The sequence below is a fragment of the Oncorhynchus mykiss genome, chromosome 18, assembly GCF_013265735.2.
Source record: "Oncorhynchus mykiss isolate Arlee chromosome 18, USDA_OmykA_1.1, whole genome shotgun sequence".
Lineage (NCBI taxonomy): Eukaryota > Metazoa > Chordata > Actinopteri > Salmoniformes > Salmonidae > Oncorhynchus > Oncorhynchus mykiss.
The window spans coordinates 58,302,540-58,443,431 of NC_048582.1; the positions used below are offsets into that span (position 1 = coordinate 58,302,540).

Genomic DNA, 140,892 nt, shown 5'->3' on the forward strand with positions numbered 1-140,892 from the left:
CCCTCACTCCATTAGAATGGTGTCGTAGTAATGTCATCTGTAGACGTGCCCCAGGAGCAGACAGGTAGCCACCTCAGGGGTTCTCATCTGTCATGTGACAGCACTAACCTGTCAATCATCTCTATAAAAGTGCATAGGCTGCACTGCTGTCCACTCTAACTGTGTGTGTCTATGTGTGAGTGGGAAAAGACAGGCATAGGCTATGTGTGGGAGTGTTTTGTTGTTGAGAGGATGATACAGGCCATGACCCACATAAACACTCACATAAGCACCACACCCAGACTGACTCAATTATAGATGACGCCATCCATTTCGGGATGTTTTATTATAAGATTGAAACTCCTGTGTGTGTGCTCTTCATAAACTACTGCTTATATATGTGTGAGGTAAAGTTAGATATCAATAGCAGATCTGATTTGGAGACATCACTTTCAACTGTGTATTTTGGAGACACCATAGATGTCTTGAAAACAGCACTGCCCTCTACAGGAGAATAGCAAATGAATAGTGAATGAAACCAGAAATCTCTAAGCATTTTTCCCATCACAAAGATGAATGATACAAGTTTGTCATAAAAGATTAGATACAGTGCATAGTTGTTGCAATATCGAGCGTCAATGTTTCAAAATCATGAAGCAAGTCACTTTTCTACTTGGTCTCCGAGCCACACATACTATTCATTAAGTTAAAACCTTCACAAGTGTTCCCATGTAGTCAACACAAAACCTCCTACAGTTTTTTCATCTTGGTTACAAACAATACATGCACATGATGAATATCCAAAAATAATGCAGTTCCTCCTTTCAAATAAACCCCAACAAGACGTATTTGGTAACAAGCATAAAAAATTAAAAAAACTTTCCACACAAATATTTTCAAGTGGTCTGCAACCTTTCGCCAAACAGGGAGAATATAGGTGACACCAATAGTGTATTTATTGACAAAGTGTAAATGTGGCCTGTGTCTTGTGGACTGCCTGGTCTTTGGTTCAGACAGCCCTCCTGTCATAGATGTGGGAAGGTGTTCGGTGGTTGGGGTGCTGCGATATTTTTGCCGACGGGGGGGGGGGGGGGGGGGGGGGGAATTTATATGGGTCTTCTAATACAATACTAGTAAAGGCCCAGTGCACTTTCATTTTCAGGTGTGTGCTGCAGCACCCTGAGCACCCCTACTTCCCACAGCTATGCCTCCTGGAGTCATCAACATAGACTCCCTTAATCCTGAATGAGGGTAGAGTAGGAAGATTCTGTTTAATACCGGAAAGAACTGGCCAGAGCTAGTCAGAACCGGTCAGAGGTTCTTGCAGCAAGTCCTACGTTCCTCCTGGACTTCGCTAGCCGTTCCAGTAGCACTGGACAGGGTCACGGCACTGATTGACCCGCGGGTCACCTCTCGACTGGCCACCTTCTTGTGGATCGCTGGGGGTAACAGAAATGTTTGCGTCATGAACACACACATCACATAAAAGGTGCACAGCAGAAAGGTGCACACAGAAGAATAATAGAGATTCACATGACATGCTGTTGTCCAACGTTTTGTATACAAAGGTATGAAGCACAAGAGCAACATATAAGAACCTGTGAGAACTTCCTGGAAAGCAGCTTCAACGTTGGTCGAATCCAGAGCTGACGTCTCCATAAACAAGAGGCCCTTCTTTTCTGCATGAGACCGAATACCTTGTTGAGTATATTCTCACATACATCATACTCAATCATGCCATGAAGAACCAACCATATAATTACTTGTCATTGGTGCAAAGCTGGTCATTTTTTCACATTACTGTCAGAAATGTATATGCTATACTATGAAAAAACAATATGAAAAATGTTGCAATATTCTGTCACTTTAGAACTGTCATTGAATGCATATTCCGCACTTGTCTCACTGGTAACTAAGTAACTGGTAACTGATAAATACCTGGCAATTTGTAAGTAACTATTAAGTTAACTGCTAACTAACTGCTGACTGGTAACTGGTAAGCAAGTAGTAGATAACTGGTAACTAATCTCTCGTGGACAGATTCTGCACTTAACCAAATTACCCAAGATTTCTGTTCTGGGTTAACCAAGATTAACTGAAACTACTGTAACTAGTAAGTAACTGCTAACTAAGTAAATTATCACCTGCAAATTCCTTGACCTCCACGGTGGGCACAGTCCTCAGGGTCTCCAGGTCACTCTTGTTGCCAACCAGCATGACCAGGATGTGAGGGTCAGCGTGATCGTACAGCTCCTTCAGCCAACGTTCCACACTCTCATAGGTTAGGTGCTTGGTGATGTCATACACCAGCATAGCACCCACCGCTCCTCTGTAGTACCTGGAAACACACACACACACACACACACACACACACACACAGAGAGAGAGAGAGAGAGGATCAGACGAGTCGAGCCAGAGAAATATGTTCACTTGGCTTGGTGGGTGGGTGTGTTTGCATACATGTGTTTGTGTTTGCAAATATCTGTGTGTATCTATTCATACTGAGGTGATTGGCTCTGTAGATCTCTGTATTCCTGTGTGTGTATTGTGTACGAGGAGTGTATGTGTGTGTTTATTGTGTACAAGGAGTGAGTGTGTGTATGTGTATGTGTGTGTGTGTGTGTGTACCCACGCTGAGGTGATGGCTCTGTATCTCTCCAGCCCTGCCGTGTCCCAGATCTGAGCCTTGATGGTGAAGGTATCCAGCTGAACAGTGCGGGTGCTGAACTCTACTCCGATGGTCGTGCGGCTGTCATGGTTAAACTCATTCTTGGTGAAGCGTGACAGCAGGTTGCTCTTCCCAACACCAGACTCACCAATCAGAACCACTAAAGAATGACAGACATATTATCAAGTATAATATATATATATGCATTTCTCAATGGTGAAAATAATCATGACTTAGGTGCAATGTTAGATGTTTCAGGTATAACTGTAGCACAGGAGGCTGCTGAGGGGAGGATGGCTCATAACAATGGCTGGAATGGAGCAAATGGAATGGCATCAGACACATAGAAAACATGTGTTGGATATATTTGATACCATTCCACCTATGCCGCTTTAGCCTTTACCAGTTAAGGTTCCACCAACCTCCTGTACCATATGGAGGTAGCATGACTCTCTGCTACATAAAACAGAATAAGGAACTGTTACTTCTCTCAACCCCACTTCACCCTGCTCAAGCATCATTCTGACACATCACGTGTACCCACTACCCTACCTAACATCACCAGACTTGGTGTCAAAGAGGTGCATGTCTAGCCCCGAGTGGAAACTTCTATGAAAATACAGTAATTACTCTTGACACTGTTAAACTTTATTCTCCACAAGTGCATATTGTTAGTAAGGTGACAAAAATCTATTACAAATACAAATAAGCCACAGTAGTCAATATAACCCTCTTTTAGGTCAAAGGTCACATTGGTTCTCTGCCATGCCCAGGAAGCTACTTCCTGCTTTCCTTGTCACCTCTCTTCCCTAAAAATATTAAACAACACCAAAGATCAAACTGCTCTCTCACACTCTAACCTTTGCACCCAAGGGCTTTGTGCACAAACCAGAGAATGGGGGATTTTTTTCCTTATAGAATCAGATTATTTGACTAACAAAACACTCACCTTTGAAGACAAAGTTGTAGCTTTCGTCACCCATACTGTGCCTGTGTTGAGCCCTGGCGGGATCCTCCACCTGTTTCAGTCAATATCCTAGGGCTGTTACTTCATTAGATCCCAGGACAGGGAGGACAGAACAAGAGAAAAAGAGAGAACAGCAGACAAGCTACTCTCTTCTCTCCCAAGGAGCCAGGGTGGAAAAACAGCGAAAATGAATGAGAGAAAATGTTAGGGCTAACACTCCTCTTCCTTTATCTGTAGATAGGGGCAGTTCGTTTGTGGTTAGACGATCCCTGCCGATCCCTCTGTGGCTCAGCTGACACATGGGAGAGGCAGAGGGGGAGGGAGGAAAGGTGAGGTAAGAGCAGGTGTAACAGGTAGAACCACTAGCATTAACAGCCAGTCATCACAAGAGAATAGACTCTACCCTCTTCATCTAGTCTGCCTACCTCGTCTGACAGGTGCGTCTTCAGTGTATGGCAGTGAGCCAGTGCTACGGCAAATATGATTAAATTTCCCTTAGCCAACACTGATCTAAGATCACTTGTGGGTTCCCCCTCAGGTTAGCATTTGTGGAAGATAAATGACAGTATAATATCAAGGAGCCTCCAGGCTACCAAGTAAATGTATTATTAAACTGTGAACGTGACAAAAATGTTTCACTAATTCCAGAATAAGTCATCTAAATGGTGGCCAATCATTCCAATGGAAGCACTTTAGAATAAAATCAAACGTTTTTTTTGAGGCGATAAAAAAATGACAGTAAATATTGTAGACATTTCATTTTAGCAACGCCATTAAGAGACCAAACTTTTAGGTAATGCAGACAAAATAGAGCGGACTACCGAATGGAACTTGAATAATTCAGGGTTTGGTTCAATTCAGAAAGTAAGCAAATTCCATTTCCACATTTTCCTAATGGAAAAGCATTGGAATTTCAGTGTACTTCATGAATTGCCTGGAATTCAAATGGAATAGACCCCAACCCTGGTATAATTATATTTTTCCTACAAGTCAGGATGGACACACTTAGAGGGTTCTTATTGACCAACTTTGTTTTATTTTGTAGTACAGTACTGTTAAAGGTTAGTTCCAACATGTTGAATTGGGTGATAGATTTAAGCTGAGGCCAACAGACAAAGCACAGCTATAGAAGCCATTGCCAAGGTTACCACATCGCTGAGATTCTCAGAAAAGCAAAAAGCTAGAACTTCACTGCCACACCATACCAAAAATGGAAAGCATTTTTTTCATTATATTTTATTCATACATTTTCCAGGAATATTTTTTTTAATGAGACAAAAACAGATTCTATATGTACTACTTACACATCAAATTAAAATACATAATGAATCAGAATAAAATGAAAAGGAAATCTGTCTTGTCTTTGTGTCTTCTTCCCCAGAACTCCTGTCTTTTTAATAACCATTATGACAGTTCTCAATCTTGTGACACGCCGGTGTGTGAAGTCAATCTAGACCACCAATCTAGACCACCAATCTAGACCACCAATTTGACTAGCCAGGGTTTGATCAAATCGATCCATTTGATAAGCGTGGTTGGTGTTAAATGTTTTGTTGAATGTTTTGTTGAAGACAAAAAAAGCACAGCAATCCTACCTTCAGGGAAGAACTCACAGCTGAGTGGAGATAGAGATATCCTATCTGGAATGACTATTTGCTTTATTTTAGGGAAGTGTGGGGGTTCTTTTAGCAATAAATAGAAAGGGTTTCGGGCAGGCTTAACTGATATCCGTGTGAGATTGACAAAGTTCTGTTTTGTGATTCTCTTCCTCCGGTCTTCATATACCTTACCCTGCAATCAGGGGCTTAGTCAAAAGGGTGGAAGGTTACAAACACATTGCAGCTAGAAATGCAACATATAGACAGGAAACAAATCCCTGGAATGTTTCATAAACAGCTCTATGCCAATGCATTTCTATCTGCCGCACTACGAACCCTCCACCCCATTGAATAAACCAGGGGTAGGCAACCCTGTTCCTGGAGTGCCGCAGGTACTGCAGGATTTTATCCCAACTAGGCACCACACATGACCAACTGAGCTAATTGATCAGTTCAGAGATTGCCTAACCTCAACATGCCTGGTCATCCAGGTCAGTTAAATCAAAAACATGAAGTGCCTGCAGCCCTCCAGGACCAGGGTGGTCTACCCCTGGAATAAACACAGCTTTATTAAAGAGGAAGAGGGATTAGTGATTCTGGTAGAGTAAAGAAATTCTGTTTTGGAGAGGGTTTTGAGGGAGGCAAATCTGTGCCGTTCTCGCTCACCCCCCTCCCTTCACCAGGCACCCCTCTGTTGAGGAAATGGTCTGGTCAGTCTGGTCCTGCTGAGCAGAGCTCTATGGATGAGGCTAAAACCAGGGGATAGGGGAGCCATGGTTAGGGAATGATCTGACAGGAGACTGCGGTGGATGTTTAGAATGGTACATGTCCTGACCGGGTTTTGTCTGTGTCTTTTTTGGATGGTTTATTTCTTCTCTCTTGGTTCTCTGTAGACAATGTATATGTGTGTGCATTCCCCTTGCTGCAGAGGTGGATAGTATGTATGTATGTGTCTGTATCGATGTGACTGAGTGAGTGTGTCTTTATGAGGGCTGTGAGCCCAGCAGTCTCTCAATGGCAGCGTTGACATCTCCTCCGGTAGCGATCAGGGCCTGCAGGTTGGCCTCTCGGTTGATGAAGCCCATAGCGCCCAGCTGCTCCAGCTGCTGCTGGAACTGCACCTCTGGGGTCTGGCTCTGTAGGGGGACCAGTCAAAAATCTCTCAATCAAATGTATTTATAAAGCCCTTTTTACATAAGCCGATGTCATCAAGTGCTGTACAGAAACCCAGCCTAAACCCCCAAACAGCAAGCAATGCAGATGTAGAAGCACAGTGGCTAGGAAAAACTCCCCATTAAGGCCGGAACCTAGGAAGAAACCTAGAGAGGAACCAGGCTCTGAGGGGTGGCCAGTCCTCTTCTGGCTGTCCCGGGTAGAGATTATAACAGTACATGGCCAAGATGTTCAAATGTTCATAGATGACCAACAGGGTCAGATAATAATAATCACAGTGGTTGTAGAGGGTAAAACAGGTCAGCACCTCAGGAGTAAATGTCAGTTGGCTTCATAGCCGATCATTCAGAGTTAGAGACAGCAGGTGCGGTAGAGAGAGGGTCCAAAACAGCAGTCAACCAGTACAATCACAGTAAAACAGAACGAGGGAAGACAGGTAGGTGTAGGTAGGTGTGTGTGGGGTACGTACCGAGGAATTCCCTCCTGCGAACATTTGGAGCATCTGCTGCATCATCAGTTGCTGGGCTGGGTTTTCCCCAGCACTTCGCGAAGAGGCAGGGTTCTCTGGAGCCACACCCCCTCCCGTGGACAGGGGAGTTGTGGGTATTCCACCTGGTAATCCACCCACTAGTCCCCCTGGTAGACCTCCAGGGAGACCTCCTGGCAGTCCACTTGGTGCCAAACTGGGAGAGACCAAGGGGTTAGGGGGAGATTGAGTAGTAGATACTCTGTTACGCAAACAACTCTTTATTTCCCATTTTAACACTTTCTCCAGGTTGTGTGGCTGGAGTGTGTGTGTGTGTCATTGTTTTCCATAAGCGCTGGCTGTCGGCCAAACAACCAGTTAGACTCATTTTCAACTGGCTACATTTCCACTTCATATTTTAATTTTAAAGTTTCAATTTGCTAGTTCGTCGAGCCATCTCCCACTGGAATGAACAATATGCATCTTCTAGCGATCTGTTGAGAGGATCGGTGCCTGTCAGTTCAGTCACAAAGAGAGTGATGACAGGGTAACGCAGCATAGAGGAAGAGGCAAAATTCGTCCAAAAGTAGCCCAATGCGTTTCTATGGGCTTATTTTGGACCCAAGCTTGTCGCCTGTCAACAGAACGACTCCAATTGTTAGGGCCGGAGACATGAGCATCTGGTCATTATATGCAGATCTCTGGTTGCTGTCTAATTTATATACATGGAGGGAGAGAGAGTGCTCGTGAACTTGCACGTTGCATGTAATGTACGTGGTAATGATGAGTCGAAAGCCACGACTTAGCCTAATTATTGTTTTCTGACACATTTTATTTCATGTAGCCAGCCAAGTGGAGTCGTGGTGCATAGTTGATTGACAACTGAACAGCAAGTGTTGACTCGTTTATGAAAGGTGTCGAACTGACTGAAGTCTATCTCCTATCTCTCTTTGCCATTCATAAATGCGGCAGATGGTTATATGTCCATGGTGTCACATCAGAACAAGTAAACCAAAGGATTTCCTAGGTTTCGGGCCCTAACGGAATCCTGGTATTAAAACGGAATTCAACTAAATATTTTCTTGTTTGTTGTTGACCTTCAGTAGGGAATCAAACAAATGTATTGAAAATGTATTAATTTGGCCAAGTTTATCACAAGACACAAACACAATGGATCAGCTTTTCATATTTCTTGCAACTTTCCTGGAGAGGCAACGAGAACTCCCCGTTTGTGTATGTGCGGTGCATGGTCCACCACTGCGTAGCCGTTAGCGATGATGCTAATAAACAGTCTTCTGGTAGATGGAAAGGCTTTCCCAAAAACCTTTTAAAGTACATCTTAACTACAATGTAGCCTGTGCATACCTGGCAGAATGCTATCATGATTATTTTCATCAATGTTGTGGGTATTTGTTACGCAAACTCTACGAAGACATAGCTAAGCCTCATGCTAGGTGCCAACTGGAATTAAAGGGTAATTACAGCCAAAAATCTAAATTTCTCAGATTTTTCCCCAGACCTCAAATGTCGTCTCCTGATGTGGTTTAAGCATTGTTGTGCACTTACAACATCCAATTTGGCTTGTTTCTCTATTAAAAAAAAAAATTAAACCGTGAAATCATTTCCCCAGATAACGTGGGCTACTTACTTCAGTCCTGTTTTAATACATCATTTGAAGAACCATCATTGTGGCAATTCATATCCTGCAGTAAAACTGTAAATAAGACTTTAATCTCAAGTTAAAAAGGCTTGATGTTCTCTCTTTGACAATATCCAAAACAACTACCAATACACTGAATTTGTTCATTTTCAGCCATTTAAATTGTAAAGTCATGTCTTTCTACACAATACCACCACTTATGTTTCCAATCTGTCACATAACCATGTGTATGTGACAAATAAAATTTGATTTGATTTGATTTGGGCAAAAAGGAGCTGGGGGTGACTGGCTGGGCTGGGGGGGGGGCGACTGGCTGGCTACTCTATGTACTTGTGGAGAACACTGGTGTGTGTGTCAGTGTGTACCTTGGCATGAGTCCCGGTGCCTCTGTCTGCAGTGTCTGTAGGCCCTGTTGTATCTGGAGGAGAGCCTGCATGGCCCGGGGGTTGGTCATCACAGAAAGAGCCTCTGGGTTCTGCATCTAAACAACAACAACATCAGTCAATCAAACTAACATTCTAAAACAATCCCCAAATCTTCTGTTTAGGGTCCATCCAGTCTCAAGCAATCCAATCAGGTCCTTGGGACAGGTTCAACCCTCTCTCAGTTTGAGGCAAATACAGCTGTGTGTGTGTGTGTGTGTACCTGCTGCAGGAAGACAGGCAGCTGGCTCCTGAACTGTTCCTGCAGCTGGGGGTTTCCAGCCAACAGAGGGTTATTCATCAACACCTGGGGGAGACACATAATGTGAGAAAGACAGAGAGAGCAGGGGGGGGGGGGGGGGGGGGGGTTGCAAGAAAAAGGAAAACAGGAGAGAAACAGAAGGTCAGGGTCCTGTCGTTCACCAGCTGCTTTCCCAGTGTTCACCCTCTTCCTCACATCTGTCCGTCTATCAAAATGGAGATAACTAGCGGTTAAGCAGTACCAGCTGGATCTGTTCTAGACACCTAACGGTAAAGCACTGCCAGCTGGATCTGTTCTAGACACCTAGCGGTTAAGCACTGCCAGCTGGATCTGTTCTAGACACCTAACGGTAAAGCAGTGGCAGCTGGATCTGTTCTAGACACCTAGCGGTTAAGCACTGCCAGCTGGATCTGTTCTAGACACCTAGCGGTTAAGCACTGCCAGCTGGATCGGTTCTAGACACCTAGCGGTTAAGCACTGCCAGCTGGATCTGTTCTAGACACCTAACGGTAAAGCAGTGGCAGCTGGATCTGTTCTAGACACCTAGCGGTTAAGCACTGCCAGCTGGATCTGTTCTAGACACCTAACGGTAAAGCAGTGGCAGCTGGATCTGTTCTAGACACCTAGCGGTAAAGCAGTGGCAGCTGGATCTGTTCTAGACACCTAGCGGTTAAGCAGTGGCAGCTGGATCTGTTCTAGACACCTAGCGGTAAAGCAGTGGCAGCTGGATCTGTTCTAGACACCTAGCGGTAAAGCAATGGCAGCTGGATCTGTTCTAGACACCTAGCGGTAAAGCAGTGGCAGCTGGATCTGTTCTAGACACCTAGCGGTAAAGCAGTGGCAGCTGGATCTGTTCTAGACACCTAGCGGTAAAGCAGTGGCAGCTGGATCTGTTCTAGACACCTAGCGGTAAAGCACTGCCAGCTGGATCTGTTCTAGACACCTAGCGGTAAAGCAGTGGCAGCTGGATCTGTTCTAGACACCTAGCGGTAAAGCACTGCCAGCTGGATCTGTTCTAGACACCTAGCGGTAAAGCAGTGGCAGCTGGATCTGTTCTAGACACCTAGCGGTAAAGCACTGCCAGCTGGATCTGTTCTAGACACCTAACGGTAAAGCAGTGGCAGCTGGATCTGTTCTAGACACCTAGCGGTAAAGCACTGCCAGCTGGATCTGTTCTAGACACCTAGCGGTAAAGCACTGCCAGCTGGATCTGTTCTAGACACCTAACGGTAAAGTAGTGGCAGCTGGATCTGTTCTAGACACCTAACGGTAAAGCACTGCCAGCTGGATCTGTTCTAGACACCTAGCGGTAAAGCACTGCCAGCTGGATCTGTTCTAGACACCTAGCGGTAAAGTACTGCCATCTGGATCTGTTCTAGACACCTAGCGGTAAAGCAGTGGCAGCTGGATCTGTTCTAGACACCTAGCGGTAAAGCACTGCCAGCTGGATCTGTTCTAGATACCTATTGGTAAAGCACTGCCAGCTGGATCTGTTCTAGATACCTATTGGTAAAGCACTGCCAGCTGGATCTGTTCCGTACAGCTTCCCAAGGACTACTACTTGGCTCTGAGCAGGGCTGCTGATTTAGAATCAGCCCCCCCGTTATCTTATTCATTATGGTCTAGAACAGGGATCGGAAACTTTGATGTGAATGGGGGCCACAAAATCTGAACTCATCATGAAGGGCCTCAGTGGCCCAAATTCATACCCAGACATACAGCTCTAGCCTTTTGAGTGCCCTAAGTTACATTTCGTTGCCCCCCTTGACAGGAGAAAAAAAAAAGTTTTAGATTTCATTTCCTGCAATTCTACACATTTTGCCACGGGGGCGGAGAGAAGATTTAACATTATTATGACACATTTTCTGTAATTCCACTCATTTTGCCATGGGGCAAAGAAAAATGCAGTTTTACAGCTAATTTACTGCAATACTACTAATTTAGCAATAGGGTGGAGAGAAATGTTTGTAGTTTTGAATATGATATCAGCATGAGACTGACTAACAAATTCAATGGGGGCCCCCCCGGCCGGTAATTTGACCATGATTACAAGTTTAGAAAGCTGGCTAGACTAATTTACAAATCTAAAATGTTTTAGCTGACATTGGTATTTGAGTGACTGAGATAACAAGAGAACAACTGCTGATGCACAACCAAATTTCAATATTGCACCTTGTGTATTCTACCATTCTAATGCTCAACTATAAGTTGAGACCCTGACTGAGGGGGGGGATTGCCCAGATCTGCTTTATTGTTCTCATTACAAACAACCCATTCCCACTGATTCCTATAGATCCCCCTGCGTTCAGATTGGTCTCGTCCCAAATGGCACCCTATTCACTTTATAATGCACTACTTTTGACAAGCGCCCTGTAGAGCACCAAAAAGGAAATAGGGTGCCATTTGAGACACATCAATGACTTCCAGATCCATGCTAATCCCCAGGGCCCACTACTCTGCTGCTACAGACCTGGGAGGCCATGTCTGGGTTCTGGGCCAGAGACTGCATGATACTGCGCATGTAGGGAGCAGACAGCATGTTCTGCATCAGCTGGGGGTTCTCCGAGATCTGCTGCATCAGACTCTGCATGCCCGGACTGCTGAACATGCCTGGGACACACACAGAGGGAGGGAGGTTGATGGTGCGTGGGTGTAGGTGTGTGCGTATGCATACTTTTACAATCCCCCGTTTGATATATGTATGGGTATCACTAATTTATATGTATGTATTTAGGAATTCACATCCACGTGATATTGCAGAAGCTCTCCTGAATGGTATTCTCTTAAGAAGGAAGTCTATGTATTCTCGTACCGTTACCCAGACTGGCAGAGTTGACGCCCAGAGGGTTGGACACATTGGGGGTGGTGCTGCCAGTGGCAGAGGAGCCTGTGATGCCCGTGCCCCCTCCACCCTCAGAGGGGTTAGTTGAACCCCAGGGGTTGGGCAGGGGCTCCCGGTTTTCTGTCCTCGATGGCTGCACCCCCCCGTCAGAGTTGCCCCCCAGGGCTGAGAAAGGGTTGTTTCCAAACTGGGAGAGAAGAGAGAGATAAGTCATTAACAACCTGTTTAATACCGGTTTCTGTTCAGCACTCTCCATGGGATAGCTGAGAGTTAGTTTCTGAGACTAAAATAGCTCCATGAGTGAATCCTTACTTCCACTTAAGCCAAATTTGTACTTCGTCAGCAATGAAGTCAATTGATGAACATTTCCCTTAAGTGGAAGTTAGGATTCCCCTTATACTCTTCATCTAACTAAAAAAGTGATTGGAACTAGCGAGACCAAGAGGAATAACTTCAGTTAGTGCCATAATGGGTACCTGGTCTCGTGCGGCGCTGAACATGGGTTCCTGGATGTCTGTGTACATCCTGCGCAGGGCATTGTAGCCTCCGGGGATGCTCTCCAGGTTGCTAAGCGCCCGGTCCTGGTTACGCATCATTTCCTGCATCATGGCAGGGTTCCTGGCCAGCTCCATGGTCTGAGGAGAAGGGAACAGGAAGGGGTTTTAAGGATTTGTGATGTTATGAAAGAGGACAATATTGATAGCTAGACTAGGTTCTGGGGTATAGGGACTGAAGAAGGCTAGGGTGAAACATCTGTGTTCGAGAAACCACCCCTAAGACTATTTCTTTATACAACTTAGAATTCAGCTAAACAAAGATCAGCCACTCAAAGCAGTCGACTTCCCACAGTTCAAAAATAATGATAGCAAAAACAGCACCTGCCACATGCCCCTACACCTTACTAACCAAGGCCAACTTCTGTGCACACCCCAGCCAATCCCAAGCTGTCTGTGACACAGTAAACTCTGGCCAAACCCCCTTACCTGTCTCATAAGCTCTGGGTTGTTGAGCATGTGGGAGATCTCGGGGTTGCGCTCCATCAGCTGCTGCATCTGGGGGTTAGCCACGATCATCTGCCTCATCAGGTCTGGGTTGGACATCATGTTCTGCACCAGGGGGTTCTCCATGATCTGGGACAGCATCTCCGGGTTGGACATCAGCTGGCTCTGCATCTGCTGCTGCAGCTCCATGAAGTTAGCGGAGCCCATGCCCATGCTGCTCAGGCTGGACAAGCCACCGAACCCGGCTAGGAGGGAGGGAGAGGGGTATGATCAGGAAGCGGTGATGATAATGATGGTTGTCTTTCTGTATAAACTGTTGGGTGTGTATGTGAGGGGGTGGATAGATAAGTGTGTGTCTTTAGCCTAATAAACTCACTCAGTATGTTGGGGGTCTGTGGGGGTGCCGAGGCAGGGCCTCCAGTGGACCCTACAGTAGAAGGGTGGGCTGCAGAACTGGGGCCAGAGGAGTTGCCACTACTGCTGCCCACCTGGGTGGTGACGGAGGAAGAGGAACTAGCGCCATCTCCTGCCCTGGAGGGACATTGCATTGATCAGTTATGTTTACATATTCACATCAACTTGGTATCTGCCTACAAATCTTCCATTGAAATACAACATGCAGGCCAGTTGTTGTGCAAACGCATCAGCTCACACACACATGGATTCAGCCCATATATTGTATATGTAAATGGCTTCACTGTGCTTATAACAGTATAGCTTCCCTCGCTATCCCTGTTTGCACCACTGCTCCAACAAGTGATACTCTTGTTTGGAAACCCACATGACCGCCCGCTTCAATACGTACTAACCAATTGCGCAAGTGGAGACACTTCAAGCTGTGGAGTAAGTAAGCATATGGCCTGAGTCAATCTAAACTCCACTACATACAGTACCAGTCAAAAGTTTGGACACGACTCCTCAAGGGTTTTTCTGAATTTTTAAAAACTATTTTCTACATTGTACAATAATAGTGAAGCCATCAACACTATGAAATAACATATATGGAATCATGTAGTAACCAAAAAAGCAGCCACCCTTTTCCTTGATGACAGCTTTGCACACTCTTGGTATTCTCTCAACCAGCTTCATGAGGTGGTCACCTGGAATGTATTTCAAATAACAGCTATGCGACAGTTCATATTTACTTTAAGACATGAAGGTCAGTCAATACAGAACATTTCAAGAACTGTGAAAGTTTTTTCAAGTGCAGTCGCAAAAACCATCAAGCACTATGATGAATCTGACTTCCATGAGGACCACCACAGGAAAGGAAGACCCAGAGTTACCTCTGCTGCAGAGGATAAGTTCATTAGAGTTACCAGCCTCAGAAATTGCAGCCCAAATAAATGCTTCACAGAGTTCAAGTAACAGACACATCTCAACATCAACTGTTCAGAGGAGACTGTGTGAATGAGGACTTCACGGTCAAATCGCTGCAAAGAAACCACTACTTAAGGACACCAATAAAAAGAAGAGACTTGCATGGGCCAAGAAACACGAGCAATAGACATTAGACTGGCGGAAATCTGCCCTTTGGTCTGATGAGTCCAAATTTGAGCTCTTTGGTTCCAACCGCCGTGTCTTTGTGAGACGCAGAGTCGGCGTGGTTCCCACCGTGAAGCATAGAGGAGGAGGTGTGATTGTGTGGGGGTGCTTTGCTGTGACACTGTCGGATTTATTTAGAATTCAAGGCACACTTAACCAGCATGTCTACCACAGCATTCTGCAGTGATACACCATTCCATCTGATTTGCGCTTAGCAGGACTATCATTTGTTTTCAACAGAACAATGACACACCTCCAGGCTGTGTAAGGGCTATTTGACCAAGAAGGAGAGTGATGGAGTGCTGCATCAGATTACCTGGCCTCCACAATCACACGACCTCAACCCATTTGCAATGTTTTGGGATGAGCTGGACCGCAGAGTGAAGGAAAAGCAGCCAACAAGTGCTCAGCATATGTGGGAATTCCTTCAAGACTGTTGGAAAAGCATTCCAGATGAAGCTGGTTGAGTGAATGCCAAGAGCGTACAAATCGGTCATCAAGGCAAAGGGTGGCTATTTGAAGAAACTCCAATATAAAATATATTTTGATTTGTTTAACACTTCTTTGGTTACTACATGATTCCATGTGTGTTATATCTTTGATGTCTTAACTAGTATTATACAATGTCGAAAATATTAAAAATAAAGAAAAACGCCTGAATGAGTAGGTGTCCAAACTTTTGACTGATACTGTATAGCTTATTCACTTCTTCAAAATGTTATCAAGCAATTCCTATTCCTGCCACTGACATATCCTACTGAAACACACAATGTTCATGCTGCTTTGAGAAGTTGCACCATCTTACTTGTGTGCTGTCTTTATGACCAGATGGACTGTCAGGCCATCCTTGATGCCGTGCTGGTTGAGAGAGTCCCCGTCTTTCAGTATCTTCCCTGCAAAGATCAGAACCAACTGATCCTGCTTGGCTTTGAACCTCCGTGAGATCTCCTCTTTAAACTGGAGAGAGAGAGGTCATTGTTTTTTTATTTCACTTTTATTTATTATCTATTTCACTTGCTTTGGTAATGTAAACATATGTTTCCCATGTCAATGAAGTCCCTTAAAATGAGAGAGACAGAACGATATGGATGGACAGCAAGAGAAAGAGGCAGAAGAAAAGGGAGAAATCGAGTAAAGAAACAATTAGCTCTAATAAGTAGATTTGAATTCTAAAGCCTTGTTTCTGAGTAAATCCTCATTGCTTAACCTATTATAGGAATCCTACTACCTGATTACAAATACCACCTCATTCTTGGTGTTGTGCTTTTCACTATGGGAGAAGCTTAATATTAAAATAACTGAATCCAACTATGAAACAGCAAGCATACACATTCCTCTGAATACAAGACTACACTGTGATTCAACACCTGGCCCCAGTCTACAACTAAACTACAAAAATACTACACATATGAGAGGCACATTAAACAGGAGTAAAATAAGCTGTAGGCTATTTAGCTTTTCAGGGTACCAACCAGGACTGGAGGGACATGAAGAAGTGGCATTTGCTGACAGATTCATAACAAAACAACTTAAAGTGAAACATGGGACCAGTGTATCATTCATTGGGAGAGGAGATTCACATGAACAACAATCTACAGTCCAGTAACTGACATTCAGAACAATGAGGTGCGGTTACATTCTGAAGAAGAATACTGTTTCTAGACGAAGCGCAAATGTCCTGGAGAAACAGCTAAGATTAAGAAACTAGCTAGCTAGCATACTGGTTAGCACGTAGTCAACTAAATTAGCCCAACGTTAGCTAGTTAGCAATTTACCTAATGTTAGCTACTTACCTAGAAGCTGATTATATGTTTTTGTTGCCATGACTAACATACAGAAGTCACGCGACACATTTTACTGACTGTGTAATCAGGGAATTCCTTACTAGCAAGCCGGTTAGCTAAATTCGCTAATTAGGGAACATACACTGTTCAACTGTTTTCAATACGGAGCGAGGAATAGTTGTGAGCCGTATTAACTAGCTAGCTATAGAACAACGCGTGTGAATAGCGTGTCAAGTCAATAGCTAGCTTTAAATATCGCTAAACTTGCCGATTCTGAAATGTTAGTTCGCTAGCTAGCTCGCAACATGCTTACACACACAAGCTAATCAAGCAAGGCAAGTGGGCAGGGGCATGATGATGTAGCATAGCAGTAAGTTGCCGCTCGCTAGCCAGCTATTACTGGTTCACAAAATCAACGAACCTGAGTGACAGAGGCATCTTCCGAGATGGCGATTTCCTCCTTGTCTTTTGGGGTTTTGACTGTGACCTTGATAATAGTTCCCTCCAAACCAACAGTTGTATCATTGTTGTTATTAACAGGATCTGCGCCGCCGTTGTCCGCCATCTTTACTCCTCCGATGGAATCGTTCAGATTTGGCGTCCACTTCCGGATCAATATGGGTAATTACTTCCTATCCAGAAAAGTTGACTTTATTATTATTATTTTTTTTAAATGTATTAATAACAAATCAATACATAAAGCACATGAGGGAACACAAGCATACATAGATTACAAACAATAGACAATCGAGCTGATGTTAGTGTTCAAATACTGGAGAGTTGAGACCAAATCACGGACGCTGGACAGAGTGGATTTCAGTTGTAACAAAAGACAGTTTTAATGAGTCAGAGATATCTTGTCCCGCAGTTTTACGTGCACGGACCTAGTTCACATAACTCGGCAAGGAGCCAGGTGAAAAAGAGGCCTATACAATGGTTACATACATTTTTATACATAGAATAAAGTAGGTGGAGTCTTGTCGTTTCGGTCTTCTTGACTGGTCGGAGGGTTGGAGGCGGGCCTTGCTCTAGCCAGAGCGGGCCCCATTGGTGCACAGCAAAAGTTCTTTGCTCTTGGGACAGGCCAGTTAGAGGGAGATGAGATGTGTGTTTATATAAGGAAGAGGGGGTCAGTCTTATGGCTGGGTGTATGTGTTCTTACTACGGAATGTCTTTGTTTATATGAGCTATGTGTATGAATATTTATATAACAAATCCCCCTCTTCACGTCTATTAGACGTGAAAACTATAGCAGAAAGGTGGCGGTTGCAATCGTGGGTATACATAAGGTGGTGCTCCTAACCTTGTCTGGTTTGCATGGTGGGTCTGTAGGTGTAGTGCTACGTTTGGGACGGGAGTGATTGGAGGGAGTGATATCAGGAAAGGAGTTAGGGACATGTGTAGGGGTTGGTGTATGTGATGTGGCAGGGTGAAGTAGTTGTTCAATTAACCATGTGAAAGTCCTAGGGTTACTCCAAATATCAGTATGAATATCACAAATAAGGGACCAGATATCCCCAGCCTCACCCAGAGAGGGAGAAATTTCCCTCTAACTGGGCGAGGTTCCCTTCTCAGGGGAGGCGGAGTTTGATGCCGCATCACCTGAGGAAGGAGTGTCTTCATTTGGAATCGAATTTAGGCCGCTCAAATCAGCTCTGACTTCAGTCAGTGTTCTAGAAGGAATTGGGGCTGGGGTGCAATGTGTAAGGCGGTGCCAAGGTGTGCCTGATTTACCTTTGACCTGGACTGAGTGTGAAGTAACCTCCTTCACTTCGTACGGTCCAGTCCACCTGGGTTCCAGCCACTTTCTCTTGTGGACTGTAACCCTCACCCCGTCACCAACCTTTACCTTCAGTAGTGGCGTGTCCCCCGGCAGCTCCCCCTCCTGGACCTTGTGAACCTGGGTAGAGAGTGCTGCAGAGAGAACCGTCAGTTTTTTCACATAATTAGACATTACAATTTGTTGTACATCAAGGGCGGGCATATGACCTCCCTCCCTTGGTGGACCATGCATGACTCTACCAGTCATTATCCCATGAGGCACATACTTTAGCTATCTTAGCTTTTGCTTTTGGTTTGACGTTCCACCAGATTTTGGGATTGGGGCCTGTACACAGATCCAAATCTGTGGGTTATGCCAAATCTTTCTTCCACCTGTCTCAGGTGTTTGTTAAATGTAAGCCATTTGTCAAAATTGATTTGTCTTGGGATGCCATACCTGGGTATTAGTTTGGTTTGTAGCCACTTAAAGACTGACCTAGCATCCTCCCCTTTTGTTAGTATTGCCTCTACCCATTTGGAGAACCTATCTACTATGACTAGGAGATAGAGTTTGCCTTTAGATAAATTTTCGTGGCCCATGTCGGTGTAGTCTATCCTAATATCCTGAAAACATGCATTAGGTATTACGTATGAGCCCATTGGTGTTTGATATGGTTTCTTTGGGTTGTGTCTGTCACAACCATTGCATTCGTCACAAAATAAATCATCGTCATAAAATAAGTCAGTCATATTTTTTATGTGAGGGTGCCACCAGATGTGCGAGGCCTTTTTGGAGGGTCTTTAGTTTGCCTTTGTGTGTGGGGCCATGTGTTTCTCATAAAAGTTCTGGGTCCATCAGTGTGGCCTGCTTCATGGGCATGGGCTGAGTCTGTATAGATATTCAGTCTTTCCTTTTCCTCTGATGAGGACCTGCGTCAATCCGATGATTTCAGCTAATTTGGCCGATGCTGGTTGAGGGATGATGGCTGATTGAAGGGTGACATCACGAGGTGAGCTGTTTTTTCAATATCTTTTGCTACTGCAGCAACGTATCTGGAGCATGTTGACTGTCCTACCTCAATGTGGTCAAGTTTGAAAGAGTAGTACATCAAGACCCTTCTCTCCCCCTCTTGTTTCTGGAATAGGACGGATGAGGTAAATCCCTCCCTTTCAGAAACATCCAAATGGAACTTGTTCTTGTAGTCAGGTGCAGTCAGAGCTGCTGCCGCTGATAGATCTGTTTTCAGGAGTGCTATGGCTGTTGATGCTTCAGCCGTCCAGGCCAGGGGTGCATGGAGGTTCCTTGATCGTAGGATGACCGGTGCTGCCACCCCCTCTGGGCCACACCCAATGGTACAACACCTGATAGGTGGGGTCAGGTGCATCATGTCTTCGTCCCAGTCTGCAGTGTAGAGGCAGTCATCAGTTTCTGTTGCATTGAGTGTGCAATGGATCTCAGCTTGGGGAGTCTTATATGGGTGCAGAGTGTAGATTTGAGCTTTCAGTTGGTTGAACTTAAACTGGATGTGAGGGGTGGCAGGCCCTGTGGGTAGGCATTTTAGCCAGTACACTTCTTGGGCTTCAAACAGTGTGGTCATCGGCAGGAGTGGCATCCTCATCATTCTTACTGGGTGATCAGGTGTTGAAGTGGGAGGGTTGGTTGTAATCTTGCTGCTCCTGCTGCATGTGTCTAGGAGAGGGTCCTCTTCCTCTTCCTGGTGCCCCTCCACGTCCTCTTCCTCTTTCTCTCCATTGCTGTTGCTGCGGGGAGAGTGGTTTCGTGCAATATCTGGCATAGTGACCGGGAATTCCTCAGTTATACCACTGGTAGTTTCCCCCTCTGTATGGTCCAGTGTAGGGGCCTCGTTGAGCCCGTTGCCGTTGCAGGATATACCGCTGTGGGGGAGGGTAATGGGGTGGTGGGGCTGCCTGCTGTTGGATCATCTGAGAGACAGTCTGTGCCACGATCTGAGTGTTCTCTGGCTGCTCCCCTTGGTCTTGAGTTTCTACTGCAATCATTTGTTTGGGCGTGATGGCTGCAGACATTTTATCTAAGTCGTCTGATAATGTGTATAATGCGTTATTTAGGTATATTCAATCCTTACTATGTGGTGTTTATTTCTATCGTTGTATGCTTAGCCTGTCCCTGGTCGAGACAAAGGGGGTTATCAGTATGTGACGCCCGCCACGTGTGTATTTCACCGGTATTTTATTTGAATTTGTTCAGCGATTCGTTTAGGTATTTTCTATAAATGATTCTGCGATTTCCTTTTGGAACAATATATCAGTGAATATATGCGGTTCTATAACAATTTTCAGAGTAATTCTAGCTCTTTAGGAAATATAGATAGAATGTCTAGACAACTAAGAGTTGTTCAGTGAATTATTTAAATACTTTCTGTAAACAATTCAGTAAATTCCTTTATGAACTTATATCAGTAAATTCGAGCGATTCTATAGCAATTGTCAGAATAATTTTAAACTTTAGGCAATATCAACAGGAATGAAAAAAACGAAAATCAGTATTCCATTCGATACTAAGGTGGCTTTGTCTACCAGCACGTGTGCATAATAGCCCAGTTACGTATCCCAACCTACTCCGCGACAAACGTTTCTTTCAATTTAATTTCCCCCATCTCCAAATCATGGAATGTCAACTCTGGTTCATCTTATGTTTATTGTTTGATGTGCAATAGCCACATCATTCCCGATCTCTGTCTAGTGGAAGGCCAAACTTACATATCCTATATCTATTCGACTACACCTCTAACATAACCAATTAAACAGTTTACAACTCATTCAATAGGATCTTTTACATGCAGATTCAGTCGATCTATTAATTAACTAAATCTCTAAACACAACCAATTAAACAGTTTAGAACTTATTCAATAGGAACTTTTACGTGCATACTACACTTCTAAACAAAACCAATTAAACAGTAAGCACTTATTTAATAGGAACTTTTACGTGCATACTACACTTCTAAACAAAACCAATTAAACAGTAAGCACTTATTTAATAGGAACTTTTACATGCATACTACACTTCTAATAATAGGCCAATTGATAAAAAATAAAAATACAAAATAAAAACGAGCAAAACAAGATCTCCCCGATCAATGTCTTAGGTTCTTATGTAAAAAATTTGGGCACCGATTCATACTCACGCCCAGTACTTTCTGATCAAAATTTGGTTTAGGCTATAATACAATATGCAGATTTCGATATAACGGGCTCTGCTCACCTTTATATAGAGCGCTCCGATCAGATTTCCTGAGGCAAGATGAATGGCTGGGGAAGTCACTCTTCCGTCTGATTTTTTAGCCGTGATCAGTCTCGTCCTCTCACACTAACTTATAATAGATCGAATTCAAGAACAACCATCCTCTGCTACCAATTCTGTTAGTGTTCAAATACTGGAGAGTTGAGACCAAATCACGGACGCTGGACAGAGTGGATTTCAGTTGTAACAAAAGACAGTTTTAATGAGTCAGAGATATCTTGTCCCGCAGTTTTACGTGCACGGACCTAGTTCACATAACTCGGCAAGGAGCCAGGTGAAAAAGAGGCCTATACAATGGTTACATACATTTTTATACATAGAATAAAGTAGGTGGAGTCTTGTCGTTTCGGTCTTCTTGACTGGTCGGAGGGTTGGAGGCGGGCCTTGCTCTAGCCAGAGCGGGCCCCATTGGTGCACAGCAAAAGTTCTTTGCTCTTGGGACAGGCCAGTTAGAGGGAGATGAGATGTGTGTTTATATAAGGAAGAGGGGGTCAGTCTTATGGCTGGGTGTATGTGTTCTTACTACGGAATGTCTTTGTTTATATGAGCTATGTGTATGAATATTTATATAACACTGACTCATAAATGATCTATTGAAGGCCCGCGTCACGTCTATTTCTTTGTGCACAAGCACTGTTCATTACACACTGTTCACACCCTGAGATAACAATTAGCAGGTTTAAAGCTTGTTTCCTACAATTCAACACATTTGTAAAGCCAATTTCCTATAAATGTTGCCATGTCTAATGTGTAGTCGTGCTATTTGAGTGACTCGAACATTACAAAACCTATGGGCTAAAAAACGTTAGCTGACGTGCTAGTTGATTTGGACATTTTTTTTTGACCAGTTATAAATAGCGCTCTAGTGTCACGTTCACGTGCTAGTCGGCACTAGGAAACTGACATTTCTGACTTGCTAACTGGTTGTAGTTATACAAAAGCCGGGTTCAAAGAATAAGCAATTCGGAAATTTCAAAGTTTCCTAGTTCTGACGAGTACAGGTTTGGGAAATTATTTTCCATGGAGAGCCACATTAGAGTATATTCTTGCGATCGCGGGCCAGAATCATATTGCAGGATTATACATCTGTGTTGACAGATATATCTACTGTAAATAACGTCCATATATGCTACTTATTTTATTTTACTTTTCTAAACATGCACAGAAATTAACCACATCAATGTTCTCCTTTTGGTAGGTATTTTCATTATTAAATATGCAATGAACTACATGGAGGGAAAAGTACACGGACATAATTCTTGTTAACGGGTTTGCACAAAAACCCAAGAAAGACTAATGAAATATATACACAGCCTCAGTTTCACAGGTCATGAAATTGTCAACCATCACTTTTATCTCTATAAGGTTATCACTACCCACCCACCGCCTTGCATAATGAAGCAGACAGAAACACGTCCTTATCTGCATCTGTGGTGTCTGCATCCTCTGGCCATCTGTCCCGTGAATATATGCTAACACTGATTGGAAGACTGTGTGAAATGAAATGGCAGTTGTAATTGCTATGTTTTGATCAATTGATTCTGTTAAATGCCAAGGTGGTGGTTGCTTTTGATGAACGGTATGACATTTCTGTCATTCGAAGATGACCTATCCACTGCTCAGGCCTCACAGAACCGTTTGTAGCTGTCTTAAGAATGGCAGAGTGTGTGTGTGTGTGTGTGTTCCTGTGTGTGGTTTAAGTGAGTGTATTGAAGTGTGTATACACTATATAAATACTGTGTCATGGAAAACTACGATCACATTGCTCAACTAACGGTGTATTTTAAAAACAGTATTATGAGGATGCAGGTGATCTACAGATTACATATGTATTCTGTATATTAGAGAGAGGACAACCAGTGAGACAGAGGGGCCATCTCTCCCTATATGTGTGCCTAAATGTCTATCCATGCCACCACAGCCCCAGATCCATTGAAAGAAAAATGTTGGCTTCAGCATGTTACATTGATTCCAGCAGTACTTCATACCTATGTACACCCACAATTCTAGAACATACCAAATACAAACATAAAGGATATGTAGCCCCCCAGCCAAAGCCCCTACCTTAACCCCCTGACCCCATCCCAGCTGCCCACACTGAAAGGACTGAGGGAGTCACGTGAACCCGTGCCCCACGCGATAGTACATCCGTTACATAGGGACCGATTGTTTAAGGATTCTGCTTCCATCAACAGAAAAAACAGAGGGGATAACTTTTTGGAATTCAGCCCAATGGAGTTCTCTTTCATTCTCCTATCTCCCCTCCTCGGCTTGCAACGTCTCTCCTTCTCTCTCTCTCTCTCTTTCCCTCTACCCTCTCTCCCTTTCTCCCCAGAAAGGTAGACGGTTAAGAGCGTACTTTTACTGAAGAAACAAGGTAAGGGACATCCTAAATCTATCTATATAATGTTACCTTGATAGAAATGTATAGTTGTGCCAAAGAATAAGTTACTCAACTTAATGGTGAACTGAAGTCTTAAAGGTAAGGGACAATGGTGAACTAGTGGTTGACTAAGCCTTGATCAAACGCAATTTATTAAGTGCTTGGCAAAAGAGCTGATGTTTAACGCTGCTAGTTGTAAACGTCTATTCCATGACAATGTTTGTTTATTATATTTGGAGCACATGTTCATATATGTTAACAGGTCTCATTTTAAGACTCAGCTACAGTTGAAGTCAGAAGTTTACATACACTTAGATTGGGAGTCATTAAAACTTGTTTTTCAACCACTCCACTATTTTTTTGTTAACAAACTATAGTTTTGGCAAGTCGGTTAGGACATCTACTTCGTGCATGACACAAGTAATTTTTCCAACTATTGTCTACAGACGGATTATTTCAGTTATATTTCACTGTATCACAATTCCAGTGTGTCAGAAGTTTACATACACTAAGTAGACTGAGCCTTTAAACAGCTTGGAAAATTGCAGAAAATGATGTAATGGCTTTAGAAGCTTCTGATAGGCTAATTGACATAATTTGAGTCAATTGGAGGTGTACCTGTGGATGTATTTCAAGGCCTACCTTCAAACTCAGTGCCTCTTTGCTTGACATTGTGGGAAAATCAAAAGAAATCAGCCAAGACCTCAGAAAAAATTTAATTGTAGACCTCCACAAGTCTGGTTCATCCTTGGGAGCAATTTCCAAACGCCTGAAGGTACCACGTTCAGCTGTACAAATCAAATCAAATCAAATCAAATGTATTTATATAGCCCTTCGTACATCAGCTGATATCTCAAAGTGCTGTACAGAAACGCAGCCTAAAACTCCAAACAGCAAGCAATGCAGGTGTAGAAGCACGGTGGCTAGGAAAAACTCCCTAGAAAGGCCAAAACCTAGGAAGAAACCTAGAGAGGAACCAGGCTATGTGGGGTGGCCAGTCCTCTTCTGGCTGTGCCGGGTGGAGATTATAACAAAACATGGTCAAGATGTTCAAATGTTCATAAATGACCAGCATGGTCGAATAATAATAAGGCAGAACAGTTGAAACTGGAGCAGCAGCACAGTCAGATGGACTGTACAAACAATAGTACGCAAGTATAAACACCATGGGACCACACACCGTCATACCGCTCAGGAAGGAGACACGTTCTGTCTCCAAGAGATGAACGTACTTTGGTGCGAAAAGAGCAAAGGACCTATTTTTTTTTTATTTCACCTTTATTTAACCAGGTAGGCTAGTTGAGAACAAGTTCTAATTTGCAACTGCGACCTGGCCAAGATAAAGCAAAGCAGTGTGACACAGACAACAACACAGAGTTACACATGGAGTAAACAATAAACAAGCCAATGACACAGTAGAAAAAAGAAAGTCTATATACAGTGTGTGCAAAAGGCATGAGGAGGTAGGCAATAAATAGGCCATAGGAGCGAATAATTACAATTTAGCAGATTAACACTGGAGTCATAAATGAGCAGATGATGATGTGCAAATAGAGATACTGGTGTGCAAAAGAGCAGAAAAGTAAGTAAAATAAAAACAGCATGGGGATGAGGTAGGTAGATTGGGTGGGCTATTTACAGATGGACTATGTACAGTTGCAGCGATCGGTTAGCTCCTCAGATAGTTGATGTTTAAAGTTGGTAAGGGAAATAAAAGTCTCCAACTTCAGCAATTTTTTTTTTTTTTTTGCAATTCGTTCCAGTCACTGGCAGCAGAGAACTGGAAGGAAAGGCGGCCAAATGAGGTGTTGGATTTGGGGATGACCAGTGAGATATACCTGCTGGAACGTGTGCTACGGGGGGGTGTTGTTATCGTGACCAGTGAACTGAGATAAGGCGGAGCTTTACCTAGCATAGACTTATAGATGACCTGGAGCCAGTGGGTCTGGCGACGAATATGTAGCGATGGCCAGCCGACTAGAGCATACAGGTCGCAGTGGTGGGTGGTATACGGTGATTTGGTAACAAAAAGGATGGCATTATGATAGACTGCATCCAGTTTGCTGAGTAGAGTGTTGGAAGCTATTTTGTAGATGACATCGCCGAAGTCGAGGATCGGTCGGATAGTCAGTTTTACGAGGGTAAGTTTGGCGGATTGAGTGAAGGAGGCTTTGTTGCAAAATAGAAAGCCGATTCTAGATTTGATTTTGGATTGGAGATGTTTAATATGAGTCTGGAAGGAGAGTTTACAGTCTAGCCAGACACCTAGGTATTTATAGTTGTCCACATATTCTAGGTCGGAACCGTCCAGGGTGGTGATGCTAGTCGGGCGGGCGGATGTGGGCAGCGAACGGTTGAAAAGCATGCATTTGGTTTTACTAGCGTTTAAGAGCAGTTGGAGGCCATGGAAGGAGTGTTGTATGGTATTTAAGCTCGTTTGGAGGTTAGTTAGTACAGTGTCCAAAAAAGGGCCAGAAGTATACAGAATGGTCTGTGTAGAGGTGGATCAGGGAATCACCCGCATCAAGGGCGACATCATTGATATATACAGAGAAAAGAGTTGGCCCGAGAATTGAACCCTGTGGTACCCCCATAGAGACGGCCAGAGGTCCGGACAACATGCCTTCCGATTTGTCACACTGAACTCTGTCTGCAAAGTAGTTGGTGAACCAGGCGAGGCAGTCATTAGAAAAACCAAGGATATTGAGTCTGTCGATACGAATACAGTGATTGACAGAGTCGAAAGCCTTGGCCAGGTCGATGAAGACGGCTGCACAGTACTGTCTTTTATCGATGGCGGTTATGATATCATTTAGTACCTTGAGCGTGGCTGAGGTGCATCCGTGACCGGCTCAGAAGCCGGATTGCACAGCGGAGAAAGTACGGTGGGATTCGAAATTGTCAGTGATCTGTTTATTAACTTGGCTTTCGAAGACTTTAGATATGCAGGGCAGGATGGATATAGGTCTGTAACAGTTTGGGTCTAGGTTGTCACCCCCTTTGAAGAGGGTGATGACTGGGCAGCTTTCCAATCTTTAGGGATCTCGGACGATACGAAAGAGAGGTTGAACAGGCTGGTAATAGGGGTTGCAACAATGGTGGCGGATAGTTTTAGAAAGAGAGGGTCCAGAATGTCTAGCCCAGCTGATTTGTACGGGTCCAGATTTTGCAGCTCTAGCAGAACATCTGCTGTCTGGATTTGAGTGAAGGAGAAGCTGGGCAGGCTTGGGCGAGTAGCTGCAGGGGAGGCGGAGCTGTTGCCCGGTTTTGGTGTAGCCAGGAGGAAGGCATGGCCAGCCGTTGAGAAATGCTTAGAGGTGCTCTTGTTCTCCATGGACTTTACAGTGTCCCAAAACTTTTTGGAGTTACAGCTACAAGATGCGAATTTCTGCTTGAAAAGCTAGCCTTTTCTTTCCTGACTGACTGCGTTTATTGGTTCCTGACTTCCCTGAACAGTTGCATATCGTGGGGACTATTCGATGCTATTGCAGTCCACCACAGGATGTTTTTGTGCTGGTCAAGGGCAGTCAGGTCTGGAGTGAACCAAGGGCTATATCTGTTCTTAGTTCTGCATTTTTTGAACGGGGCATGCTTATCTAAGATGGTGAGGAAATAACTTTTAAAGAATGACCACGCATCCTCTACTGACGGGATGAGGTCAATATCCTTTCAGGATACCCGGGCCAGGTCGATTAGAAAGGCCTGCTCACAGAAGTGTTTTAGGGAGCGTTTGACAGAGATGAGGGGTGGTCGTTTGACCGCGGACCCATAGCGGATACAGGCAATGAGGCAATGATCGCTGAGATCCTGATTGAAAACAGCGGAGGTGTATTTGGAGGGCAAGTCAGGATAATGTCTATGAGGGTGCCCATATTTACGAATTTAGGGATATACCCGGTGGGTTCCTTGATGATTTGTGTGAGGTTGAGGGCATCTAGATTGTTCGACTGCCGGGGTGTTAAGCATATCCCAGTTTAGGTCACCTAACAGAACGAACTCTGAAGTTAGATGGGGGGCAATCAATTCACAAATGGTGTCCAGGGCACAGCTGGGAGCGGAGGGGGGTCGATAGCAGGCGGCAACAGTGTGAGACTTATTTCTGGAGAGGTTCAAATTAGAAGTTCAAACTGTTTGCGTATAGACCTGGAAAGTATGTCAGAACTTTGCAGGCTATCTCTGCAGTAGATTGCAACTCCTCCCCCTTTGGCAGTTCTATCTTGACGGAAAATGTTGTAGCTGGCTATGGAAATCTCAGAATTGTTGGTGGCCTTCCTAAGCCAGGATTCAGACACGGCAAGGACATCAGGGTTGGCAGAGTGTACTAAAGCAGAGTAAAACAAACTTAGGGAGTAGGTTTCTGATGTTGACATGCATGAAACCAAGATGTAACTGACAAGTAACCTGTAAGTCTATGTTGTTTTTTGTTTGAATTGTTTACGTGTTCGCTATGCGGGGGAAATAAGACAAGCGGAACTACGTAGCTAATAACTGTTGTAACGGGGACAGTATTGTAGCAACACACCTTTGGAGGGAAGGCAATCCCGCGCTGTGTTAGCTAAGTTTTCATGTCATCAGGTGTAGTTCGTAAAAGTTTAAGCGTGTACATTATGATGGTAACGTTATAATAATTAAGGATGAAGTGTGAATTCATTCCAGGAATAATAAGTGTGAAGTTTGATTTCCTCCCTTCTGTAATAAGCAGCCAATGAGGTATTTTTGCTTTATTCATGTGTTTAATCTGATACTGTTATAGCTCCGGCTAAACTGTTTATGTATGTCAGCACTTCAGAGTTATACCAAGCTAATAAGTCACTCGTAAGATAAGAAGGTTGTAAGCGTGTGCTTAACTGTATTTTTCATTTACTTTATAGTTCTCACGGAAGGTGATAATTCTGACTAAAACTACAGAATAAAGCCGCCAGTTAAATTCAAGGAACGGTTGTGCTCATGGTTACTGAAGGGAGCTACACAAGGTTTTTTTGATCACAGAAGTCAACAAATGAGGGTGCCTGGGGACACGCAGGGCCTGGGTTTACCTCCACATCACCCGAGGAACAGAGGAGGAGTAGGATGAGGGTACGGCTAAAGGCTGGCAAAACTGGTCGCCTAGAGCGTTGGGGACAGAAAATAAAAGGAGCAGATTTCTGGGCGTGGTAGAATAGATTCAGGGCATAATGTGCAGACAGGAGTATGGTGGGGTGCGGGTACAGCGGGGGTAAGCCCAGGCACTGAGTGATGATAATAATCTCTGGATAAGCTGGTTATAATGGGTGAGGTCACCACATGTGTGGGAGGTGGGACAAAGCAGGTATCAGAGGTATAATGAGTGGAACTAGGGGCTCCATTGTAAACTAAAACAATGATAACTAGTATACAAGGCATATTGCCATATGAGAGAGACATACAGCGAGGCATAAAGTAATCACCGTTGTTGATTTTTGGTGAGCTAACTAAGACAACAACGGGTGAAACAACAACAGCTAATCAGCTAAAACAACAACATGTAAAATGGCGATGACTGGGCAGAGAAGGTCAGTTAACTATACACAGAGCCTGAGTTCGCGGCTGGGGCCGACAGATAAAAAAAATAATAATAATACAAAAATAAACCGAATGGAGTACCTTGTGAAGATGCTGGAGGAAACAGGTACAACAGTATCTATAGCCACAGTAAAACAAGGCCAATATCGACATAACCTGAAAGGCCGCTCAGCAAGGATGGAGCCACTGCTCCAAAACCGCCATAAAAAAACGCACATTGGGACAAAGATCGTACTTTTTGGAGAAATGTCCTCTGGTCTGATGAAACAGAAATTGAACTGTTTGGCCATAATGGCCATTGTTATGTTAGGAGGAAAAAGAGGGAGGATTGCAAGCCGAAGAACACCATCCCAACTTGAAGCACGGGGGTGGCAGCATCATGTTGTGTGTGGGGTGCTTTGCTGCAATAGGGACTGATGCACTTCACAAAATAGATGGCATCATGAGGAAGGAAAATGATGTAGATATATTGAAGCAACATCTCAAGACATCAGTCAGGGAGTTAAAGCTTGGTCGCAAATGGCTCTTCCAAATGGACAATGACCACAAGCATACTTCCAAAGTTGTGGCAAAATGGCTTAAGAACAACAAAGTCATGGTATTGGAGTGGCAATCACAAAACCCTGACCTCAATCCTATATAAAATTTGTGGGCAGAACTGAAAAACTGTGTGCGAGCAAGGAGGCCTACAAACCTGACTCAGTTACATCAGCTCTGTCAGGAGGAATGGGCCAAAATTCACCCAACTTATTGTGGGAAGCTTGTGGAAGGTACCAGAAACGTTTGAGCCAAGTTAAACAATTTAAAGGCAATGCTACCAAATACTAATTGAGTGTATGTACACTTCTGACCCACTGGGAATGTGATGAAAGGAATAAAAGCTGAAATAAATCATTCTCTCTACTACTATTCTGACATTTCACATTCTTAAAATAAAGTGGTGATCCTAACTGACCTAAGACATGGAATATTTACTAGGATTAAATGTCAGGTATTGTGAAAAACTAAGTTTAAATGTATTTGGCTAAGGTGTATGTAAACCTCCGACTTCAACTGTACATACAAAATGAAAATTGCTCAAATGAGGTAATATTCACTTAGCATGTCTTTAGTCTTCAAGCTTTGATTCTCGTCGTCAAGCTTTGATTCTAGTCGTCAAGCTTTGATTCTAGCTGTCAAGCTTTGGTTGTTTCTCATTTATTGTGTTTGCCATAGCATCATATAAATTAGTTATAATGAGTGAGCACAACTGATCCTGAATATCAGCTCTGTAATTTACAGTACCAGTCAAAAGTTTGGACACACCTATTCATTCAAGGGCTTTTCTTAGTTTTTTACTATTTTCTACATTGTAGAATAATAGTGAAGACATCAAAACTATGAAATAACACATATGGAATCATGTAGTAACCAAAAAAGTGTGAAACAAATAAAAATATATGTTATATTTGAGATTCTTCAAAGTAGCCACCCTTTGCCTTGATGACAGCTTTGGCTTTCTTTCAACTTGCGTCATGAGGTAGTCACCTGGAATGCATTTAAATTAACAGGTTGCTTTGTTAAAAGTTCATTTGTGGAATTTATTTCCTTCTTATCAGTTGTGTTGTGACAAGGTAGGGGTGGTACAGAGAAGATAGCCCTATTTGGTAAAATACCAAGTTCATATTATGGCAAGAACAGCTCAAATCAGCAAAGAAAAAATGACACTGATATAAAAATGACACTAAATAAATGCTTCACAGAGTTCAAGTAACAGACACATCTCAACATCAACTGTTCAGAGGAGAACAGGCCTTCATGGTCAAATTTCTGCAAAGAAACCATTCCTAAAGGACACCAATAAGAAGAAGAGACTTGCTTGGGCCAAGAAATACGAGCAATGGACATTAGACCAGTGGAAATCTGTCCTTTTGGTCTGATGAGTTCAAATCTGAAATCTTTGGTTCCAACCACCCTGTTACTTTATGAGACGAAGAGTAGGTGAACGGAGGATGTGTGGTTCCCACCGTGAAGCATGGAGGAGGAGGTGTGATGGTGTGGGGGTACTTTGCTGGTGACGCTGTCTGTGATTTATTTAGAATTCAAGGCACACTTAACCAGCATGGCTACCACAGCATTCTGCAGCGATACGCCATCCAATCTGGTTTGCGCTTAGTGGAAATATCATTTGTTTTCAACAGAACAATGACAAAACACACCTCCAATTGAGATGGTTTGGGATGAGTTGGACTGCAGAGTGAATGAAAAGCAGCCAACAAGTACTCAGCATATTTGGGAACTCCTTCAAGACTGTTGGATAAGCATTCCAGGTGAAGTTGGTTGAGAGAATGCCAAGCGTGTGCAAAGCTGTCATCAAGACAAGGGTAGCTACTTTGAAGAATCTAAAATATATTTTGATTTGTTTAACACTTTTTTGGTTACTACATGATTCCATATGTGTTATTTCATAGTTTTGATGTCTTCAACATTGTTCTACAATGTAGAAAATAGTAAAAATTAAGAAAATCCCTGCAATGAGTAGTTGTGCCCAAACTTTTGACTGGTACTGTATATGATTTGAGATCATTGATACGCGGCGATTTGTACTTTGTCATATGACATGCTATTCTATAAAATAATTTCTCCGTAATTAATATTACCTGATTGAGCTAATCATATAAATTTAATTAACTAGAGAGTCGGGCACCACAAAATAATATTTAAAGACCTCTTAAAGACCTAGTAATATTTTACATCAATAGCAGTCAATATTAATCGTCATCTTAATTCAGTCTCATCTGAAAGTGGTAAATTCTTTGTTATCTGCACGAACCCTGGCTCACAAGTTGAATCAGCTATGCAAAATTGGGTTTAATTATTTATTTACTAAATAACTAACTAATCACACAGAATTACACATACACATAATTAAATCATAACTTGATTACAAATGACGTCATAAAGGAAAACGTTTCTAGCGGGCGGAACAGATATGACAGCTTGTTACACAAAAGAAAAGGGGCTGGGTTTGGGTGAAAGAGCGGGAAGACTGAGGAACAATAGGAAGAAGCTGTGCTATTGTAAATACAGTATCTTATGCATTCTAAATTACCGCCCAATTGGAAAAGGAAAATGCAATAAATATTTACTCTGAGCTGCACTTCGGTAGGTTGGTGGTAGATGGGAGGCCGTGTTGCCCAACCGAGTCCTTTGAAGATAGTCTCTGGTTGTCAATTGGATACGTTGTAGTAACGTCGTTGGGTGATAGACGGGATACTCTGTCTGTTCCTTCCTAGCCCACGTTTGCATCTGCTGTTGCTAACTCAACGGCTAGGAGGTATCACTTCTGTAGTGAATAAGAGTTCAAAGTTCATACCATTCGCAACCAAAGCTCACGCTGATGTTAGCTTCGTTCTGTAGTTATTACCTGAACCATTCTGACATAGGACCGTCGTCCTCACGTCCTCGGAACATGAGGTTATATTGTCGTCAAGGGCTTATATAGGAAGGGAGAGGAGGGCGTGCTTGAAAAGTTTTATAGCCCATGTCCCTTCACAGGGGTGGGCCACTGATTGAGCAGAGCCCTATCTTATGAAAACCCAAATCTCACATTTTAGAAGCTAAAATCACATTTCATCCCATCATGAATAATTTCATATTCAAACATTTAAATTGAACAACAATTCCATGTGAATCCGATAACTCTGATGTGTAGACTTTCCACTGTTTAGTTTATGTCATCTTATCATTGATGAGAATGTCTGAGATGACAACCGAACTGACATCATATTCATTAAGTACCACTGCATATGTTCCATTTGTTGGATTACCAGAATATAGTTCATTTCCCCCCACCTTCTGATGTTCCCAGAATCTCTTTGTTATTCAAGGGTTTTGCAAATATAACCTCAGTAGGGTAGAGAGAGTAAAAAGGGGGGGAAGAGATATTTATGACTGTCAAAAACCTACCCCCCAGGCCAACGTCATGACAACAGCATGGAATAATGAGTGTGTGCTATAAAGATCATATCATACAGATACAGGTTTCTAACTCCCTCATCTCCTCCCCAGTATCAGTACAGGTGTGTCTAACTCCCTCATCTCCTCCCCAGTATCAGTACAGGTGTGTCTAACTCCCTCATCTCCTCCCCATTATCAGGAGCTATGAGGTGACCATTGCAAACTGAGTGTCCATCTGTCATATAATCCAGGTGTGTTTATCCCTCCTCTTCCCGTGCAGTATCAGGTACCACGCAGCAGCCACAGCAGCATCTCTCAGGATGCATAGCTTCATGGGCGGGGGCCTTTTCTGTGCCATGGTGGGGAACATCCTGCTGGTGGTCTCAATGGCAACAGACTACTGGATGCAGTACCGCCTGTCAGGCAGCTTCGCCCACCAGGGCCTCTGGAGGTACTGCATGTCGGGCAAATGTTACATGCAGACGGACAGCATCGGTGAGACCACACACCATCGAGGGGTCAGGGGATGGAAGGATATAGATTATATACAGAGGGATAGCAATGACCACCTGATTTAAATTAGATATGTTAACAGTCTGACTTGGTCTGATGGAAGGGAAGGTCTAAGTGCATCCATTCACTGGCAGAAACGTAATAAATGTTTGCTTTACTTCATGATAGAGACCTGTTGCTGAGAATGTCGGGCCAGTAATCAAAAGGTTGCTGGTTAAAATCCCTGAGCCACTAGGTGAAAAATCTGTTGATGTGCCTGTGAGCAAGGCACTTAAACCTAGTTGCTCTGGATAAGAGAGTGTGCTAAATGTTCAAATGTTGACTTGAACATGAGGAGAAATGTTACAAAAGGGCATGACACTACAATACCATTCATTTTCACTCTTGGCTGGAAGAAGGGATGCATTTGACAAAGACCTCTGTTATGTCACCCTGCACACCTCTTTCACTGTTGCCCTCTAGCGTACTGGAATGCCACCCGGGCCTTAATGATCCTGTCCGGGATGTCGTGCTTCGCGGGCATCATTGCGGGCATCCTCTCCTTTGCCCACTTCTCCGCCTTCGAGAGGTTCAACCGCTCCTTCGCTGCAGGGATCATGTTTTTCATCTCCAGTGAGTCTCATATCATATCACACACACACACACACACACACACACACACACACACACACACACACACACACACACACACACACACACACACACACACACACACACACACACACACACACACACACACTAGTTTTGTGCAGTATTTTCACCTCTTATATCCCCCTTCCTTCTCCCAGCTTTATTTGTTCTGCTGGCGATGGCCATCTACACGGGTGTGACAGTGAACTTCCTGGGCAAGCGCTTCGGTGACTGGCGTTTCTCTTGGTCTTACATATTGGGCTGGGTGGCACTGCTCATGACCTTCTTTGCAGGTAAGAACTGACACACAGGATCAATCACAGTACTCAACCAACCCAGTCCAAAAACAATCAACCCTCAAGTCTCCCAGTGTTAGCAGATCTGAAGAGACCAGATTGTTAAAAGCAATATGGTGATGGTTTTTCCATAGCCTTCCAATGGGTTAGGGGAGCCTGGCTGCATCATATTACTGACACCTGTCTGGATCCATCAGACCTGATTGAGGGGTAGTGGCTGAAGGGAGGGTATGTCTACAGCTGGATTCTGATGCAATGTCCATTGTCCATTAACCTGTACATGCTCTGTGTGTTCCAGGGATATTTTACATGTGTGCCTACAGAATGCATGAATGTAGGAGAGGGGGCAGCCCTACACGCTAGAGAGAAAGACACAGCAAGATACACAAACTGTTTTTAAAAAGAGGACCATTTTACACTGAATGAATGACCATGTTTATCCAGAGGCCAACATATGACAGAAAGCCTTTGCGACTGCATGGGCCTCCATTCCCTGATGTTTCCAATGGATTTCCTGGATAAATAAAGGTTTGATTAAAAAAAATATACAACAGAAAGGAACATTTACAAGAATGATAATGCATTTATTTATAAAGTCAATATGACTCATTTCATTATCTATGTGCAGTTAACAGGAGAATATGTTTCAAAATGGCTGACACGGCAAGGGTTATGATATCTCCGTAGTGCCTTTTTCAAAAGCATATATGCAAGATGACAACAGGCTTTTTGTATATGCAAATGTGTTGTAGTTTTGATAAGGAATATGGGCAGCAATGCTGACTTTACAATTTCTCATATTTTCAATAAAGTTCCTCTCTAAATGTTTTGTTGCCTCTAAGTTGATCCTTAATGCAAGGTCCACCTTTCAATGGCTAATTTAGGGGTTTTAGTTAAGGGTTGTTTTAGTGTGGATAGCCGTCTTATACGTGATGCACACAAAGTTATACCACAAGATGGCGGCATTAAACCAGTTTACATGAGCAGGGCTTTGCACATAGTGCTAGATGAGTTGCTTCTGTTGCCTGGGAAATCCCATAGCCAAAGCTACCGGATGATGGTGAAAGAGGACCACACCTTGCAACAGGTAAAGATTTGTCATACATTGTGGATATTATTTTCCTTGTCTGTATCTACCACAATGAATCATGTTTTTACTCTCCCAGAGGCACAGAGTTAAAGAGTGGACCCAAGGTGGCCCCAGACACAAGCTAAAACCTGAAACCTCCAGGACATATCAAGATGCTTTTTATAGTTGAGATTAAGTTTATAAATTGCTTGGCTGGGCTGATGAGACAGTGGATTGCGCAGTCAGACGGAAAATAGTAAATTGACATTTTAACATCATAGAATTACCCTGTGGTAATGCTGGAATAGGCACCAGCTGGAATGGGGTTTTAACCAATCAGCATTCAGGATTAGACCCACGTCAGCCACCTGTTGTATAATCTGTAATAATGAAAGTATTACACAACCAAGTGGTAAACAATACATCAAGGTAAAGTCCAGAAGGTTTCTCAGGGGGTTCACTAGGGCTGCATGAACTGGCATGATGTCAACAGTCTGACAGGAGATAAGAATCCCACACGCTGAGTGAAGCCAGTCACCTTTATTTCACAGCTTAGTTGTTTGTGATAAAGGGCTTCCCCCGAACCCCAGCCCTCGTCCTGTGGAAACTCCTATTGTCCTTTACGGCTGTTGACGTCTTCAAGAATATTTTTTGTTTAGCAGATCTACTGAAGGAACACGGGGGGGGGGGGGGGGGGGGGGGGGGGGCACAGACAATGAGAGAAGAATGGGCTAGAATGTGAGGAAGAACAGAATGTGACGGATAATTCCTGGGCCACCGGGGTGGGGTGGCAACATGTTCTTTCCAATGCTGAGTCCATAATCACAGCTTCCTCCTCGACTGAGATATTTGGCAATTGTCATCATCTGGAAGGGAATGTAACAGTAAGCGTTGAGGTAATGGGTGATTGGGCTATTCCTGAACCACAAACCATGACAGAAATGTAAATACATAGTCACCAAATGCATACCTCTGTCCAAATTTCCTTACTTGGTGCCTTTGGCATCCTTACTTGGCCCCCTTGGTCCACACAGTGTACTGTTCTGGACAGATGTATTCAATGCCAGTAACAGTGAATCTGGACAAGCAAATATGTAATGGGTGCCGCACTGAAAAATATTTTGCTTAAAGCTTACTTTTATTTAATTATTTTTACTGCATCATGGATACCATAGCATCTGTCGTTTCGGCTTAACATCCTTCTCAGTGTTAAGGTCTTCATAAAACCAATAACAGTGACAGCAAAACAGGTTGTCTGCAAACAGAGGGTACATTTGGGGATAGTTCTCCACCATCACGTTGTTCTAGAGAGTCACAAGTGGATGCTATCTGTACTCTTTGACGGTATTACACATAGATTTGTTTGTGTGACTGAATGTTTGTCTGGGATTCTCTACTTGCACATTCATCTTCTGCACATCTATTCACTCCAGTATTTAATTGGTATATTGTAATAACTTCCCCACCATTGCCTAATTATTCGCCTTATCTCACCTCATTTGCACACACTGTATATAGACTTTTTTCTACTGTATTATTGACTGTATGTTTGTTTATTCCATGTGTAACTCTGTGTTGTTGTATGTGTCGAACTGCTTTGCTTTAGCTTGGCCAGGTCGCAGTTGTAAATGAGAACGTGTTCTCAACTACCCTACCTGGTTAAATAAAAGTGAATAAAAGTGAAATCAAATAAATCAATAGAAATTACACAAGCACGCACCCACCAAACATGCATGGCATGCACAGAGAACCATGAGGATGTTGGAAAGGCTATGGTGATGAGCTTTCCTCATACAGCAGCATCACAACTCAGTTAAAGTACTCACAAATAAGTAAATGAAAGTTATCATATAACCACTGTGGGCACACCAAAAAGTCATTTATTTGGGTTTCACAGTAGGTTATAAATGATCATCCAATACATTCTCAGTCTGCAGTGGAAGAATGGGTTGCAAGGTCAAAAACCTTGGACATAACTCCAGGAAACTTTAGCAATAAAGGCATCACATGCCGTCAGAGACCAGCCTCTCGGTCGGTCTCTGTCTGAGGTATGGCTAGTCAGACTGGGCCGATGACACCTGGTTGTGTAGAAAGTCAAAGCAGTCCATAATCCTGATTGTGTAGACCTGCAATTATTATTCTCAATTATTATTATTATTTAATTATTATTCTCAGTTCAAAAGAAGAGATCCTCTTTCTCCAAATGAGGGTAAGCTATAGCTTCATAGACAGATGTTCAGACAGCGTGTACACACATGGGCAGCCAGGTCACCCGCAATATAAGTCCGTATTCGACGTCCATCCATGTTTGAGGACGTCTAGAGATAATGTGGAAACCGGTCACCACGGGCAACAGTGAGCGCTGTTACCTTCAAATAGGTTTTGGTTTTGCTAGGGTGTTGTGGATAGGTGTAAGCATCTGCCTCTGATTCCAAAGGTTGCAAGTTTGAATCCAGTGATAGAAAGTTATTTTTGTTTTAAGCCTATCCCAAACCCTTACCTTAAAAAACATAGATTTTTTTTCCGCCTAAAATGACATACCCAAATCTAACTGCCTGTAGGATATGCATATTCTTGATTCCATTTGAAAGGAAACACTTTGAAGTTTGTGGAAATGTGAAATTACTGTAGGAGAATATAACACATTAGATCTGGTAAAAGACAATACAAAGAAAAAAACATGCGTTTTTTTAGTTTTTAGTTTGTTCCATTATCTTTGAAATGCAAGAGAAAGACCACAATGTATTATTCAAGTTTAGGCACAATTTAGATTTTGGCCACTAGATGGCAGCAGTGTATGTGCAAAGTTTTAGACAATGAACCATTGCATTTCTGTTCAAAATGTTGTATCAAGTCTGCCCAAATGTGCCTGGTTTATTGATACATTTTCAATTGTGCACTCTCCTCAAACAATAGCATGGTATTATTTCACTGTAATAGCTACTGTAAATTGGACAGGGCAGTTAGATTAACAAGAATTTAAGCTTTCTGCTCATATCAGATATAGCTATGTCCTGGGAAATTGTCTTGTTACTTACAACCTCATGCTAATCACATTAGCGCACATTAGCTCAACTGTCCCGTGGGGTGAGGTCACCGATCCCGTAGAGGTTTTAACGATTCAGAGTTAATGCCTAAGACTTCGGTGTTAAGGCCTAAAGTTAACCCTAACCTTACAAATTCAGAGTTAATGCCTAAACTTAACCTTAAACACTTCAAAATGTGATACTTGTGAAACATGGATGAATGTCCCATTCTGACCTGAGACTGTGAGAGACATGTACAAGCAGGTACACACACAGGCATGCAAATACACACACACACGCACGCACGCACGCATGCACGCACACACACACACACACACACACACACACACACACACACACACACACACACACACACACACACACACACACACACACACACACACACACACACACACACACACACACACACACACAATGTAACTGACTCTCACGCAAAGTATAAGAGTTCCATAACCACATGTGCCCCCACCCATACCCCCACCCTCTACCCCACTCTCCCCCAGTGTGGCCCCCTTCGTCCCAACAGAGGAGTGCCAACAGCTCCCAAAACTAAATGCCTGCTGTCCTCTGACCATTTTCTCTCTCTGACTACACTTGTTTATGAATTATATTTCCAGACACTACTAGTTACTTTTTCTTTTGCATTTCTTTAAATGTGAAAACGTTTGCCAAGACAATGCTTCAACTCTTTTTCTGAACGGAAATCAACAGTTGACATTAACAAACAATTTCAGATCCTTTTTTTCTACATTTGGACTCTGCTGCTGGTGACATTTCTATTATGTTGGGTATTGTGTTCCACTATTAGACAATGAGTCATACGTGGATGGTTGTTTTAAGATACTTTATTGTGTCTCACAAGTGAAAACTATGGTGGTGTAAACTTAGTGCACACAATACACGAGACAGAGAGATAATAATAAACATTGCACAGAAAATATATAATTTACACATCTTGCCCCATCATAAATAAAATATATGTATCACTGAATATGAAGTGATTCATTGACTTTGAATACACAACTTCTGACAGGGGATCTGTACATGTTTTGAGGGTGTTTTTGAAGGACAGTCTGGTAGTATAAAATGTTTGGTTGGTTGAGTGAGTGAGTGAGTGAGCGGTCTTCAATGTCAGAGTAATTGTATTAGCTGAATACCATCCAAAATGGCTGACAGACGAAGATCTTGTTGATGACCAAGATGTCATAACTCATTATTTGTCCATGGAGAGTGTGTTGTACCCCTTATCCACATACATCTTTTCATTTTAGTATCCCACAAGGATCTTCTGTCGACGGATCTTGACACCTTGGGCAGACTAAACATGGAACCCAGTGAATCGCACTCAGGAGTCACTCAAACTTAAAAAGAACAGTCTTGACTTGGATCCAGCTTTGGACAAATTCCACCCCCTTTCTCCGCATGACTTGGATCCAATCGCCTGCTCCTCTCATCCCATTGATCCAGACAGGCTTATCTGTCTATCACTGGTTTATCCCTATAAGGACACAGCTGTCTGGATGACTGCATGGGAAAATGGATCCATCTGGTTAGCCAACAGTTTGACAATAACCTCATACAGTAGGCCAAATGGTCAAGGTAGTGCACTATAGGGTTTATGGTGCCATTTGGGACACAGCCCTAGTGTTTTCAGTGGTTAGGGGCTGTATCTTATAGACTAACGGGATAGTACTATAACATTATTTTAAAGGATAAACTGATTTGACTTGCTCCCGAGTGGCACAGCGGTCTAAGGCACTGTATCTCAGTGCTAGAGGCGTCACTACAGATACCCTGGTTCAATTCCAGGCTGTATCACAACCGGCCGTGATTGGGAGTCCCATAGGGTGGCGTACAATTGGCCCAGCGTGTTCCGGGTTTGCCGGTGTAGGCCATCATTGTAAATAAGAATTTGTGCTTAACTGACTTGCCTAGTTAAATAAAGGTTAAATAAAAAAATATATAAAACATTGATAGGTTATATCTATGAACAGTTATGGTAGCTTATAACAAACGGTATTGTAAAATCTAGAATAAATGCATAATATGGAACACCTCCCAACTCAACTCATCAATATTTAGTCAAGTGGAAAGAAGAAATGAATGCACAACAACCTGTCATTGACTCCCCCCAGTCCCAACATCCACCTCCCTTCTGTCATCCATTCTTTTCCCACTGTCATGCCTCGTGAACCCATGATGCACCTCATCCCAACCCTGGCCGCATCATCCTCCCTTAATTAAATCAAATGTATTTATAACGCCATTTTTACATTAGCAGATTTCACAAAGTGCTTACACAGAAACCCAGCCTAAAACCCCAAACAGCAAGCAATGCAGATGTACTGTAGAAGCACAGTGGCTATATAACGTCCGTGTTGATGATACTCAGAACACAAAACAACAAAAGAATAACAAACGTCATGTTCTGCAGGCCTCACAGAGCTAACAAAAAACAAGATCCCACAAACACCAAAAGGAGAATGACAACTTATATGTGATCCCCAATCTCTAAAGGGGAGGGTCCGGGTGTGCATCCCTTCACGGCGGCGGCTCCGGTGCGGGACGTAGACCCCCCTCCGCCCGCAGATCCCTCCTCTTTGGTGGTGGACCTGGTGCATGGCCCTTCACTGGAGAAACCGGGCCGCAGATCATCGTCGGAGGAACCAGACCACCGCTCATCGCCGGAGGCTCCGGACTGGGGACCGTCGCTGGAGGTTCCAGACTGAGGACCGTCGCTGGAGGCTCCGGACTGGGGATCGTCGCTGGAACAGGTCTCACCGGACTGAGGAGACGTACTGGCAGCCTAGTGAGTGGAGCTGCCACAACACATCCTGGCTGGATACCCACTCTAGCCCGGTGAGTGTGGAGAGCTGGCACCGGATGCACTGGGCTATGTCGGCGCACTGGAGGCATAGTACGTATAGCCAGCGCAGGACTATACTGGACCATGGAGGCGCACCGGAGGTCTGGAGCGCAGAGCTAGCACAACTCGTCCTGGCTGGATACCCCCCGTAGCCCGGCAAGTGCGGGGAGCTGGAACAGGCCGCACTGGGTTGTCCTGGCGAACTGGGGATACCGTGCATAGAGCTGGTGCAGGATAACCTGGGCCGAAGAGACGCACCGGAGGTGGCTGAATGAGTGGCTGAATGCCCACTCTAGCACGGCAACTGCGGGGAGCTTGCAGAGAGCGCACCGGGCTGTGGCTGCTCACCGAAGGCATGGTGTGCAGAACCGGATAACACGGTGCTTGACCAGTCATTCTCTCCCCACGGTAAGCACGGGGAGTTGGCTCAGGTCTACAACCTGACTCCGCCAATCTCCCCATGTGCCCGCCCACCAAATTTTTTGGGGGCTGCCTCTCATGCTTGCTTCGTTGCCGTGACTCCCTCGCTGCTTCCACCTGTTCCCATGGGAGGCGATCCCTTCCGGCCAGGATCTCTTCCCATGTCCAGGATCATTTGCCGTCCAGGATGTCCTCCATGTCCAGTCCTCCTGACCACGCTGTTTGGTCCGTTTGTGATGGGATCTTCTGTATTTTTCCTTGTTGGAACATTGCTTACATTTTGAGTACATTCAGATTATTACTCATACCTGTGTCCTGTGCCTGACTCTGCATACCTATGAAAGGCTATGAAAAACTCCCTAGAAAGGCAGGAACCTAGGAAGAAACCTAGAGAGGAACCAGACTCTGAGAGGTGACCAGTACTTCTGGCTGTGCCAGGTGGAGATTATAAGAGGACATGGCCATTAAGGCCAGATCGTTCTTCAAGATGTTCAAAAATTCCCACAGTAGATGACAGCAGAGTCATACTAATCCTCTTTTGCACCGTTTGCAATTAAAGTAAAGATTATGTAGACCGCATGGCTCACACAACACACAGCTATGTGATTCTGTAGACCACATGGCTCACACAACACACAGCTATGTGATTCTGTAGACCACATGGCTCACACAACACACAGCTATGTGATTCTGTAGACCGCATGGCTCACACAACACACAGCTATGTGATTCTGTAGACCACATGGCTCACACAACACACAGCTATGTGATTCTGTAGACCGCATGGCTCACACAACACACAGCTATGTGATTCTGTAGACCACATGGCTCACACAACACACAGCTATGTGATTCTGTAGACCACATGGCTCACACAACACACAGCTATGTGATTCTGTAGACCGCATGGCTCACACAACACACAGCTATGTGATTCTGTAGACCGCATGGCTCACACAACACACAGCTATGTGATTCTGTAGACCACATGGCTCACACAACACACAGCTATGTGATTCTGTAGACCACATGGCTCACACAACACACAGCTATGTGATTCTGTAGACCGCATGGCTCACACAACACACAGCTATGTGATTCTGTAGACCGCATGGCTCACACAACACACAGCTATGTGATTCTGTAGACCGCATGGCTCACACAACACACAGCTATGTGATTCTGTAGACCGCATGGCTCACATAACACACAGCTATGTGATTCTGTAGACCGCATGGCTCACACAACACACGGCTATGTGATTCTGTAGACCGCATGGCTCACATAACACACAGCTATGTGATTCTGTAGACCGCATGGCTCACACAACACACAGCTATGTGATTCTGTAGACCGCATAGCTCACACAACACACGGCTATGTGATTCTGTAGACCGCATGGCTCACATAACACACAGCTATGTGATTCTGTAGACCGCATGGCTCACACAACACACAGCTATGTGATTCTGTAGACCGCATGGGTCACACAACACACAGCTATGTGATTCTGTAAACCGCATGGCTCACACAACACACAGCTATGTCTGCTCTGCCTCCTATAGCCTATACTCGTAGAAAAAAACGTGTTATCTTGAACCTTAAATGGTTCTTCGACTGTCTCAATAGGATAACCCTTTGAAGAACCCTTTTGGTTCCAGTAAGAACCATTTTGGTTCCAGGTAGAATTATTTTGGTTCCAGGTAGACCCAATCAAATCAAATCAAATTTTATTGGTCACATACACGTGACCAAGCAGATGTTATTGCGAGTGTAGTGAAATGCTTGTGCTTCTAGTTCCGACAGTGCAGCAATATCTAACAAGTAATCTAACAATTCCACTACAACTACCTAATACACAAAAATCGAAGTAAAGTGATAGAATAAGAATATGTACACATAAATATATGGGTGAGCAATGACCGAGCGGCATAGGCAAGATGGTATAAAATACAGTACAGATGTCCAGGAGGAACAAGAGAACAATGATTTAGAAGAGATGGGATGAGTAATGTAAGAAATGTAAACATCATTATTAAGGTGGCAGTAATAAAATGACTAGTGATCCATTTGTTAGTGGCCAATGATTTCAAGTCTGTATGTAGAAAGCAGCCTCTCTGTGTTGATGATGGCTGTTTAACAGTCTGATGGCCTTGAGATAGAAGCTATTTTCCAGTCTCTCTGTCCCAGCTTTGATGCACCTGTACTGACCTCGCCTTCCGGATGGTAGCGGGGTGAACAGGCAGTGGATCGGGTGGTTGTTGTCCTTAACGATCTTTTTGGCCTTCCTGTGACATCGGGTGGTGTAGGTGTCCTGGAGGGCAGGTATTTTGCCCCCGGTGATGCGTTGTGCAAACCGCACGACCCTCTGGAGAGCCCTGTGGTTGTGGGCGGTGCAGTTGCCGTATCTGGTGGTGATACAGCCTGACAGAATGATCTCAATTGTGCATCTGTAAAAGTTTGTGAGGGTTTTAGGTGACAAGCCAAATTTCTTCAGCCTCCCGAGGTTGAAGAGGCGCTGTTTGCCTTCTTCACCACACTGTCTGTGTGGGTGGACCATTTCAGTTTGTCCGTGATGTGTACGCCGAGGAATTTAAAACTTTCCACCTTCTCCACTGCTGTCCCGTCGATGTGAATAGGGGGGTGCTCCCTTTGCTGTTTCCTGAAGTTCACGATCATTTCCTTTGTTTTGTTGACATTGAGTTAGAGGATGTTTTCCTGACACCAAACTCCAAGAGCCCTCACCTCCTCCCTATAGCCTGTCTTGTTGTTGGTGATCAAGTCTACTACCGTTGTGTCGTCTGCAAACTTGATGATCGAGTTGGCAAAAAACTGTCAGATTTCGACAGACATATATATGGCTGAGACGCAAAGAAAATTCAAGGAGAGTGGGTGCAAAAACGATCAGATTATTACTGCCATTGAGAAAATCCAAAACAAATTGAGACATGTTCTCTTTCAAGGACAGTCTCGCAAAAAGAAGCATTATTGGGTTCTTACTACCCACTTTTTAAAGTGCTCTGAAAAATTAAGGGAATCATTCACAAAAATTGGCACATTCTAAGATCCAATGACAGTATCAGTAATGGGTTTTTGGACCCTCCGGTGGTCGTATTCTCCCTGGGCAGAAACATCAGAGACGAATTGGTAAACTCTGATTGCGCATCTACTGGATGGAAACTTTAAGTGAAATGGCTGTGCTTAATGCAATGGCACTTACAAATGTAGATCCTTAAACACCCTCAAACAGGGAAACAGATCCCAATCAAAGGTGTTATCATGTGCTCCACTAAGGCAGTTATTTATCTTATAACTTGTCCTTGTGGTAAATATTATGTGGGTAAACGAAGAGCGAATTAAAAGTATGAATCTTGGAGCATCATAGCACCTTTAGGTGAAAAAACTCGACGTACCCACTTTTTGGAAGCAAACTACACTATTTGTCCCTACTTTATATCGGCATCAAACACGTCACCCTCCCAAGGAGATGGGGTGACCTTGACAATTTATAGTTAAAATGAGAGGCTGCTTGGATCTTTAATTTGAAAACCATTTCTCCCTTCTGTCTCAACGTAGACTTTGATCTGAAGCCATTCTTGTGATTATTGTGATTTTGCCTGTGTAGATTATGTAGCCAATTGCATTTATGATCAGATGTTATCCTTTCATGCTTTCTATATGTTCTATTTCTATCTGTAAAATAACCAATGAAATCAAGCCAGCACCTCGCCTAAACAGGTGTTCTACTCTGCTAGCCAGCACCTCTCCTAAACAGATGTTCTACTCTGCTAGCCAGCACCTCTCCTAAACAGGTGTTCTACTCTGCTAGCCAGCACCTCGCCTATACAGGTGTTCTACTCTGCTAGCCAGCACCTCTCCTAAACAGGTGTTCTACTCTGCTGGCCAGCACCTCTCCTAAACAGGTGTTCTACTCTGCTAGCCAGCACCTCGCCTAAACAGGTGTTCTACTCTGCTAGCCAGCACCTCTCCTAAACAGGTGTTCTACTCTGCTAGCCAGCACCTCACCTAAACATGTGTTCTACTCTGCTAGCCAGCACCTCTCCTAAACAGGTGTTCTACTCTGTTAGCCAGCACCTCTCCTAAACAGGTGTTCTACTCTGCTAGCCAGCACCTCTCCTAAACAGGTGTTCTACTCTGCTAGCCAGCACCTCTCCTAAACAGGTGTTCTACCCTGCTAGCCAGCACCTCTCCTAAACAGGTGTTCTACTCTGCTAGCCAGCACCTCTCCTAAACAGGTGTTCTACTCTGCTAGCCAGCACCTCTCCTAAACAGGTGTTCTACTCTGCTAGCCAGCACCTCGCCTAAGCAGGTGTTCTACTCTGCTGGCCAGCACCTCTCCTAAACAGGTGTTCTACTCTGCTAGCCAGCACCTCTCCTAAACAGGTGTTCTACTCTGCTAGCCAGCACCTCTCCTAAACAGGTGTTCTACTCTGCTGGCCAGCACCTCTCCTAAACAGGTGTTCTACTCTGCTAGCCAGCACCTCTCCTAAACAGGTGTTCTACTCTGCTAGCCAGCACCTCACCTAAACAGGTGTGCGTTTCTTTCGCCTCCAAATTACCCAAAAGGGTTCTACCTCGAACAAAAAGGGTTCTCCTATGGGGACAGCTGAAGAATCCTTTTGGAACCCTTATTTCTAACAGTGTACCCTTCCTCCACATTGAACATTGCTTGTCCATCTGAACCTGTCGGTTATTCTGCATCTCTATCCTTTTCTCATGAGGTGACGTTTGTGATGGGGGTTTAAAACTGAGGCCTACTCGAAATGTACCAAATTGTGTATAGGATTTACATTAACAATGTGAAAACTGGAAGACATATTGGAAAGGTGGCACAGTTAATAAAAATACAACTTCTGGGAAGACAAGCAGTTTATTGTGAAGTGAGACTGCACAGTGTGAACTGATACATGATGTGGTCTCTAAAAGGACAGTTGCCACCTCTGGAAACTTAGACATTAAAACTCATGATAGGCACAGAAATAATGTATCTGAATTGGAGACAGTATAAAAAGAGCACCTAGAGCAACATTACATAAGGCAGTTATATCAAGTTATATCAGTATATCAGAACCTGTGTGATTACTGGCTTCAGTTTAGGCTTGAGCTACCTACCTAACACTTCTTTGGAAATACACAACCTTTGAAATGTCACAATGAGTCTGTTAGGCCTACACTTGCCTATTGCTGAATACTGAAGTGTTAGTGGCATGTTGCGTCTGTGAGATTTAGGCTATAAAGAAACAGCATTTAACAGACTTTGGCAGCTGAGTCCGACCTCCTCCTCTCCCTAGAGTCAGGCACTTTGATTTTGTGTGTGTTCACCTTCAGAAGGAGTAAGTGCACCACCCAAGCACTCTTCAAAGCAGCTGGTAAGGGGAGGGGAGTGTGTGTGTGAGACAACCACATCTCTCAAAGCAAGTAAGAAAATAGGAGTAAAATACAACAATATTTTCAGCATTATAGTAACAGTGTACACGGAAGGAAACAGATTAAGATTATAATACACAAACCATGGGACACTTTCAACCAGAGGTCGAAAAACAGCACTTATTTCTTTGAGGCATTTGATCAACCAAGACGTTTCCATGTTGAAGCAACATCTGAAAATGACATGGTGGTGGCCATTTTACCTTCTTCAAAGAAATTACAACTCAGATATTTCAATCAATGCCTCATTTTTTCCAAGATATGCTTTTGTCAACCAGCTGATTAATAAACAGAATATGTTTTTTTTAAGCTCCTCACTGGTTTCATCTCTGCTTTCAAATGTACTGTACACTCTTAGAATTAGTGGTGACTCGAGGAACACTGGAGGTACTCAATGAACCCCTGGAGTTCCTCAATATTTGCACCTTAGGTTAGTTGAGGGGTTCTTGGAGGAACCTTTCATGTTTCAATGTAGCAAAGGGTTCCTGTCGGAACCCTGGACTGGAGGTGTGGCTTGGTAGGGGTGTGGCTTTCAGATTTCCTGTTGTATTTTCATCACATGTTAAGGTTGAACAATGACAGTTCTGTAGCTTCAATGAGGCTTACAGAGGTGTACGAGTTCCTCAAGAGCCTGTGCAAATCCCAATTTTGGACCTTATGTCATCAGCATTGTTAATATTATTAATATTATATTAGAATATGTAATATGCATAAATATTCAAGGAACATTGAAATTTGCATGATGAAACTTTACATAATGAAAAGGAATGACATTTACTGTAATGTGTGGCCAAAAATAACTATCTGCCATACCTCCAATAAGATACACCTCCAATCTTCTGATAGGCTGCCATCTCTACAATATAGTATTAAAAAGGTTCAGAATTGAACCTCACTCATCACAAAAAGGTTCTGATGTGAACCTTTACACAGGGGTTCCTCGAATAATTTTTAGAATTGGTTCTTTGGTTCTAAAAGTTCTTCCAGGCTCCGTTACTTCTAAGAGTGCATACTGTCTATTAAGGGAGATTTATAAATGGTTGACCCACTAAAATTATTCTTACAGAAACGTTATGTTCAAGCAGTTGGAATCAGTCAAGAGCTGTCATGGTCATGAGACTGAAGTTGTTTTGATATCATTGGAAGATTGACACCATCTCTTCCATAACCAGACAGGTTATGTGGTACTGAACATTTCCAGAGCTTGCTGAGAATCCATCCTGTACTATACACTTAGTATAGTACAGGATTGTACTAAAAAGAAAACAGTGTTTTTTGGTAAATGAGGGGAAATAAATTATTGGTCAAAAGGACAGTTCACTAAACTCAATCCCACCTACCACCAAGCCTTAGACCAGCACCCTTTCCAGTGTAAAATTCAGCTAGAAAACTTTTTTGGGAATGTGTAGAGAGATGCGTGGCTACTGCAACTGCAGATCTGCTGACAGTAATAGGAATACATAAATCAATGATATAGCTAGCATGATTAAGAGTTAGGTCCTCAGTGATAACACTAACTAAACTGTAACACAAGTGGATTGCTAGTTTCTCTCTGGTGCTTGTGTCATCTAACATTCTATCTCTCTGGTTCTCACTATCCCAATCTGTCCGTAAGGGGTTGGCTTCCAGAGAGAGAGAGCGAAAGAGAGAGAGAGAGTTCAGATCAAGCCAGTCCTTTCATCACCATAGCAGTGGAAATTGAGACTTCTGAACAGAAGCAGGAAGTAAACAGTCGATCCCAGGCCAAAGCCAAGGAGTCTGGGAAGTGTGGTCTTTGGGATAGTGAGTCTTGAGGTGATTATTGCTGTGTCCTGAAGCCGGGGAGGCTATATGGAGGAGCCCCTCTAAGCCTGCAGGCCGTGAGTTTGTTTTGATGCCATAAACCTTGAGTTATGTTGGGGGCGGCTGGAGTTTCAATACCTACAGTGTTGGGTAAGGGGATAAGGGTGTAAGGGGTAAGAGTAGTGGTTCTTGGGGTAGTTGGTTCCTCCAAGGGTCAGAGTGTGAACTCCGGGGTTCTGGTTGTGTTGCTCCCCCAGAGTTTAGTACGGGGCTGGTTGAGTTGCACCCCGAGGGTAGGAAGGGGAAGTGGGTACGGGGTGAAGGGTAGGGGGTCTGGGGCTGGTTGTGCTGCTCCCCCAGGGTAGGAAGGGGTAGAGGGTTTGGGATGAAAGGAAGGGGCTCTGGGGATGCTGAGTTCCTGGAGTGCCTGTCTCTACTTGCGTCGGCGATGTTGGTGGTGATGGTGGCTTTGCATGTCTTCCATGGTGACCCTACCCCACACGCCGATCACGAACGCCTCGATCTCACACTCATTTTCTCCGCGAGCGATACGGAAGTAGCCGTTCTCCCCCCAGTTCTTCCCCCACGAGTTGGCAGCAATCTGGGAAAAGTCATTAGAAAGAGTGGCATGGGTTAGAATGTGGATATTGTAGAGAGAGACCACAGGAGGCTGATGAGGGGAGGACGGTTCATAACAATGGCTGAAACAGAGGAAATGGAATGGCAACAAACACATGAAAAACATGATTTTGATACCGTTCCCTGAATCTGCTTTGGCCATTACCACAAGCCTGTCCTCCCTAATTAAGGTGCCACCAACCTCCTGTGGTAGATACATAATAAGATATTTACACAAATAAGAGACAACAAAGAGAAAAATATGTGATGAGTAATGTGATAGGAGACATTACTTACCCAGTACTTCTTAGTTGTCCGATCATAGTTCCTCTCTTCTCCCCACCTGGAACAGAACACACAGACGAATTACTGACATGATTGTTTTAAACTAAATAACATAACATTATTATGAACTTCAGAGGTTTCTTCATTTTTCACTGGAAGTAAAAAATAATCTGATAATTATTCTGTTGTGAATTGGGTTGTTTTTAACCTTTTACAAGTAGCTTTTTAAATATATCCCACGCCCACATAGGAATGTGCACACCTGAGAGTGTTTTGACGCAACTTAAGAGCTATAAGTATAGGTAGAGATGCGGAGTACAAAACATCTTTCATCTCTTAACAGCATCCTGAAAACAAGACGTTATTTATGACCATGGCCAAGGAAGACCAGAGCGATTATACTACCCAAACACACACACACACACACACACACACACACACAATCTACCCTGCATCCCACATCATTCAGATTCCTCAGCAGCAGACAGAATTCCCCCTCTGCCACTTCCCCCCTCGCAGCTCAGGAAACAGGAAGGAGAGGGATGGCCAGTGAGGAAGTGGTCACCGCCTGACTCCTGTCATCTCACAGACAACAACAACATTGCTGAAGGTTGAGTGAGGCTCTAATAAATACACCTTACCCCTGTAGAGGTCTCTCTCTCTCTCCTGGCCAATGCCCATAAATTCCCATCATCCTTAGCTTCTGGTCCTATCTGGCAGTTGCCCCAGTCGGACTTGACCCAGCGTCCCTGCGTCTTAGACCGACTTTCCCTGCCCCCTCCCTTGCTCCAGTTCTATTCCCATCCTGTTTGTGAACACCAGTTCCTAGGGCCCCTAGGAGCCTCATATTTTATAAGGGAATAGGAATGCTGGGAAAGAGAGGTGGTGTTTTCAGTTGTTGCCAACTCGGTAGCCTGCCACCAAAACAATGTTTTATTACTTGACTCTGGTTTGGACAAGAGTTCAAGGGTCATCATGCTCTGAAAAAGCTAATACAAACAGCTGTACAAACATCACAACCACATCTGAAATAGATGGAGACTGGAGGTTGCTTGACGACTCAGACTGGATTTAATTCCGCTATCGCTACGTACATTCAGTCTGAGACTGCCATCCTAGAAGCCATTTCTGCTGACACCAAAGTGTTGTCCCCCACGCCGTTTTAACCACTTGTGTTCAGGCTCTGGCCCAACTCATCGGTTTCTAGGACCAATCAGAACAGTTAGAATGGGAGAAGTTGTCGGGGAGGAGATCAAATTCAGACTCACGGTGGAGAAGAAATGTTAGTGGGCGTGGAGTTTGGCCAGAGCGATGTGGATGAATAGCCAGGCAAGGCAGGATGTGGGTTTTGGGAGGCCAAACTGCGTGTGTGTGGGTGCGTTTGCGTGTGTGTGCGTTTGTGCATGCGTGTGTGTGTGCGCACGTGTGCATTTGTATGTGTGTGTGTACTTGTGTGTATACGGGCTGAGCCAGAGAGCCAGACAGAATTGGACCACTACGGAGCCCTTATCTCCCCCAGTTAGCGTTGTTCCCCCTGGACAATGAGGGACATACCAGTCCTCCCCCACCTTAACCCTGACCTCCTCTATGGGCCTGATCCCCTCTCTGTCCAGTACAGTTGGGATCAACACACCAGACAATTCCCTTTCCACTAGAGTGGACCTCAATGCCCTAAACACAAACTTTCCCAGGCCCTTGGCTTAATAGAACGCACTGCAGCGGGATTTTGCTTGTAAAAACATCAAAGCTTGTGACAGTCAGGCTCTACGCACCCTGTCCTGACCCCCCTTCTTACCCCCTAACCCGTCCCCAAATCCATACCCTCGGTACCCACCGAGCCTCGCGTTAGTAGCCCAAACCAGCGAAAGAACCGCAGTGTCAGCGGAGGTTGGATGCAAAGGGAAGTTGAGCTTCAACCATCATCCTCATCATCATCAGTAGAGCATGCTGCTCAGACTAGACAACAGCAGCGTTTTAGGACAGACCAGACAGGATAGACCGACCAGACAGGACAGACCGACCAGACAGGACAGACCATACTCCAGCAGTGTTCCAGGACAGACCAGAACTAGCGTGCACCCCAAATGGCACCATGTTCCCTATACAGAGCACTTATTTTGAGCTGAGCACTATGGGCCTTGGTGAAAGTAGTGCACTATAAAGAGAATAGGGCACCATTTGGGAATCAGATTTAAGCAATTGATCTTGATAGACAGAGACTCTAGACCAGAGTTCCCCAACTTACTTTTTTTAATATATTTTTTTATTGTTGGAAATCAGCTCCAAATGATTCTGTTCCCAAGTATTCCCACGCATAATAGAGAGACACGTGATTGCAGGGAAACTTCTATCAACATGTTAAATGTGCAACCAGAGGGAAAAAAATTCTAGATCACCTGTACTCCACACACAGAGACAAAGCTCTCCCTCGCCCTCCATTTGGCAAATCTGACAACAACTCTATCCTCCTGATTCCTGCTTACAAGCAAAAATTTAAGCAGGAAGCCCCAGTGATTCGGTCTATAAAAAAAGTGGTCAGATGAAGCAGATGCTAAACTACAGGACTGTTTTGCTATCACAGACTGGAACATGTTCCGGGATTCTTCCAATGGCATTGAGGAGTACACCACATCAGTCACTGGCTTTATCAATAAGTGCATCGAGGACATCGTCCCCACAGTGACTGTATGTACATACCCCAACCAGAAGCCATGGATTACAGGCAACATCCGCATCGAGCTAAAGGGTAGAGCTGCCGCTTCAAGGTGCGGGACTCGGAAGCTTACAAGAAATCCTGCTATGCTCTGCGACAAACCATCAAACAGGCAAAGAGTCAATACAGGGCTAAGATTGAATCATACTACACCAGCTCCGATGCTCGTCTTATGTGGCAGGGCTTGCAAACTATTACAGACTACAAAGGGAAGCACAGCCGCGAGCTGCCCAGTGGCACGAGCCTACCAGACGAGCTAAATCATTTCTATGCTCACTTCGAGGAGAGCAACACTGAGGCATGCATGAGAGCATCAGCTGTTTCGGGTGACTGTGTGATCACGCTCTCCGTAGCCGACATGAGTAAGACCTTTAAACAGGTCAACATACACAAGGCCGTGGGGCCAGACGAATTACCAGGATGTGTGCTCCGGGCATGTGCTGACCAACTGGCAGGTGTCCCTGATTGAGTCTGTAATATCAACATGTCTCAAGCAGACCACCATAGTCCCTGTGCCCAAGAACACAAAGGCAACCTGCCTAAATGACTACAGATCCGTAGCACTCACATCTGTAGCCATGAAGTGCTTTGAAAGGTTGGTAATGGTGATGCAATCTGCATTGCACTCCACAATACCCTTTCCCACCTGGAAAAAAGGAACACTTAAGTGAGAATGCTGTTCATTGACTACGGCTCAGCGTTCAACACCATATACCCTCAAAGCTCATCACTAAGCTAAGGATCCTGGGACTAAACACCTCCCTCTGCAACTGAATCCTAGGCTTCCTGACGGGCCGCCCCCAGGTGGTGAGGGTAGGTTGCAACACATCTGCCACGCTGATCCTCAACACTGGAGCTCCCCAGGGGTGCGTGCTCAGTTCCCTCCTGTATTCCCTGAGAATCCATGACTGCATGGCCAGGCACGACTCCAACACCATCATTAAGTTTGCAGATGACAACAGTGGTAGGCCTGATCACCGACAACAACAAGACAGCCTATAGGGAGGAGGTCAGAGACCTGGCCGGGTGGTGCCAGAATAACAACCTATCCCTCAATGTAACCAAGACTAAGGAGATGATTGTGGACTACATGAAAAGGAGGACCGAGCATGCCCCCATTCTCATCGACGGGGCTGTAGTGGAGCAGGTTGAGAGCTTCAAGTTCCTTGGTGTCCACATCAACAACAAACTAGAATGGTCAAAACACAGCAAGACAGTCGTGAAGAGGTTATGACAAAGCCTATTCCCCCCAGGAAACTAAAAAGATTTGGCAAGGGTCCTGAGATCCTCAAAAGGTTCTACAGCTGCAACATCGAGAGCATGGTTGCACTGGTTGCATCACTGCTTGGTACGGCAATTGCTCGGCTTCTGACTGCAAGGCACTACAGAGGGTATTGCGTACAGCCCAGTACATCACTGGGGCTATACTGCCTGCCATCCAGGACCTCTACACCAGGCGGTGTCAGAGGAAGGCCCTAAAATTTGTCAAAGACCCCAGCCACCCCAGTCATAGAATGTTCTCTCTGCTACCGCATGGCAAGCGGTACCGGAGTGCCAAGTCTAGGACAAAAAGGCTTCTCAACAGTTTTTACCCCCAAGCCATAAGACTCCTGAACAGGTAATCAAATGGCTACCTGGACTATTTGCATTGTGTGCCCCCCCCCCAACAACCCCCCCAAACCCCTCTTTTTACACTGCTGCTACTCTCTGTATATCATATACTGTATGTATAGTCATTTTAACTCTACATTCATGTACATAGTACCTCAATTGGGCCGACCAACCAGTGCTCTCGAACATTGGCTAACCGGGCTATCTGCATTGTGTCCCGCCACCCACCACCTGACTACCCCTCTTTTACACTACTGCTACTCTCTGTTCATCATATATGCATAGTCACTTTAACCATATCTACATGTACATACTACCTCAATCAGCCTGACTAACCGGTGTCTGTATGTAGCCTCGCTACTTTTATAGCTTCGCTACTGTCTATAGCCTGTCTTTTTATTGTTGTTTTATTTCTTTACTTACCTATTGTTCACCTAATACCTTTTTTTGCACTATTGGTTAGAGCCTGTAAGTAAGCATTTCACTGGAAGATCTAAACCTGTTGTATTCGGTGCACGTGACAAATAAACTTTGATTTGTATACAAATGATAGTAAGGTTTGAAACTGCTATGTTTTAGTCAGACATTATATATATGTTTGGTCTAGATCATCTACTGCATTTATAACCTCCATGTGAAATACATACTCACAAACAACCAAGCAAACAGAGCACTCACTTGTTGTCACAGACAAACCAGGTAAATAAAGTCTTCAGACATGGCTATGAATTATTCCACAAAAATGCAGGTAGAAATACACACGGACAAATACAAACATTACTAAAAGTTAAATGACACAATATCACATGGAGACCCAAACAAAGGCAGCAGGACGGGGCAAGAAGTGGATCCCCATCCTCTGTTTTTCTTGATCAATGGCCGATCAGATAAGAGTTAGAGAAACTGCCTCCATGACGGCTCTCAGCGGCTCTGCTCAGAGCTCCTTTTTATTCAACTGACAGCATTGTTCAAGCCAAAGACAACAAACCCTCCAACTCCAGTTTTTATTATGTGGCTTTAGCATTGCACAACGCTGGAGCGCACACGCACACGCACACACGCACACACACACGCACACACACACACACACACACACACACACACACACACACACACACACACACACACACACACACACACACACACACACACACACACACACACACACACACACACACAAAATTCCACCGGTAGCTAACAGACTCAGATGGTGATAATTTCCGATAGGAAAGTATAGCATGTCATTGACATTTAAAAACCAGCTGGAGAAAAACACATCAAATGTCTCTTTACAAGAGGAAAGTGTGTTCATAACACGTGCCTTTCCTCATTCTAGTCATAAGGGTTGTAATGCCTAGAATACACCTTTCCTCATTCTAGTCATAAGGGTTGTAATGCCTAGAATACACCTTTCCTCATTCTAGTCATAAGGGTTGTAATGCCTAGAATACACCTTTCCTCATTCTAGTCATAAGGGTTGTAATGCCTAGAATACACCTTTCCTCATTCTAGTCATAAGGGTTGTAATGCCTAGAATACACCTTTCCTCATTCTAGTCATAAGGGTTGTAATGCCTAGAATACACCTTTCCTCATTCTAGTCATAAGGGTTGTAATGCCTAGAATACACAGCCCAGACAAACAGTAGAAAACAAATACCTGGTCACTCAGACTAAACTATGATGTAAGTATTTGGTCGGGATGGGGTGTTGGGGGTAAAATGTGGGGGAGGGGAGATTAAGAGAATACTGTCTGGGAGGAAATGTGACCTCTTCATAGAAGTTGCCCTTAGGCACAGATCTAGGATCAGCTTACCCTCCCCAGAACCTAACCTAATCTATTAACCTCCAAACATCAATATTGACCTTAGATCCGTGTCTAGGGACTAGTTAATTCTACTCCCAGAGGGAGACAGAGGGGTGGGGGTGGGGTGACAGGGGCGTGACGAGAGGGGTGGGGAGGTGATCCAGGTGTGTAGTGTCTGCCTGCATTTTTGTGGTCACCGTAGTAACTAAGGGGCTTGTCTGGGGAATAGAGGACTGGAGCCAAGGTGTGTCTCCGACAGAAGGAGCGACAGGCAGAACGGGAGGGAGACTCTCTTTGGCACACTGGGGAACATAACACACCTGTGGTAGCATGCGGTCTGGGACTGTATACAGGAAGATGCTTTCATCATTTGATAACTTGGAAAATGCAAACAAGTACACTGAGGTTTGCTATTGTTGGTAGACTTAGGCCGGAATTCAATGCAAGGTGAATTGTAGCACAGTGCACTGTAACAGACTGTAACGGTCATTTACACGTCACCTGTATAGTGTGCTGCACTATAATCCACCTTCACCAATGTCACCTGTATAGTGTGCTGCACTATAATCCCCCTTCACCAATGTCACCTGTATAGTGTGCTGCACTATAATCCACCTTCACCAATGTCACCTGTATAGTGTGCTGCACTATAATCCACCTTCACCAATGTCACCTGTATAGTGTGCTGCACTATAATCCCCCTTCACCAATGTCACCTGTATAGTGTGCTGCACTATAATCCACCTTCACCAATGTCACCTGTATAGTGTGCTGCACTATAATCCCCCTTCACCAATGTCACCTGTATAGTGTGCTGCACTATAATCCACCTTTCACCAATGTCACCTGTATAGTGTGCTGCACTATAATCCACCTTCACCAATGTCACCTGTATAGTGTGCTGCACTATAATCCACCTTCACCAATGTCACCTGTATAGTGTGCTGCACTATAATCCACCTTCACCAATGTCACCTGTATAGTGTACTGCACTATAATCCACCTTCACCAATGTCACCTGTATAGTGTACTGCACTATAATCCACCTTCACCAATGTCACCTGTATAGTGTGCTGCACTATAATCCCCCTTCACCAATGTCACCTGTATAGTGTGCTGCACTATAATCCCCCTTCACCAATGTCACCTGTATAGTGTACTGCACTATAATCCACCTTCACCAATGTCACCTGTATAGTGTACTGCACTATAATCCACCTTCACCAATGTCACCTGTATAGTGTACTGCACTATAATCCACCTTGTACTGAATCCCTGCCTTAGATATGAATTATGGAACATTTGATAAGATATATTGAATGCATTTAGCCTACAATAACATTTGAGGAAGGTGAAGACTGAACACAAGACATCCACAGTAATACCACCCTTTTCTTCCCATACTGCCTCCCACATACTGACTGCCGAATGAAATGTAATCACAGAGCAACGGATAGAAGACAACACAAAGCTATAACAGACGGCAGATGATTGACAGCCTTACCCTGTGATCCTGACGGAGTGTGTGTTGTGTTTGCGGTAGTGTGGCGGTTTGGTGAAGCTGACATCTGTGTGTTTATAGATCCCACTCTTATAGACGAAGAAGTCCTCATGGACCTCCAGGATGGCTGCAGGATACACAGGAAGAAAAACACAAGCTAGATGAACTGGAAACACAGAAACACACTTTATACAGGCAGACAAATCTTTGGCTTCTCAGATGGTTACAAAAAGGCCACATTATACACAGAAGATCTCTGCTAAACATAGAATCAAGATGTTTACCTGTCTCTCTGTGACCCCCAATAACTTTACAATGAAGTTGACTACAAATTAGAGCTGGGACGATGAATCGAAAATGATTGACAGCGACCATGCCGATCACTTATCACAGGCATTTTGCTGATATCGTTTATTACGATAAGTAGCCTATACTAGAGAAATGTGAAGTTTGAAATTAAAGAAGTTTGCTAATATTGGTGATTGGCTACAACCATCAATCTAGTAGTAGTAGTTGAAAGTATCATTTAAAAAGCTATTGTGCACATTAATGTTATACACTTATCGTTCTATTTATGATTATTGCATTGTTTTAGGCAATTTATTGCAACAAGCTTTTTTTTCCCATATGGCACAGCTCTACTACAAATATAAAGTTGCCAATTACAGCCTTATTGTAGCAGCTCTCGGTGGTGGTAGGAAGAGTAGACCAAAGCGCAGCGTGGAAAGTGTTCATGATTATTTTATTCAAGAAACACTCAAACAAAATAACAAAAGCGAAAACGGAAGCGTACAGGCTAAGACACTAAACAGAAAACAAGATCCCACAACCTAATGGTGGAAAAAAGGGCTGCCTAAGTATGATCCCCAATCAGAGACAATGATAGACTCTGATTAGGAACCACATTCGCCCAAAAACAAAGACACAGAAAACATAGAATTTCCCACCCGAGTCACACCCAGACCTAACCAAACATAGAGAATAATAAGGATCTCTAAGGGCAGGGCGTGAAACTTATTCTAAAATGGATTGAAAAATATATATACAGTACCAGTCAAAAGTTTGGGAACACCTATTCATTCAAGGGTTTTTCTTGATTTTTTACTATTTTCTACATTGTAGAATAATAGTGAAGACATCAAAACTATGAAATAACACATATGGAATCATGTAGTAACCAGAAAAGTGTTTATTTGAGATTATTTGAGATATTTGAGATTCTTCAAAGTAGCCAACCTTTGCCTTAATGACAGCTTTGCACACTCTTGGCATTCTCTCAACCAACTTCATAAGGTAGTCTCATGGAATGCATTTCAATTAACAGGTGTGCCTTGTTAAAAGTAAATGTGTGGAATTTCTTTCCTTCTAAATGCGTTTGAGCCAATCAGTTGTGTTGTGACAAGGTAGGTGTTGTACACGAGCAATGGACTTTAGACCAGTGGAAATCTGTCCTTTGATCTGATGAGTCCAAATTTGAGATATTTGGTTCCAACCGCTGTGTCTTTGTGAGATGCAGAGTAGGTGAACGGAGGATCTCCGCATGTGTATTTCCCATCTTGAAGCATGGAGGAGGAGGTATGATGATGTGAGGTGCTTTCCTGGTGAGACTGTCTGTGATATATTTCTAATTCAAGGCACACTTAACCAGCATGGCTACCACAGCATTCTGCAGCAATATGCCATCCCATCTGGTTTGCGCTTAGTAGAATATAATTTGTTTTCAACAGGACAATGACCCAACACAACTCATTTAAGGGCTGGCTATTTAACCAAGAAGTAGAGTGATGGAGTGCTGCACCAGATGACCTGGCCTCCACAATCACAAGACCTCAACCCAATTGAGATGGTTTGGAATGAGTTGGACCGCAGAGTGAATGAAAAGCAGCCAACAAGTGCTCAACATATGTGGGAACTCCTTCAAGACTGTTGGATAAGCATTCCAGGTGAAGCTGGTTGATAGAATGCCAAGAGTGTGCAAAGCTGTCATCAAGGTCATCTCTGGTCTGATGAAACTAAGGTTGAACTCTTTGGCCTTAATGCCAAGCGTCACGTCTGGAGGAAACCTGGCACCATCCCTACAGTGAAGCATGGTGCTGTGGGTACAGGGACTGGGAGACTAGTCAGGATCGAGGGAAAGATGAATGGAGCAAAGTACAGAGAGATATAATATGTCTGTTTTTTATTTTTAATACATTTGCAAAAACAATCTAAAAACCTGTTTATGCTTTGTCATTATGGGGTATTGTGTGTAGATTGATGAGAGGGAAAAAAAACAATTTAATCAAGAATGGAATAAGGCTGTAGCGTAACAAAATGTGGAAAAAGACAAGGGTACTGAATTCTTCCCGAATGCACTGTATATCATTAAATATGTTGAAATAAATGTAATGTTCAATTGAGTTCTCGTTTGCAAATTGTAGGCTACTGTCGGTAATAATGCTTAAATTCAACAACGCACTTAGGGAACTTTCTCTCTGCGTGGTGTTTTGGGAAACGTGTGATATAAATCTCCAGCCGCTGAAGGGACGATGCGTCGTAAGCCGAAGTTCCATCGCGATCGGGAAACCAGGCCTTGGACGCCAACATCAGGAAAAATCTTTCTGTGCTGAATGTGCAACCATATTGTAGCGAACGGTGGGGCAAGGACGTGAACCTGGGTAAATAATATCCTTACTTCTTCTGAGGACAATTTGCAATTTCCCCCTGAGTAGAACACACCCAAACATCAGAGTACAATTGTAGTGTCGGGACTCTCTGATCTGGTGCACTGGAAACCCATTAGAGCTAAACTCCCTGTGACTTTCTCACTAGAAACCCCACGGGGAAAAACAATTTGGAACTCTCGCTGAGTAATACCCACATTTGGAGGACTACCTGTTCTTACTAGGTTACCGTTCTCTTGTTCTCTTATTGCCAATAAACAAGGACACACACTCCTCTATGGCAAGGCAACAAAAGAAATTCAAGGGAAAAAGAAAGGACAAGTTGTCAGCAGGCCAATGTTTCAGTCCTGCTGTTTGCAGCAATACATCAAGGCTGGAACAGGCTCAGGCTACTTCTGTACAACCACACGTACACACAAACACGTGCACACACATAAAGGTATACAGTGTACTAACACTCACACAGTCTACATTCCACTGTCTATTTGTCATTCTCTAAGTCTCTCTTCCTTTCAATCTCACTTTCTATGCATTTCACTCTCTCCATCCAAACTTCTGAGGAATTTTTAATTGTTTCGGACAACCGTGTATAATGAATAGCATCAGGTGACCCAGATCAAATTGAGTCTGAGGTCACAGACATCAGTCAACATCACAGTTCTTTCAAAGGTCAAATTCCCTACCTGAGGCCTCACCTTGTTACACTTTACACTTTTCACTGCTTGTGAGGCAGTGTGAAACATGTGTTAAGAACTTCTCTCTGTTCTACAAAGAGAGAGGGAGCTCAGACATGTCTGTTTGTGAATACTAGCAGATGCTTGGTGATGTTAACTATTTTCAGCCAGGTGTTTTCCAGGTAACACATTCGTCTCCAAAGTAATTGTATCTTAGGACATTGTCTACAAATCATCAGTCCAACAATGTCCAACAATGGCATGATAAATCCGAGTTATAGCCAAACATCTGATACACATCCTCTCATACCCAATTTTTCTCCAAGGAAGCCAAGGCGGTCTTGCCCATTTGAATTCATTCAGAAAACCAAGAGATGGCTTTGAGCACTACAGCATACACATATGGTTCCAGTATCTCATAATTGTACAGTTGCCGATGGCAATTGCATGCACGCGCACACACAGTAAGTCACCATCACTAGACCATCCTACCTTGCACTGGGCCGTTATCCATAATCTCCTTCATGATCTCCTTCTCCTGTGAAGAAGTGAGAGATGGACAGAACTGTGATTAGATGAAAGGAAAGAGATGGACAGATCTGTAATTAGATGAAAGAGACAGTGGAGGGAATATCAACATAAATCTGTAGATAATACAGTACATCTCTCGGTGACTTGAGAGGTTATAGAGACAGATAAATATGCTGTAATGATTTCCAACATTAGGCATAATTTAGAATGATTGATGGTGAGAGGTAATAAACCACAGGTAGGCTGTAGCTCAGTGAGTCTACTTTGATTAGGATATGGAACAAGTGGGTGCATGTGGGTTCTCTAAGTACACATGTACTCTGGAAACAGTTAGGCTACCTCCTTAATGACACCCTATTCCCTACATAGTGCACTACTTTTGACGAGGGTCCAGGGTGCTATTTGGGACACGGACTTAATGTAACAGATACGGGCTTTCCAGTTGATCTACTGTAGCTCACTCCAGTAACAATCCCTGCTGCTACCCACTCTGTCTCTGATCAGTTGAGAAATCTGCTGTGTTCAAGTGTAAACCGGAAAATAGGCCCTACAGGTGAATGATGTTGAGGGCTGATGTTGCCCAGAAGTTATCTAACTTTAGCCTACCATTTAATATCTACACTACTCTCTCTCTTTCTGACACATGGAAATTGAAAGGCCTGCATCACAAGGAATTCATTTATGAGCGAGCAAACGGAGACTTCTGTACTTTCTCGATGGTAGAGAAAACACATTAAGACAAATACGTGAGAGAGATTATGGGCTAATGTAGCGTGAGGAATTCAGCCACCTGTGTACGGAGCTCATGCAACATACATTACCATGTTTATGGAGGATTACAGTGTATGTTTTGCAAGTGGTGATAAACTGATGTCAGAGGTACACATCCCGTGGAGAGGTGTTGGACATGATGTTTTGATAGTGGTAATAGTGTGTGTGTGCGTGCGTGTGAGTGTGTGTACATACGTTTGATGAGAGCCTGTAGGGAGGTGTAGACTGGTAGATGTCATTGTGGTAGGTGTGTGTGCTGGGGCAGCGTGCAGTAGCCTGTCTCTTCCCTCTGCCCACAGAGCGACTCTGCATCATACAGCGGCCCACCTCTGCTGTCGTCTGCTGGGGAGCAGAGAACGGGTAGCACTCCTCTGTCACCACACTAAGAGAGAGAGAGAGATGGAGACGGATAGATGATGAGAGATAGATGATGAGAGATAGAGAACATAGCGTATTCAATAAATCATTAACTTAAACTGACCCTTCATTTTATCATAAGGAAATATTGTGCCTGGTGTCATAGTGAAATATGTCCTACCCTCTGCGTCTCAGGTACCACCAGGCTCCGTCGATACGTCCTCCAGCACAGCCCCCTTGGTTGCGTGTGTCACAGGAAATTAGGTTCTGGGGCGACAGCTGAGGGGTCATGTGACCCATCGACTGGATGGAGATTCGATCCGATGCCACCGCTGAGCAATGGAAAGTGCGATAGAAAGAAAGATTGTTTTATGACCAGTATTTTGCAATATTGCTACATTTTCTTTACCCACATTTACCAGTATTTTACCAAAGTTCCAGTAATTCACCAAAATACCAGTATTTTACCTGTATTCTGCTAGCATTTTACCAGCCTTTTGCCAGTATTTTATCAGTACTTTGTCAATATTGCCAGTATTCTGCCAGTATTTAACTAGCATTTTGTGCCTCACCTGCAGTGGAGAAGGCCCAGGAGGCAGCGCAGTTGCCCTGGTCCAGAGGTTCATGGATCTTTCCAGGCCACTTCTCTGCTGCATTAAAATACTGAGGCAGACGGTCATTCTGAGTATCCATATTCATCTGAGCATGGGGATAGCGAGGAGGAGGAATTAGCTAATGTGCAGTCTCAATCCTGTTTAAATGTACTTGACCACCTTGATGTTTTATTTGGAATTGGAATTTATGGAATTTATTATTACTCCCAAAAACCTACAGTAGGTGTTCCAGCGGCCAGACGGCAAGAGACTGACCCACCAACAGCAAGAGGAGGCTGACAAACCAACAACAAGAGGAGGCTGACTGACAAACCAACAACAAGAGGAGGTTGACAAACCAACAACAAGAGGAGGCTGACTGACAAACCAACAACAAGAGGAGGCTGACTGACAAACCAAAAACAAGAGGAGGCTGACTGACAAACCAAAAACAAGAGGAGGCTGACTGTCAAACCAACAACAAGAGGTGACTGACAAACCAACAACAAGAGGTGACTGACAAACCAACAACAAGAGGTGACTGACAAACCAACAACAAGAGGTGACTGACAAACCAACAACAAGAGGTGACTGACAAACCAACAACAAGAGGTGACTGACAAATCAACAACAAGAGGTGACTGACAAATCAACAACAAGAGGTGACTGACAAATCAAAACAAGAGGAGGCTGACAAACCAACAACAAGAGGTGACTGACAATCCAACAACAAGAGGTGACTGACAAACCAACAACAAGAGGTGACTGACAAACCAACAACAAGAGGTGACTGACAAACCAACAACAAGAGGTGACTGACAAACCAACAACAAGAGGTGACTGACAAACCAACAAGAGGGGGTGACTGACAAACGAACAACAAGAGGAGGCTGACAAACCAACAAGAGGTGACTGACAAACCAACAAAAAGAGGAGGCTGACAAACCAACAAGAGGTGACTGACAAACCAACAAGAGGGGGTGACTGACAAACGAACAACAAGAGGAGGCTGACAAACCAACAAGAGGTGACTGACAAACCAACAACAAAATGAGGCTGACAAACCAACAACAAGAGGAGGCTGACAAACCAACAACAAGAGGTGACTGACAAACCAACAACAAGAGGAGGCTGACAAACCAACAACAAGAGGAGGCTGACAAACCAACAACAAGAGGTGACTGACAAACCAACAACAAAATGAGGCTGACAAACCAACAACAAGAGGAGGCTGACAATCCAACAACAAGAGGTGACTGACAAACCAACAACAAGAGGAGGCTGACAAACCAACAACAAGAGGAGGCTGACAAACCAACAATAAGAGGAGGCTGACAACAACAAGAGGAGGCTGACAAACCAACAACAAGAGGAGGCTGACAAACCAACAATAAGAGGAGGCTGACAACAACAAGAGGAGGCTGACAAACCAACAACAAGAGGAGGCTGATAAACCAACAAGAGGAGGCTGACAAACCAACAACAAGAGGTGACTGACAAACCAACAACAAGAGGAGGCTGACAAACCAACAACAAGAGGAGGCTGACAAAGCAACAATAAGAGGAGGCTGACAAACCAACAAGAGGTGACTGACAAACCAACAACAAGAGGTGACTGACAAACCAACAAGAGGTGACTGACAAACCAACAACAAGAGGTGACTGACAAACCAACAAGAGGTGACTGACAAACCAACAACAAGAGGTGACTGACAAACCAACAAGAGGTGACTGACAAACCCAACAACAAAAGGAGGCTGACAAACCAACAAGAGGAGGCTGACAAACCAACAAGAGGAGGCTGACAAACCAACAACAAGAGGAGGCTGACAAACCAACAAGAGGAGGCAGACAAACCAACAACAAGAGGATGCTGACAAACCAAACAACACGAGGATGCTGACAAACCAACAACAAGAGGAGGCAGACAAACCAACAACAAGAGGAGGCTGACAAACCAACAAGAGGAGGCTGGCAAACCAACAACAAGAGGCTGACAAACCAACAAGAGGAGGCTGACAAACCAACAACAAGAGGAGGCTGACAAACCAACAAAAGAGGAGGCTGACAAACCAACAACAAGAGGAGGCTGACAAACCAACAACAAGAGGAGGCTGACAAACCAACAACAAGAGGAGGCTGACAAACCAACAACAAGAGGTGACTGACAAACCAACAAGAGACGAAGACAAAACAACAACAAGAGGTGACTGACAAACCAACAAGAGACGAAGACAAAACAACAACAAGAGGAGGCTGACAAACCAACAACAAGAGGTGACTGACAAACCAACAACAAGAGGAGGCTGACAAACCAACAACAAGAGGAGGCTGACAAACCAACAACAAGAGGTGACTGACAAATCAAAACAAGAGGCTGACTGACAAACCAACAACAAGAGGTGACTAACAAACCAACAACAAGAGGAGGCTGACAAACCAACAACAAAAGTAGGCTGACAAACCAACAACAAGAGGAGGCTGACAAACCAACAAAAGAGGAGGCTGACAAACCAACAACAAGAGGTGACTGACAAACCAACAACAAGAGGAGGCTGACAAACCAACAACAAGAGGAGGCTGACAAACCAACAACAAGAGGTGACTGACAAACCAACAAGAGGTGACTGACAAACCAACAACAAGAGGTGACTAACAAACCAACAACAAGAGGATGCTGACAAACCAAACAACACGAGGATGCTGACAAACCAACAACAAGAGGAGGCTGACAAACCAACAACAAGAGGAGGCTGACAAACCAACAATAAGAGGAGGCTGACAAACCAACAAGAGGTGACTGACAAACCAACAAGAGGTGACTGACAAACCAACAACAAGAAGTGACTGACAAGCCAACAACAACAACAACTTCCTAATGATGCTTTTGTGTGGAGCGTGCTCAGCGCATTGTGATTAATTATCCACAATAGGACTTTCATGAATGTAAATACAGTAAGATGACTGTGTAACACATGCAAATCATTGGCAAAAGTCTGTTAAGTTATTCCGGTAGAGATGACTGATTCACAGACGATTAGGACCATTTGGCCTAATATCAGATTCTGACGTTGTTCCCAACATAGTTCACTACTTTTCCCAGAGCCCTATTGAACCCTATGGAGCCCTATGGAGCCCTACTGAACCCTATGGAGCCATTTGGAGCCCTATGGAGCCATATGGGGCCCTATGAGCCCTATGGAGACCTACAGAGCCCCATGAGCCCTACGGAGCCCTATGGAGCCCTACAGGCCCTGGTCACAATTAGAGCACTATATTGGGATGGAGACAGGCCAGGTATGGAGGTGGGAGGCATGCTTACCCTGCAGGTAAAGTTGAAGTCGGAAGTTTACATACCCCTTAGCCAAATACATTTCAACTCAGTTTCACAACATCTAAAATGAGTAAAAATATCCCTGTCTTAGGTCAGTTAGGATCACCACTTATTTTAAGAATGTGAAATATCAGAATAATAGTAGAGAGAATGATTTAGTTCAGCTTTTATTTTTTTCATCACATTCCAAGTGGGTCAGAAGTTTACATACACTCAATTAGTATTTGGTAGCATTGACTTTAAATTGTTTAACTTGGGTCAAATGTGTCGGGTAGCCTTCCACAAGCTTCCCACAATAAGTTGAGTGAATATTGGACCATTCCTCCTGACAGAGCTGGTGTAACTAAGTCAGGTTTGTAGGCCTCCTTGTTCGCACATACTGTTTCAGTTCTTGAGGTCAGGGCTTTGTGATGCCAACTCCAATACATTGACTTTGTTGACCTTAAGCCATTTTGACACAACTTTGCTTGCAAGATTGCTTGTGGTCATTGTCCATTTGGAAGACCCATTTGCGACCAAGCTTTAACTTCCTGACTGATGTCTTGAGATGTTTGCTTCAATATATCCACATAATTTTCCTACCTCATGATTCCATCTATTTTGTGAAGTGCACCAGTCCCTCCTGCAGCAAAGCACCCCCACAACATGATGCTGCCACCCCCGTGCTTCACGGTTTGAATGGTGTTCTTCGGGTTGCAAGCCTCTCCCTTTTTCCTCCAAACATAACGATGGTCATTATGGCCAAACAGTTCTATTTTTATTTCATCAGACCAGAGGACATTTCTCTAAAAAGTACAATCTTTGTCCCAATGTGCAGTTGCAAACCGTAGTCTGGCTTTTTTTGTGGCGGTTTTGGAGCAGTGGCTTCTTCTTTGCTGAGCGACCTTTCAGTTTATGTCAACATAGGACTCATTTTACTGTGGATATAGATACTTTTGTACCTGTTTCCTCCAGCATCTTCACAGAGTCCTTTGCTGTTGTTTTGGGATTTTCGCACCGAAGTATGTTCATTTCTAGTAGTCAGAATGCGTCTCCTTCTTGAGCGGTATGGCGTCTGCGTGGTCCCATGGTGTTTATACTTGCGTACTACTGGTTGTACAGATGAACGTGGTACCTTCAGTCATTTGGAAATTGCTCCCAAGGATGAACCAGACTTGTGAAGGTCTACAATTTTTTGTAGAGGTCTGATTTCTTTTGATTTTCCCATGATGTCAAGCAAAGAGGCATTGACATTGAAGGTAGGCCTTTAAATACATCCACAGGTACGGCTCCAATAGACTCAAATTATTTCAATTAGCCTATCAGAAACTTCTAAAGCCACAAAGGCACAGTCAAGTTAGTGTATGTAAACTTCTGACCCACTGTCTGTAAACAATTGTTGGAAAAATTACTTGTGGCATGCACAAGGTAGATGTCCTAACCGACTTGCCAAAACTATAGTTTGTTAACAAGAAATTTGTGGAGTTGTTGAAAAACGAGTTTTAATGACTCCAACCTAAGTGTATGTAAACTTCCGACTTCAACTGTATGTAGCATTAGAGCATTATGCATTGAACTCTAGCTCTGTTTAGACATACCACACCTGCTGGTACGGCCTAACATTCCTCCTGTTAATATCTCAACTATTATCCCCAGACAAACACCTGATAGAAAATCTACAAATGTGTGTGTGTGTGTGTGTGTGTGTGTGTGTGTGTGTGTGTGTGCGCGCGCGCAAACGCTGTAGGTCAGAGTCCAAACCATACCTCGGAGTCACTGATGTGTTTAGAGATAAGAGGTATAAGAAATTGGAGACAATTCTGCCTGTGCATGCGTGTGTGGCAGCAACCCCCCAGGCCTCAGTTAGGACTGGGCCTGTCCATTACCCAGTAGAAAGACTGTTAGACATGTGGGGACTCAGCTGGGAGACAGACAGAACAGACCGAGAGATTTATGAATAAGCTCTCCTGCTTAAATCTGTCTCCAGGTACAGGTAAGGGCATGTTGGGAGGAGAGGGACAGGTGGATGAGGGAGTGGTGGGTTGGAGAGAATAGAGTTGAAGGGAGGAAGGGATGGGGGATTGGGGGGTTGGAGAGAATAGAGTTGGAGGGAGGAAGGGGTGGGGGAGTGGTGGGTTGGAGAGAATAGAGTTGGAGGGAGGAAGGGGTGGGGGAGTGGTGGGTTGGAGAGAGTGTACTTGAAGGGAGGAGGGGGTGGGGGAGTGGGGGGTTGGAGAGAATAGAGTTGAAGGGAGGAGGGGGTGGGGGAGTGGGGGGTTGGAGAGAGTAGATTGAAGGGAGGAGGGGGAGTTTGGTCTGGAGGATGTAGGGTGGGAGAGGTGGGGGATAGGGATTGGGAAGGGTAGCACGGAGAGCGGAGAGTCAGTATGTTGTGTTGTCTAAAAGAAGATGACTCTACCCCATCCTCCACCTCTATCCTCTACCCCATTCTCTCCACCTCTATCCTCTACCCCATCCTCTCCACCTCTCTCCTCTACCCCATCTTCTCCACCTCTATCCTCTACCCCATCCTCCACCTCTATCTTCTACCCCATCCTCTCCACCTCTATCCTCTACCCCATCCTCTCCACCTCTATCCTCTATCCTCTACCCCATCCTCCACCTCTATCCTCTACCCCATCCTCCACCTCTATCCTCTACCCCATCCTCTCCACCTCTATCCTCTACCCCATCCTCTCCACCTCTATCCTCTACCCCAACCTCCACTTCTATCTTCTACCCCATCCTCCACTTCTATCCTCTACCCATCCTCCACCTCTATCCTCTACCCCATCCTCCACCTCTATCTTCTACCCCATTCTCCACCTCTATCCTCTACCCCATCCTCCACCTCTATCCTCTACCCCAACCTCCACTTCTATCTTCTACCCCATCCTCTCCACCTCTATCCTCTACCCCATCCTCCACCTCTATCCTCTACCCCATCCTCTCCACCTCTATCCTCTACCCCATCCTCCACCTCTATCCTCTACCCCATCCTCCACCTCTATCCTCTACCCCATCCTCTCCACCTCTATCCTCTACCCATCCTCCACCTCTATCCTCTACCCCATCCTCCACCTCTATCCTCTACCCCATCCTCTCCACCTCTATCCTCTACCCCATCCTCCACCTCGATCCTCTACCCCATCCTCCACCTCTATCCTCTACCCCATCCTCCACCTCTATCCTCTACCCCATCCTCCACCTCTATCCTCTACCCCATCCTCCACCTCTATCCTCTACCCCATCCTCCACCTCTATCTTCTACCCCATCCTCTCCACCTCTATCCTCTACCCCATCCTCCACCTCTATCCTCTACCCCATCCTCCACCTCTATCCTCTACCCCATCCTCCACCTCTATCCTCTACCCCATCCTCCACCTCTATCCTCTACCCCATCCTCCACCTCTATCCTCTACCCCATCCTCTCCACCTCTATCATCTACCCCATCCTCCACCTCGATCCTCTACCCCATCCTCCACCTCTATCCTCTACCCCATCCTCTACCCCATCCTCCACCTCTATCCTCTACCCCATCCTCCACCTCTATCCTCTACCCCATCCTCCACCTCTATCCTCTACCCCATCCTCCACCTCTATCCTCTACCCCATCCTCCACCTCTATCCTCTACCCCATCCTCCATCTCTATCCTCTACCCCATCCTCCACCTCTATCCTCTACCCCATCCTCCACCTCTATCTTCTACCCCATCCTCCACCTCTATCCTCTACCCCATCCTCCACCTCTATCCTCTACCCCGTCCTCTCCACCTCTATCCTCTACCCCATCCTCCACCTCGATCCTCTATCCCATCCTCCACCTCTATCCTCTACCCCATCCTCCACCTCTATCCTCTACCCCATCCTCCACCTCTATCCTCTACCCCATCCTCCACCTCTATCCTCTACCCCATCCTCTCCACCTCTATCATCTACCCCATCCTCCACCTCGATCCTCTACCCCATCCTCCACCTCTATCCTCTACCCCATCCTCTACCCCATCCTCCACCTCTATCCTCTACCCCATCCTCTACCCCATCCTCCACCTCGATCCTCTACCCCATCCTCCACCTCTATCCTCTACCCCATCCTTTACCCCATCCTCCACCTCTATCCTCTACCCCATCCTCCACCTCTATCCTCTACCCCATCCTCCACCTCTATCCTCTACCCCATCCTCTCCACCTCTATCCTCTACCCCATCCTCCACCTCTATCCTCTACCCCATCCTCCACCTCTATCCTCTACCCCATCCTCTACCCCATCCTCCACCTCTATCCTCTACCCCATCCTCCACCTCTATCCTCTACCCCATCCTCCACCTCTATCCTCTACCCCATCCTCCACCTCTATCCTCTACCCCATCCTCCACCTCTATCCTCTACCCCATCCTCTCCACCTCTATCCTCTACCCCAACCTCTCCACCTCTATCCTCTACCCCATCCTCCACCTCTATCCTCTACCCCATCCTCCACCTCTATCCTCTACCCCATCCTCCACCTCTATCCTCTACCCCATCCTCCACCTCTATCCTCTACCCCATCCTCCACCTCTATCCTCTACCCCATCCTCTCCACCTCTATCCTCTACCCCAACCTCTCCACCTCTATCCTCTACCCCATCCTCCACCTCTATCCTCTACCCCATCCTCTACCCCATCCTCCACCTCTATCCTCTACCCCATCCTCCACCTCTATCCTCTACCCCATCCTCCACCTCTATCCTCTACCCCATCCTCTCCACCTCTATCCTCTACCCCAACCTCTCCACCTCTATCCTCTACCCCATCCTCCACCTCTATCCTCTACCCCATCCTCCACCTCTATCCTCTACCCCATCCTCTCCACCTCTATCCTCTACCCCAACCTCTCCACCTCTATCCTCTACCCCATCCTCCACCTCTATCCTCTACCCCATCCTCCACCTCTATCCTCTACCCCATCCTCTCCACCTCTATCCTCTACCCCAACCTCTCCACCTCTATCCTCTACCCCATCCTCCACCTCTATCCTCTACCCCATCCTCTACCCCATCCTCCACCTCTATCCTCTACCCCATCCTCCACCTCTATCCTCTACCCCATCCTCCACCTCTATCCTCTTCCCCATCCTCCACCTCTATCCTCTACCCCATCCTCTCCACCTCTATCCTCTACCCCAACCTCTCCACCTCTATCCTCTACCCCATCCTCCACCTTTATCCTCCCAAGCCCCTCTGTGATGATTTGATTGGCTCTTACATAATCTGTCTGGTTAGAATGTAAACAGAGTTAAAGACAACACATAGCAGAGGGGAGGCTTCCAAGATCTAGACAGACAAAGAATTATCAACAGATCAATACCAGACTCCGCCTGGTAGCCATAGCTGGTAATGATACAGGCCAGGCAAGTAGAATCTTTAAATAAAATGTTATATCATAGGTCCCTTTTGATGCATATACCTTTTTATTACACCAACTGATCTTTGGAAGATTCTTCTCAGGTTTACATAGGTCATTTTCTGAGAGCGACGTGCTTTGATAAAGTGAAAAACAGACTGTACTGTCCCTCACTCTGAATGTGAGCCCGCGACACCATGTCTGCATCCCAATTGGCTATCTACTCACTACGTACAGTAGTGTGCCCTATGGTCCCTTACATGGGCCCTCATCAAAAGTAGTCACTTTATAGGGAATAGGGTGCCATGGCATTGGAGATCCATTCCATGAATCACCCAGCCTCACCCAGCCTCAACCTGCCCCCTATCCCACCCTTGCCCTACCCAGCAGACAGGTCTTCTCACCTGCATCTCGTTCATGCTCATGATGGTCCTGGAGGGCCTCTGTGTCCCCAGGCGATACCTCAGGCCCTCCTCCAGAGACATGCCATAGAACTGGCTGTAGTTTCCTGCCCGCCAGCTAGGGAGAGAGAGGAAAGTCAGGGCAGTGAGTGTAAAATATGTGTGTATGTGTGGTTGCGTGTGTTTTTAAAACTTCTTCAGGATTGGTGGATCCCCTGCGGGACGGTTGAGCTAACGTAGGCTAATGCGATTAGCATGAGGTTGTAAGTAACAAGAACATTTCCCAGGACATAGATATATCTAATATTGGCAGAAAGCTTAAATTATTGTTGATCTAACTGCACTGTCCAATTTACAGTAGCTATTACTGTCACGATCGTCGTAAGAAGCGGACCAAAGCGCAGCGTGAAATGAATACATGTTCTATATTTAATGAAGAAAGAACACTAAAACAAACTTACAAAACAACAAAGATGATGGTAAAAAAATAAAAAATAACAGGTTGTTTTTTTCTTTGTATTATCTTTAACCAGATCAAATGAGTTATATTCTCCTACATTCCTTTCACATTTCCACAAACTTCAAAGTGTTTCCTTTCAAATGGTACCAATAATATGCATATCCTTGCTTTAAGGGCCTGAGCTACAGGCAGTTAGATTTGGGTATGTCATTTTAGTCGAAAATTGAAAAAAAGGGTCCGATCCTTAAGAGTTTTTTTTTAAAGTGCCCTTACCCAAAGTTTCCTCTGTTGACAGCCTGGATCATATCATTCTCTATCAGACAGGCATGCTGCTCACACTCCCAACGGCCAGTTGTTCCACACGTGCTGTAGGAGGTAGAGAAGGGGAGGGGGAGAAGAGCAGAGAGAGAGGAGAGAGGTGCAGATAAAGAGGGGGAAGATGAATGAAGAGGGCAGCACAGAGAGGGTACAAGAGTTCAAGTTAGAATGGACAGGGGTCAGAACTCAGAACACTGCTTTAGATTCATAGATAATGGTGCCACATTTTATTCATTATAATAATTGGAAGTCTACTACTGTACTGCACAGACTGTAGTTCAAGTGATTGATGTAATTTACTGTACAAAAGCACAACTGACCGTTGTCCACTGTTGTGAAGTAATGAGGCTGAATTAACGGAAGGAACAAGGAAAGCCAACAGTCAATATAGAGAGAACATTTCAAAAATAAAACATGTATAAGAAGCTACACTGTATAGCCTAATTCCCCAGGGAGAGACTGAACAAGATGAACACGGGACTTGGCAAAGGGAGAGGGAAAAGAGAGAGAGAGAGGAGAGAGAATGAAGGGATGAAGAAGGGGCCTTTTAAGGCAACAGATCACAGAAAAATGTCCATTTTTAGTCCTAAGGAACCAGGGGGGAGTGAATACTAACCAGTCTGATGGGCGTGATAAGTAGATATTGAAACATGACCACATAACATTTTTGTGATCCACTGAAAGAGAGCATTTCTACTGTCTGTGCTGTGCTGAGTCACTGCGGGGAGGGAGGTGTGTGTGCCATGGCCACCTGAAACAACTAGTAGCTGGACAAACACACATACAGTACAGTACAGTCATAGGCCAAAATCACACATTATCCCCTAGTGCACTCCTTTTGATCAGGGTCTATTAGGTTATGGTCAAAAGTAGTGTACTATGTAGGGCATGTGGTGTCATTTGGGACACAGACACGAAGTTTGATAGGCCTACTGTACAACATACTGAAAGGAAGAGAGTGGGATGTAGATATACATTACCATGATAACAACTCCTTAAACCAGCTTTATCTAATATGTTTAGGGTCTGACACCCATAGACTTGCCATAAACATTCACACTAGCTCATGATTCCTAATAGCAATCTATGTATTCACAAGGAGTTGCAGTGCATACTCACACAGGTGGTTCATATACAGTAATGTCTAAAGAAAGATGATGAGGATGACTTAACTTCTTACCTTATCATTATCTTAAGATAATACTAACCCTATCTCTGGTGCTATCTAGAACGTAAAAGGGTTCTTCGGCTGTCCCCATAGGAGAACCCTTTGTAGAACCCTTTTTGGTTCCAGGTAGAACCCTTTCCACAGAGGGGTATTAGAAAGAGGTTTCTGGGTGTCTGTGTATTAGAAAGAGGTTTCCAGGTGTCTGTGTATTAGAAAGAGGTTTCCGGGTGTCTGTGTATTAGAAAGAGGTTTCCAGGTGTCTTTGTGTTAGAAAGAGGTTTCCAGGTGTCTGTGTATTAGAAAGAGGTTTCCAGGTGTCTGTGTATTAGAAAGAGGTTTCCAGGTGTCTGTGTATTAGAAAGAGGTTTCCAGGTGTCTGTGTATTAGAAAGAGGTTTCCAGGTGTCTGTGTATTAGAAAGAGGTTTCCAGGTGTCTGTGTATTAGAAAGAGGTTTCCAGGTGTCTGTGTATTAGAAAGAGGTTTCCAGGTGTCTGTGTATTAGAAAGAGGTTTCCAGGTGTCTGTGTATTAGAAAGAGGTTTCCAGGTGTCTGTGTATTAGAAAGAGGTTTCTGGGTGTCTGTGTATTAGAAAGAGGTTTCCAGGTGTCTGTGTATTAGAAAGAGGTTTCCGGGTGTCTGTGTATTAGAAAGAGGTTTCCAGGTGTCTGTGTATTAGAAAGAGGTTTCTGGGTGTCTGTGTATTAGAAAGAGGTTTCCAGGTGTCTGTGTATTAAAAAGAGGTTTCCGGTTGTCTGTACTAGAAAGAGGTTTCCAGGTGTTTGTGTATTAGAAAGAGGTTTCCAGGTGTCTGTGTATTAGAAAGAGGTTTCCGGGTGTCTGTGTATTAGAAAGAGGTTTCCAGGTGTCTGTGTATTAGAAAGAGGTTTCCAGGTGTCTGTGTATTAGAAAGAGGTTTCCGGGTGTCTGTGTATTAGAAAGAGGTTTCCAGGTGTCTGTGTATTAGAAAGAGGTTTCTGGGTGTCTGTGTATCAGAAAGAGGTTTCCAGGTGTCTGTGTATTAGAAAGAGGTTTCCAGGTGTCTTTGTGTTAGAAAGAGGTTTCCAGGTGTCTGTGTATTAGAAAGAGGTTTCCAGGTGTCTGTGTATTAGAAAGAGGTTTCCAGGTGTCTGTGTATTAGAAAGAGGTTTCCATGTGTCTGTGTATAAGAAAGAGGTTTCCAGGTGTCTGTGTGTTAGAGAGTTTTCCAGGTGTCTGTACTAGAAAGAGGTTTCCAGGTGTCTGTGTGTTAGAAATTGTTTCAAGTGTCTGTGTGTTAGAAAGTGGTTCCAAGTGTATTGACATGTTAGACAGATGTTGTCCAGGTGTATTGGCATGTTAGACAGATGTTTTCCAGGTGTATTGACATGTTAGAGAGATGTTGTCCAGGTGTATTGACATGTTAGAGAGATGTTGTCCAGGTGTATTGACATGTTAGACAGATGTTTTCCAGGTGTATTGACATGTTAGACAGATGTTATCTAAGGTGTATTGACATGTTAGAGAGATGTTGTCCAGGTGTATTGACATGTTAGAGAGATGTTGTCCAGGTGTATTGACATGTTAGAGAGATGTTGTCCAGGTGTATTGACATGTTAGAGAGATGTTGTCCAGGTGTATTGACCAGATAGACAGATGTTGTCCAGGTGTATTGACCAGATAGACAGATGTTGTCCAGGGCGTCTGTATTGACATGTTAGAGAGATGTTGTCCAGGTGTATTGACATGTTAGAGAGATGTTGTCCAGGTGTATTGACATGTTAGAGAGATGTTGTCCAGGTGTATTGACATGTTAGAGAGATGTTGTCCAGGTGTATTGACATGTTAGAGAGATGTTGTCCAGGTGTATTGACCAGATAGACAGATGTTGTCCAGGGCGTCTATATTGACATGTTAGAGAGATGTTGTCCAGGTGTATTGACCAGATAGACAGATGATGTCCAGGTGTATTGACATGTTAGACAGATGTTGTCCAGGTGTATTGACATGTTAGAGAGATGTTTTCCAGGTGTATTGACATGTTAGACAGATGTTGTCCAGGTGTATTGACATGTTAGAGAGATGTTTTCCAGGTGTATTGACATGTTAGACAGATGTTGTCCAGGTGTATTGACATGTTAGAGAGATGTTTTCCAGGTGTATTGACATGTTAGAGAGATGTTGTCCAGGTGTATTGACATGTTAGACAGATGTTGTCCAGGTGTATTGACATGTTAGAGAGATGTTGTCCAGGTGTATTGACCAGATAGACAGATGTTGCCCAGGTGTATTGACCAGATAGACAGATGTTGCCCAGGTGTATTGACCAGATAGACAGATGTTGTCCAGGTGTATTGACCAGATAGACAGATGTTGTCCAGGTGTATTGACCAGATAGACAGATGTTGCCCAGGTGTATTGACCAGATAGAAAGATGTTGTCCAGGTGTATTGACCAGATAGACAGATGTTGTCCAGGTGTATTGACCAGATAGACAGATGTTGTCCAGGGCGTCTGTATTGACATGTTAGAGAGATGTTGCCCAGGTGTATTGACCAGATAGACAGATGTTGTCCAGGTGTATTGACCAGATAGACAGATGTTGTCCAGGTGTATTGACATGTTAGAGAGATGTTGTCCAGGTGTATTGACATGTTAGACAGATGTTTTCCAGGTGTATTGACATGTTAGACAGATGTTGCCCAGGTGTATTGACCAGATAGACAGATGTTGTCCAGGTGTATTGACCAGATAGACAGATGTTGTCCAGGTGTATTGACCAGATAGACAGATGTTGTCCAGGTGTATTGACCAGATAGACAGATGTTGTCCAGGTGTATTGACCAGATAGACAGATGTTGCCCAGGTGTATTGACCAGATAGACAGATGTTGCCCAGGTGTATTGACCAGATAGACAGATGTTGCCCAGGTCATCTGTATTGACATGTTAGATAGATGTTGTCCAGGTGTATTGACATGTTAGACAGATGTTGCCCAGGTGTATTGACCAGATAGACAGATGTTGTCCAGGTGTATTGACCAGATAGACAGATGTTGTCCAGGTGTATTGACCAGATAGACAGATGTTGTCCAGGTGTATTGACCAGATAGAAAGATGTTGTCCAGGTGTATTGACCAGATAGACAGATGTTGTCCAGGTGTATTGACATGTTAGAGAGATGTTGCCCAGGTGTATTAACCAGATAGACAGATGATGTCCAGGTGTATTGGCCAGATAGACAGATGTTGTCCAGGTGTATTGACCAGATAGACAGATGTTGTCCAGGTGTATTGACCAGATAGACAGATGTTGTCCAGGTGTATTGACCAGATAGAAAGATGTTGTCCAGGTGTATTGACCAGATAGACAGATGTTGTCCAGGTGTATTGACATGATAGACAGATGTTGTCCAGGGCGTCTGTATTGACATGTTAGAGAGATGTTGCCCAGGTGTATTGACCAGATAGACAGATGATGTCCAGGTGTATTGACCAGATAGACAGATGTTGTCCAGGTGTATTGACCAGATAGACAGATGTTGTCCAGGTGTATTGACCAGATAGACAGATGTTGCCCAGGTCGTCTGTATTGACATGTTAGACACATGTTTTCCAGGTGTATTGACATGTTAGAGAGATGTTGTCCAGGTGTATTGACCAGATAGACAGATGATGTCCAGGTGTATTGACATGTTAGACAGATGTTTTCCAGGTGTATTGACATGTTAGAGAGATGTTGTCCAGGTGTATTGACATGTTAGAGAGATGTTGTCCAGGTGTATTGACATGTTAGACAGATGTTGTCCAGGTGTATTGACATGTTAGACAGATGTTGTCCAGGTGTATTGACATGTTAGACAGATGTTTTCCAGGTGTATTGACAAGTTAGAGAGATGTTGTCCAGGTGTATTGACCAGATAGACAGATGTTGACCAGGTGTATTGACCAGATAGACAGATGTTGCCCAGGTGTATTGACCAGATAGACAGATGTTGTCCAGGTGTATTGACCAGATAGACAGATGTTGTCCAGGTGTATTGACCAGATAGACAGATGTTGTCCAGGTGTATTGACCAGATAGAAAGATGTTGTCCAGGTGTATTGACCAGATAGACAGATGTTGTCCAGGTGTATTGACATGATAGACAGATATTGTCCAGGGCGTCTGTATTGACATGTTAGAGAGATGTTGCCCAGGTGTATTGACCAGATAGACAGATGATGTCCAGGTGTATTGACCAGATAGACAGATGTTGTCCAGGTGTATTGACCAGATAGACAGATGTTGTCCAGGTGTATTGACCAGATAGACAGATGTTGCCCAGGTCGTCTGTATTGACATGTTAGACAGATGTTTTCCAGGTGTATTGACATGTTAGAGAGATGTTGTCCAGGTGTATTGACCAGATAGACAGATGATGTCCAGGTGTATTGACATGTTAGACAGATGTTTTCCAGGTGTATTGACATGTTAGAGAGATGTTGTCCAGGTGTATTGACATGTTAGAGAGATGTTGTCCAGGTGTATTGACATGTTAGACAGATGTTTTCCAGGTGTATTGACATGTTAGACAGATGTTGTCCAGGTGTATTGACATGTTAGACAGATGTTTTCCAGGTGTATTGACAAGTTAGAGAGATGTTGTCCGGGTGTATTGACCAGATAGACAGATGTTGACCAGGTGTATTGACCAGATAGACAGATGTTGCCCAGGTGTATTGACCAGATAGACAGATGTTGTCCAGGTGTATTGACCAGATAGACAGATGTTGTCCAGGTGTATTGACCAGATAGACAGATGTTGTCCAGGTGTATTGACCAGATAGACAGATGTTGTCCAGGTGTATTGACCAGATAGACAGATGTTATCCAGTTGTATTGACCAGATAGAAAGATGTTGTCCAGGTGTATTGACCAGATAGACAGATGTTGCCCAGGGCGTCTGTATTGACATGTTAGAGAGATGTTGCAAAGGTGTATTGACCAGATAGACAGATGTTGTCCAGGTATATTGACCAGATAGACAGATGTTGTCCAGGTGTATTGACCAGATAGAAAGATGTTGTCCAGGTGTATTGACCAGATAGACAGATGTTGTCCAGGTGTATTGACCAGATAGACAGATGTTGTCCAGGTGTATTGACCAGATAGACAGATGTTGTCCAGGTGTATTGACCAGATAGACAGATGTTGCCCAGGTGTATTGACCAGATAGACAGATGTTGCCCAGGTGTATTGACCAGATAGACAGATGTTGCCCAGGTCGTCTGTATTGACATGTTAGATAGATGTTGTCCAGGTGTATTGACCAGATAGACAGATGTTGCCCAGGTGTATTGACCAGATAGACAGATGTTGTCCAGGTGTATTGACCAGATAGACAGATGTTGTCCAGGTGTATTGACCAGATAGACAGATGTTGTCCAGGTGTATTGACCAGATAGAAAGATGTTGTCCAGGTGTATTGACCAGATAGACAGATGTTGTCCAGGTGTATTGACCAGATAGACAGATGTTGTCCAGGTGTATTGACCAGATAGACAGATGTTGCCCAGGTGTATTGACCAGATAGACAGATGTTGCCCAGGTGTATTGACCAGATAGACAGATGTTGCCCAGGTCGTCTGTATTGACATGTTAGATAGATGTTGTCCAGGTGTATTGACCAGATAGACAGATGTTGCCCAGGTGTATTGACCAGATAGACAGATGTTGCCCAGGTCGTCTGTATTGACATGTTAGACAGATGTTTTCCAGGTGTATTGACCAGATAGACAGATGTTGCCCAGGTGTATTGACCAGATAGACAGATGTTGCCCAGGTCGTCTGTATTGACATGTTAGACAGATGTTGTCCTGGTGTATTGACATGTTAGACAGATGATGTCCAGGTGTATTGACATGTTAGACAGATGTTTTCCAGGTGTATTGACATGTTAGAGAGATGTTGTCCAGGTGTATTGACCAGATAGACAGATGTTGTCCAGGTGTATTGACCAGATAGACAGATGTTGTCCAGGTGTATTGACATGTTAGAGAGATGTTGTCCAGGTGTATTGACCAGATAGACAGATGTTGCCCAGGTGTATTGACCAGATAGACAGATGTTGCCCAGGTCATCTGTATTGACATGTTAGATAGATGTTGTCCAGGTGTATTGACATGTTAGACAGATGTTGCCCAGGTGTATTGACCAGATAGACAGATGTTGTCCAGGTGTATTGACCAGATAGACAGATGTTGTCCAGGTGTATTGACCAGATAGACAGATGTTGTCCAGGTGTATTGACCAGATAGACAGATGTTGTCCAGGTGTATTGACCAGATAGACAGATGTTGCCCAGGTGTATTGACCAGATAGACAGATGTTGCCCAGGTGTATTGACCAGATAGACAGATGTTGCCCAGGTCGTCTGTATTGACATGTTAGATAGATGTTGTCCAGGTGTATTGACCAGATAGACAGATGTTGCCCAGGTGTATTGACCAGATAGACAGATGTTGCCCAGGTCGTCTGTATTGACATGTTAGACAGATGTTTTCCAGGTGTATTGACCAGATAGACAGATGTTGCCCAGGTGTATTGACCAGATAGACAGATGTTGCCCAGGTCGTCTGTATTGACATGTTAGACAGATGTTGTCCAGGTGTATTGACATGTTATACAGATGATGTCCAGGTGTATTGACATGTTAGACAGATGTTTTCCAGGTGTATTGACATGTTAGAGAGATGTTGTCCAGGTGTATTGACCAGATAGACAGATGTTGTCCAGGTGTATTGACCAGATAGACAGATGTTGTCCAGGTGTATTGACATGTTAGAGAGATGTTGTCCAGGTGTATTGACCAGATAGACAGATGTTGCCCAGGTGTATTGACCAGATAGACAGATGTTGCCCAGGTCATCTGTATTGACATGTTAGATAGATGTTGTCCAGGTGTATTGACATGTTAGACAGATGTTGCCCAGGTGTATTGACCAGATAGACAGATGTTGTCCAGGTGTATTGACCAGATAGACAGATGTTGTCCAGGTGTATTGACCAGATAGACAGATGTTGTCCAGGTGTATTGACCAGATAGACAGATGTTGTCCAGGTGTATTGACCAGATAGACAGATGTTGCCCAGGTGTATTGACCAGATAGACAGATGTTGCCCAGGTGTATTGACCAGATAGACAGATGTTGCCCAGGTCGTCTGTATTGACATGTTAGATAGATGTTGTCCAGGTGTATTGACCAGATAGACAGATGTTGCCCAGGTGTATTGACCAGATAGACAGATGTTGCCCAGGTCGTCTGTATTGACATGTTAGACAGATGTTTTCCAGGTGTATTGACCAGATAGACAGATGTTGCCCAGGTGTATTGACCAGATAGACAGATGTTGCCCAGGTCGTCTGTATTGACATGTTAGACAGATGTTGTCCAGGTGTATTGACATGTTATACAGATGATGTCCAGGTGTATTGACATGTTAGACAGATGTTTTCCAGGTGTATTGACATGTTAGAGAGATGTTGTCCAGGTGTATTGACCAGATAGACAGATGTTGTCCAGGTGTATTGACCAGATAGACAGATGTTGTCCAGGTGTATTGACATGTTAGAGAGATGTTGTCCAGGTGTATTGACCAGATAGACAGATGTTGTCCAGGTGTATTGACATGTTAGAGAGATGTTGTCCAGGTATATTGACCAGATAGACAGATGATGTCCAGGTGTATTGACCAGATAGACAGATGTTGTCCAGGTGTATTGACCAGATAGACAGATGTTGCCCAGGTGTATTGACCAGATAGACAGATGTTGCCCAGGTGTATTGACCAGATAGACAGATGATGTCCAGGTGTATTGACATGTTAGACAGATGTTTTCCAGGTGTATTGACATGTTAGAGAGATGTTGTCCAGGTGTATTGACATGTTAGAGAGATTTTGTCCAGGTGTATTGACATGTTAGAGAGATGTTGTCCAGGTGTATTGACCAGATAGACAGATGTTGTCCAGGTGTATTGACATGATAGACAGATGTTGTCCAGGTGTATTGACCAGATAGACAGATGTTGTCCAGGTGTATTGACCAGATAGACAGATGTTGTCCAGGTGTATTGACCAGATAGACAGATGTTGTCCAGGTGTATTGACCAGATAGACAGATGTTGTCCAGGTGTATTGACATGTTATACAGATGTTGTCCAGGTGTATTGACCAGATAGACAGATGTTGTCCAGGTGTATTGACATGATAGACAGATGTTGTCCAGGTGTATTGACATGTTAGACAGATGTTGTCCAGGTTTATTGACCAGATAGACAGATGTTGTCCAGGGCGTCTGTATTGACATGTTAGACAGATGTTGCCCAGGTGTATTGACCAAATAGACAGATGTTGTCCAGGTGTATTGACATGTTAGACAGATGTTGCCCAGGTGTATTGACATGTTAGACAGATGTTGTCCAGGTGTATTGACATGTTAGACAGATGTTGTCCAGGTATATTGACCAGATAGACAGATGTTGTCCAGGTGTATTGACATGTTAGAGAGATGTTGTCCAGGTGTATTGACATGTTAGACAGATGTTGTCCAGGTATATTGACCAGATAGACAGATGTTGTCCAGGTGTATTGACATGTTAGAGAGATGTTGTCCAGGTGTATTGACATGTTAGACAGATGTTGTCCAGGTGTATTGACATGTTAGACAGATGTTTTCCAGGTGTATTGACATGTTAGAGAGATGTTGTCCAGGTGTATTGACCAGATAGGCAGATGTTGTCCAGGTGTATTGACCAGATAGAGAGATGTTGTCCAGGTGTATTGACCAGATAGACAAATGTTGTCATGGGCGTCTGTATTGACATGTTAGACAGATGTTGCCCAGGTGTATTGACCAGATAGACAGATGTTGTCCAGGTGTATTGACCAGATAGACAGATGTTGCCCAGGTCGTCTGTATTGACATGTTAGACAGATGTTGTCCAGGTGTTTTGACATGTTAGACAGATGTTGTTCAGGTGTATTGGCATGTCAGAGAGATGTTGCCCAGGTGTATTGGCATGTCAGATAGATGTTGCCCAGGTGTATTGGCATGTCAAGATGTTGCCCAGGTGTATTGGCATGTCAGAGAGATGTTGCCCAGGTGTATTGGCATGTCAGAGAGATGTTGCCCAGGTGTATTGGCATGTCAGAGAGATGTTGCCCAGGTGTATTTGCATGTTAGATCTCAGACTGCATGTTGTATCCCAGACTAACCAACAGTTATTCTGTAATCAGTAGAACATAAGTGTGTGAATTACAGTGGGTGTAAAGTTTGGTGGGGTATCTGTACTTTACTTTACTACTGATATTTTTGACTACTTTTACTTCACTACATTCATAAAGAACTTTTGACTCAATACATTTTCCCTGACATCCAAAAGTACTCATTACATTTTGAATGCTTGGCAGGACAGGAAAATTGTCTAATTCACACACTTATCAAGAGAACATCCTTGGTCATCCCTACTGCCTCTGATCTGGTGGACTCACTAAACAGAGAACATCCCTGGTCATCCCTACTGCCTCTGATCTGGTGGACTCACTAAACAGAGAACATCCCTGGTCATCCCTACTGCCTCTGATCTGGTGGACTCACTAAACAGAGAACATCCCTGGTCATCCCCACTGCCTCTGATCTGGCGGACTCACTAAACAGAGAACATCCCTGGTCATCCCTACTGCCTCTGATCTGGTGGACTCACTAAACAGAGAACATCCCTGGTCATCCCCACTGCCTCTGATCTGGTGGACTCACTAAACAGAGAACATCCCTGGTCATCCCTACTGCCTCTGATCTGGTGGACTCACTAAACAGAGAACATCCCTGGTCATCCCCACTGCCTCTGATCTGGCGGACTCACTAAACAGAGAACATCCCTGGTCATCCCTACTGCCTCTGATCTGGTGGACTCACTAAACAGAGAACATCCCTGGTCATCCCTACTGCCTCTGATCTGGCGGACTCACTAAACAGAGAACATCCCTGGTCATCCCCACTGCCTCTGATCTGGTGGACTCACTAAACAGAGAACATCCCTGGTCATCCCTACTGCCTCTGATCTGGTGGACTCACTAAACAGAGAACATCCTTGGTCATCCCCACTGCCTCTGATCTGGCGGACTCACTAAACAGAGAACATCCCTGGTCATCCCTACTGCCTCTGATCTGGTGGACTCACTAAACAGAGAACATCCCTGGTCATCCCTACTGCCTCTGATCTGGTGGACTCACTAAACAGAGAACATCCCTGGTCATCCCTACTGCCTCTGATCTGGCGGACTCACTAAACAGAGAACATCCCTGGTCATCCCTACTGCCTCTGATCTGGCGGACTCACTAAACAGAGAACATCCCTGGTCATCCCTACTGCCTCTGATCTGGTGGACTCACTAAACAGAGAACATCCCTGGTCATCCCTACTGCCTCTGATCTGGCGGACTCACTAAACAGAGAACATCCCTGGTCATCCCCACTGCCTCTGATCTGGTGGACTCACTAAACAGAGAACATCCCTGGTCATCCCTACTGCCTCTGATCTGGTGGACTCACTAAACAGAGAACATCCCTGGTCATCCCTACTGTCTTTGATCTGGCAGACTCACTAAACAGAGAACATCCCTGGTCATCCCTACTGCCTCTGATCTGGTGGACTCACTAAACAGAGAACATCCCTGGTCATCCCTACTGTCTTTGATCTGGCAGACTCACTAAACAGAGAACATCCCTGGTCATCCCTACTGCCTCTGATCTGGTGGACTCACTAAACAGAGAACATCCCTGGTCATCCCTACTGTCTTTGATCTGGTGGACTCACTAAACAGAGAACATCCCTGGTCATCCCTACTGCCTCTGATCTGGCAGACTCACTAAACAGAGAACATCCCTGGTCATCCCTACTGCCTCTGATCTGGCAGACTCACTAAACAGAGAACATCCTTGGTCATCCCTACTGCCTCTGATCTGGTGGACTCACTAAACAGAGAACATCCTTGGTCATCCCTACTGCCTCTGATCTGGTGGACTCACTAAACAGAGAACATCCTTGGTCATCCCTACTGCCTCTGATCTGGCGGACTCACTAAACAGAGAACATCCTTGGTCATCCCTACTGCCTCTGATCTGGTGGACTCACTAAACAGAGAACATCCTTGGTCATCCCTACTGCCTCTGATCTGGTGGACTCACTAAACAGAGAACATCCTTGGTCCTCCCTACTGCCTCTGATCTGGCAGACTCACTAAACACTTGCTTTGTTTGTACATTATTTGTTGAACTGTGCCCCTGGCTGTCCGTAAATGGAAAAAAAAAACCAATACAATTGTGTCGTCTGGTTTACTTAATATAAGAAATGTTTAATGATTTATACTACTTTTGATACTTAAGTACATTTCAAACCAAATACTTTTAGTAGTACTATAGAAGTATAGTAGTAATATAATAGTATAGACGTGTAGTAGTACTTTAGTAGTAAAGAAGCATAGTAGTAGTATAGTACTATATAAGTAAATTAGTACTATAATATTATAGAAGCATAGTAGTACTATAGTAGTATAGAAGCGTAGTAGTACTATAGCAGTATAGAAGCACAGTAGTATTATAGTACTATAGAAGTATAGTAGTAATATAATAGAATATAAGTGTAGTAGTACTATAGTACTATAGTAGAATAGTAGTACTATAGCAGTATATAAGTTTAGTAGTAATATAATAGTGTTGATGTATAGTATTACTATAGTAGTATAAGTATAGTAGCACTATAGTTGTATAGTACTATTGTAGTATAGAAGAATAGAAGTACTATAGTACTGTACAAGTACAGTAGGACTATAGTAGTAAATAAGTGCAGTAGTACTATAGTAGTATAGAAGTACAGTAGTACTATAGTAGTATAGAAGTACTGTAGTACTATAGCAGTATATAAGTATACCAGTACAGTAGTACTATAGTGCTATAGAAGTATAGTAGTAGTATAGTAGTATAGAAGAATAGTAGTACTATAGTACTCTAGAATAATAGTAGTACTATTGTAGTATAGTACCACTATAGTAGTATAGAAGTATAGTAGTACTACAGTAGTATGGAAGTGTAGTAGTACTATAGTAATACATACGCATAGTAGTACTATTGTAGTGTAGAAGTGCATTAGTACTATATCAGTATAGAAGTATATCAGTACTATAGTATTATAGAAGTACAGTAGTACTATAAAAGTATAGTAGTACTATAGTAGTATAGAAGTATATTAGTAATATACACTACCATTCAAAAGTTTGGGGTCACTTCGACATTTTCTTGTTTTTGAAAGAAAAGCACATTTTTTGTCCATTAAAATAACATCAAATTGATCAGAAATACAGTGTAGACATTGTTAATGTTGTAAATTACTATCGGAGCTGGAAACGGCAGATGTTTTATGGAATATATACATAGGTGTACAGAGGCCCATTATCAGTGACCATCACTCCTCTGTTCCAATGGCATGTTGTGTTACCTAATCCAAATTGATCATTTTAAAAAGCTAATTGATCATTAGAAACCCTTTTGCAATTATGTTAGCACAGCTGAAAACTGTTGTTCTTATTAAAGGAGCAATAAACTGGCCTTTAGACTAGTTGAGTATCTGGAGCATCAGCATTTGTGGGTTGGATTACAGGCTCAAAATGGCAAGAAACAAATAACTTTCTTCTGAAACTTGTCAGTCTATTCTTGTTCTGAGAAATGAAGGCTATTCCATGCGAGAAATTGCCAAGAAACTGAAGATCTCGTACAACACTGAGTACTACTCCCTTCACAGAACAACGCAAACGGGAACTAACCAGAATAGAAAGAGGAGTGGGAGGTCCCGGTGCATAACCGAGCAAGAAGACAAGTACATTAGAGTGTCAGTTTAAGAAACAGATGCCTCACAAGTCCTCAACAGGCAGCTTTATTAAATAGTACCGCAAAACACCAGTCTCAACATGAAGAGTGAAGAGGCGACTCCGGGATGCTGGCCTTCTAGGCAGAGTTCCTCTGTCCAGTGTCTGTGTTCTTTTGCCCGTCTTAATCTTTTCTTTTTATTGGCCAGTCTGAGATATGGCTTTTTCTTTGCAACTCTGCCTAGAAGGCCAGCATCCCGGAGTTGCCTCTTCACTGTTGAGACTGGTGTTTTACGGGTACTATTTAATGAAGCTGCCAGTTGAGGATAATAGTTAGAGTTAGAATAATAGAATACACAAGGTGCAATTTTGAAATGTGGTTGAAAAAAACAGCAGTTTTTTTCCTGTCAGTCACTGATAGTCAGTCAATTAGCCCATGTCAGCAATACTTTTTTAGATTTCTAAGTTAGCTGACTGCTACACTATCTAAATGTCACGTGTGCACCCTCTCCGGCCTCTAGGTCACCAGGCTGCACGTTATGGGGCACATCTGTCAACATCGTTACGCACACCTGCTCATCATCAGACTCACCTGGACTCCATCACTTCCCTGATTACCTTGCCTATATATGTCACTCCCTTTGGTTCCCCAGGCGTTATTGTGTCTGTGCATTGTTTGTGTCTCTTATTTTGTGTTTATTTATTAAAACTTGCTTCCCGACGCTCAGTGCACATCATTACAGAATAACGCCTCACCTAAGGGAAGGATCAGGGAGTGTTCACATTTTTTTTTTCCCGGTGGGAATGATGTCGGGTCCGGGAGCTCCTACAGGCTTCCCTGCTACCGCCGATTTGTCAGTACATTGCCTCAGCCGGATTGCCAGGCTCCCCTGCCTCAGCTGGCTCGTCAGGCTCCCCTGCCTCAGCTGGCTCGTCAGGCTCCCCTGCCTCAGCTGGCTCGTCATGCTCCCCCGCCTCAGCTGGCTTGTCAGGCTCTCATGCCTCAGCTGGCTCGTCAGGCTCTCATGCCTCAGCCGGATTACTAGGCTCCCCTGCCTCAGCTGGCTCGTTGGGCTTTCATGCCTTCGCCAGATCGCCAGGCTCCCCTGCTTCCACCGACTCGCCCCGCCCCGCCCCAGCCGGCAACAGATTCCAGCATATGTGGTGACCAGTGGTGACTGGTCCACTCCTGATCCCCGGGATTATCTCTTTGGTTGGTGTCTTGCGGGTGGAGCCGAAAGTGCCAGGAAGGGGGTACCGTCATGTATGCTCTCTCCGGCACTCTAAGTTGCCATGCTCCCGCATCTCAGCCAGACTGACAGGTTTCCCGCACTTCGGTAGAGGTGACCGGTCCTCTCCTGATCCCCAGGATCGTCATTTTGGTCGGCGTCCTGCGGCTGGAGCCGTGCGCCAGGGAGGGGGTACTGTCACATGTGCTCCCTCACCGGCCTCTAGGTCACCAGGCTGATCGTTATGGCGCACACCTAATACCATTGAACCGTTGTTCATGTCTCTTATTTTGTATTATGTTGTGTTTATTTATTAAAACACTCACTCCCTGAACTTGCTTCCCTACTCTCAGAGCACTTTGTTACACTGAACTTGTTATCATGGTCGAATTACCCGTGGGGGGGCCAGCTGGTTAACGAAGCCCTAGCTGGGATGATATTGTATATACTAAGCCCTAGCTGGGATTATATTGTAGTTTAGCCTGTGTGTAAATTAACTAAGCCCTAGCTGGGATGATATTGTAGTTTAGCCTGTGTGCAAATTAACTAAACCCTAGCTGGGATTATATTGTAGTTTAGCCTATGTGTAAATTAACTAAACCGTAGCTGGGATTATATTGTAGTTTAGCCTGTGTGTAAATTAACTAAACCCTAGCTGGGATTATATTGTAGTTTAGCTTGTGTGTAAATTAACTAAACCCTAGCTGGGATTATATTGTAGTTTAGCCTGTGTGTAAATTAACTAAGCCCTAGCTGGGATTATATTGTAGTTTAGCCTGTGTGTAAATTAACTAAACCCTAGCTGGGATTATATTGAAGTTTAGCCTGTGTGTAAATTAACTAAACCCTAGCTGGGATTATATTGTAGTTTAGTCTGTGTGTAAATTAACTAAACCCTAGCTGGGATTATATTGTAGTTTAGCCTGTGTGTAAATTAACTAAACCCTAGCTGGGATGTGACTGCAGTTTAGCCTGTGTGTAAATTAACGAAACCCTAGCTGGGATTATATTGTAGTTTAGCCTGTGTGTAAATTAACTAAACCCTAGCTGGGATTATATTGTAGTTTAGCCTGTGTGTAAATTAACTAAACCCTAGCTGGGATTATATTGTAGTTTAGCCTGTGTGTAAATTAACTAAGCCCTAGCCGGGATGTGACTGCAGTTTAGCCTGTGTGTAAATTAACTAAACCCTAGCTGGGATGTGACTGTAGTTTAGCCTGTGTATAAATTAACTAAGCCCTAGCTGGGATGTGACTGCAGTTTAGCCTGTGTATAAATTAAATAAGCCCTAGCTGGGATGTGTCTGTAGTTTAGCCTGTGTATAAATTAACTAAGCCCTAGCTGGGATGTGACTGCAGTTTAGCCTGTGTATAAGTTAAATAAGCCCTAGCTGGGATGTGTCTGTAGTTTAGCCTGTGCATAAGTTAACTAAGCCCTAGCTGGGAAGTGACTGTAGTTTAGCCTGTGTATAAATTAACTAAGCCCTAGCTGGGATGTGTCTGTAGTTTAGCCTGTGTATAAATTAACTAAGCCCTAGCTGGGATGTGACTGTAGTTTAGCCTGTGTATAATTTAACTAAGCCCTAGCTGGGATGTGACTGTAGTTTAGCCTGTGTATAAATTAACTAAGCCCTAGCTGGGATGTGACTGTAGTTTAGCCTGTGTATAAATTAACTAAGCCCTAGCTGGGATGTGACTGTAGTTTAGCCTGTGTATAAGTTAACTAAGCCCTAGCTGGGATGTGACTGCAGTTTAGCCTGTGTATAAATTAACTAAGCCCTAGCTGGGATGTGACTGTAGTTTAGCCTGTGTATAAATTAACTAAGCCCTAGCTGGGATGTGACTGTAGTTTAGCCTATGCTCACTGTTGCTCCTAGTGGCCGGTTTCAACCTAATCTCCCGACATCATCAGACATGGATGGACGATGAATACTGACTTGTATCACAGGTGACCTGGCTGCTCTATCCCCCACAAGGCCCACTGTTGCTCAATGTTTCGAATGTTTACCAATTTTGCTCAATGTTGCCTAATGTTGCCCAATGCTCAGTGTTGTATTGTAGTGTGATGTGATAACATTTCTTGCCGTTGCTTGTCTAATACTGCTTCGATAAAGGAGATTGCTAGCTACAATAACCCAAATGAATGGACAGGGGTCCCAAGTATATGTAGAAGAGTTATGAATGAGATAGCATCACGAGAAGAGCCCCCAAAACTCTCCATGGAAAACGTGGGTCTGTCTGTGGTACAACCAGAAATGTCATGTCATCAGAGCAAAGTGTGTGAAGGACTAATCACTGTTAGGACAGAAGAGATGTAAAGAAAGAAATGAGAGGGGAGAAAGAGGAGGATATGAAGGAGTGATAAAGGTACATAGAGAGGAAAAAGAGAAAGCTGCAGTGGTGGAATAAGTACCCAACTGTCATACTTGAGTAAAAGTAAAGATTCCTTAATAGGAAATGACTCAAGTAAAAGTGAAAGTAACCCAGTAAAATACTACTTGAGAGAAGTCTAAAAGTATTTGGTTTCAAATTTACTTAAGTATCAAAGTAAAACTAATTCCTTATATTAAGCAAACCAGACGACACCATTTTCCTGTTTTTTATTTATTTACGGATAGCCAGGGGCACACTCCAACACTCAGACATCATTCACAAACAAAGCAAGTGTTTAGTGAGTCCACCAGATCAGAGGCAGTAGGGATGACCAGGGATGTTCTCTTGATAACTGTGTGAATTAGACAATTTTCCTGTCCTGCTAAGCATTCAAAATGTAACGAGTACTTTTTGGTGTCAGGGAAAATGTATGTAGTAAAAAGTACATTATTTTTATTAGAAAAGTAGTAACGTAAAAGTGAAAGTTGCCAAAAATATAAATAGTAAAGTACAGATACCCAGACACACCTTTCCGGTATTTTTACTTGAGTACTTTACACCACTAGAAAGCGATTAGACACATACCATAAGTTGCAGTTCTCTTTGTAAGTCTGTCCTGAGAGGAATTTGTGTCCGTTTCTTTCACAGGTGCCTGAAATGAAACAAAAGGAGGAAATTCAATAAGATGTTGCCAGCGGATAGGATCACACCAATGATTACTTTGATCCTGTTGTGGTGGAAGATCTGAGAGGATGACTTAAAGAATCAACCTTCCATTGATACATTGCACACTCCACACTACATACTACAGACACACACTACACACACACACACTACACACTACAGACACACACTACACACTACGGACATGCATTACACACAACAGACACACATTCTACACTCTACACTACACACCCCACACTAGATACTACAGACACACACTACACACTCTACACTACAGACACACACTACAAGCTACACACTAAACACTACAGGCACACACTACACTACAGACACACACTACACGACAGACACAATACACTACAGACACACACTCCATACTACAGACACACACTGCACACTACACACTCCATACTACAGGCACACACTCTACACTACACACTACATGCACTCCACACTACACACACTACAGACACACACTACACTAAATCAAATCAAATGTTATTTGTCACATACACATGGTTAGCAGATGTTAATGCGAGTGTAGCGAAATGCTTGTGCTTCTAGTTCCGACAATGCAGTAATAACCAACGAGTAATCTAACCTATCAATTTCACAACAACTACCTTATACACACACAAGTGTAAAGGAATGAAGAATATGTACATAAAAATATATGAATGAGTGATGGTACATAACGGCATAGGCAAGATGCAGTAGATGGTATCGAGTACAGTATATACATATGAGATGAGTAATGTAGGGTATGTTAACATATAAAAGTGGCATTGTTTAAAGTGGCTAGTGATACATTTTTTTACATAAATTTTTTTACATACATTTTTCCATTGTTAAAGTGGCTGGAGTTGAGTCAGTATGTTGGCAGCAGCCACTCAATGTTAGTGGTGGCTGTTTAACAGTCTGATGGCCTTGAGATAGAAGCTGTTTTTCAGTCTCTCGGTCCCTGCTTTGATGCACCTGTACTGATCTCGCCTTCTGGATGATAGCGGGGTGAACAGGCAGTGGCTCGGGTGGTTGTTGTCCTTGATGATCTATATGGCCTTCCCGTGACATTGGGTGGGGTAGATGTCCTGGAGGGCAGGTAGTTTGCCCCCAGTGATGCGTTGTGCAGACCTCACTACCCTCTGGAGAGCCTTACGGTTGTGGGCAGAGCAGTTGCCGTACCAGGCGGTGATACAGCCCGACAGGATCCTCTCGATTGTGCATCTGTAACATTTTGTGAGTGCTTTTGGTGACAAGCCAAATTTCTTCAGCCTCCTGAGGTTGAAGAGGCGCTGCTGCGCCTACTTCACCATGCTGTCTGTGTGGGTGGACCAATTCAGTTTGTCCGTGATGTGTACGCCGACGAACTTACTACCCTCTCCACTACGGTCCCGTCGATGTGGATAGGGGGGTCACCTCCGAGGGCCCTCACCTCCTCCCATGAAGCATGTGGGAACAGCAGACTGGGATAAGGATTGATTGAATATGTCCGTAAAACACACCAGTCAGCTGGTCTGCGCATGCTCTGAGGACGCGACTGGGGATGCCGTCTGGGCCTGCAGCCCTGCGAGGGTTAACACGTTTAAATGTTTTACTCACGTCGGCTGCAGTGAAGGAGAGTCCGCAGGTTTTGGTAGCGGGCCGTGTTAGCAGGTTTTGGTAGCGCACTGTATTGTCCTCAAAGCGAGCAAAGAAGTTGCTTAGTCTGTCTGGGAGCAAGACATCCTGGTCCGCGACGGGGCTGGTTTTCTATTTGTAATCCATGATTGACTGTAGACACTGCCACATACCCATTGTGTCTGAGCCATTGAATTGCGACTCTACTTTGTCTCTATACTGACGCTTAGCTTGTTTGATTGCCTTGTGGAGGGAATAGCTACACTGTTTGTATTCGGTCATGTTTCCGGTCACCTTGCCCTGGTTAAAAGCAGTTGTTCACGCTCTCAGTTTTGCGTGAATGCTGCCATCAATCCACGGTTTCTGGTTTGGGAATGTTTTAATAGTTTCTGTGGGTACGACATCGCCAATGCACTTGCTAATAAACTCGCTCACTGAATCAGGGAATTCGTCATTGTTGTTGTATGACGCAATGCGGAACATATCCCAATCCACGTGATCGAAGCAATCTTGAAGCGTGGAATCAGATTGGTCAGACTAGCATTGAACAGACCTGAGCGCGGAGCTTCCTAATTTAGTCTCAGTCTATAGGCAGGGAGCAACAAAATGGAGTCGTGATCAGCTTTTCCGAAAGGAGGGCGGGGGAGGGCCTTATATGCGTCTCTGAAGTTAGAATAACAATGATCCAGGGTTTTACCAGCCCTGCTAGCACAATCGATATGCTGACACACACTCCACACTACAGACACACACTCTGCATTACACACTCCATACTACAGACACACACTCTACACTACACACTACAGGCACTCCACACTACAGACACACACTCAATATTACACACGACACAGTCCAGACACACACTACACACTACAGACCCCCCCCCCTCTAGTGAGAGAGTTAACAGTAACACCCTGATGTGAGGTGTATAGTAGTGTGTAGGGTCTAGGAACCCTGAGCTTCAGTAATCTCCTGCTGGAATGTCCTGTTGGCTCTTGGCCTGTGTTTCCCAGAATATCAGGTCCCCATCATGCCTTAATGAGCTTAATTACATATACACACGCACGCGTGCGCACACACACACACACACACACACACACACACACACACACACACACACACACACACACACACACACACACACACACACACACACACACACACACACACAGTTGAAGTCGGAAGTTTACATACACCTTAGCCTAATACATTTCAACTCAGTTTTTCACAATTCCTGGCATTTAATCCTAGTAAATATTCCCTGTTTTAGGTCAGTTAGGATCACCACTTTATTTTAAGAATGTGAAATGTCAGAATAATAGTAAAGAGAATGATTTATTTCAGCTTTTATTTCTTTCATCACATTCCCAGCGGGTCAGGAGTTTACATACACTCAATTAGTATTTAGTACCATTGACTTTAAATTGTTTAACTTGAGTCAAACGTTTCGGGTAGCCTTCCACAAGCTTCCCACAATAAATTGGGTGGATTTTGGCCCATTCCTCCTGACAGAGCTGGTGTAACTGAGTCAGGTTTGTAGGCCTCCTTGCTCGCACAGGTTTTTTCAGTTCTGCACAAAAATGTTCTATAGGATTGAGGTCAGGGCTTGTGATGGCCACTCCAATACCATGCCTTTGTTGTCCTTAAGCCATTTTGCCACAACTTTGGAAGTATGCTTGTGGTCATTGTCCCTTTGGAAGACGCATTTGTGACCAAGCTTTAACTTCCTGACGTAATTTTCCTGCGTCATTAGGCCATCTATTTTGTGAAGGGCACCAATCCCTCCTGCAGCAAAGCACCCCCACAACATGATGCTGCCACCCCTGTGCTTCATGGTTCGGATGGTGTTCTTTGGCTTGCAAGCCTCCCTCTTATCCTCCTAACATAACGATGGTCATTTTTCCAAACAGTTCTATTTTTGTTTCATCAGACCAGAGGACATTTCTCCAAAAAGTACGATCTTTGTCCCCATGTGCAGTTGCAAACCGTAGTCTGGATTTTTGATGGTTTTGGAGCCGTGGCTTATTCCTTATTGAGCGGCCTTTCAGGTTATGTCGATATAGGACTCGTTTAACTGTGGATATAGATACTTTTGTACCTGTTTCCTCCAGCATCTTCACAGGGTCCTTTGCTGTTGTTCTGGGATTGATTTGCATTTTTTACACCAAAGTACGTTCATCTCTAGGAGACAGAATGTGTCTCCTTCCTGAGCAGTATGACGGCTGCGTGGTCCCATGGTGTTTATACTTGCATGCCATTGTTTGTCCAGATGAACGTGGTACCTTCAGGCGTTTGGAAATTGCTCCCAAGAATGAACCAGACTTGTGGAGGTCTACAATTTTTTTCTGAGGTCTTGGCTGATTTCTTTTGATTTTCCCATGATGTCAAGCAAAGAGGCACTGAGTTTGAAGGTAGGCCTTGAAATACATCCACAGGTACACCTCCAATTGACTCAAATTATGTCAGTTAGCCTATCAGAAGCTTCTAAAGTCATGACATAATTTTCTGAAATTTTCCAAGCTGTTTAAAGGCACAGTCAACTTAGTGTATGTAAACATCTGACACACTAGAATTGTGATACAGTGAATCATAAGTGAAATAATCTGTCTGTAAACAATTGTTGGAAAATTACTTGTGTCATGCACAAAGTAGATGTCCTAACCGACTTGCCAAAACTATAGTTTCTTAAAAAGTAATTTGTGGAGTGGTTGAAAAACGAGTTTTAATGACTCCAACCTAAGTGTATGTAAACTTCCGACTTCAATTGTATGTGTGTGTGCGCGTGAGTGCTGGTGTGTGTGTATGAACATGCCCCATGTTGTCTAGTGAGCACATACCTGCCTCGACCTCTCCCAGCCTCCTGTCCCATTTCCGTCACCTATCGCTCCCTCCCTCTGCATAGCACACATTCTTTCTCCTGACCTCCATTCATATATCCTTCCCTCCCTGGCCTCCCCCTCCCTCTGTCTCAGACTAATAAGAAGACCACTGTTCCTGGTCTATTCTCAGGTACGGCCCTGTGGCCACCTCTGCAACAACTAGCAGGGATATACTCTATGTGGAGCATAATAACCAGTGTGCTTATTCATATTTCACAGGCCAATGTGACCTCCTACCTAGAGCGTTATTGAATTGTAAAGCAACTGTGAGAACTGAACAAATAACTTTGCCTGTGCACATAAGATTAGCAGTTGGTTTTTGCCATTCATTCATTAGTCCCATAGTAGCCACTCAGTGTGGGGCCTGTCAGTGGGGATAGGGTTAGGGTAGGGCCTGTCAGTGGGGCTAGGGTTAGGGTAGGGCCTGTCAGTGGGGATAGGATTAGGGTAGGGCCTGTCAGTGGGGCTAGGATTAGGGTAGGGCCTGTCAGTGGGGCTAGGGTTAGGGTAGGGCCTGTCAGTGGGGCTAGGGTTAGGGTAGGGCCTGTCAGTGGGGCTAGGGTTAGGGTAGGGCCTGTCAGTGGGGATAGGATTAGGGTAGGGCCTGTCAGTGGGGCTAGGATTAGGGTAGGGCCTGTCAGTGGGGCTAGGGTTAGGGTAGGGCCTGTCAGTGGGGCTAGGATTAGGGTGGGGCCTGTCAGTGGGGCTAGGGTTAGGGTAGGGCCTGTCAGTGGGGCTAGGGTTAGGGTAGGGCCTGTCAGTGGGGCTAGGGTTAGGGTAGGGCCTGTCAGTGAGGCTAGGGTTAGGGTAGGGCCTGTCGGTTGGGCTAGGGTTAGGATGGGGCCTGTCGGTGGGGCTAGGTTAGGGTAGGGCCTGTCAGTGGGGCTAGGGTTAGGGTAGGGCCTGTCGGTGGGGCTAGGATTAGGATGGGGCCTGTCGTTGGGGCTAGGGTTCGGATGGGGCCTGTCAGTGGGGATAGGTTAGGGTACGGCCTGTCAGTGGGGCTAGGGTTAGGATGGGACCTGTCGGTGGGACTAGGGTTAGGGTGGGGCCTGTCGGTGGGGCTAGGGTTAGGGTGGGGCCTGTCAGTGGGGCTAGGATTAGGGTGGGGCCTGTCGGTGAGGCTAAGGTTAGGGTGGGGCCTGTCAGTGAGGCTAAGGTTAGGGTGGGCCTGTCGGTGGGGCTAGGGTTAGGATTGGGCCTGTCAGTGGGGCTAGGGTTAGGATGGGGCCTGTCAGTGGGGCTAGGGTTAGGATGGGGCCTGTCAATGGGGCTAGGGTTAGGATGGGGCCTGTCAGTGGGGCTAGGGTTAGGATGGGGCCTGTCAGTGGGGATAGGTTAGTGGGGTATTATGCCTTTGGCTACTGTACATTTTTCCCACTGTACTGGGCCTTTCTTTCTTAATCCTAAAAAGCAGGCCCACACACACACACACACACACACACACACACACACACACACACACACACACACACTCTCTATCTTACCAATGAAAGGGGGTGAGATGCCCAGACAGTGGCCCCAGAAGTCAGGGCAGCAGTCTGAGATGGTTCGGTTACAGAACAGGTCACAGTAACAGATGGTGTCCAGGTAGGGTACCGTACACTGATCCTCACGACCCGGGCAGCAGCCACCCCTCTGCTCGCAGTACGACCCAAACGGGTCCCTGATGCCCCCCATGTGCAGCGGGCTCATCAGCTCCCTCTTCGTCCTCCTGGATGTGCCTCTTGCCGCCATGCTCTCCACCGCCACCAGGAGGAGCACCACTGCTAATGACGCTAGAAGCTTCATTATCACCCTGACAGAAGCGAAAAAGAAGAACATCTGTTAGGATGCAGTACTTCTGTAGAAAATCAGCCAAATTTCATAACAGCAGGATAATATAGTCTAAACAGTATAGCCTAACAGTAATGGATTATTTTGGAAGAGATTAACAAAACCATGTGTTATAGGTCTAGTCTAACCTAGCCTAACACAGTAGGTAATATTCTAAATCAACAGTAACCCCTAAAGTCACCCTCAGTGGGTCATTTAACAGCTGGAGAGAGTGCTTAGGAAGACTGGAGGAGGAGGAGGATGAGGAGCAGGAGGAGGAAGAGGAGGAGGAAGAGGAGAAGCAGGAGGAGGAGAAGCAGGAGCAGGAGGAGGAGGAGCAAGAGGCCTGAGTTGTATGCCTACTTGGCAACGTTTCCATTCACACGGTCACAGTGGGCTTTGAGTGGACTCTGGCAGCAAGACCAAAATATCAACCGACCCATGTGATAACACACAGGTTAATCTGGTCCTTTTATTAAACAATCTACTCACAACCTTCAACAGGGCCATATAGTGTATCTAAAACATCAACTAACTGTGATAGCTTACAATAACATATTTGATTTGATTTAAAGGGTGAACCTACTGTGAGCAACAGATGATTGAAGTACTGAATTTCTTTAATCCTCTCCCTGTGTTTAATTAGATTTTCGTTGAACAAGCCTGTCATGTGGGTGTAGATTATTTCAGAAGAACTCATCAGAATAGTAACATAGCACCTTTGTATGTAAAACTTGTTTATTATCAACAAGTATGGAACATATCACTTTGTAAACTATGTAGCTTTGACATGAGTTGAAATTTCAAGCGACCTCTCGACATTGCCCTAAAAATGCTACTACTTTTCGAATGAAATCTATAGGACACAGAATGTGATATTTCAATTTGGACAATGCACATCTATACTTACACGTGTGCATGATGGATAGAACGGCGAGGTAAAGCTAAAAAGATTAAACTGCCCTATATTGTAATTGTATTTAATTTGCTTCAAGTCAGAGACAATGTTACACTGTGTCTGTGTCCCAAATGACATCCTATTACATATAAAATGCACTACATTTGACCAGGGCCTGTAGGTCAAAAGTAGTGCACTATATTAAAGGGACTCGTGTGCCGTTTGGGATGCACCCTTTAAGTGGTATAGACATGGCTCTCTGGAGTCTCATTGCATAAAACGTTGACGGATGCAGCCACACTAAAATAGCACTGAATGCTATACTTGACTGTTTATCTAAAGGGACATGCCATCAGGGCACAGTCAGAAACGAGGGGCATGACATTATTATCAACACCGTAGTATAATGAATGTTATCATGTCGGGACGGAAACAGACAAACTTCCTGCTATCTGTCAGAGCTAATCTGTCACACTTCAGGAAATGTCCCAAAGAGCATGCTTCACTCTCTATCCTGTCTTACAGACCATATGAGCTCCAACAGTTTTGGGACAGTGACAAATGTTTTGTTGTTTTGGCTCTGTACTCCAGAACTTTGAATATGAAATTATACAATGACTAGAAAGTTAAAGTGCAGACTGTCAGCTTTAATTCGGATATTTTAATCCATATCGGGTGAACCATTTAGAAATTACATCACTTTTTGTACATAGTCCCCCCATTATAGGGGACCAAAAGTACTGGGACAAATTCACTTACAGTGCCTTGCGAAAGTATTTGGTCCCCTTGAACTTTGCGACCTTTTGCCACATTTCAGGCTTCAAACATAAAGATATAAAACTGTATTTTTTGTGAAGAATCAACAACAAGTGGGACACAATCATGAAGTGGAACGACATTTATTGGATATTTCAAACTTTTTTAACAAATCAAAAACTGAAAAATTGGGCGTGCAAAATTATTCAGCCCCTTTACTTTCAGTGCAGCAAACTCTCTCCAGAAGTTCAGTGAGGATCTCTGAATGATCCAATGTTGACCTAAATGACTAATGATGATAAATACAATCCACCTGTGTGTAATCAAGTCTCCGTATAAATGCACCTGCACTGTGATAGTCTCAGAGGTCCGTTAAAAGCGCAGAGAGCATCATGAAGAACAAGGAACACACCAGGCAGGTCCGAGATACTGTTGTGAAGAAGTTTAAAGCCGGATTTGGATACAAAAAGATTTCCCAAGCTTTAAACATCCCAAGGAGCACTGTGCAAGCGATAATATTGAAATGGAAGGAGTATCAGACCACTGCAAATCTACCAAGACCTGGCCGTGCCTCTAAACTTTCAGCTCATACAAGGAGAAGACTGATCAGAGATGCAGCCAAGAGGCCCATGATCACTCTGGATGAACTGCAGAGATCTACAGCTGAGGTGGGAGACTCTGTCCATAGGACAACAATCAGTCGTATATTGCACAAATCTGGCCTTTATGGAAGAGTGGCAAGAAGAAAGCCATTTCTTAAAGATATCCATAAAAAGTGTCGGTTAAAGTTTGCCAGAAGCCACCTGGGAGACACACCAAACATGTGGAAGAAGGTGCTCTGGTCAGATGAAACCAAAATTTAACTTTTTGGCAACAATGCAAAACGTTATGTTTGGCGTAAAAGCAACACAGCTCTTCACCCTGAACACACCATCCCCACTGTCAAACATGGTGGTGGCAGCATCATGGTTTGGGCCTGCTTTTCTTCAGCAGGAACAGGGAAGATGGTTAAAATTGATGGGAAGATGGATGGAGCCAAATACAGGACCATTCTGGAAGAAAACCTGATGGAGTCTGCAAAAGACCTGAGACTGGGACGGGGATTTGTCTTCCAACAAGACAATGATCCAAAACATAAAGCAAAATTTACAATGGAATGGTTCAAAAAGAAACATATCCAGGTGTTAGAATGGCCAAGTCAAAGTCCAGACCTGAATCCAATCGAGAATCTATGGAAAGAACTGAAAACTGCTGTTCACAAATGCTCTCCATCCAACCTCACTGAGCTCGAGCTGTTTTGCAAGGAGGAATGGGGAAAAATGTCAGTCTCTCGATGTGCAAAACTGATAGAGACATACCCCAAGCGACTTACAGCTGTAATCGCAGCAAAAGGTGGCGCTACAAAGTATTAACTTAAGGGGGCTGAATAATTTTGCACGCCCAATTTTTCAGTTTTTGATTTGTTAAACAAGTTTGAAATATCCAATAAATGTCGTTCCACTTCATGATTGTGTCCCACTTGTTGTTGATTCTTCACAAAAAAATACAGTTTTATATCTTCATGTTTGACACCTGAAATGTGGCAAAAGGTCGCAAAGTTCAAGGGGGCCGAATACTTTCGCAAGGCACTGTATGTGTATTAAAGTAGTCAAAGTTTAGTATTTGGTCCGATATTCATAACATGCAATGGTGACATCAGGCTTGTGACTCTTCAAACTTGTTGGATGCATTTACTGTTTGTTTTGGTTATGTTTCAGTTTGTTTTGTGCCCAATAGAAATGAATAGTAAAGAATGTATTGCTTCATTTTGGAGTCACTTTTATTATAAATAAGAATATAATATGTTTCTAAACACTTCTACATTTCTGTGGATTCTACCGTGATTATGGATAGCCCTGAATAAATTGTGAATAATGATGAGTGAAAAAGTTATAGACACACATATACAATACCCCCAAGACATGCTAACCTCTCACCATTACAATAACAGAGGAGTAGAGCATTTTGGGGGGGTATAATATTTACAGTTGAAGTTAGAAGTTTACATACACTTAGGTTGGAGTCATTAAAACTCGTTTTTCAACCACTCCACAAATGTCTTGTTAACGAGCTATAGTTTTGGCAAGTTGGTTAGGACATCTACTTTGTACATGATACAAATAATTTTTCCAACAATTGTTTACAGACAGATTATTTCACTCATGATGCACTGTATCACAATTCCAGTGTGTCAGAAGTTTACACACACTAAGTTGACTGTGCCTTTAAATTGTGTCATGACTTTAGAAGCTTCTGATAGGCAAATTTACACCATTTGAGTCAATTGGAAGTGTACCTGTGGATGTATTTCAAGGCCTACCTTCAAACTCAGTGCCTCTTTGCTTGACAACATGGGAAAATCAAAAGAAATCAGCCAAGAACTCAGAAAAAATGTGTAGACCTCCACAAGTCTGGTTCATCCTTGGGAGCAATTTCCAAATGTCTGAAGGTACCACGTTCATCTGTACAAACAATGGTACACAAGTATAAACACCATGGGACCACGCAGCCGTCATACCGCTCAGGAAGGAGACGCGTTCTGTCTCCTAGAGATGAACGTACTTTGGTGTGAAAAGTGCAAATCAATCCCAGAACAACAGCGATTGGTGCATTTCACAAAATAGATGACATGATGAGGCAGAAAAATTATGTTGTTACATTGATGCAACATCTCAAGACATCAGTAAGGAAGTTAAAGCTTTGTCGCAAATGGGTTTTTCAAAAGGACATTGACCCCAAGTATACTTCCAAAGTTGTGGCAAAATGGCTTAAGGACAACAAAGTCAAGGTATTGGAGTGGCCATCACAAAGCCCTGACCTCAGTCCCATAGAACATTTGTGGGCAGAACTGAAAAAGTGTGTGCGAGCAAGGAGGCCTACAAACCTGACTCAGTTACACCAGCTCTGTCAGGAGGAATGGGCCAAAATTCACCCAACTTATTGTGGGAAGCTTGTGGAAGGCTACCCAAAACAATTTAAAGGCAATGCTACCAAATTCTAATTGAGTGTATGTAAACTTCTGACCCACTGGGAATGTGATGAAAGAAATAAAAGCTGAAATAAATAATTCTCTCTACTGGCTGTGCAGAGAGTGACAATGAGATGTGGGAGTTCAGCCAAGGAACTGGGGCTAATCAGGGATAACACACACACACACACACACACACACACCAACAACAACTGCTGGGTTATTAAGGAGTGGTCAAGATTCTCTCCATGTCCATGTGGATGTGTTCCAGAATCCTCTGTGGTTTTTGTTGGAGAGCCAGACACACCAACATTATAAACTGGGTGGTTCGAGCCCTGAATGCTGATTGGCTGACAGTATATACCACGGGTATGACAAAACATTTATTTTTACTGCTCTAATTACGTTGGTAGCCTGTTTATAATAGCAATAAGGCACCTCTGGGTTTGTGGTATATGGCCAATATTTCACGGCTAAGGGCTGTATCCAGGGACTCCGAGTTGCATCGTACTTAAGAATATCCCTTAGCCGTGGTATATTGGCAATATACCACCCCCCCCCCCCCCTCGTGCCTTATTGCTTAATTATACAAGTGTTTGTGACTGAGTTGTGTGTGTCCATGTATGTGTGTTTCTCTGTCTTTTATATGCATTGTACTGTATATTTTGATAAACATGATCTGCCATAGCCATGTAAACAGTGAGTTGCAAATGTGTGTATGTGTGTGTGTCTAGTTGGTGATGGTCTTGATGGTAGTTGGTGATGGTGTTGATGGTGGTTGGGGATGGTGTTGATGTTGAGGAGTGACGGATTCCATCCTAGCTGGAGGGGTGCTCTCATCTTATCTATGAACATAGACAGGCTCTAACTCCTCTAGCTCCACAATGAGATCCAGGTCAGGCAGCAGGCTGTTAGCCAGCCTGCCAGCTTAGTGGAGTCTGCCACTAGCACAGTCAGTGTAGTCAGCTCAGCTATCCCCATTGAGACTGTGTCTGTGCCTTGATCTCGGTTGGACAAAACTGAACATGGCGATGTTCGCCTTAGCAATCTCACCTCCATTCCTGTCATTATTGAAAGAGATTGTGATATCTCACATTTCAAAATAGGGCTACTTAATGTTAGATCCCTCACCTCCAAGGCAGTTAAACTCAATGAACTAGTCACTGATCATAGTCTTAATGTGATTGGCCTGACTGAAACATGGCTTAAGCCTGATGAATTTACTGTGTTAAATTAGGCCTTTCCTCCTGGTTACACTAGTGGCCATATTCCCCGCGCATCCCGCAAGGGTGGAGATGTTGATGACATTTACGATAGCAAATTTCTATTTACCCCAAAAAATATTACTGCATTTTCGTAATTTGAGCTTCTAGTGATGAAATCTATGCAGCCTACTCAATCACTTTTTATAGCTACTGTTTACAGGCCTCCTGGGCCATATACAGCATTCCTCACTGAGTTCCCTGAATTCTTATCAGACATTGTAGTTATGGCAGATAATATTCCAATTTTGGGTGACTTTAATATTCACATGGAAAAGTCCATAGACCCACTCCAAAAGGCTTTCGAAGCCATCCTCGACTCAGTGGGTTTTGTCCAACATGTCTCTGGACCTACTCACTGCCACAGTCAGACTCTGGACCTAGTTTTGTCCCGTGGAATAAATATTGTGGATCTTAATGTTTTTCCTCATAATCCTGGACTATCGGACCACCATTTTATTATGTTTGCAATCGCAACAAACAATCTGCTCAGACCCCAACCAAGGACCATCAAAAGCCGTGCTATAAATTATTGGACAACCCAAAGATTCCTAGATGCCCTTCCAGACTCCCTCCACCTACCCAAGGACGTCAGAGTACAAAAATCGGTTAGCCACCTAACTGAGGAACTAAATTTAACCTTGCGTAATACCCTAGATGCAGAGGCACCCCTAAAAACAAAAAAACATTTGTCATAAAAAACGAACTCTCTGGTATTCAGAAAATCAGACCAAGGCTCTGTCCTCATGCTCCTAAGACCTTAGTGCTGCTTTGATACCATCGATCACCACATTCTTTTGGAGAGATTGGAAACCCAAATTGGTCTACACGGACAAGTTCTGGCCTGGATTAGATCTTATCTGTCGAAAAGATATCAGTTTGTCTTTGTGGATTGTTTGTCATCTGACAAATCAAATGTAAATTTCGGTGTTCCTCGAGGTTCCGCTTTAGGACCACTATTGTTTCACTAAATATTTTACCTCCTGGTGATAAAATTCTGAAACATAATGTTAACTTTCACTGCTATGCAGATGACACACAGCTGTACATTTTGATGAAACATGGGGAAGTCCCAAAATTGCCCTCCCTGGAAGCCTGTGTTTCAGACATAAGGAAGTGGATGGCTGCAAATGTTTTACTTTTAAACTCGGACAAAACAGAGATGCTAGTTCTAGTTTCCAAGAAACAAAGAGATCTTCTGTTGGATCTGACAATTCATCTTGATAGTTGTACAGTCGTCAGAAATAAAACTGTGAAGGACCTCGGCGTTACGCTGGACCCCGATCTCTCTTTTGACGAACATATCAAGACTGTTTCAAGGAAAGCTTTTTTTAATCTACGTAACATTGCAAAAATCTGAAACCTTCTGTCCAAAAATGATGCAAAAAAATTAATCCATGCTTTTGTCACTTCTAGATTAGACTCCTGCAATGCTCTACTTTCCGGCTACGCAGATAAAGCACTAAATAAACTTCAGTTAGTGCTAAACACGGCTGCTAGAATCTTGTCTAGAACCAAAAAGTGTGATCATATTATTCCAGTGCTAGACTCTCTACACTGGCTTCTCTGTCTCGACCTTTAAGTCTTTATTGAAGACTCATCTCTTCAGTAAATCCTATGATTGAGTGTAGTCTGGCCCATGTATTAAGGTGAACGGAAAGGCACTGGAGCGACGAACCGCCCTTGCTGTATCTGCCTGGCCGGTTCCCCTCTCTCCACTGGGATTCTCTGCCTCTAACCCTATTACGGGGGCTGAGTCACTGGCTTACTGGTACTCTCCCATGCCGTCCCTAGGAGGGGTGCGTCACTTGAGTGGGTTGAGTCACTAACGTGATCTTCCTGCCCGGGTTGGCACCCCCCTTGGGTTCGTGCCGTGGGGAGCTCTTAGTGGGCTATACTCGGCCTTGTCTCGGGGTAGTAAGTTGGTGGTTTGAAGATATCCCTCTAGTGGTGTGCTTTGGCAAAGTTGACTGACCTGTTGCACCCTCTACAACCACTGTGATTATTATTATCTGACCCTGCTGGTCATCTATGAACGTTTGAACATTTTAGCCATCTGCTGTTATAATCTCCACCCAGCACAGCCAGAAGAGGACTGGCCACCCCTCAGAGCCTGGTTCCTCTCAAGGTTTCTTCCTAGGTTCCTGCCTTTCTTGGGAGTTTTTCCTAGCCACCGTGCTTCTACATCTGCATTGCTTGCTGTTTGGGGTTTTAGGCTGGGTTTCTGTATAGCACTTTGTGACATCGGCTGATGTAAGAAGGGCTTTATAAATACATTTGATTTGATGGTGGTTGGGGATGGTGGTGGTGATGGTCGATGATGGTGTTGATGGTACTGGTGATGGTGTTTATGGCAGTTGGTGGTTGATGACAGTGTTGATGGTAGTTGGTGATGATGGTTGATGATGGTATTGATGGTAGTTGGTGATGGTATTGATGGTGGTGGTGGTGGTGGTGTTGTTGATGGTAGTTGATGATGGTGTTGATGGTAGTTGGTGATGGTGTTGATGGTTGTTGATGATGGTGTTGATGTTACTGGTGATGGTATTGATGGTCATTGGTGATGGTGTTGATGGTGGTTGGTGATGATGTTGATGGTAGTTGGTGATGGTGTTGACGGTGGTTGGTGATGGTGTTGATGATAGTGGTGATGGTGTTGATGGTAGTTGTTGATGGTAGTGGTGATGGTGTTGATGGTGTTTGGTGATGGTGATGGTGTTGATGGTGGTTGGTGATGGTGTTGATGATAGTGGCGATGGTGTTAATGGTAGTTGGTGATGGTGTTGATGGTGGTTGGTGATGGTGTTGATGGTGGTTGGTGATGATGTTGATGGTGGTTGGTGATGGTGTTGATGATAGTGGTGATGGTGTTGATGGTAGTTGGTGATGGTGTTGATGTTGATGGTAGTGGTGCTGGTGTTGATGGGAGTGGTGATGGTGTTGATGGTAGTGGTGATGGTGTTGATGGTAGTTGGTGATGGTGTTGATGGTAGTAGTGATGGTGTTGATGGTGGTTGGTGGTGATGTTGATGGTAGTTGGTGATGGTGGTTGTGGATGGTGGTTGGTGGCTGGTGATGGTGGTTGGTGATGGTGTTGATGGTAGTTGTTGAGGGTAGTTGGTGATAGTGTTGATGGTAGTGGTGATGGTGTTGATGGTAGTGGTGATGGTGTTGATGGTAGTGGTGATGGTGTTGATGGTGGTTGGTGGTGGTGTTGTTGGTAGTTGGTGATGGTGTTGAGGGTAGTGGTGATGGTGTTGATGGTAGTTGGTGATGGTGTTGATGGTGGTTGGTGATGGTGTTGATGGTGGTTGGTGATGATGTTGATGGTGGTTGGTGATGGTGTTGATGATAGTGGTGATGGTGTTGATGGTAGTTGGTGATGGTGTTGATGGTAGTAGTGATGGTGTTGATGGTGGTTGGTGGTGATGTTGATGGTAGTTGGTGATGGTGGTTGTGGATGGTGGTTGGTGGCTGGTGATGGTGGTTGGTGATGGTGTTGATGGTAGTTGTTGAGGGTAGTTGGTGATAGTGTTGATGGTAGTGGTGATGGTGTTGATGGTAGTGGTGATGGTGTTGATGGTAGTGGTGATGGTGTTGATGGTGGTTGGTGGTGGTGTTGTTGGTAGTTGGTGATGGTGTTGAGGGTAGTGGTGATGGTGTTGATGGTAGTTGGTGATGGTGTTGATGGTGGTTGGTGATGGTGTTGATGGTGGTTGGTGATGATGTTGATGGTGGTTGGTGATGGTGTTGATGATAGTGGTGATGGTGTTGATGGTAGTTGGTGATGGTGTTGATGGTAGTGGTGATGGTGTTGATGGGAGTGGTGATGGTGTTGATGGTAGTGGTGATGGTGTTGATGGTAGTTGGTGATGGTGTTGATGGTAGTAGTGATGGTGTTGATGGTGGTTGGTGGTGATGTTGATGGTAGTTGGTGATGGTGGTTGTGGATGGTGGTTGGTGGCTGGTGATGGTGGTTGGTGATGGTGTTGATGGTAGTTGTTGAGGGTAGTTGGTGATAGTGTTGATGGTAGTGGTGATGGTGTTGATGGTGGTTGGTGGTGGTGTTGATGGTAGTGGTGATGGTGTTGATGGTAGTGGTGATGGTGTTGATGGTGGTTGTTGGTGGTGTTGATGGTAGTGGTGATGAGGTTGATGGTGGTTGGTGGTGGTGTTGTTGGTAGTTGGTGATGGTGTTGAGGGTAGTGGTGATGGTTTTGATGATAGTGGTGATGGTGTTGATGGTAGTGGTGATGGTGTTGATGGTAGTTGGTGATGGTTATTGGTGATGGTGTTGATGGTGGTTGTGGATGGTGGTTGGTGGTGGTGGTTGGTGATGGTGATTGGTGATGGTGTTGATGGTAGTTGTGGAGTGTAGTGGTGATGGTGTTGATGGTAGTGGTGATGGTGTTGATGGTGGTTGGTGGTGGTGTTGATGGTAGTGGTGATGGTGGTTGGTGATGGTGTTGATGGTAGTTGGTGATGGTGTGGATGATAGTGGTGATGGTTTTGATGGTAGTGGTGATGGTGTTGATGGTGGTGGTGATGGTTGTTGTGGATTGTGGTTGGTGATGGTGGTTGCTGATGGCGGTTGGTAATGGTGTGTGTGTGTGCACCAGCTAAAGGCACAGTTATACAGCAAACTGCACAGTAAAGACACACCCATCACCACCAACCACTATCACCACTACCATCAACACCGTCATCAACCACCATCACCAACCACCATCACCAACTACCATCAACACCATAATCAACCACCATCACCAACTACCATCAACACCATAATCAACCACCATCATCCACCATCACCAACCACCATCACCAACCACCAGCAACACCATAATCAACCACCATCACCAACTACCATCGACACCATCACCAACCACCAACAACACCATCACCAACCACCATCACCATCACCAACTACCATCAACCACCATCAATACCATCACCAATAAACATCACCATCACCAATCACCAACCACCATCACAAAGCACCATCAACACCATCACCAACTACCATCAAAACCATCACCAACTACACACACACACACACAAACACACACAAACACACACACACACACACACACACACACACACACACACACACACACACACACACACACACAAGCACACACAGACAAACCATCAGCCCCATCACAATCACCACCACCATCTGTCACCATCAACAAATCACAGGTCAACTCTATGTACTGTAAATGGACATGTGACCAGAATGACCGTATCAAAGGGCAAATTATATCACGTTTTCCCTACATGATCTGTTAGAAACATTTGGGAAGACAATGACCAACTCTGAGAGGAGAAGAGGCAGTATGAGGCAAAAGGCAAAAAAAAGAGATATATTTTAAAGGAAAACGGCCTGTATGGTGCAAATACAGCACATACTGTCCATTATTGATTAAGCCAAGTAAACCTAATGATCAGTCAACCTAATGATCAGTAAACCTATTGATCAGTAAACCTATCGATCAGCAAACCTATCGATCAGTAAACCTATTGATCAGTAAACCTATTGATCAGTAAATATATGTCCCCTGAGGTCTTACTTGCTAATCAAACTTTCCTTTTGTAGACGACAGCTTTGTCTTGTGTATCTAATCCCTGTGAATATGACATGGTCTGCTGGGTCCAGTCTGGTTCCAGTCTGGCACGGGAGCGCCTCAGACATACAGAATGGCACAGTGCTGCAGTACTGTGGACAGCTATAGCCTTGCTGCTTTCCCACTGCGCACGGAGACACAGTCCAAAGACAAAGTTAACAGTAATCATAGTATGTAGGATACATAACAATCTGTACACGACACTTTCAGACATATTTATGGCACTTTCATGGCACATATTCAAATCTCATATGTTAGTATAATATGTGGGTTACATTACTGTTGTCATGTCCGTCTGACCAATCCACACCATGAAACAAACTATGCACAGAATCGGATTATGAAACCTGTACATAACTGAACCAAAATGCTTGTTACAGATACGCTATCATAGAACTAGCATAGCAAGGAAATCCAACTAGTTCGTAAACATACAATTTATTTAGTGGTTTACCGTCAAAAGTACTTCCAAACAGCCATCCAAGCCAAGTGTAAATTTGTCCAAAACAATAGATTATGACCTGAAACCTGCACCTGCCTGATCTGGCACAGAACGAGAGAGAGGATCAGAGGGAGTTAGAAAAGAGGTACGTAACAGGGTAATGAGTTCAATTAAAGGTATTCTTACCTTCTACGTGTATTCTGGGAAATATCTCTACCTCTTGCTGTTTGTAATCCAATGGAAAAACACAGTCCTGTGAAAGCTGATATTCTTTCCTGCTGCTCTCTCCTCTCAGTAACTCATTCACCTGGTAGAGAAAGTCTGTGCCCTCTTTCTCTCACTCTCTCTCGCTCTTCTTTCACAACTGCACTACATAGTCAGCCTGAGCCACAGAGTTCTATGTACAGCCACTAAGAAAGAACAAGCCACTCCACTCCACTCCACCCCTCCCCCTTCACCCTCTCCCTCTCTCCACCCCACCCCCTTCACCCTCTCCCTCTCTAGCTCTCTCCACCCCACCCCCTTCACACTCACTCCCTCCCTCTCCCTCCCTCCCCCCCCCCCCCTCTCTCTCTCTCTCTCTCTCTCTCTCTCTCTCTCTCTCTCTCTCTCTCTCTCTCTCTCTCTCTCTCTCTCTATTCAATTCAATTCAAGGGGCTTTATTGGCATGGGAAACATGTGTTAATATTGTCAAAGCAAGTGAGGTAGATAATATACAAAAGTGAAATAAACAATACAAATGTACAGTAAACATTACACATACAGAAGTTTCAAAACAATAAAGACATTACAAATGTCATAATATATATATATATATATATATATATATATATATATATATATATATATATATATATATATATATATATATATATATACAGTGTTGTAACAATGTACAAATGGTTAAAGTACACAAGGGAAAATAAATACATATAAATATGGGTTGTCTCTCTCTCTCTCTCTCTCTCTACCCTATCACCATAGTATGTGATTTATCTATCTCTCTCTCTCTCTCTGCCCTATCACCATAGTATGTGCTTTATCTCTCTCGCTCTCCTCTCTCTCTCTGCCCTATCACCCTGTCTCCTCCTTAGTATATACCAATTAAGTTGGCTTTATTGGCATGGGAATCATTGGCCAAACCAAGTGGAATAGATAATAAACACAAGTGAAATGAACAGTAAACATTACACTCACAAAAGTCTCAAAATAATAGAGACTCAAAACACCATAATTGTGTAGTAAAACCATGAAAGTGGTGTGCCAAAGCTGAGATATAGAGTTTAAACAGTGTTTGAATGTAAACCCAATGTAAGTGTTCTGATACACTGAATTTATTTCAAAACAGAACGGAAGTACTCTGAAACACCCAAAGTGTCCCTGTTGCCTCCTCAACCGCCCCCGTGGCCTCTTATGAGCGGTGACCCTCGCCGCCGACCTCCGACTGGGGACCCTAGCCATGGGTCCAGAATGGACGGGAGATTCCGGCAGCGCCGGAGTGAAGGGCGATTCTGGCATCGCCTGGCTGACTGACGGCTCTGGCGACTCTTGGCTGACTGACGGCTCTGGCGGCTCTTGGCTGACTGACGGCTCTGTTGGCTCTTGGCTGACTGATGGCTCTGGCGGCTCCTGGCTGGCTGACGGCTCTGGCGGCTCCTGGCTGGCTGACGGATCTGGCGGCTCCTGGCTGGCTGACGGCTCTGGCGGCTCCTGGCTGACTGGCGGCTCTGGCGGCTCAGGACAGACGGGAGACTCTGGCGGCTCAGGACAGACGTGAGACTCTGGCGGCTCAGGACAGACGGGAGACTCTGGCGGCTCAGGACAGACGGGAGACTCTGGCGGCTCAGGACAGACGGGAGACTCTGGTGGCTCAGGACAGACGGGAGACTCTGGCGGCTCAGGACAGACGGGAGACTCTGGCGGCTCAGGACAGACGGGAGACTCTGACAGCGCTGGGCAGGCGGGAGCACCTGTAGGGAGAAGACGGAGAGACAGCCTGGTGCGGGGGGCTGCCACCGGAGGGCTGGTATTTTAAGACATAGACTGAACACTATGAAATACAAAACAATAAACGTGAACATGAACGAAACCGAAACAGTACCGTATGGCAAAAAAAACACACATAGACTGCCCACCCCAACTCACGCCCTGACCATACTAAATAAAGACAAAACAAAGGAAATAAAGGCCAGAACGTGACAACACATGTTGGTGTTTCAGTGCATGTAGAAGGTAACATCCAAACACAAAATGTTTTGGCAAATTGTGTCTCATATAATCAAATGTTTTTACATTTCAAATGGTTTATAGCATAAATACTGATTGATTCTGAATATTGATAGAATTTGTCAATATTTTGAATAACATTTTAAAGAAGACACTAGGAATTAAATAGTTTCCTAGGGTAGACTTTGGTACTAATTATAGTCTACAGTTACCAGGAAACTGTGAGAATATAAATAACTTCACAATCAAAATGCTTCGGGGTATGTAAGTTATAGCAGAGGGAACAGGTATAAAGTGAGCCCTCACCAGTGGTATACATGTGAGAAGGTGGATGTGCACCCAGTTCTCCTGCTTGTGAAAACACTGCTTTAGCCCACTCAGCCAGTCTTCCTGGAGAAAACAGTTCTCCAGCTCATGGTGTCCAATTCAGACTTGAGATAAGTAGACAAAACAATAACTCAATAAAAAAATTGACCACTTTAAATAAACTTATTTAACTCGTCTGAATAGAGCCAAGGATAATTTTTTTTGTGAAAATCCACCTTTATTTTTTTCATACCTTCATATCAGAAAACAAATGTTTAGAAGCAAAATATGAACTTGAAACATTATGATTCTGTAGTGTTCAGCATTCCCCCAGTCTGAGACATGGAGGTGGAGGGAGGGCATTCGTGGGCTGGTGTGCCCTCTAGCAAATCTACTGTCAAGTATAAAAACATGCAAGTTTTCGGGCGCCTCCCTAGTATTCGGGTTTTTCACAGGTTTTTCACAAGGTAGATGAGAGCATGCCACTTTCTCAGATGATACTCAAAACAAAAGTATGCATCAATGAAAACGCATGTACACAATTGTATCACATTGAAGAAGGAAACAGAAGAGGAATTCACTCAATAAGAACATTTGTTTTGTGTAGCATTTTGGCCGCTAATGCGAATAGTCCAAGTAAAACAGCCATTTTGATTCACTGATCAGTTTTCTTGATGCTACATGTAGCTAGTAATTGACACATAATTGTTTGCACCTTTCATACTTTTTTTGTGCAAATTAAGGCCTGCTTTTCAGTTAATACTGCTGGCTCATTTGCCTACTGGCTTCATTAGTTTTATCTACTGTTTGATGTGTAGCCCACATGCTATATGCTACACTACAGTGCATTCGGAAACTATTCAGACCCCTTGACTTTTTCCATATTTTGCTATGTTACAGCCTTATTCTAAAATGGATTAAAAAAAAAAAAAATCCTTATCTATCTACACACAATATCCCATAATGACAAAGCGAAAGCAGGTTTTTGGAAATCTTTGCAAATGTATAAAACACTTAACACAGAAATACCTTATTTACATAAGTATTCAGACCCTTTGCTATGACACTCAAAATTGAGCTCAGGTGTATCCAGTTTCCATTGATCATCCTTGAGATGTTTCTACAACTTAATTGGAGTCCAGCTGTGGTAAATTCAACTGATTGGACATGACTTGGAAAGGCACACGCCATAAGGTCCCAGAGTTGACAATGCATGGTCAAAGGAATTGTCCGTAGAGCTCTGAGACACGATTGTGATGAGGCACAGATCTGGGGAAGGGTACCAAATTATTTCTGCAGCATTGAAGGTCCCAAAGAAAACAGTGGCCTCCATCATTCTTAAATGGAAGAAGTTTGTAACCACCAAGACTCTTCCCAGAGCTGGCTACCCGGCGAAACTGAGCAATCGGGGGAGAAGGGCCTTTGTCAGGGAGGTGACCAAGAAAACGATGGTCACTCTGACAAAGCTCTAGAGTTCCTCTGTGGAGATGAGAGAATCTTCCAGAAGGACAACCATCTCTGCAGCACTCCACCAATCAGGACTTTATGGTGGAGTGGCCAGATGGAAGCCACTCCTCTGTGAAAGGCACATGACAGCCCGCTTGGAGTTTGCCAAAAGGCACCTAAAGACTCTCAGACCATGAGTAACAAGATTCTCTGGTCTGATAAAACCAAGATTGAACTCTTTGGCCTGAATGCCAAGCGTCACGTCTGGAGGAAACCTGGCACCATCCCTACGGTGAAGCACGGTGGTGGCAGCCTCAGGCAGTGGGGATTTTTTTTTTACAGAAAGATACGTGATGAAAACCTGCTCCAGAGAGCTCAGGTCCTCAGACTGGGGCGAAGGTTAACCTACCAACAGGACAATGACCCTAAGCACACAGCCAAGACAACGCAGGAGTGGGCTCGGGGCAAGTCTCTGAATGTCCTTGAGTGGCCCAGCCAGAACCCGGACGTGAACCCGATCTAACATCTCTGGAGAGACCTGAAAATAGCTATGTAGCAACGCTCCCCATCCAACCTGACAGAACTTGATAGGATCTGCAGAGAAGAATGGGAGAAACTCCCCAAATACAGGTGTGCCAAGCTTGTGGCGTCATACCCAAGAAGACTCAAGTCTGTAATTGCTGCCAAAGGTGCTTCAACAAAGTACTGAGTAAAGGGTCTGAATACTTTTGTAAATATTTTGTTTTGTTTTAAAAAAAACATTTCTAAAAACCAGTTTTTGCTTTGTCATTGTGGGGTATTGTATGTAGATTGATTAGGACATTAGAACATTTTTTAAATCAATTTTTGAATAAGACTGTCACCTAATAAAATGTGAGAAAAATGAAGGGGTAAGCACTGTAAGAGCAGGGAATAAACAATAAGAGGAGAGACTCCCATTTACAGTATTTGGAAACTCGAGAATAAGGGATCTAATTCTGCACTAGAAAGGACACCATCATAGTGTTTTAAAACTTTTAAGTCTCCCAGTCTCTGGCAAGGTGTTGAACAACTCTTGATTATGTGGTGTTACAACACACCATGTCATGTTTCAGAACACCTCTGTGTGAATGTTTCAGAACATCTTAAATCTGTCCTAATACCCTCACAACCATGTGTTTCTATACATCAACACAGTCAAGGTTTCGTCTCCTTTAAGTTGGTGGCAGCTCAGTTGCCACTAGTTTTAGTGTCACAGAGCATTCCATTTTTTCAGTGTGTCTATGTACAGCGTTGTAGCAACGTGCAAAGTTATCACCTACCTACCCCCTAGTGGTCACTACTAGAACAACTTCAATAGGGGTGCTTTGAAAAGACTCACCTGTACTGTGGTTCGCAAAGCTAGTGAACAACTTATGATCGCTGAAATGACAAAGGAAGGACAATAAACAAACCTCTGCTACAATATGTCCACCGTCTAAATAATTTTGTTTAGTTTTCTTCCCCATAGAATTTCCTAGACACCTTCAATCGTCGCCCTAAAACAACAGTGCTCCAAAATCTGGATGGAGCAGAGGTCTGTCAGTGAAGATGATATTGGAGGTGACAAAGGATTAGCCAGAGAGGGGGGGGGGGGTCTTCTCCACACACACATATGTGCCCTAGTAGCCCCCCAGTGTGACCAATCAATACTGTTAAGACACAATCAATACAACACACTACATGGGGAGAGGGGGCAGGGGGCTAGGGAGAGAAGTGGCAGAGGGCGAGGGGGAAAAGGGAGTGGGGGGGGGGGGGGAGGACAGGGGGCTAGGGGGAGAGGGGAGTGGGAGGAGAGAGGGGAGAGTGTACAGGGGGCTAGGGGGAAAGGGGAGAGGGAGTGAGAGGGGGGAGAGGGGACAGGGGCGAGGGGGAGAGGGGACAGGGGCGAGGGGGAAAGAAGAGCAGGTGGAGAGGTCTATCCCCAAAATCACTCAAAGAGCCTTCACACATGCGATCACAATTGAAAGAGGCAGTGCAGTGGAAGTAGCACTCATAGAAAGGTAAACTGATAAGAGATTGATCTCCTTTTATGCTGAAACTGCAATTTCAACACAAGTTTTCAAACCCACTTATCTAAATAAACACACGCTACTAGATAGCATTTATGCACATCCTACACATACAGTACATACTTCACATACTTCAGATTCATAAGCGATTGATCAAGGTCCTTGGAAGTCCACTGTCCGTTCAACTATGGCAAATGTTACATTTTCAACCTCTACACCAGGCGGTGACAAAAAGGCTTCTCAACAGTTTTTACCCCCAAGCCATAAGACTCCTGAACAGGTAATCAAACGGCTACCAGGACTAGTTGCATTACGCTGCTGCTACACATTCATGTACACATGTACATACTACCTCAATTGGCCTGACCAACCAGTGCTCCCGCACATTGGCTAACCGGGCTATCTGCATTGTGTCTCAACACCCACCACCCGCCAACCCTTCTTCACGCTACTGCTACTCTCTGTTCATCAAATATGCATAGTCACTTTAACCATATCTACATGTACATACTACCTCAATCAGCCTGACTAACCGGTGTCTGTATGTAGCCTTGCTACTTTTATAGCTTCGCTACTGTCTATAGCCTGTCTTTTTATTGTTGTTTTATTTCTTTACTTACCTATTGTTCACCTAATACCTTTTTTTGCACTATTGGTTAGAGCCTGTAAGTAAGCATTTCACTGTAAGGTTTACACCAGTTTTATTCGGCGCACGTGACAAATAAACTTTGATTTGTTCAATATGTCAGTCATCAGGGGTGTAATTAATAATCCCCATATCAGGAGTTGTTTTGTTTCCAGTAAACACTGATTCATGCACAGTCACATCTTACACATTTCTCTATAATATGAGGTTGCTGTGAGTCATCAGTGCAGTACAATACAGTAGTGACACTGCAGTACAGACACAGGACAGTGATTGTAGCCAAATGCGTGAGTGGGGGCCCAGCGGGCCCCGAGGAGCCTCTCTACGATAACCTCCCCCGAATTAGGCCCTGAATCAGGGGATGAAGTCACGACTGGTGTGTGGGATTTTTTTTAAATACCGATCAGCGGAGTCGCCAAGGATGAATCACTGAATGCAAACACAAGAGCAGTGGTGAAGAGGAAGCTATATGTTTCGTAAGAGTTTCATAAGTGTGTGTGAGTGAGTGTGTGTGCGTGTGTGCGTGTGTGCGTGTGCGCGCGTGCGTGCATGCGCGTGTGTGTGTGTGTGTGTGTGTGAGGCTGGGCCTGGTCTATAATGACTCCGGGCTGAGCCAGGTCCTCCAGATGCTCAACACAATCCATTCTCCAGAAGTAAAGAGGAAACATATAACCCTCTGCTCATGAGGGCAGTTTGTGAAAGTAGGCATTACTGTGGGGGCCAGGGCCACTAGCGCACATGGCAACAGTAGAGGGTCTATAAACACATTGGACCAACAAACACACATACACACACATGCACACACACACACTGTGCATTCACACACACACACACACACGCACGCACGCACGCACGCACACACACACACACACTGAACACAACATACATTCCTCCTGAACGAGAACAATCCTGGTCTTTCTCCCCCTGGGATGGGAACAGCGCTCCACAAGGGGAATCCTCCCAGGCCTTGACACACCAATATCGGGAATTCCAGCTGGAGACTGGTATGTCAGTCTGGAAGTATGTTCTTATCCCATCCCACAGAGGAGTAAGGACCCGATGAATCCCAAATGGCACCCTATTTCTAGGAAAATATCTAATCTCAGGATGATATCTAATGCCAGGATGATATCTAATGCCAGGATGATATCTAATGTCAGGATGATATCTAATGCCAGGATGATATCTAATGCCAGGATGATATCTAATGTCAGGATGATATCTAATCCCATGATGATATCTAACGCCAGGATGATATCTAATCCCATGATGATATCTAACGCCAGGAACATGGAGGAGAAGGACTGAGAATAGTAAACAAGACAGAGCGTGCCAAGAGCAGAGCACGTGGACATTACGGGACGGGGTGCTTCGAGATATTCCTGCAGAAACCTTGAGAGGAATTAGCTGGTGTTTTTCCAGTGATGATGAGAATCCCAGTGGCTTCCAGTTTATTGTACTGTTTGTGCTCTGTCTTGCAGATGGATAAACAACAGTGACCGTTTTGTTTTTGGGAACACTGGTTGTTGGTGGAAACCAATAACCTTGGGGAAGTGTACACCTAACACAAACAACAACACAATGTTGGACACACTGTCTATGAAACACAAGAACCCTCTGCTCTCTCCCTCTTTCTCTCTCACTCTCTATTTCTCTCTAACTACACCTTGCTTGAGAGCAGGCTGATGTTGTGGAGCCATTGAAAAACACCTTTATCACTCTGTCTCCCCGCAAAAGGCAGATAGTGAGGGTGTCAGTGATAGTAGGGTGTCAGAGATAGTAGGGTGTCAGAGATAGTGTGGGTGTCAGAGTAGGTAGGGGTGTCAGAGCTGGTGAGGGTGTCAGAGATAGTAGGGGTGTTAGAGGTGGTGAGGGTGTCAGATATAGTAGGTGTATCAGAGATAGCGAGGTTGTCAGAGATAGTGAGGGTGTCAGAGATAGTAGCAGTGTAGAGATAGAAATGGTGTCAGATATAGTAGGTGTATCAGAGATAGCGGGGTTGTCAGAGATAGTGAGGGTGTCAGATATAGTAGGGGTGACAGAGAAAGTGAGGGTGTCAGAGTGGTAGGGGTGCCAGAGATAGTAGGGTGTCAGAGATAGTAAGGGTGTCAGAAAAGCGAGGTTGTCCGAGATAGTAGGAGTGTCAGAGACAGCGAGGTTGTCAGAGATAGCAGGGGTGTCAGATATAGTGAGGGTGTCAGTGGTAGTGAGGGTGTTGTTATATGCTGTATGGGAAATAGGTGAGATATTTACTTCACTGTTCTCCTCTCGTTTATCTTAAATGTCAGAAGATGGAGACAGAACTTGGGCTCGACTCAAAACCGTTTTATAGAGTAATTGAAATGTTAAGGTAATTTCTGATTTAGCCGCCATATGCAGTGTGTACGTGAATGCAGTCTCCGCAAATGCGGGAACATTATCTGTAAATTTCAGTCGCGCTATAACATGTAAATTCCGTGATGTGGACTGATTGCCTACTGACAAGAGAAAAGAACACTCAGAGAACTCAGAACACTCAGAGAACTGTCTCAGAACACTCAGAGAACTATCTCAGTACTCTCAGAGAACTGTCTCAGAACACTCAGAGAACTCTCTCAGTACTCTCAGAGAACTGTCTCAGAACACTCAGAGAACTCTCTCAGTACTCTCAGAGAACTCTCTCAGAACACTCAGGGAACTCTCAGAATACTCAGAGAACCCTTTCAGAACACTCATAGAACTGTCTCAGAACACTCAGAGAACTTTCTCAAAACACTCAGACAACTCTCTTAGAACACTCAGAGAACTCTCTCAGAACACTCAGAGAACTCTCTCAAAACAGTCAAAGAACTCTTTCAGAACACTCAGAGAACACTCAGAATACTCAGAGAACTCTCTCAGAACACTCAGACAACTCTCTCAGAACACAGAGAACTCTCTCAGAACACAGAGAACTCTCTCAGAACAGTCCTCTGAGGTCTCTGTCTGTTACCTTTGCCTCACTCACATTTCTCATATGTCTGGCACACTATTCCCGATGATTGAGGAACCACATACTATTGGTTTCTTGCTGACAGAGGTGGTGGCAAAGTGTGAGTCATCCTCTGCTTTGCTAAAGAGAAAATGTCCCCTAGTTCAGCTGTATCTGTCTACATGAATCATGATTTAATGTGACACTGTCCTGACAAATGTTTAAAGTACTTTCAAAAGATGACCTGTGGATGAAATAGTAATTACTGTATAACAACAAAGATGACAGTGATATTGTCCCAACCTGTAATGGCAAACAGACCCAGTGCACACACTCCCTCAAGGTATGTTTGGGTCTGTCTGACTCTATTGTTCATCTCGGTGTTCAGGGCTAAGACTCACGCTCTCCCCTCTCATCTCTCTCCCGTCACTTGGAACACACACACACACACACTCAGAGACACACACAGACACACAGACACACACATACAGACAGACACACACACACATAGACACACACACACACACACACACACACACACACACACACACACACACACACACACACACACACACACACACACACACACACACATAGACACACAATGGGGATCACCACCTGCCCTGCTACACCAGCATGTCCAACCCTTACCAATCAGACCCATTCAAGCGTAACTCATGCAACACTCAATATAGCTCTAATGTTCACAGTAGTGTGTATTCATACTTTTACTTTGACTTTTGATACTTAAGTATATTTTAACAATTACATTTAATTTTAGTACCTAAGTATATTTAAAACCAAATACTTTTAGACTTTTACTCAAGTAGTATTTTACTGGGTGACTTTCACTTTTACTTGAGTCATTTTCTATTAAGATATCTTTACTTTTACTCAAGGATGACGGTTGGGTACTTATTCCACCACTGAATGAACCAAACAAGACTCTACAATAACAGCAGTGACCGACATGTTCAAATATTTCAACCAGTGTGACTCTGACTGGAAGACAGGTCAACACTCATTTGTTGAATGTATAATGTGACCACACATTATACATAACAGGGGTGTCAGAGAGGGTGAGGGTGTCAGAGAGGGTGTTGTTATATGCAGTATGGGATATAGGTGAGATATTTACTTCACTGCTCTCCTCTCATTCATCTTACATGTCAGAAGATGGAGACAGAACATGGGGCTCAACTCAATTCCGCGTCAATTCACTGTCCATTACATGAGTTAATGGCTAGGTGCCAGAGATTTACCTCTGATTCTTTGTGTGATAACAGTTTTTTTTTTTAATCGCTTCGGTACAATTTTCGAAAGTATGCGGTACATTTTCACAACTCTTAGTACAAAATCCAAACTGGTAACGTCTTTCATTCAAAACTTCTCATTGTGCATTCATTTGGATTATAAACATCTCTCTCCACACAACCATTGATTCCCAATCGAAGGTTATTGTGAAATGTACTGAGAACATTGGTTTAATAGCCAAAACACAACATAAACGGCCTTCTTTTCTATTTATTTTTCAGATATAATTGCAACATAGATGTACTGCCTGTGATCAAATGTAAGAAATTAAATTAAACAAATTAAATAATATACAGTATATAGTACAGTATATAGTACTGCCCACAGTTGTTTCACCCGGTCGTTGTTTCTCTCAAAAGGCACCAGGTAAATGTGTTTCATAGATACCTAGTGTCTCAGGTGATTGTTGGTAGGCTGATGGATGCCACTTGGTAAAGGTGTCATCGTTCTCAATGGCCTGCTTTATTGAGGACAGCCATATGTCATTCCTGCCGTCTGCCTCCCTATCTCTTTAACGGAGCCCATTCCCACCTCTTTGCCTTCTTTGACAGAGCCCATTCCCACGTCTTTGACCTCTTTGATGGGGCCCATGACCACCTCTCTGACCTCTTTGACGGGGCCCATGACCACCTCTCTGACCTCTTTGATGGGGCCCATGACCACCTCTCTGACCTCTTTGATGGGGCCCATGACCACCTCTCTGACCTCTTTGATGGGGCCCATGACCACCTCTCTGACCTCTTTGATGGGGCCCATGACCACCTCTCTGACCTCTTTAACGGAGCCCATTCCCACCTCTTTGACCTCTTTGATGGGGCCCATGACCACCTCTCTGACCTCTTTGACGGGGCCCATGACCACCTCTCTGACCTCTTTGATGGGGCCCATGACCACCTCTCTGACCTCTTTAACGGAGCCCATTCCCACCTCTCTGACCTCTTTGATGGGGCCCATTCCCACGTCTTTGACCTCTTTGATGGGGCCCATGACCACCTCTCTGACCTCTTTGATGGGGCCCATGACCACCTCTCTGACCTCTTTGACGGGGCCCATGACCACCTCACTGACCTCTTTGATGGGGCCCATGACCACCTCTCTGACCTCTTTGACGGAGCCCATACCCACCTCTTTGACCTCTTTGATGGAGCCCATGCCCACCTCTTTGACGGAGCCCATGCCCACCTCTTTGACCTCTTTGACGGAGCCCATGCCCACATCTTTGACCTCTTTGACGGAGCCCATGCCCACCTCTTTGACCTCTTTGACGGAGCCCATTCCCACATCTTTGACCTCTTTGATGGGGCCCATGACCACCTCTCTGACCTCTTTGATGGGGCCCATGACCACCTCTCTGACCTCTTTGACGGGGCCCATGACCACCTCTCTGACCTCTTTGATGAGACCCATGACCACCTCTTTGACCACTTTGATGGTGCCCATGACCACCTCTTTGACCTCTTTGACGGAGCCCATGCCCACCTCTTTGACGGAGCCCATGCCCACCTCTTTGACCTCTTTGACGGAGCCCATTCCCACGTCTTTGACCTCTTTGATGGGGCCCATGACCACCTCTCTGACCTCTTTGATGGGGCCCATGACCACCTCTCTGACCTCTTTGACGGGGCCCATGACCACCTCTCTGACCTCTTTGATGGGGCCCATGACCACCTCTCTGACCTCTTTGACGGAGCCCATGACCACCTCTTTGACCTCTTTGATGGTGCCCATGACCACCTCTTTGACCTCTTTGACGGAGCCCATGCCCACCTCTTTGACGGAGCCCATGACCACCTCTTTGACCTCTTTGATGGGGCCCATGACCACCTCTTTGACCTCTTTGATGGGGCCCATGACCACCTCTTTGACCTCTTTGATGGGGCCCATGACCACCTATCTGACCTCTTTTGTCCACGAGCTCATTGATTTCTTCCTCTTTCTTGCTGTCCATCCTGATTCATGTTGAAAGAAATTACAAGTGTTCACACTCCCCCTTTTATATGGTGACCAATTGTAGTTACCACTATGTAAAGTCAATTAGCAATAACCAGTAGTCATTATGTATGGTTATCATGTATCATACATGTCATTTAGATGTTTATACTTTACAAACACACATTCTATTTCTGAAGTTCTCAAAATCCATGTATGGTAGACAAACCAGTTTAAAATCTATAGGTTAACCAAACGGTTAAGTGGTTAACAATTAAGAACAGTTGGATTAAGTGATGGTAAAATGTAATTAAACAAATGAGAAGATAATCATATGAAAAGTATTGTGAGCCTTGCATTGTGAAAGGCAATTACTTTATATGAACGGTATTTCTAGATGAAACACGGATTAGGTTTGGTGAAAAAGTTACTGTGTGATTTTGAGTGTTATACTCAGTTAATTGAAAACGAGCTTGAAGTAAAAATAAAAATTAACTTTTTGATGATCTGTTTTAAGTTTTGTACTAAGAGTTGTGAAATCTTAGCACATACTTATGAAAGTAGTACCAAAACACTCCTATGTTTTGTGTAAGCAATACAATACAGACTCATAGTACCAGGAAATATATTGTCTGGCGTGTAGAGACCTGCTGCTCGGTTGGCAATTCATTTACGTTAGATCACAGCACTCATGCTTCAAGTCTCTGATTACACACAGTCTCTCTGGCATGCAGGTCCTTCACTTTGTTGTTGCTATGCGTGCACGTGTGAGTTTGTTTGTTTGTATGTGTGTGTGGGTGTGCTTACGTGCGTGCGGGTGTGTGCGTGTGTTGTAATGCTTTGTTGAAGCTGTGTGTGGGAGAGCACTCCTTATTGCCTTGGGTTTGGCTGTGTTGCAATCAAACAACAATAATGGTCAGCCACAATAACCAAAGTGAATACAAACTGCACTGTCTACATCTTCTGTGGCTACTGTAATGTATAGTTCTTTGAACGTGGGAAAAGCTCTACATAAATCCAATTTATTAAATACACCACATTGAGTCTTGAAGACAGATGGTTGGTTCCCTCTGGGGAGAGAAGGGATGTTTTAACTTAGAGGGACAAAAAGGAAACTCCTATGATGACAGAACAGGAGAGGCCAGATACACATATGTGCTGTGATTCAGTGTGTCTACAGGGAAGGAAGAGGCCATGTCTCCTCACCGCTCCTCCCCCCTCCTCATCCCCCTGTCCCCTGATGATGTCATTCTATCATCTTTGGGTGAGAGTTGAGAGAGGGGGTCTCAGGTGGCTCACCCTTCTCCTTCCTCCATCCCTCCCTCCACTCTTCCACTCCTCCATCTCCATAGGGACTGACCCAGCCTTGGTGGTCCATCATACCATCGCTCAATACCTGTCATCTACTCATCCACCCCTCACTGTAGCCCAAAACACCCCCCAGCCACTTCACTAGACTCCTGACAGCATCCCCATGTCATCCCCCAGCCACTCCACTAGACTCCTGACAGCATCCCCATGTCATCCCCCAGCCACTCCACTAGAGTCCTGACAGCATCCGCATGTCATCCCCCAGCCACTTCACTAGACTCCTGACAGCATCCCCATGTCATCCCCCAGCCACTTCACTAGACTCCTGACAGCATCCCCATGTCATCCCCCAGCCACTCCACTAGAGTCCTGACAGCATCCGCATGTCATCCCCCAGCCACTTCACTAGACTCCTGCCACATCCCCATGTCATCCCCCAGCCACTCCACTAGAGTCCTGACAGCATCCGCATGTCATCCCCCAGCCACTTCACTAGACTCCTGCCACATCCCCATGTCATCCCCTAGCCACTTCACTAGACTCCTGGCAGCATCCCCCAGCCATTCCACTAGACCCCTGACAGCATCCCCATGTCATCCGCATATCATCCTCATGAAGGTAAAAAAAAAAATGAAGGTAAAAAAAAAATGAAGGTAAAAAAAAATGTCATTCACATGTCATCCCCCAGACACTCCATTAGACTCCAGATATCATCCCCATGTCATCCCCCAGACACTCCATTAGACTCCAGATATCATCCCCATGTCATCCCCCAGCAGCTCCACTAGACTCCAGAGATCATTCCCATGTCATCTCCATGTCATCCGCATGTCATCCCCCATCTACACCTCTAGACTCCAGAGATCATCCCCATGTCATCCCCCAGCAGCTCTACTAGACTCCAGAGATCATCCCCATGTCATCACCATGTCATCCCCCATCTACACCTCTAGACTCCAGAGATCATCCCCATGTCATCCCCCAGCAGTTCTACTAGACTCCAGAGATCATCCCCATGTCATCCCCCAGCAGCTCTACTAGACTCCAGAGATCATCCCCATGTCATCCCCATGTCATCCCCCAGCAGCTCTACTAGACTCCAGAGATCATCCCCATGTCATCACCATGTCATCCCCCAGCAGCTCTACTAGACTCCAGAGATCATCCCCATGTCATCACCATGTCATCCCCCAGCAGCTCTACTAGACTCCAGAGATCATCCCCATGTCATCACCATGTCATCCCCCAGCAGCTCTACTAGACTCCAGAGATCATCCCCATATATCGGAGGACGCATGACTTTCAACCTTCGTCTCTCCCGAGCCCGTACGGGAGTTGTAGATGAGACAAGATAGTAGCTACTAACAATTGGATACCATGAAATTGGGGGGTAAAAAAAATAATAATAAAAAAGAAAAAAGAAAAAAAAAGAAAACATAGACTGTGGCAAAAGCTAGCCAAAGACATATTTTACTGGTTGAAGGTGAAGTGTTTTTTGAAGTATAATGTAGTTGATTTGCGATGATGACACAAACATTATATTAAGCAGGACATTCATACGAGCCTTAAAATCCAATTCTAATCCAAAAGCAGTGTGAAATGCACTCATAAGCAACATGTAAATAGAGGCTGTTTTTACTGCCGTCTATAAGAACTACCCGTGTTCTGCAGCCAACTTGCAAGCATTACCCTCATGTGGCAATGTTTACAAACACCGAAAGGGATCTACATATTATAAGTAAACATCCGAAAAGCCCAAGTCAAGCTTTTCACTTTCATCAAAATGTAACAGAATGTCTCTAATATGATGGCTGAGGCTGCTGACTGTGTACTTGTCATTACATTTTTAGAAAAGACTGGATAATAACTTATTATAGTATTTGTGGTAAGTCACCTTTTACCCACATAAAGCTGCGCTTTGGTCTAGTAACTATGTGACCTGGGCGGATGGTTTTCATCTGTGTCTCAAATGTCACCCATTCCCTATATAGCGGCCTACTTTTGACCGTGGCCCATAGGGCTCTGGTCAGAAGTTGTGCACTATATACGGAAACAGGGTATCATTTGGGACACAGCCTTTGTTTTTCTATTATTGCCAAGAAATGTTAAGAGGGCCATGTAGTGAAATGTTAAGAGGGCCATGTAGTGAAATGTTAAGAGGGCCATGTAGTGAAATGTTAAGAGGGCCATGTAGTGAAATGTTAAGAGGGCCATGTAGTGAAATGTTAAGAGGGTCATGTAGTGAAATGTTAAGAGGGCCATGTAGTGAAATGTTAAGAGGGCCATGTAGTGAAATGTTAAGAGGGCCATGTAGTGAAATGTTAAGAGGGCCATGTAGTGAAATGTTAAGAGGGTCATGTAGTGAAATGTTAAGAGGGTCATGTAGTGAAATGTTAAGAGGGCCATGTAGTGTAATGTTAAGAGGGCCATGTAGTGAAATGTAAAGGGGGCAAATAGTGAAACTCTGGGGGTGGCAGCAGCAACAACAGCATCCCTCAGGCATGGGCTTTTTTTTCATGGGACTCTAACTTCTGATAGAATCTAACCCGATACAAACGACTGACTCTTAAATTAGGTCTACAATAAACAAGGGATAGGAGGATATTTCCTTCAAAAGTATTGGGACAGTGACACATCTTTGGTTGTTTCGCTCTGTACTCCAGCATTTTGGATTTGAAATTATGCAATGACTATGAGGTTAAAGTGCAGACTGTCAGCTTTAATTTGAGGGTGTTTTCATCCATGTATGTGGCCAGATAGTTGTCTAATGTATTAGTCAATGAAGAGTAGTTATTCTGTCAGTCATGATTACTTAAGGCATACATCCTCATCCCTGGTAACTTTATCTCTCCTTTTGCCTTTTTTCTCCCCTTCTTTTTCACCCACTCACTCTTTCTCCCTCCAATAAGTTGTTGACCCACCACTTTATAAGTCTCTAGTGTTTGTGTTACTAAGCAGCGGGATACTTCTCTGGCCAACAGGATGTCCCCACCCCCCACGCCCCATATTAGGCCCCTTGGTTCAGTCCAGGAGCAGTGTTTCCCCTCCAGACCCTCTGGTTGGGTTCAAGAGTGGGCAGCTGGAGTTGTTGTGCTCTGTAGACTACATTCCTTGTTCTCTGGCCAGCAGTGTCACAGGAGCAGAATTGTCACAGCCAGAGGATCTGGAACTTTGGCAGGCTGGGGTTGAATATTTTTGGACACGTGGAACATCCACTATCATGTTCCGTGTCAGGTCTCCATGGTGACTAGCAAAGACACGCTACAAACAGAAGCTTCCTGAAGAGAAAGAGTTTTAGATGGGGCTGTAGCGCACGGGTTTCAAAAACCACTGAGAAAATTTGAAAGCATTCTTTTGTAGTTTTCACCTAAGGATGCCCGATAGGAACTAGAGGCACTAACACAAGCTTAGAATTAGATATTTTCTAACACAGTCTATAATCAGTCTCTTTGAAATATTCAGTCTCTGAAATAAATGTAAAATGTATTAAATCAATTAATGTCTCAATCAAGAGTCTTCAAAAAAGCTGATTCATAATTTTAGTCTAAACCCATGACTCTTTTGTCACGGTCTCAGCCTCCCACCTGTTTAGATGAGAACTGCTGCCTAAGTTATGTGAGCCAACTGGGACTTGAAACAGCATGTCCTTCCTCTTCCTCCACACATCTGACAGAGAGATTCAACTGTGCAGGATCCCGGCTCCGGTTAGCTCCAGCTCAACCACTGCCTCTAGTTGTGGACTAGAGGCAGTGGTTGAGCCGGAGCTAGGCAGTGGTTGAGCCGGAGCTAGGCAGTGGTTGAGCCGGAACTAAGCAGTGGTTGAGCCGGAGCTAGGCAGTGGTTTAGCCGGAGCTAGGCAGTGGTTGAGCCGGAGCTAGGCAGTGGTTGAGCCGGAGCTAGGCAGTGGTTGAGCCGGAGATAACCCGGAGCCGGGATACTGCACCTTGGGTCAAAGGTAGAGCCAGGTGGAGCCGATCTCCAGAACCTTACAGGTCCAAAGAGAAAAGTATGATAGCAGTATGATAAACCGAGGTTAGGGTTATGGCTGAGCTAGGGGTAGACCATACGGCTAGGGTCAGCCAGCCATAGCCCAACCCAGCCGAACCTTACCTTGACCATAGCTTCATGTCCACACCTTGGCTCAACAATAATCCTACCCCTAATGGATTTTTTTCTAATCACAATTGCGTAAGTTCCATTGAATTTGTCAACCAACCACTGAACTAATGGTTACAAAATGCTTAGGAAACATATTTCATTAAATAATTTATAAGGTTGAAGGTTAGAGATTATATTGTTAAGATCATGGTGGTCAGGGACAGAATAGATTATAATCACCAAGGTTCCTTTTTAGATATGATTTGTGTTTACCTAAATATTTGTTTTAACTTGCTGGGACAACTTAACAAATGACAGAGCACACCTTTCATCTTAGAATGCGGAGTATGGCTATACAACAGACTATTTATAACGACACAGGGCGAGACACAGATGCAGACACAGGAGGTAGATGGTTTGAGTCTCTGATATTTATTAGAAGACAAAAGGCAGGCAATAGGCAGGTTGAGGACAGGCAGAAGTTCATTAACCAGGTCAGAGTCCAAAAGGTACAGGGGGCAGGCAGGCGAGGTCAGGCTGAATGGTCAGGCAGGCGGGCTCAGTGTCAGGTCAGGCTGAATGGTCAGGCAGGCGGGCTCAGTGTCAGGTCAGGCAGAACAGGTCGGAACCGGGAGTGCTAGAAAACAGAGACTAGGAAAAACACGTTGGTAGGCTTGACAAGACAAGATGAACTGGCAACAGACAAACAGAGAACACAGGTATAAGTACACTGGGGATAATGGGGAAGATGGGCGACACCTGGAGGAGGGTGGAGACAAGCACAAAGACAGGTGAAACAGATCAGGGTGCGACACTACTACATATTACAGATGGCAATGATCAAACCAATAAGCTACTAGATTTGGATCTCTTGGACTCCCTAAAACAAATTTGTAGTTCTGCTATTTGCAAAATGTTCATTTCAATGATGAGTCAGTCTAGTTAAATCAGATCGGATGACACAATTTTTCTCAGTGTTCCTTTATCAGCCTGCGAACATTCTATTGCATAGACTCCCATACAACATGATATATAAAGGTGTGAAAACACAGAAAGCAACTTTTTTGGAGAGGTTATCATATATCAGTTTGATCAGGGGCTTGTGGTGAAAAATGTCATACCATCAGACTTTTTCCACCCCAAAGTGGACACATTTTCTTCGTTGGCCCATGGACTAACTGTGACAAAGGAGACAACAGGAGTGGGGTGGACCACCAATCATCTCTACCCCTGAGGCTCCCTCGAAAGGCCCTCCCTGTTAATATCATTGATCCCTGCTGAGGCCATCAATACTCAGTGACAGCACATGCTTTCCTCTCATCGATAGGTGTCAACATGTTTAGCCTTTGAAAGCATTAGGTTAAAGGGAAGTATCAATGGACAGAAAACTAAGTACCATTGTGGTCTCATCTGAGATTGGGACGTCTCAATACTATTAGGTTAGGTCCCAAATGGCACCCTATTCCCCAAAAAGTGCAATACTTTTCACCAGATCCATAAATATATGTAGTGCACTAAATAGGGAATAGGGTGCCATTTGGAAAGTGGCCCGGGTCTTTTGTGACTGCCTTAACCTTAAAACCAAGTAGCTGATTTATTCCCCAATGATGAAAGTCCCACCTCTCCCCTTCCCCAGTCCTTTTCCTACCCAGGCTTGTTCCTGCACGGTCTCTGCATCTAGAATTCCCGGGATTCTTTAGATACGCTATCTCAAGGAGCGAGGTTACATGAAAAAGGAGAGCGAACCAAGAGAAAGACATAACAACGACCCTCCCAATGTTCCCTAGTAGCGGTGGCATTGGTGGGTTTTAATCTTTACAGTAGAAACTGTGCTGAGGAATAGTTAGCATACACACAAACACATGCATAAACGCACACACAAAAATTTGCACAAATACATTCACAAAATGAACACGTCTGGGGGTTTGTTTCTGGATCAGGTTAAATCATCTTGAAACACCAAACCATCTGCTTATTCAAACATTTTTACGACCCCTCTGACATTCTCAGCTTCTAGAGTTCATTTAAGGTGAGCTGGTTACAGTAAACGGTCCATCATGGTGAGCCAGTGATACAGCCCAACCCCAGGTATTTCACCAACTACTGTCTTTATTCTGGTCGTAGGGACCAACAGGGTGTGCAGGCTTGTTCAACTTATCCAAGGCTTGATGATAAGTTGATTCGTTTCTCTGGTGTATTAGTGCTGGGTTGAAACAAAAACCTGCACATCATGTGTCCCCAGGAACACTGTGCCCCTCAGAGGGCCTACAAGGCATCTAGGAGTGGTGTTGTTAAAAGCTGTGTTGTTAAAAAAAACAGGAGCCAAGTGAGGCATACCCAAAAAGGTGAATGGCAGTTAGGAATTGGGAACAAATTCAAGAAAACATGCAGTATTATATAGAGGCATGTTTGGATGGAACTCACTTCCATCTCAGATTACTACAGTTAACAGCAAACCTGGTTTAAAAAAACAGATAAAGCAACACCTCACAACACCTCTCCTCTATTTGATCTAGATAGTTTGTGTGTATGTATTGATATGTAGGCTGTGTGATGTTTTACATTTATGTACTTCTGTCCTTGAGCTGTTCTTTTCTATTAATGTTCTGTATTATGTCATGTTTTGTGTGGACCCCAGGAAGAGTAGCTGCTGCTATCACAACAGCTAGTGGGGATCCTAATAAAATACCAATACACTGACAGTATTGACACGCACAGTAGCAAGTAATGTAATTCAGGATCAATAGCTGCCTTCTTAAGCTTCCCCCTTGGCTGGTACCTTTCAGACAATAACAGTAATTTAAACACAACCAGGCCTACACACCCAATCCCATTCATAGAGCCTGACTTCCAGAACACTACAGCTAGCATTCATTTGACTCAAAGCTCTCCTATACAACACATCCATTGACCCATCAGTCTAGCTCAACCCAGGCATCAAAGGTGAACGCAGAAGCACCCCACTGGTCACACACTGGTTCAATCAATGTTGTTTCCACGTCATTTCAATGAAATTATTTTGAACCAACGTGGAATAGACGTTGAGTTGATGTTGGGGGTACCCAGTGGGACCATGTTTAGGTCAAAACTAAACATGTTACCTCATCTATGTGTATACCTGCCTTATCTGCCCTCACACACAAACCCCGAGGCCACCACAGGGTAGTGTGGCTGACCATCTGGTAAATAAAACACCATATCGCCATCACCAATCACGTCTCTTCCCCTCATATCAGAACGCTTCGGATTCCGGAATCTCCGGAATGGTGCTGAGGGTTCAGAGAAAGATGTTTAAGCACCAGACATTAGCTTTGCTGACACCAGGAAAAGTCTGCGTAAGGGATTCAGAGTAAGAATGTGGTCGACTGTCCTGCTTTGGCACCTGTTAGGGTGGGAATCAATGTGAGGGTGGGAATCAATTCAAATGTGGAGTAGTGGAACAATCGTTTTCTATAGGGGGAATGTTTCTGGGATTTCTCTGCCTGCCTGGTGACGTTCATTCTGTCCTTTCTGTAATTCCCTTATCCAGTTTACCCTGAGAAATGGCTGTGGACTCCTATGGTACCATCCAGGGTTGAGACTTACCCCACCTGAGATTAGAAACGGAAGATATATTTTTTTGAATGTGTTCAATATGCACAAAAACATTGCACAGCTGTTGTGGTGTACATTGGCGAATGATTTGAAAACATTTAGAATTTGCCACTGAGTATCCCATTGCCATTGGCTCTATCTGCCAGTCACACACGGTTGGGAAAGACTGCCCTCTGGTGGACATTCAATGTTCATACAATATCATATTGTGCAGTCAGAGAGCGCAAGCGAGAGAGAGGGAAAACACGGAACAGTGTAGTGTTAATTTCCATCACCAGGCCTTGCCTTGTTGCGGGTTGCCACATAAAACAAAAGCTGACGTCACAATGTCATTAGCCTTACAACATTATGCAGCAATGACATCCTCTCACATGCACCCTTTCCTGGCACCTTATCTACAATACGTAACAAGCAGGAATCAGGTTATCATGACATTACCTCAATCAACCAGACAATGAGGACAATATGAGAATAACACCTGTAGTTAAGCAACTACGTATTGTAGCTCTCCACTGTAACTAGAGACAGTCTGGTCTGGGCTCAAAGTGCAAAAACATACATTTGGTGTAATTACCTTTAGGTTGTTATTATATGTCTTCCAAGAAGGTGGGGGTATGGTTAATTGGACTTTAACGAGACCTTAATCAAACAAAAATGAATCAAATGAGACAGCTGGGCTGGGCTAAGACGTGCTCTATCCCCTGAAGATAAACCTTTTCAACACCACTAGAAACCTTTTTATTATTATTACAAATACACGTCTCTTCACTCTTTAATGCCTTCAGCATGAGGGAATACCAGGAGACCCTGTCATTTAGAGTACTGGTATAATTTGGGAGCCAGGTGTATTTTTTTTATCACATAACCTGTACTGTGGGCTATTGGTCTGCTGGGTAAAAGTGAAAGGAGCCTGACATCCTCAAACACTGTGCACATTGTGGTACCTTCGAACAGCAAGCCGTGAAACTTCAACCTTCCAACTGTGTATCATCCCCCTCCATCTCTCACTCCCAGAGAAGGGAGCATCACAGCAGCCCAAAGCCTCCTTTCGGTGCCCCTTCTCTGGGGATTACCACAGCCTGGGGGTCCTGCTCTCAGGAATTTGGATCAAAAGCCTGTATCCCACATTCTACCCCTCCAGGAATGAAGGGAATTGAGAGAAGCGGAGAGAGGAGCCACTGGGCGGAGATAAGTGAAGACATATGGTCTGGACGACCTGCTGACAAATAGAGGATGGGCATGACATAAGTGCATCTCAAATTGCACCCTAGGCCCTAGTCAAAAGTAGTGCACTATATAGGGAATATGGTGCCATTTGGTAGGCGGGCATTCTGTATCTGGACACACAGAGTTCCTGTGGAGAGAATGATGGACTTGTTATCTACATTACAGGCTGCACACTCATAGGCCATGATTGACCTTCCTGAAGTTGAACACATCCACCCACACCTACATCTTTGTATACACATTACAATTATGAATGAACATCCTGTCATTCATGTAAAAATATATATATATCATTTTTACCCAGGGAAAGGAAGTATCTGTAGACCTCTCTAGTCTTTGCATTGGGACTTGGGTATTACAAACAAGCTATGATGTTAACGGTGTTAAGTGGTTAGCAAGATTAGTAACTGTTATTACCAGAACAGAGCGAGACAGGGTTTGATTTGATACGAAAAAGGTACTCAGATCATTACTCATCATCAGTAGACAAAGCAGGGAGGAGAAATAACACTGGGTTACTCAAATGAGAGACTGGAAACATAATTCAATTAAATAACTTTATTGAAACAAATAAATGAATAAGTTAGTCAAATTAGTTCTCAACAAGTAGTAGGCTTTTTATCGTTTCACTTTTAGAAACCAAATCAGGTGTGAATTAGTAAATAAAAATCATTACTATTCCATTGGTAACTTCATCAATCATTGAAATTGCATGGAAGACATTTTGTTAGCATTATTTTATTGCTTCGACGTTGTGTTAATCTCCTTATAACAATGTTTCCTTTCATTAGAGGGATTTAAAGAAGTGAGGGAGGATGGATGGAATGTTGGAATGGCAGCAAGTCAGAGGGCCCGTCCCAAATGGCATCCTATTCCCTATATAGTGCACTACTTTTGAGCAGGGCCCATCAGGCTCTGGGTCAACAGTAGTGCACCACAAGGAATAGGGTGCCATTTGGGATGAAGGCAGAGTGAGTGGTGTGATGGAATCCGTAAAGGTACAGAAAGAGAAGTACATGCAGTAGAAGACTTTAGATTGGATCATGCATAGCATTCGTGTCGATTAGAACATCAGAGATGTGCAGATCTCAGTTCCTATAGATGCTAACGCCCCGTTAGAGGTGGCCAGGGCTCTGAGGTAGTTGTGTGGAAGCCATATGATCTACGTGACATGCGTATGAAGGGACAGTAATGTCACTGTGTGACGCTCAAGGTCATGCCTCCTGTCACAGTTTAAAATTGGACAGAATTTAAATACATAAGAGTTTCAACGGTTACATTTAAAAAATGTGCAATTGACACGTTCATCCCAGTCTTGTGGGAAAAATAACATGTTGCTGTGTAATAGAGGGACTGAGATCACAAAGGAAAATATACATTCCCTCAAACCAGTAGTTATATTTGTGTGATGTAATATGTAGCACATGGTTCTGTAATCTAGCCACTCAACACCATTGGCAGGAAGACCCAGAGGACCCCATTCATGTCACTCAGAGAAGAAAATATAAAGATATTCAACTCTAGAGACTAACACATTTCATGCGACACAACGGTTTAATATAGATTAATGTGTACTGTGTTGCTCAGAAAGAACAATGAATTGGTTGGACTTTCAATCTGATGTCATTTGGGTTGTAGTTTAGGACAATAAGAAAAAGCTATTTACCATCCAACAATACAGTCAGTGCCTTAATGAACGTGTTGTTGCCAACGTACTGTAACAAAAGCACCTGATTGTGCCATTGAGTTAACTCCCAAGAGTAAAGTGTTTCTCAGAATCTCCAGTCGCTTTGAATGGAACATTTATGCACCTGAATCAACTAACTGCTGGCTTGATTGAACCAAATTAACTTGTCCAAGCCTCTCATGGGGCCATAGACTTTCTTGCACTGGCTGAAAACAGAACTGTGATTCTGAGAAAAATAAAATGTCCTCCATTGTTAGGGCAGGATGCAATTATGGATAACGACAGTCAAATCAATCGTTGAGCTCTGGGAATTGTTGTATAACGTGTGTGTGTGTGTGTGTGTGTGTGTGTGTGTGTGTGTGTGTGTGTGTGTGTGTGTGTGTGTGTGTGTGTGTGTGTGTGTGTGAGTGAGTGAGTGAGTGAGTGAGTGAGAGAGAGAGAGAGAGAGTGACATTCTCTAACTGGGAACAGTCACATGTGTCTTTGATTAGACAAAAATGCTACATTTATTTGACGTTTTTAAAGATATCATATCACAAACAATGGGACACAAATAGTGACTGAAATCTTACATTCGCTTTAAACAATCAAAAGCATTAAAAAAACACAATCATAGAAATGTGACATGTTCTTCTAGCTCTCAGAGGAGAAACAGTGGAGGCATGAACAAATAAGATCAAAAAATCAACACAACTTGAAACAAATGGCAGACAAAAAAACATAGAAATAGGACAACTTTTCTGATTAGGTTTATTTCTGGATCCTCTTCAGGTGCCATAGTGTCCACTACAGTGTTCTCCAGTTCTGTCCATTAGAAAAACATTCCATACAGTATCTCTATGAGCGAACCATTGTTTAGGGTCAGTAAACCATAAACATATGGCTAAAGTGGACAAGCTATTCTAGATAACGCAAGAGGGGCTTCTGCATTGAATTCTGTCAGGGTAAGAGGGGAAATCTGTCAGGGTAAGAGGGGAAATCTGTCAGGGTTAGAGGTGAAATCTGTCAGGGTTAGAGGTGAATTCTGTCAGGGTTAGAGGTGAATTCTGCCAGGGTTAGAGGTGAATTCTGCCAGGGTTAGAGGTGAATTCTGTCAGGGTTAGAGGTGAATTCTGTCAGGGTTAGAGGTGAATTCTGCCAGGGTTAGAGGTGAATTCTGCCAGGGTTAGAGGTGAATTCTGTCAGGGTTAGAGGTGAATTCTGTCAGGGTTAGAGGTCAATTCTGTCAGGGTTAGAGGTGAAATCTGTCAGGGTTAGAGGTGAAATCTGTCAGGGTTAGAGGTGAATTCTGCCAGGGTTAGAGGAGAATTCTGTCAGGGTTAGAGGTGAATTCTGTCAGGGTTAGAGGTGAATTCTGCCAGGGTTAGAGGTGAATTCTACCAGGGTTATAGGTGAATTCTGTCAGGGTTATAGGTGAAATCTGTCAGGGTTAGAGGTGAATTCTGCCAGGGTTAGAGGTGAATTCTGACAGGGTTAGAGGTGAATTCTACCAGGGTTAGAGGTGAAATCTACCAGGGTTAGAGGTGAATTCTGTCAGGGTTAGAGGTGAAATCTGCCAGGGTTAGAGGTGAAATCTGTCAGGGTTAGAGGTGAATTCTGCCAGGGTTAGAGGTGAATTCTGCCAGGGTAGAGGTGAAATCTGCCAGGGTTAGAGGTGAAATCTGTCAGAGTTAGAGGTTAATTCTGCCAGGGTTAGAGGTGAAATCTGTCAGGGTTAGAGGTTAATTCTGCCAGGGTTAGAGGTGAGTTCTGTCAGGGTTAGAGGCAGTAAAGGACTCGTTATAAGGCCGAACTGTTGGCTAAGATGCATGCATATATAAGCGAGGCTACAGTACCAGAGATCATGCTTCTGACATGGATGGATGCCTCCCAGGCATTATCTTATCAGCCACCACCGGACCGTGCCATTAAGCATTCACATGACTGGCTACAGAACAACAACAGTAGAAGTTGAGAAGGTGCCTGTGTCGGGGTGAACCAACTAGAAAATAGTTCTCTCTTTATCTCCAATGAGAGAAACTAAGGCTCTGGTCCAACATCCAGACTAGCACACTGCTTTGAAGCTATTATGGTTGGTGTATGCCTTCTAAGTAGCACGCTAGTGTCGATGTTTGGAACATAGCCTACGAATGTGTGATAGTTGATTGGTTTGGAATACACCTCATCATAGACATGAGCTGATTGGCCCACCTAAACCAGCTGACATGAAACACAGGAGTGAGATACTGCGCAACAAAGACGGATGAGTATTGATACAGAGAGAGGGACACAACCCTCTAATATCTGACCAGGGATCAGTGTTGTCTTACCCTTTGGTCTGGTCTGAGGAGCATGCATGTCTGAGGGGTGGGCTTCAAGGGAGAGGTTTTTAAAGGGATCAACAGGTAGAAAACATACAATATCCCTGTTAACCTGACCCTGTGTGAAGAAGTGTGTAAAGTATCTTGCGAATGCCATGAGGGAATGCTAGAGAGAGAGAATGAGAGAGTGCCCATTCCAGAACTCAGATTGTGAAAATAAAGAGCCTTCCTTCTTGTCAGTCTGTTTCTCCCTATCATACAAGACCATATTGACTTTATTAAAGAAAGAGTGACTTCCTTTTCTTTCTTGTAAAGTGGGCTTATTGCAGAGAGAATCCTGAATCAGGGGAATGTGGTAGAGTAGCATGGATGCACTTCAATGAAGGATGAAATAAGTGTCACATACATGTGAAGCCTGAGTTCTTCTCTTGTCGTAACCTAGTCAGTCACTTTCTTTTCAGGACAACATACTGCTAATGAAAACGAGGGAAGAACGAGTACCATGTAACAACCTGGACAAGAGGGCAAAGTGAGAGAGCTGATGTTTTTGGTGAAATGTTTGTTTGTTTCGTCTTTCCATCCATGTCAAGTCATCCATTTTGGGATCTGGGTAGCCCCACAGGAGTAGAGGTGGACATGAAGTCTTTGCAGTGCCTCTGAAAGAGGGTGGAGTTGAGCTGTGGTCAGTATGGTGGGGACGAGAGGTGAGGAGGGGACAGCAAAGACCCCGGGCACGCAGTACATTCATCAGAAGCTCAGAGACAGTCTCCCATAGCATCAGATGAGAGCCTGACAAACAAGAACTGAAATTACCCTGAAACAAAAGTCCTGAATGTTGGAGAGCTGCAGCAGTTCTTCACTCATTCATCTGGAAGTTTACTGATTACAAACAAATAAACAAATAAAGCAGGAGAAGAAATACATATTACTGATACCAGAACACAGAATCTGGTAAAAAATGTACAAAACCCCCAACTTTGTTAAAAGTTAATATCTATACTTGCAGGTTTAGGAACATGCATAGATAGATACAGTATGTTTTACTGGTGGCCAGTGTCCATGTACCCTCTGGTAGACAGTGTCCATGTTCCCTCTGGTGGCCAGTGTCCATGCTCCCTCTGGTGGCCAGTGTCCATGCTCCCTCTGGTGGCCAGTGTCCATGTACCCTCTGGTGGCCTCTGGTGGCCAGTGTCCATGTACCCTCTGGTGGCCAGTGTCCATATTCCCTCTGGTGGCCAGTGTCTATGTTCCCTCTGGTGGCCAGTGTCCATGTTCTATCTGGTGGCCAATGACTATGTTGCCTCTGGTGGCCAGTGTCCATGTTGCCTCTGGTGGCCAGTGTCTATGTTGCCTCTGGTGGCCAGTGTCTATGTTGCCTCTGGTGGCCAGTGTCTATGTTGCCTCTGGTGGCCAGTGTCTATGTTGCCTCTGGTGGCCAGTGTCTATGTTGCCTCTGGTGGCCAGTGTCTATGTTGCCTCTGGTGGCCAGTGTCTATGTTGCCTCTGGTGGCCAGTGTCTATGTTGCCTCTGGTGGCCAGTGTCTATGTTGCCTCTGGTGGCCAGTGTCTATGTTGCCTCTGGTGGCCAGTGTCTATGTTGCCTCTGGTGGCCAGTGTCTATGTTGCCTCTGGGGGCCAGTGTCCATGTTCCCTCTGGTGGCCAGTGTCTATGTTCCCTCTGGTGGCCAGTGTCCATGTACCCTCTGGTGGCCAGTGTCTATGTTCCCTCTGGTGGCCAGTGTCCATGTACCCTCTGGTGGCCAGTGTCCATGTTCCCTCTGGTGGCCAGTGTCTATGTTCCCTCTGGTGGCCAGTGTCCATGTACCCTCTGGTGGCCAGTGTCCATGTACCCTCTGGTGGCCAGTGTCCATGTACCCTCTGGTGGCCAGTGTCTATGTACCCTCTGGTGGCCAGTGTCTATGTTCCCTCTGGTGGCCAGTGTCCATGTACCCTCTGGTGGCCAGTGTCCATTTTCCCTCTGGTGGCCAGTGTCCATGTTCCCTCTGGTGGCCAGTGTCTATGTTCCCTCTGGTGGCCAGTGTCCATTTTCCCTCTGGTGGCCAGTGTCCATGTACCCTCTGGTGGCCAGTGTCCATGTACCCTCTGGTGGCCAGTGTCCATGTTCCCTCTGGTGGCCAGTGTCCATGTTCCCTCTGGTGGCCAGTGTCCATGTTCCCTCTGGTGGCCAGTGTCTATGTTCCCTCTGGTGGCCAGTGTCCATTTTCCCTCTGGTGGCCAGTGTCCATGTTCCCTCTGGTGGCCAGTGTCCATGTTCCCTCTGGTGGCCAGTGTCTATGTACCCTCTGGTGGCCAGTGTCTATGTTCCCTCTGGTGGCCAGTGTCCATGTTCCCTCTGGTGGCCAGTGTCCATGTTCCCTCTGGTGGCCAGTGTCCATGTTCCCTCTGGTGGCCAGTGTCCATGTTCCCTCTGGTGGCCAGTGTCCATGTTCCCTCTGGTGGCCAGTGTCCATGTTCCCTCTGGTGGCCAGTGTCCATGTTCTATCTGGTGGCCAGTGCCTATATGTTAAATACTCCACAGGTCCACTGGCTATGTTTGCTTGAGGATGGGTTAGGTTGGTTAGGACTATCATGGAGAGATGAGGATGGAGAGAACATGGAGGAGAAGGGGATAATGGGAGGAAGGTGTGGGTGAAAACAGAGGTGAGGGTGGTAAGGGTTGGGTGGGTGAAAACAGAGGTGAGGGTGGTAAGGGTTGTGTGGGTGAAAACAGAGGTGAGGGTGGTAAGGGTTGGGTGGGTGAAAACAGAGGTGAGGGTGGTAAGGGTTGGGTGGGTGAAAACAGAGGTGAGGGTGGTAAGGGTTGGGTGGGTGAAAACAGAGGTGAGGGTGGTAAGGGTTGGGTGGGTGAAAACAGAGGTGAGGGTGGTAAGGGTTGGGTGGGTGAAAACAGAGGGGAGGGTGGTAAGGGTTGGCTGGGTGGAAACAGCGGTGAGGGTGGTAAGGGTTGGGTGGGTGAAAACAGAGGTGAGGGTGGTAAGGGTTGGGTGGGTGAAAACAGAGGTGAGGGTGGTAAGGGTTGGGTGGGTGAAAACAGAGGTGAGGGTGGTAAGGGTTGGCTGGGTGAAAACAGCGGTGAGGGTGGTAAGGGTTGGGTGGGTGAAAACAGAGGTGAGGGTGGTAAGGGTTGGGTGGGTGAAAACAGAGGTGAGGGTGGTAAGGGTTGGCTGGGTGAAAACAGCGGTGAGGGTGGTAAGGGTTGGGTGGGTGAAAACAGAGGTGAGGGTGGTAAGGGTTGATGGAAATAGAGCAGTGCTGAGCGATTAGTGCTTTTTGAGGTCGGTCGGTTTCAGTGCCATTATTAAAAAAGAATCAGGGTTTTCCATTTCGATAATTTTTTAAAACATGAAATGCACTATGCATTATGTGGGTTGAATGCTATACCAATACAGAATAAAACATGTAATAAAAGTTCCATGATGGTAGTGACAGCCCATTACTGCAGCCTGGGGCGCCAGGTAGTCTAGTGGTTAGAGCATTGGACTTGTAACTGAAAAGTTGCAAGATTGAATCCCCGAGCTGACAAGGTAAAAATCTGTCGTTCTACTCCTGAACAAGGCAACTAACCCACTGTTCCTAGGCTGTCGTTGAAAATAAGAATTTGTTCTTAACTGACTAGCCTAGTTAAATAAAAATAAATTAACCATAATTTAGTCACATGACCTTAATAAAATATTTCAGTTGTGTAAATTACATTTGTTTAATTTTACGACTATTATTTAATTCCAAGTCTTCCTCATCTATGCTGTCTGACAAAATCACTATTTTAGCTGTTTTTTAAAGTGAGAACACCTGGTCTTTCCATGATGTAGACTGGCCAGGTGAATTCAGG

General features: G+C 44.4%; 4 protein-coding genes and 4 long non-coding RNA genes across 13 annotated transcripts; 5 read left to right on the forward strand and 3 right to left on the reverse strand.

The window, feature by feature from the left end:
- Window positions 1-287: 287 nt before the first annotated feature.
- Window positions 288-3,961, reverse strand: LOC110496599 (ras-related protein Rab-25). Its single transcript, XM_021572584.2, has 5 exons — window positions 3,597-3,961; window positions 2,612-2,807; window positions 2,124-2,317; window positions 1,578-1,658; window positions 288-1,418 (listed from the first exon to the last, which is right to left on the reverse strand). The coding sequence occupies exons 1-5, from the start codon at window positions 3,628-3,630 to the stop codon at window positions 1,291-1,293; spliced, it is 633 nt and encodes a 210-aa protein (XP_021428259.2). The 5' UTR covers window positions 3,631-3,961; the 3' UTR covers window positions 288-1,290.
- An 873-nt stretch (window positions 3,962-4,834) lies between these two features.
- LOC110496600 (ubiquilin-4) lies at window positions 4,835-16,981 on the reverse strand. Its single transcript, XM_036953356.1, has 11 exons — window positions 16,789-16,981; window positions 15,389-15,540; window positions 13,415-13,569; window positions 13,021-13,283; window positions 12,514-12,672; window positions 12,008-12,224; window positions 11,666-11,805; window positions 9,157-9,240; window positions 8,877-8,992; window positions 6,855-7,068; window positions 4,835-6,348 (listed from the first exon to the last, which is right to left on the reverse strand). The coding sequence occupies exons 1-11, from the start codon at window positions 16,930-16,932 to the stop codon at window positions 6,196-6,198; spliced, it is 1,797 nt and encodes a 598-aa protein (XP_036809251.1). The 5' UTR covers window positions 16,933-16,981; the 3' UTR covers window positions 4,835-6,195.
- A 6,609-nt stretch (window positions 16,982-23,590) lies between these two features.
- On the forward strand, window positions 23,591-35,537 carry LOC110496954 (lens fiber membrane intrinsic protein-like). Its single transcript, XM_021572953.2, has 5 exons — window positions 23,591-23,788; window positions 33,555-33,769; window positions 34,250-34,399; window positions 34,576-34,710; window positions 35,012-35,537. The coding sequence occupies exons 2-5, from the start codon at window positions 33,595-33,597 to the stop codon at window positions 35,074-35,076; spliced, it is 525 nt and encodes a 174-aa protein (XP_021428628.2). The 5' UTR covers window positions 23,591-23,788; window positions 33,555-33,594; the 3' UTR covers window positions 35,077-35,537.
- An 11,450-nt stretch (window positions 35,538-46,987) lies between these two features.
- LOC110496601 (tubulointerstitial nephritis antigen-like 1) lies at window positions 46,988-110,396 on the reverse strand. Of its 3 annotated transcripts, XM_036953357.1 has the most exons (13): window positions 109,991-110,106; window positions 109,483-109,660; window positions 97,659-97,969; window positions 91,577-91,643; window positions 73,299-73,391; window positions 72,569-72,683; window positions 63,447-63,573; window positions 63,056-63,206; window positions 62,713-62,899; window positions 61,708-61,753; window positions 57,882-58,005; window positions 50,261-50,306; window positions 46,988-49,946 (listed from the first exon to the last, which is right to left on the reverse strand). In XM_036953357.1, exons 2-13 carry the CDS (start codon window positions 109,602-109,604, stop codon window positions 49,779-49,781), a joined length of 1,557 nt encoding a protein of 518 aa, XP_036809252.1. In that variant the 5' UTR covers window positions 109,605-109,660; window positions 109,991-110,106; the 3' UTR covers window positions 46,988-49,778. The 3 variants fall into 3 exon arrangements, with proteins under 3 accessions (XP_036809252.1, XP_036809253.1, XP_036809254.1); XM_036953358.1 differs by lacking the exons at window positions 109,483-109,660; window positions 109,991-110,106 and adding an exon at window positions 110,165-110,396; XM_036953359.1 differs by lacking the exon at window positions 109,483-109,660 and having other exon boundaries at window positions 109,991-110,128.
- LOC118941193 lies at window positions 76,156-80,712 on the forward strand. 3 transcript variants are annotated; one of them, XR_005037517.1, is made up of 5 exons: window positions 76,156-76,224; window positions 78,138-78,361; window positions 80,381-80,476; window positions 80,509-80,540; window positions 80,642-80,712. It is a non-coding gene; the product is annotated as an uncharacterized LOC118941193 (long non-coding RNA). The 3 variants fall into 3 exon arrangements; XR_005037519.1 differs by lacking the exon at window positions 76,156-76,224 and adding an exon at window positions 77,814-77,940; XR_005037518.1 differs by lacking the exon at window positions 76,156-76,224 and adding an exon at window positions 78,110-78,137 and having other exon boundaries at window positions 78,170-78,361; window positions 80,642-80,710.
- On the forward strand, window positions 80,776-81,511 carry LOC118941195. Of its 2 annotated transcripts, XR_005037522.1 has the most exons (4): window positions 80,776-80,801; window positions 81,169-81,264; window positions 81,297-81,328; window positions 81,430-81,511. It is a non-coding gene; the product is annotated as an uncharacterized LOC118941195 (long non-coding RNA). The 2 variants fall into 2 exon arrangements; XR_005037521.1 differs by lacking the exon at window positions 80,776-80,801 and having other exon boundaries at window positions 81,166-81,264.
- LOC118941196 lies at window positions 81,564-82,112 on the forward strand. Its single transcript, XR_005037523.1, has 3 exons — window positions 81,564-81,589; window positions 81,957-82,052; window positions 82,085-82,112. It is a non-coding gene; the product is annotated as an uncharacterized LOC118941196 (long non-coding RNA).
- LOC118941194 lies at window positions 82,757-83,425 on the forward strand. The gene is made up of 4 exons (XR_005037520.1): window positions 82,757-82,788; window positions 82,890-82,985; window positions 83,018-83,081; window positions 83,375-83,425. It is a non-coding gene; the product is annotated as an uncharacterized LOC118941194 (long non-coding RNA).
- Window positions 110,397-140,892: the final 30,496 nt, after the last annotated feature.

Bases quoted from the DNA above. Each gene is read 5' to 3' on its own strand.
- LOC110496599 (XM_021572584.2), bottom strand. From the start codon at position 3,630: ATGGGTGACGAAAGCTACAACTTTGTCTTCAAAG. The intron at 2,808-3,596 runs GTGAGTGTTTTG...GTCATTCTTTAG, and splicing joins CTACAACTTTGTCTTCAAAG to TGGTTCTGATTGGTGAGTCT. The intron at 2,318-2,611 runs GTGGGTACACAC...GTGTGTTTCCAG, and splicing joins TACAGAGCCATCACCTCAGC to GTACTACAGAGGAGCGGTGG.
- LOC110496600 (XM_036953356.1), bottom strand. From the start codon at position 16,932: ATGGCGGACAACGGCGGCGCAGATCCTGTTAATAACAACAATGATACA. The intron at 13,284-13,414 runs GTGAGTTTATTA...CCTCCCTCCTAG, and splicing joins ACAGACCCCCAACATACTGA to CCGGGTTCGGTGGCTTGTCC. The intron at 12,673-13,020 runs GTAAGGGGGTTT...CCTTCTCCTCAG, and splicing joins ACCCAGAGCTTATGAGACAG to ACCATGGAGCTGGCCAGGAA.
- LOC110496954 (XM_021572953.2), top strand. From the start codon at position 33,595: ATGCATAGCTTCATGGGCGGGGGCCTTTTCTGTGCCATGGTGGGGAAC. The intron at 33,770-34,249 runs GTGAGACCACAC...GTTGCCCTCTAG, and splicing joins CATGCAGACGGACAGCATCG to CGTACTGGAATGCCACCCGG. The intron at 34,711-35,011 runs GTAAGAACTGAC...TGTGTGTTCCAG, and splicing joins GCTCATGACCTTCTTTGCAG to GGATATTTTACATGTGTGCC.
- LOC110496601 (XM_036953357.1), bottom strand. From the start codon at position 109,604: ATGTCTGAGGCGCTCCCGTGCCAGACTGGAACCAGACTGGACCCAGCA. The intron at 63,574-72,568 runs GTGAGAAGACCT...CCCCATGCTCAG, and splicing joins TGAGCATGAACGAGATGCAG to ATGAATATGGATACTCAGAA. The intron at 49,947-50,260 runs GTAAGTAATGTC...GACTTTTCCCAG, and splicing joins GGACAACTAAGAAGTACTGG to ATTGCTGCCAACTCGTGGGG.